Source organism: Artemia franciscana, chromosome 16 (genome assembly GCF_032884065.1).
Source record: "Artemia franciscana chromosome 16, ASM3288406v1, whole genome shotgun sequence".
NCBI classification, from domain to species: Eukaryota; Metazoa; Arthropoda; class Branchiopoda; order Anostraca; family Artemiidae; genus Artemia; species Artemia franciscana.
Genome location: NC_088878.1, coordinates 21,344,340 through 21,446,458, shown reverse-complemented (window position 1 = coordinate 21,446,458; position 102,119 = coordinate 21,344,340). Strand labels below are relative to the sequence as shown.

General features: G+C 35.2%; 2 protein-coding genes across 4 annotated transcripts; both read right to left on the bottom strand.

Moving 5' to 3' along the window:
• Window positions 1-237: 237 nt before the first annotated feature.
• On the bottom strand, window positions 238-44,693 carry LOC136037208 (histidine ammonia-lyase-like). Its single transcript, XM_065719796.1, has 11 exons — window positions 44,504-44,693; window positions 34,734-35,190; window positions 29,057-29,220; window positions 28,177-28,316; window positions 24,082-24,277; window positions 20,849-20,944; window positions 18,943-19,082; window positions 14,161-14,392; window positions 5,763-6,006; window positions 1,795-1,912; window positions 238-516 (listed from the first exon to the last, which is right to left on the bottom strand). Exons 1-11 carry the CDS (start codon window positions 44,556-44,558, stop codon window positions 343-345), a joined length of 2,016 nt encoding a protein of 671 aa, XP_065575868.1. The 5' UTR covers window positions 44,559-44,693; the 3' UTR covers window positions 238-342.
• A 3,579-nt stretch (window positions 44,694-48,272) lies between these two features.
• Window positions 48,273-92,432, bottom strand: LOC136037213 (uncharacterized). Of its 3 annotated transcripts, none has more exons than XM_065719804.1 (7): window positions 92,324-92,424; window positions 86,120-86,244; window positions 73,014-73,143; window positions 69,105-69,247; window positions 67,365-67,518; window positions 63,733-63,847; window positions 48,273-48,549 (listed from the first exon to the last, which is right to left on the bottom strand). In XM_065719804.1, the coding sequence occupies exons 1-7, from the start codon at window positions 92,407-92,409 to the stop codon at window positions 48,358-48,360; spliced, it is 945 nt and encodes a 314-aa protein (XP_065575876.1). In that variant the 5' UTR covers window positions 92,410-92,424; the 3' UTR covers window positions 48,273-48,357. The 3 variants fall into 3 exon arrangements, with proteins under 3 accessions (XP_065575876.1, XP_065575877.1, XP_065575875.1); XM_065719805.1 differs by having other exon boundaries at window positions 90,863-92,364; XM_065719803.1 differs by lacking the exons at window positions 48,273-48,549; window positions 63,733-63,847; window positions 67,365-67,518; window positions 69,105-69,247; window positions 73,014-73,143 and having other exon boundaries at window positions 90,863-92,432.
• Between the last annotated feature and the right edge of the window lie 9,687 nt (window positions 92,433-102,119).

Here is a 102,119-nt window from a genome sequence, read left to right as displayed (position 1 = left end):
ATATATGGGATCGAAGCTTGTTATGATGAACTAATTGACAAATGTTTCTAAAAAAATTGTAATTTCCTAGTTTGCTGTTAATTAAGAATTTTTTTTCCCAATTATGATTTGTTTCTAAGGGAATCTTTAAAAAGCAACAAAAAGAATCTAAACGTTTTGCAGCCTTTAAGGAACCATCCTATTTCAAATCTTGAATGATGTTGTTGTAAACAAAGTTTCTACGTTACAATTTATCAATGACTGGTTCACTGTTTAATATATTCAAATGTTTAAAATATTTCAAAGCATCCCTTATCACGCACCAATACCAACAAATATACAAATATAATAATAACAAAGCAATTAGTTAGATGACGTGTCTTCGCCATGGTTAGAGCAATGTCTCTTTTTAAGGGGACTGTTATCAGAATCATCGGAGTCTTGACGGCTGAAGAGGATTGTGTTCTCAACAACCGTAGTAGGTGACATCGGTTCTTGAAGCGATGCAGCAGTTGGTGAATCAGGCCTCGAAACCATCTGTAAAAGACATTCCTCATTAGAATATACTCTTAATGAACTCATAATAGCGATTACTTGTACAGGCCACTGCATGGAAGTGTCACCACTTCCCCCTTCAGCTATTATGTAAAATTTTTTAGCAACTGTGAAATTTTGCAAGACTCCATTGAGGAACACCACTAAAAGTACGACCTTGTTATTATACCTTACCCCGTTCTACCCCCCAAATCTGCAAGAACAATTTTTGTGGCCACATGTATCCTAGAAGCCTGTATTACGTGGAAGTATTTTTTTGTCCAAGAACGTCGGAAGAAGCTGTTATTCAGTTTGAAAAATAACTGCAAGAAGAACGAAAAATGAAAACACTTACATGGCTCTTGAGTTTATGCATACATAAATTGTTAATATTATATTGCTTAAGACAAAATTAATAAAGATAAGTTTCTATTTTTCAACAAATAAACATCAAAAAATAGAAATTTAAAGTAAAGAGTTATGCTAAATTGAAATAAAAAACTTTTATTAAAATTACAGCAAATTTCGGAAGAACAGGTGGACAACATTCTACAGCAAACTATGAACAAGATTAAATTTATTTGTTGAGCACCAAGCTGAACAAATGAATAAAAAGTCGTTGCCATAATTTATTTAATAAATGATAAATAACTTAATCTGATTAAGTTATTTATAAGTTATTTCTAACTATTTATAATATTTATAATAGTATATAATATTTATGCTAGGTATTTATAAACGTTTGTATGTTATTCAATAAATAGCTATTTAAAATGAATTCATACATTATACAATTATTAAACAGTTTGAATTTAATTACGTTTTATATGGTCAGATCTGCAAAAAACTAATTTTCTTGCCAAAACTTGTTTTTAAAACTAACATTCTCTGCAATTCAGGTACAGCTTACAGCGCTACCCGTTTGACATTCTCTTTCACTAGCTGCGATTCAGATTGTGTAGTGTCAGTTGACTTATCATCACAAGCCAATTTTAATAGGTCTTTGTCTTTTAAGCAGCCTATTAAAACCAAAGAATCGATAGTGAGAGATCTGTGGTGAGCGCACCCGGTATCCTAAGAAAGATCCTTGTCGGATCCAAGAATATGCAAAGACCTCATTATGATAGGAACTAAAATTTGATTTTGGGCATTCTGTGAAATCTCTTAACCTTATCTACAAATGCGGCAAGATCCCATTAACACAGAATCTAAAGTTTGATTCAACTTAAGAAGACAGTAAGAAAGCTATAACAATAGACAGTGTGACTAAGAGGGACTTACTGGGATTTTCTCTGATATTTGAAGTAGATCCTTTACAGTCATCCAAACTTTGTTTTCTTTGAGAAGTTTGGCAACATTTTCAATGTCTGGTGACATAAAGCGGTCTTGATCCAAGGCCCTGAAATTCAATTAATACCAATAACACTATCCAAAAAGCCTTATTACTTAATCATAGTTAATGATTGACTATTATGAAAAAAAAACTGTTCAAATTATATACCATCCATTGACGATCAATTCAAAACAATACTTAGAAATTAAATAAATCTACTTAAACATGGTAAAACATCCTAAGATAATACGCTGCGTAGACTACATAAAAAGAAAGAAATAAATAAAATCATTCCTTCATATTGCAAAAAATAGATCACGTTTTTTTTCCTACTAAGCCAAAACATTGGTGTAATGGAATAAAAAATGTTTTTGGAAAAACCCAAAACAATATTGGTGTCCATCCCTGAAAAGAGCCCTTAAATACAGCCAATGATCTAAACAATTTCTTTTTCTCCATAGTACAAAGTCTCGGTCTCTTCTCTCTCTAGCTACTCTTTGTTATCTAATGCCCCTCAACGTTCCCGCTATTTTGCTCTTAGACGTGTAGACAACAACTATGAACATACTGAAGTGCAGCAACTGTCAGCTAGACTTCCCAATTGAACTAATAACACCATTAATGACACTATTTGAAGACCTTTGTCCTTGCTCTTTAAGGAAATTTCCTCTACTGGCAAGTTCGCAAACTATCAGAAATTCGGTTTCATTAGTACTCCTGTGAAAAAGAAAGGTACAAAGAAAGATTATGAAAGAGTACAACCAGTTATACTTATTCTCGTTTTATCTAAATCACATGATAGTTTTTAATTGAGCGGTTGAAAATAAAGAAGATCCCAAATTTTTGACATTAGGCAACTCGGAAACTTATGTTTCATTTTCACCATCTACTATCTTGCTCTGCTTTTGGGCCTAGCATGTAACAAATTAAAAAAAAATCTATTTCCTGGCTCAATATTATAGCGGTAGAATTCAAGCTGAAGCCTATTTAGATGGAAGCAATTGCGTCTTCCCTGATCAATAGAACACAAGTAGTCAAATGCCTAAATATATATACTAACTCTTCCCAATTTACACTGATATGACCTACGGAGCCCAGTTAGGCCCAAAATTGTATTCTTTGCAATGATAACCAGCCTTGGTGTTTATCTCTAGGATAGATTGAAATTTGTCAGCGAACTGTCTTAGAGAGGCGAAATAAAATTAATGATATGACTATCAATCGTTCAAAGTCAAGAGACTTAACAATCAAATTTAAAACATCCCTTTATGTCACTTGCCCTCTCCCCCTTAAATATCGACTGTATTATGAAAATAATTGGCATTTAAAATGGTTTAATTCAAGGGATTTAAAATGGCATTACCGTACTAATGATATTTAATAACGGCCCAATACCTGTTTTACTTGCTTCAATTCCTTTAAAAAATCAAAAATTATTTTTAGAACATTTAGAGTTGTTTTAGAAATTGTTTTGGAAATTTTTAAATGTTTATGAATTTTCCTTAATCTCGTACGCCCAACCCTTGAGCACGCTTGTCCTATTTGGCTTTCCAGCATCTCCAAGGAATTTTTGGACACGATGTCCGATACGAATTAAACCGGTTGAACGGTTTGAACTGATTTATTAGGAGTTTGAGAAACTCATATCCCAGAGATAGGAAGCATGAAATTAGGTGACATAGAATTTGTTTACTCAAGCAGGGAGGATGGGGTACATAGACAGGGAGTAGGGCTCATAATGAATAAGGAAGCTGGTAAGTCTTGTTTAGGCTGGAAAGGTATTAATAATAGAATACTAATTGCTCATTTTATGACCAAAAAGTTCAGGATATCAGTTATAGTAGTATATGCCCCTGTTGAACCAACTGATGGAGATACTAGTGACTCAGATGAATTTTACTTACAGTTACAGGAGCAAATAGACAGGGTGCCACGTAGAAATATTGTGTTTTTGCAGGCTGGTAGAAATAGGGATAGATGGTATCATAGCCTAGGTAAATTGGGTGTAGGAAAAAAAACAGTAATGGCTATAGACTTTTGCAATTTTGTAGGTATAACAACCTAGTTATAACCAATACGGTGTTTGGTCACAAAATGGCCCATAAGTTGACATGGTATTCATGTGATGGTAAGACAGCAAACCTTACTGATTATGTTATTGTAAACAGAAGTTATTGTAAACAGAAGAGTGCTGTTATTGATGTTAAAAGTAAAGATCACCATCTAGTAGTGTCTAAGGTTAATTTAAAGCTGAAATTTCGGAAGGGTAACTACCTCCCAGAAAGTTGTGATGTTGGTAGACTCCAGGATGAAAATTTGAGAAAAAACTTCCAGGAACAGTTGATTACTAAACTTGAGAGTTTAAAATTTGACAATGTGGAAGATGGATGGAATGATTTCAGAAAAACAATTTGTGAAGTTGCTGATGGTGTCTTAGGGAAGAGTGCTAGGACTGCAACTAGGAATATTAGTGAAAAAGCATTAGGTTTAATAGAGAGTAGAAGGGGTTTGTACAAGAATTATCAGAGTGATAGGTCGTATGAAAACAAGGAATGTAAAGAAAGTGGAGAAAGTATTAAAATATGAACTAAGGAGATGTGAAGTGGAGGCCATGGATAAAATTCCTGAGGATCTGGAAGATACGGCTAGACGGCATAATAGTAAAATATTATACTGGCATTAATAAATTGAAAGGGAGTAGCCAATCCGGACTAGTGCCGGTTAAAGATAGAAATGGGGCCACAATTAGTGATAAGGAAAAAGTTAAAGAAAGATGGGTGGAACATTTTGAGAATGTGCTAAACCGAGATACAGTTGCGGGAAAAGATATAGATGAAAATGAAGAAGTTTGTGATACCTTAGATGTGAAGGAAGATTTGTTTAGTGAAGAAGAATTAGCGACAGTACTAAAAGAATTAAAAAATAATAAGGCTTCAGGTGCTGATAGTGTGATTAATGAATTTCTTAAATATGGTGGCTCTGAGGTTAGCAATAAGCTACTGAAGATTATGAACATGATTTTTGAAAAAGGGGAAGTACCCAATGATTTTAGGAAAACCTTAATTAAACCACTGTATAAGAAAGATGACAAGAGTGAGTGTGAGTAATTATCGAGGCATTAGTCTGGTCTCTGTAGGTAGCAAATTACTGAGTAATATGATACTTTCTGGCCTTTTTTTGGCCAACCGTCTGGGGCTATACGGAAAGCAGGTCGTCCTTGTCTGGGTTGGGAGGATGTCATAAATAAAGTTTAAAGGAAATGGGAGCTTCCTTGGAGGGTGTAAAGAGGGAGGCCTTACATAGATCAGGTTGGAGGAGGAGCGTACGTAGCTGTGTTGGCCTTTGGCGGCTTGGTGCTGCAGTGAGTTATTAGTAATAGTAGTAGTAGTATGTCCGATACGATAGAATATACACGATAGAGTATGTCCCAAAAAGGTGCCTAAGAATAATATCCAATTAGGGTAAAGTCCGTTCTTCTCCAGCGAAAATCCGCAATTTCACACAAATTTAGTTTTGTTCTTCCAGAATAAAATTAATCCTTTTATCTACCCTATTGAGTAAAGTTTATTTTACTAATTTTGAACATACTTTCTATAGTCAATTTTAAACTAAGTTGTTTTGTATTTTTAGTCACAAAAACACAATTGTCTCTGTGTTTTATTAATCAGTTTTATTCATATATGAATTATGCAAGTTTTTGCTTTAATGTTTTGACATGTTGTTTTTTTTTCAGGGCCAATCTTAACATTTTTTTTTCTGTTTGTTTTTAAGTTAACTCTAAAGTGCGAATGCGGCCCACTTTGTGATACTCAGGTTTCGGAAATAAATCCTATATTTTTGGAAATAAAGGCTCGATAGCCGACTCTAAAAGCCCTTTTTTAGTAGAACAAGAAAATTAAAAAAAAAGTTAGCTTACGGTACGGTTTCACGAACAAGGGAATATACAGCTTCCAAAGGTTTTGTGGTCTTAAGTGGCCTTAAAAATTCCATTGCTTGGCATGCAGCCAGCAACTCAACAGCAATCACTCTCTCTACGTTGCTCATAATTTTAAGCACTTTTCTGGCTGCAAAGCCACCCATTGAAACATGATCTTCTGTCCCAGCACTGGTGCTTAGAGAATCAACACTCGATGGATGACATAGTACCTTGTTTTCCGATACTATAAAATGAAAGACAAAAATAGATAGGAATAAACTCGTCGAAAAAGAAAGCTAAATTAAACAAGTATAACGGATTCAAGTTACTTTTTATTATATTTTATTCTGTAAAGATGCTCAATCACCAATTTGGAAATATTTATCAACATTTTCTAAGCTTTCATTAAGAGAATATCATGTTTTTTCATTTAAAACTCATTTGCATTTAAAAGAAACAGCATTAATCAGTTACACATAAATGATACAAATAGAATAAAAACGAAAGAATAAACAAATTATGACTGAAAAACAAAAATTAAAACTGATTCAGCATTTTCATAAAAGAAAACCGCGGAGTAGCAGATATGGACTACGTGAACTGTTCAAACTTCAGTCCACCTAGTAAAAACCAATCTTAACCAGTTAAGTTTATATTTTCAGCTTAATTTTTTTTTTAAATCAGACTCAAAACAGAGCTCGCAACCCCTTTTCTGGTGTAGACTAAAGACTTTGCTTACTTAACAGACATTGTTTTACTTGGTTGTTGGAAATGTGTAATGCCTCAGAAACACATGTTTTATTTTAAATCTTACAGAAAAATTGCAAACTGAATTTTAAAATTACATCCTTCAAATCCTTCAAATCCAAAATCCAATCCTTCAAATCCAAAAATTCTTGACATTTTATTTATCTTCCTTTATTTTTTTTTAAAATTGCCTGTTTTCCAAATCCAATCAAAATTTTGCAACATTTTCATTGTGAACAAGTTCTTTTGTTTACCTCAGACAAATTTTTTTTCAACTGGAAATGTGTATAAGTGTTTTTTCCGTTCAAAAAATCTTGATTTCTCCAGTAATATCATGTACCGTAGCTTCCACATAGTGTGGAAACTGCACACTATGTAGCACTCTATGTATACTTGGATCATAGTTGTGAAATGAAGTTTAAAAAACAAGTTTTCTCAACTGGTAGTAAGGAGCAACATTTAACTCAAAATAAACAGAAATTAGTACGTATATGAGGGGATTCGCCCCCTCGTCAATACCTAGCTCTTTCCGCTAAAATTCGAAATTTGTTTTAGTTCTTTAAAAATGACCCCTGAATCACAAAGGCCGTTTAATTAGAATAAATAGCTCTTTTGAAAGTAAAAACCTTTAGTGTAAAGAGCGTGGTATTAACGAGGGGGCGAACCCCTTATATACAAATAATTTCTGTCATTTTACTGTCGTTTCCTGTCATTAATAATTCAGAAATTTAATTTCTGAGCGTTTTTTAAATATTGCTGAGAAATCCAGTGCCCCCTTCATAGAAAATTCTCTTATCCCATGAAAAATTCCTCCATGGCAAGATCCTCTGACGTGACCCCCTATCTCCCTACCAGAACAAAATTCCCCTGATAACGTCAGGGTATTTCCCGATAAGCAACACTATATGTAAACAATGGGCAAAATTCATAACTTGCAGCCCATCTTCCAGGGACTGTGAGGCCATTTTCAAAGTCATTCTCAAAGACATAGTTATTAGATTTTTCAACTATACTTACCGAACTGGCTATCTCGAATTTTGATCGGGTGACTTTGGGAAAAAATGAGCATGGGAGGGGACCTAATTACCCTCCAAGTATCTTCGTCACTCAAAAGGGGCACTAGAACTTTTAATTTCCGTTCGAATGAGCCCTCTCATGATATACTGGTACCACTGGGTCGATAAGATCACCCCTTGGAAAAAAACAAATAAGCACGTATCCGCGATCTTTTTACCGGCAAAAAATACAAAATTCTACATTTTTGCAGATACGAGCGTGAAACATCCACAGTAGATTTCTCTCATATGCTGAATCTGATGGTGTGATTTTCGTTAAGACCATGACTTTTTGGGGGTGTTTTCCCCCTTTTCCAAAAAGGCAAATTTTCTCAGTTTCGTATCTCTTTATTAGTTAGACTAAACTTGATGAAATTTGTATATTTTAAATTAGCATAAACATCTGATTCTTGTGATGTATCTATTGGTATCAAAATTCTGTTTTTTTAGAGTTTCGGTTGCTATTGAGCCGAGTCGAATTTACAGTTTGTTACCACCATCTGTTTGACTCACCTCTCCACTCGAAGGACTTTCTGGGTAAATTCCCACACCCAAGACCATTATAATAACGATCAAAAAGCTGGACAAGAAATTTTTTTTCGGTATGATGATTACTTTCTAGCTAACGCAGGAAAGTGATTGGGAGAAAGTCGTTCAACTTGAAAGAATGTGTGTTTTGATCAATTTTTGGTAATGCTGAAGAGTCTTCGAAGTCTCTTTCCTGGCACGAATGGTCCATCAGTTGGTTACACCAACACTTCAACAAGATACACTTCATGCAATAGCATCATAGCTGAGCAAAGGGGCTTCCAGTTGAGTTTTAAATCCTGGGCAATCCCCTGAACAATTTCTTCGTATGAAATTGAGTACTCTTCTCATAGTGACAACTTTATCGCAGGTCTACCATCTCAAGCCTGTATATATGAGGTTTTTACACTACTGGTAGCGGAAACAGGCTTGTAGGTCTTGAGTGTTACACTACATAACATTATTATTTAACAGGATGGGTGTGCAAAAGCACAGGACGGCTGGCCCTCATCCCCTCTTTGGACTTCCTCGCTGAAAGGCCTTGAGACGGAGATCAGCACCGCCGGTTTTGACCTTAAGGTTCTAGTGCGCATCCTTTACCTTTTTTTTTATTACCTAATGTTACATAAATATTCGCTAACAACCGGGATGGAGGTGCCCCCATGGGGAGTCCCTTTATTTGTTGATAAAAAGAATTACGGAACTGAAAATACATTGAGTACCTATTATAAATTTTGACTAGGGACATTAAAACCTCGCAATCTATTCCATAGAATATTCCATCTGAAACCTCGCAATCTATGTTGTTGAATCTTCGATTAAGTGATGATTTTATTCCATTCTGTTTTTTAGTAATTGCTCTGATATTGCTACATAAATATTAGTGTGCATAGAAACTATGTCAAAACTACTTACTGCTATTGTATTTTCTGAAATGCTTGCATTTTAAGTTTTTCCACTAAATCTACCGAATCACTTATGTACGATTTTTGGGAATAGAGCAAAGGTTTGAAGACTGTACATAACTACTTTCACATACTGGAAGCAGGGGCTTTCGTACATGCTACAATAGGCCTTAAGGGATACCTTGCGTATGTAATTTTGGTAAACGGTAAAATTTTGGACAAAGCTACCACGGGGGAAAAACTTGTTTTTTCCTGGTTGAACTTCCTTGAAGTAATGATGCTAGGGCTGTTTTGAAAATATTTTAGTTTTACAGATTGTTTTTTAATGTGCGGTCTTTTATATTCGTTTTTTCTTCACTTGTTTTGCTGAGGACACCCTTGGATACAGGGTCGAAATATCCATTTAAAGTTGCGTTCAACTGTCTTATATAAAAAATTTCCCTATTGTTCTACTTTTCTTCCCTGTATTAGTTTTCCCAAAACTTTAAGTGTTAAGTCCTGTATCAAACATGATAGGAAGAGGTAGTGGCAGAACAGGCTCATAAGGGAAGTAGAAAGTTTAGTGTCTTTATTTATGTAGCATCTACCGTTTGCATAATCAATAAGATTGGTTAGTCGTCAGATGCTATGGGTGACTCATTGAATGAACATATCATCCTAGCTCTCTGTTTTGTTTGAATTTTAGTTTCAGTTTATCTCTGGTTTTTGTTGATTAGTAGATTTTAAAAGAAAACCGAGTATTAAAAATTCGTTTCTTACTGACACCGTATATTTTCTTGGTCCTTTTCCAAAAAAAAATCAATCAACAAAAGAATTACGTTACCCTTGAAAAACATACTTTCCAAGATTAAGAGACATCTAAAATATCAGACTCCATAAGAGCTGAAAAGCTTTCCTTTGGAAAAGCAATGCAAACATTCATTTCTCATCAACTTTCGTTTACCAGTAATTCTTTTAAATTGTGTTACGATTTGTGTGGCACCTTCGCACAATCATGTGGCGAAGGAAAACAGTTCTTTTGAAGAAAACTGTAGAATTTGAAGTGGGTTTCCGAATTAGCTATCTAGTGTTTCAATCAGTTCGTGGTAATGAACTGTAAGTTTGACCCGGCTCAATAGTAACTGAAACTCTATAAAACGGAATTTTGATACCAATAGATACATCAAATGAATCAGATTTCTATGCTGATTCTAAATATATTAAAAAAAAAAAACGAGTTTTTTCAAATGAAAGTAAGGTGCGACATTAAAACTTAAAACGAACAGAAATTACTCCGTATATGAAAGGGGCTTTTCCTCTTGAACGCCATGCTCTTTACGCTAAAGTTTGACTCTTTCTCTTAACTCTACTTCTTAAAACAGTAAAAAAACTTTAGCGTAAAGAGCGGGGCGTTCAAGACGAAAAGCCCCTTTCGTTGACGGAGTAATTTCTGTTTGTTTTGAGTTTTAATGTTGCTCCTTACTTTCATTTAAAAAAACTTGTTTTTTATTTAATTTCTGGACGTTTTTTAATTAATGCATGTTTTGATTTTGGCTCTCCGCACATAAATAATTAAAACGAAATTTGTATATTATTTTTTTTTTGCTAAATGGCTTTCTCATAGGTTTAATCGGAAGATTTTAAGAAAAAGGAGCGAGGGAGGAAGCCTAGTTGCCCTCCAATTTCTTGATTACTTAGAAAGGCAACTAGAACTTCTAATTTTTTACGAACATTTTCATTAGTAAAAAATATATGTAATTTACGAATTAACTTACGTAATGAACTTCTATATTCATATGTTTTTATTGCGTATATGAGGGGGTTAACCCCTCGTCGATACCTCACTCTTTACACTAAAGCTTAAATTTTGTCCCAATTCCATAAGAATGACCCTTGAATCACAAAGGCCGTAGAATAAATAGTTGAAATTACTAAAAATACGTTAGCGTTAAGAGCAAGGTATTACGAGGAGGTAGACCCCTCATATGTGTAATAATTTCTGCTCGTTGAAAGTTTTAATGCTGCTCCTCACTTTCAGTAGAAAAAACTTTTCATATATATTTTTTCATTGTTTTTTTAAATAATGCTAGAAAATCCTGTGCCCCCTTCATTGAAAGTCTCTTCCCCATGAGAATTTTTTCCATGGAAAGATCCTCCCACGTAGCCCCCCCCCCTCCCACCTCAAGTCTCCCCCCCCCCAAACCAAAAAATACCCTTGAAAACCTCCGTACACTTCCCAGTAACCAATACTATATTGAAACACAGGTCAAAGTTTGTAACTTGCAACCCCTCCCAGGGGGACTGCGGGGGAGCAAGTCGTCCCCAAAGACATCGTTATTAAGTTTCTCGACTATGGTGAATAAAATGGCTATCTCAGAATTTTGATCCGGTGACTTTGGGGGAAAATGAGCGTGGGAGGGGGACTAGGTGCCCTCCAATTTTTTTGGTCACTTAAAAAGGGCACTAGAACTTTTTATTTCTGTTAGAATGAGCCCTCTTGCGACATTCTATGACCACTGGGTCGATAGGATCACCCCTGGAAAAAAAACCACAAAAATACAAATAAACACGCGTCCGTGATTTGTCTTCTGGCAAAAAATGCAAAATTCCACATTTTTGTATATAGGAGCTTGAAATTTCTACAATAAGGTTCTCTGATACGCTGAATCTGATGGTGTGATTTTCGTTAAGATTGCATCACTTTTAGGGGGTGTTTTTCCCTATTTTCCAAAATGAGGCAAATTTTCTCAGGCTCGTAACTTTTGATAGGTAAGATCAATGAACGACTTGATGAAAGTTATATATTTAAAATTAGCATTAAAATGCGATTTTTTTTATGTAGCTATTGGTATCAATATTCCATTTTTTAGAGTTTCGTTTACTATTGAGCCGGGTCGCTCCTTACTACAGTTCGTTGCCACGAACTGTTTGATAAGTTCATCAAGTTTAGTACCCATTAAAACCTACGAGCCTGAGAAAATTTGCCTTATTTTCAAATATATGGGGAAACACCCCCTAAAAGTCATAGAACCTTAATGAAAATCACAACCTCAGATACAGCGTATCAGAAAACTTTACTGTAGAGGTTTCAAGCTCCTATCTGCAAAAGTGTGGAATTTTGTATTTTTGCCAAAGGAAATATCACGGATGCGTGTTTATTTTTTCTTTTTCCAGGGGTGATCGTATCGATCCAGTGGTCCTATAATTTTACAAGAGGGCTCATTTGAACGGAAATTAAAAGTTCTAGTGGTGAATTTGAGGGCAATTGGGTCCCCTCCCATGCTCAATTTTTTACCTCGCTCTTTAAGCTAAAGTATTTTTTAGTAATTTCCAAAGAGCTATTCATACTAATTAAACGGCCTTTGCGATTCAGGGGTCATTTTTAAAGAGTTGGAACAAAATTCAAACTTTAGCGTGAAGAGCGAGGCATTCACGAGGGGCAAACCCCCTGATATTGCTTATATAAGGAGGTTCACCCCCTCGTCAATGCCTCGCTCTTTACGCTAAAGTTTGAATTTTGTTAAATAATGGCCAGTATAAGCAATAATTTGTTTGAGTTATTTTCCGGCCAATCTTCCATATAAATTTACCTTAAGCAGCTTCATAACTACGATTTTTATTTGATAATAAACAAAAAGCATTGTATGTCTTTGGCTTGTGGTTGTTCTTAAACAAAAAAAAATAGTTTTTTTTCCAACTGGAAGTAACGAGTAACATTAAACTTAAAACCAACAGAAATTATTCCGTATAAAAAAGGGGCTGTCCCCTCCTCAACACCCCGCTCTTTACGCTGAAATTCAAATTTTGTTAAGTAATGGCCGATATAAGCAATAATTTGTTTGTGTTATTTCCGGCCAATCTTAGCACATAATTTCATCTTAAGCAGCTTCATAACTACGATTTTTGTGTGATAATAAACCAAAAATATTGTATGTCTTCGGCTTATGGTTGTTATTAAATAAAAAATAGGTTTTTTCCAACTGAAAGTAAGGTGTAACATTGAAACTTATAACGAACATAAATTATTCCTTATATGGAAGGGTCTGTCCCCTCCTCAACGCCCTGCTCTTTACGCTAAAGTTCGAATTTTGTTAAGTAATGGCCGATTTAAGCAATAATTTGTTTGTGTTATTTTCCGGCCAATCTTGGTATATAATTTTATCTTAAATCGTGAAAACTATCATAACTACGATTTTTATGTGATAATAAACTAAAAATATTGTATGTCTTCGACTTGTGGTTATATTTAAATAAAAGAACAGGTTTTTTCCAACTGAAAGTAAGGAATAACATTAAAACTTAAAACGAACAGAAATTATTCCATATATGAAAGGGGCTGTCTCCTCCTCAACGTCCCGATTTTTATGCTAAAGTTTTTATTGTTTTAAAAAATAGAGTTGTGAGAAAGATTGAAACTTTATCGTAAGGAGTGGCCGTTGAGGCGGGGACAGCCCCTTTCATATACGGAATAATTTCTTTGTGCTGTAAATGTTAATGTCGCTCCTTACTTTCAGTTAAAAAAATGTTTTTTATTTAATTAACAACAAAATCAATATTTTCAATAAAAGATAGGAAAAAGAAATGAGCTTGAGCTTTATTTATTAACTGAAAATCGCATCTGCAGGATCTAGCAGTACTATAGAGAGGTAGAAGAAGTCCTCTTTTAATATTGAGTCAAAAGTAGTACTTTAACAACATAACGAACAATTAATTTTAGTTCCCATGCAGTCAACATTAGTTCAAACGCTTATTCGAAAACAATCATGTTATGATTGTTTCCTATGCTTCTCCTGAGTACTTTCACAATCTTAGTCGTGTTCAGTTTGTGTTCTGATGTTCACAAGATAACATGCATTTTTTTGTCCTTTTATGTCTGAGCCTGAACTCTATCGTAAGCAAAAATATCTTATTAAATAAATTGAATATATTCGGTAAGTTTCATTAACAGGTGAAAAATTGCATGCGCGATTTTGGTAAGTTTACCATGTTTGTCTCACAGGTGTAAGATGGAATTGAGACTTACATAATTTGTTTTTTTAGGGGGAGGGGTAGGGGACTGAGAATTTGGGGGGTTGGGAAAACTCTATTTTCTCTTGTCCTCATAAAACAGCATACGCCATGTTTTTCCCCTTTTTGTGCCTGTTGTCCTAAAGGATCTTTGGTTAGTTCAATAGATTGGCTTACCAAGAGATGCAGCAGTGCAATGTGCAATCATAAATCCAGAGTTAAGACCTCCATCTTTAACCAAGAAAGCGGGGAGTTCACTTAAAGACGGATTTACAAGTCTTTCAATGCGTCGCTCACTCATTGCTGCCAGCTCGTGCACGCCAATAGCTAAATAGTCCAGAGCTTTGGCTGGATATTCCCCATGAAAATGTCCAGCCGAAATTATCTCTCCTCTGCTTGGCAAGACAATCTGGAAAAGAGTAATGACAATATTGCAATCAAAGATAAATGCAACAGATGGTCCAGGAGGAATACAAATTATATGATTTAATTTAAAGGATTTTATTTATGTCTAAACCAGACAAATAACAGGAGACAAGGGCGTAACATCAGCAAACAAAAAAACAGGTGACATTAGCGTAATAATAAGAATGTCTTAGAGCTTGGCTCAGTGGTATGTTATTAAAATATAATAAATTAATAATAAATTTAATAATAAAATAATAATAATTTAATAATAAATTAAGTAAACGAGCTTGATGAGTCTCAATTTTTAAATTTTGTGTAAAACTAAAATTTAGACGGGTAAAGTAGAAGAAAATAAAGATAAAATATTTGTCTGACCAAAGTACTGTGTTGCTTTGTGTGAAACATTTGCCATCCCTCCTTTCTTGTTTCAAATTGCGTTGTTTAGGTAATTTCATTGAAAATGTCTTTTCTGGCTATTTTTATTGAAGAAAATTGAAGAAGACAACATATCCCCCCCCCCCTAAATCTTGAAAATATACCGTGAAAAAATAAATATATTTTTCAGCAAAAAGAAAAGTTTGTTCTTTGAATTTTTGGCGATGGAACTTTCCTTGGGAAATTTTCACAGACGTGGGAGGCCGATTTCCAAAAATAAACTGAAAGTAAGGGGCAATATTAAAAGTTAAAACCACCAGATATTATTCCGTATATGAGGGGGTCTTCCCCCTCCTCAATCATACACTGTTTAGGCTAAACTTTCTCATACCCATAACTTAAATAGTTAACAAAAGGAAAAACCCAATCTACTCCTCCAATCCAAGGAGTTAACAGAAGCCAATCAAATCCTCTGGTTTCATAAGATTATTCTAGTTAAGTGCATGAAACCTAAAAAAAAGCACCAATATATAGATAAATTATATTAAAGTAAAAATAGACAAATTATTGGGACTCGTGCCACCCATGATGTTAATCCACCTCCAGATCTTAAATTTCATTTAACTTGTCTCCAATTTTCTTAATTTCTAATATACTTTGCCTTTTTTTTTTGTGGTCATTCTCTCCATGAATTATAAATTATAAGAAGTCTGAGCATTAATTATAAGCAATCAGGCTAAAGATTATTATTTTTGAAAATATAAAAAATGTAGGCTTGGAACAGCAATTGTTCTATTTGTATGAGAAACATGACAAAATATACAAAGACACCGTATTAGTACAAAGTGCCTTGGAATAAATTAGAGGTGGCAGGGGCTTTTCATACCAATTTTTTCCTCATTTCGTAATGTAAGCAGGGGCGTAGCTCGAATATTTTCATTCGGAGGGTAAAAGGGGGTGCTATTGAAGTAGGTATTGTTTAAGTGGTGGGGATGAAAAGTAACTATTTAGAAAACACGCTTCTTGGTGAACTTAAAAACATTACGCAATACATTATAAACAATAAATACACCTTAAACAATTATAAATATAAGTGCTGGTGCTCGGCTTTTACTAAAACTGTCATCAATGCGCTACTGCAAACGATAATAGTATACCGTAAACAAGGCTCGAGGTGGGTGAAGGTGGATGTCATATACACTTAGGTCTTTTCTGGCAGATTCAGCACTAGCGCTGCAGTACATATCCCCCTCTACCTTTCCCAACCCCCACGCCCAGCACAGGATGTTCAATCTCATAACTGAATCAAGATCCGGCTATTCATTTGCTCGTTATTTTGAATGGATTTTGATTCTGTAAGATTTAATTTGTTGTACTAAACTTTTAGTATACGTAATTTATTGGAATACTACTTATCATTTTTTATTAAATTGAGTTGTTTGTGGGTTCACCAACTTATATTAATAAATGGCATTGATATCGGCGGGCCACATAAAGTCAAACGAAAATCATACGCAGCGCAATAGCGCTGTATAAGTATTACATAAAAAAACTAGTTTTTTTTAACTGAAAGTAAGGAGCGACATTAAAACTTAAAACGAACAGAAATTACTCCGTATATGAAATGGGTTGTCCCCTCCGCAATCCCTCTCTCTTTACGCTAAAGCTTTTAATTGTTTTAAAAAGCAGAATTGTGGCAAAGAGTCAAACTTTGGGGTAAAGAGCGAGGGATTGCGGAGGGGACAACCCATTTCATATACGGAGTAATTTCTGTTCGTTTTAAGTTTTAATGTCGCTCCTTACTTTCAGTTAAAAAAAAACTAGTTTTTCTTATGCAATTTCTGAACGTTTTTGAACTAGTGCATGTTTGATTTTGGCTCTCCACACATAAATTATTAAAATGAAATTTGCATATTAATTCCTTTTTTGGCTAAATGGCTTTCTCTTAGTTTTGATCAGACGATTTTGAGAAATAAGGGATGGGGAAGGAGGCCTAGTTGCCATGCAATTTTTCGGTTACATAAAAAGGCAACTACAAATTTTAATTTTTAACGAATATTTTTATTAGTAAAAAATATACGTAACTTAAGAATTAACTTACGTAACAAACTTTTATATTCTTTAATTTTTATTATGTATATGAGGGGGTTTGTACCCTCGTTAATACCTCGTTCTTTACACTAAATCGTAAGTTTTGTCCCAATTCTTTAAGAATGACCCCTGAATCAGAAAGGCCGTAGAATGAATAGTTGAAATTACTAAAAATACTATAGCATAAAGAGCGAGGTATTTATCTCCTCCTAAATACCTCGCTCTTTATGCTAAAGTATTTTAGAACCCCTCATATGCGTAATAATCTCTGTTCGTTTTAATTTTCAATGCTACTCTTTACTTTCAATTGAAAAAACTTTTCCGTGTTTATTTTTTCATTGTTTTTTTATAGTAATCTTAGAAAATCCTGCGCCCTTTTCTTTGAATTTCTGTTCCCCCATGACATATTTCTCAAAGGAGAGATCCTCCCACACAGCCCCCTCCCCTCAACCCCATCCCCAAAACCAAAAAAAAATCCCCTGAAAACGACTGTACACTTCCCAATAACCATTATTATATGTAAACACTGGTCGAAGTTTGTAACTTGCAGCCCCTCCCCCAGGGACTGTGGGGGAGTAAGTCATTCCCAAAGACATAGTTATTATTGTTTTCGACTATGCGGAACAAAATGGCTATCTCAAAATTTTGATCTGTTGACTTTGGAGAAAAAATGAGCGTGGGAGGGGGCCTAGGTGCCCTCCAATTTTTTTGGTCACTTAAAAAGGGCACTAGAACTTTTCATTTACGTTAGAATCTGCCCTCTTGCGACATTCTAAGACCACTTGGTCGATACGATGACCCCTGGGGAAAAGAAAAAAAAAAACAACAAAAAACAAACAAACAAATAAACACGCACCCGTGATTTGTCTTCTGGCAAAAAATACGAAATTCCACATTTTTGTAGATAGGAGCTTGAAAATTTTGCTATAGGATTCCCTGATACGCCGAAAGCGATGGTGTGATTTTCGTTAAGATTCTGTGACTTTTAGGGGGTGTTTTCCCCTATTTTCTAAAATAAGGCAAATTTTTTCAGGCACGTAACTTTTGATGAAAAAGACTAAATTTGATGAAACTTATATATTTAAAATCAACATGAAAATCTGATTCTTTTGATGTATATTTTAGCATCAAAATTCCGTTTTTTAGAGTTTCGTTTACTATTGAGCCGGGTCACTCCTTACTACAGTTCGTTGCCACGAACTGTTTGAAAGATACAAGATAAGTCAAAGTATTACCACAGATTGTGTAACATTATTTCGTAACATATTAACCACATTTAAATAGTGACCACATTTCAAATTTGAAAGTATTCAAAAAATAAAGCTATAATTATCAACTTATCCGTTGGGTATTGTTTGAAAAAGAATACCCAGAAAATCTGAGCAATTCTTGGCATCATTGCGACAGAAAACCTTAAATTAATTAAAAAGTGAAGTGAGCATAGTATCATACATGGGGACAGTTCTAAATTTATGGGTTAGTAAGTGAATCCCAAACAAAAGAAATCGGACGTTATCAGCTTTTATTAGGCATATCAATTAGAAATAAAAGTATTTGGAGCGATTTTCAATTAAAAACTGGAAATAAAAATTAAAAAAATGAAATAATTCCTGGAGCGGATCCCCCTCTACCAAGTTCCATGACCAAACTACAACTGATTTGACCTATTTAGGTATAGTATGAATATCATTATAAAAAGATGATAAGGTTTTTGTTGATGATAAGGTTTCAAAGGCTGTATATTTGGAAAAATATTAAAATGGAACATATTATGAAATGTAATGGAATATCTTAAAAACGATTATGGGTTAGTTTGAAAAAAAAATAATATGTTCAAAGTAAAGAGCAAATTTTACACTTAAAACGAGCAATAGTTTTCAAGCTACTTAATAAATTATAGTTTTTTTTCAAATTAATGGGGGCAACTGCCCCCCTTCTCCCCCTTAATGACGTCACTGAATGTAAATGTATCACTGCATCAAGAAAAGCACATATAAATTAATTTTGGCTTTTTATCAACAGGTGTGACTACGTAGCTCAACCATTGCAATAACGCATTGTAAAAAATCTTTAAAGATGTCTTACTGGATTGTCAGTCGCACTATTCATTTCCGTCGTGATGATGCGTGAAACAAATTTGATTGTATCGTGTGATATCCCATGGACCTGTGGTGTGCATCGAAGAGTGTATGCGTCTTGAACTCTATCACAAAATCGGTGACTTTCTGCAACAAAAAAGCTGTTATTAATGATGTAACAACACTATTAAATTATTTATCAGCCAAGCATTAAGAAAAGAAGTTAAAAAAAAAACTTGGTAAAAGTGAACGCACAAATTTAGCAGTTAAAGAGTGAAGGTTCAAGAAAAATAATTTTACCAATTCTTTTTTCATGGTGTATTAGCATTACAGAGGATAATTCATATTCAATATAAAGACCTAAGTCCAATATGTTTTTTTAAAGTAAATACGGGTGTAATTTTGCACATTATTCTTTTGTTTCACAGACAATTAGTCCAAACAGTCAGATTTTAAACAGTCAAAAAATTTAAAATATTGTGTTTAAACCAATACCGTTTGTCATTACAAAACTTCGAAGATTCTAGAGCACTTGGGAAAGTCATTCGCAACTAAACAGCCTTTAAAGGTCAACCAAAACATCGAACAGCAAATGCCCACAGATAATTTGATATAATGCATTTAAAGACCGATCTTCCAAAGCTATATGTTTGGATGAAGGGGAATTTCCACACCACTGCATAATTCAGTCGACTTTGGAATTTACCCATGAGTAGATTGTGAATAAGTCAGTCTTGTAAAGGAAAAGAACAGAACTTGGATATTTTCTGTGCTAAAGTATCCTATTTGACTCGCAATCATTATATTCTTGGCTTAATTTTGAACTTTTACTTTTGAACTAAAGTGGTAGCCAGGAAGAATTAGGTTGTACTATGTTTTTAGTTATTTGACCTAGCTCTTATTCATGTGGTGCAATGATCAATATAAATAAATTAAAACAAATTTTCTGCAAAGAAAAATTGATTCCCGAGGCAGAGGACCAAGAAACGGAAATCAGCACCGACGGTAGGGACTGTAAAGTCCAACGCCGCATTCTCTACCTTTTTTTTTATTTTCTTTTTTATTACAACAGCTATATAAATTCAAGCTGAGAATTTCAATGACATATTGAAAAATCGAGATAAATCATGGGTAAGCGTAAATGAGCCAACTCTTGATTCAATCCAAATAGATAATTCAATGATTCAACATTAGATAGCTCAAGTTCAAGCCGCGAAATTTTTTGGCTTCAATATGGAAAACAAGGTAGGACCTGATTCGGTGCTTGACATAAAAAGTCCCGATTTAAGGCAAAAGCTATCTCCTGACTTGGTGCAAAATTAATCTAATTCCAGGCTTTGCAATTTTGGAAAACTGTAGGAAAATCACCCAAGTCTTCGCTCAGTGTAATAACGATCTCCATGTCTAAGCTGAGGAATGCTCGATGGGCATCAGAAATGAGGGTGTGTTGCAACTTGTTTGAACTGGAATAACGCAAAAGATGATTGGAGAGTAAAGGTGACGTAGAAGCCCCTAAACCCCAGCCTTCCGGTCTATCAGAAACTTTTTAGCCTAAACGCATTATTTGAATTAAATAGTACAAGGATTTTCACCCTACGTGATTAAAGGCACTGAGCTGGTGGGCTCTTCACCGACAAACTGCCACCAATCTATTATCAGAAACCTAGTCAGATTGTCACCTATTCCAATAGCCCAATCCAATTTGTAGTATTTACCTACATTTAAAGTATGACTTGGTTTTTAATTATTGATATTTGTAGTATAATTTCTATTCGTAGTAATTTAGGTTAGTTTTAGTTTCGACTTATATTATGACCTTATTCCTCTTTGTGTAGTTTTTATTCTCCCTCTCTAATTTTCTTTGAACACTTTTCAAGAAAAGTTTTTGAAATTAATGTGAAATATAAACAAACCTGCAATCTCCGAAGGATACGTATCCGAATGTAAGAGAGATCTAAGACGCTTGGCTACTTTGTTCTGTCCAGGATGTGGACGCAGTCTGTGCACCTCTAAAAAGAAAAACGATACAATATATAATGAATCCATTAAATTATATTTTAAATATATTATATTAAATTATAATGAATATATTATAATAAATAATAATCAATAACAAATAATAAATACATTATATTTATATTATAAATATAATATAATGAATCCATTCCAAAATACAACAAGGCTACTTTAAGCAGATTCAGCCGAGACCCCATCTGTCTTAATATTTCTTTTGCCCAAAGGGAAAGGGGTCGATGTTTTAGTGCTAAGAGGATGTCACAGTTACCATTGTGTGGTGGCTAAGGTACCTTTTTCAGAAAGCAAAAGGTCAAGTTCAAAGCTTTTTGTGATATTTTGGTCTTTTATAGACATTAAAAGATCATGCTATGTCTTACCAGAATTTATTGTAAGTTATATTTGTTGTATTGTCTATCATCTATATTTTCGAAAATCACATATTGATGGAGGCTCTGGTAAAGAAAATCAAATTTTTTCTGTTGATAATATCAACAGTTGTTATATTATATAAAATAATAAGAAAATTAACAAGAAAAGAAGAAAAAATGAAAAAAAGGAAATATAAAGAGATTAAATATTGACATTAATTGTGCGTTATACGCTCTGTACAATTCTAAAAAGTAAGCATAAAGAACCAAGGTAAGAGAAGCGTACACAATTTTTTCATTCTGTGTTTTATGCAACTTACATGGTTGTTTTTAGTGTGGGCATGGGTGGTGTGGCTGGTAAGTGTAAGCTTCTAGAGCCTACGGCATATTTTTTTTTTTCAATATTATTATTCTCAGTCAAATAAAATCCAGCTCAATTCAAAATATCTTATAACTGTAAAATTAAGATTGTGTCATTGAAGGAGTGGCATTACAATTACAAAAAAACCTTTTCATTCTAATAAGATGAAAGCACGTCCAAGTTATATGCACTATTTTATTAGTTTTTTAATGTTTTACAAAAGAAATTAAACTGAATGATTTTTAATTTTGTTCTGAGAGGAAAAAATTAGTAAAAAACGGTCACAGGAAATGGGTAGCAAAGGAAAGAAAGGGCTGAATTGGTTTATATTGCTGCATTGACTTGAAGGGGAAAGTATTTAGAATACAATTTGCTAATGTATCTCATTGAAGATAAAATTTTCTTACATTTGAACAACAAGCTAAGAACATTGATAGAAAACCCAATGCTAAAAAGTTTAAATAGATGTACAATGGATAAACACAGCTTGAAATATGAGGGGTTGCCACCATTCCACCCTGAGTGTTCGAGGTTTGACCCAAAAAGCTTTTTGAGGTACCACTTCCTAGGAATCCCTTCTTGACGTACCCCTTGAGCTGTTTGTGCCCCTTGCTAATGATAAGGTAAAATCAAAAACGAGTACGGACATCCAATACCTAAAAATATATGCTATGGATACAAACAGCTTAAATTGAACGGTGTAAATCAACATGTTCTCATAGGGTGACCCCTGATGCAAGACAAGGAAAGCCTAATTCAAAAAGACTAAGCAAACTATTGATCATTCATTATAATTTTATTTTGTATTTTGGTGCATTTGCATCCCTTTGAAAGACCTTTTTTTTAACGAGTATGTAACGTAACAAGCCAATCCAATGTTTCACCGTTAAAGTCTCAAAATCTTTGAAATTTCGAAAAGATCCTTAAAGATTTTTTTTACTATTTCACTGCTCCTCAAAATCTTTGCTCTCCTCCTCCCCACCCGCCAAAATACTGATTATTATCCACGGCCTAATATATATTAGAAGATATAGTTAAATGAAAACCAGTAAGTTTTATCACCCGTATACACACTAAATATACATTTATTTCCTGTTTTAACAAACTGCATAAATGGCTAAACAAGAATGCAATAAGAAACTATTCGCCAAGAGAGACCATGTGCTACTAATAGTTTATCATTAAATTCAAACAATATTACTACCAACCAATCCGTCAATAATTCTATAATACCATAACAGAATCATAATTATATAAATACAGTATGAGAAACCATTTCCATAAAACATTAAATGTAATAAAAATTGTCAGTAAACTCTAAATTACTCACAAAATATCAGTAAAAGGAACAAATACAAATTTTTCGACCAGTCAATTGCATCTGATGTCGTTAAATATATCAAAAATTATGAATAGCTACATAAAACATTTTTTACTGTAATTTTACTCATAAAGGCAATAGAAATGTAATTATATCTTCATCTGAAGGTCGAAACTCTTATGTTTAAGAATGCTCATAAGTTCCCCCACGTTCACCAGATTTTATTGCAATTAATTTCAAAAACTTATTGAATAAGTGTTTTATTGTGTTCTACTGAACGCTGTCGAAATATCACAAACCTTTGAAACTAACCAAAAATATTGTTAGCATATACTAATATATGAATGTTCCAAGAATTTTCTAGCTGTAAAAGGATGAATTGCAGCTTTTTAGACCTCTGGAGTACAATAAGCAAAAATTACTAGCAGTAGGCTTCAATAAGTGCTTTTGACCGTAATTCAATTATTCTAATTGGCCATTGAACCCTAAAAAGTACAAAATAAACTGCAATAAAATTATTGAACGTTGGATAAAAAGGAATCTGAAATCTCATTTAGTTCAACATTCTCTTTAATTTAGCGTCTATTTAATAAGATTTGTACGGTTTGTTGCTTTGGGTGAATGTGGACCTCTCGGCTATCTTCTAGTATCAATTTATATTTAGTAATATTATAATCTTTATATTTATTTATGAATCCTGAGCTAGTTACTACTTTCATATTATGGTTGTGTTATTTTTATCTTTGCCGTCGTGTTTGTCTAGGAATTGTAGCGTTATTTGTTATTTTGTCTTTGTCTAGGCCTAATTTTTCGAGTTTGTCTCCCCATGGGCTTATGTCAAATATATACGTGTATATGTGAATAATAAAATGATTGAATTTGAACTCAGGAAGAGTTACAACGAGTGAAAACATACGCACCTCTTCAGGGTGTTAATGGATCGTTCAGATACAAATTTTAGTTAATGAGCTGTAGAGTAGTATTTTTAGCGAGCTTGGGTTCCAGAAACATGTAAATTATGACCTTTAGGCATAGAAGCAATGACAGATATAAATCAAATCCAAAATATCCTCAACCTACCAGGATCAAAAGCACGTGATGTTCCTTTTAGTACTTCAAGGGTCATTGCAGCAACAACATCAGCTTGACGTGCTATTCGCTTCGACCTTTCGACTGCTTCTGCACCAAGACCTGTGATCAGCTGGGTCCCATTTATGAGTGCCAGACCTTCTTTAGCTTTCAGCTTTATAGGTGTTAAATCATGTAATTTGAGTACCTGGGCAGAAGTAAGTACGGTTACTGTACATCAAAAGCTGAACGTATCCTACAACTACCTGAAGACATTGCATTTTGTAAAAAGGAGGGCAATTTTTTCAATCGTTTTCACTTTTATTTATCTATCAGAACAATGAGCCATAATATGATAAAAATATTGTTTGCATTGAATAGCTTGCCAGAATAAGGCATGGCTTTCCAAAACCAAGCTGGGGAAGTTTGCCAAAATCTCTCAGCGAAAAAAAAATGTTGATTTCTCTTTTGTAAGGAAATCACCCTCGTATTTACCTTTTTTCGACTGGAAAGAGTAACTGAAACCTAAAAGGCATTATCATTTGTAGACTAATAGTTGCCTGAAAAGATATGTATTATAGGGTCAATGCTTACACTCTTGCAATTTTAATACGATTTTGAGGATTTTTGATATTTTTTTGATATACTGCTTTAGACTTGAAGTTCTGTTTTTTTTCTTTCTTTTCGAATCTTAAAATTATATATACAACCAAAAAAGGTGATCGCGACAGTGCGTCCATTATTGTCATTGTTTAAAATTGTAGCTGTACAATGAAGAGCACAAGATAGGTTAATGTTTGACTCAGGTATTTCGAACATTTACACGATTTTTTATGTAAGTAGGCAGTCGTTTTCTAAGAAGTTTTAACACCCAATCTTGTTTTATTACGGGGTAATTTTATTTCTCCAAGACCATTATTCTTGTGTCCATCTAGTAGGTAAGTACGCAGGGGGATAGGCTAGTTTTTGAATGCTAAATAATGTTCAGTAGAATGATGACTTCAGTAACATATGAAAAAGGGGTTCCCAAGATTTCGAAACTATTTTTTTTTGCCTGAAAAAATATTACTGCTTAAGCTATTTTTCAAGCAGAAAAGCTTAGCTGAACATTTTTCGGTTGTGTTCTTTAAATCCATCAAGCTCTTCTTCAGTGACCTGAGAAAAAATTGTCTTACTCTGCTCAAAACTAATTCCGAGAAAAATGCAGTTACAAGATTTTGATCACTACCTTTCGAACCCTCCTTAGTCCGGATAAAGATTAGGTTAGCTACTTTTTTATACCGTTCAGCTGTTAATGATAGTGAAAAAAAAAGCGGGATAGAGTAATTGCATTCTCAGAAAAAATGCTGACCATTCAATTAGGATGAAACTGAATTTCCTAGTGCTAAGCACCAGAACTTGATTCGCAAGAGCAGTATAATTTATGCTAAATTTCAAAAGATTCTCTAAAAATTTCGCTTATTACAGAATACGATAATTTTACTCGAAAGTCACGCCTTTCTCAAAGACAGCAAAAGAAAGTCGAGAAAACAAAATATAATTACGGTTGTAATAAATCAGCAAAGAGCATTAGAATACGTCCGTGTCTATGATAAATCCCATTTTCTTTCAAGTACGCCATTCTTAAAATGTGAAGACTATACTGCTTTTACAGACCAAGATTTGTATACGTTTGCTAGAGCTCACCATAAAGAAATTAATATTTACTAATAATGGATGGAAAAGAAACATATCCTTCCGCCATCTAGGAAAAAGTGTTGTGTCCAACTTCGAAAGCTGACAAGAAACGGTATGCTACACTACCTGAGATTTTTCTTCAAACGGATGAAAGTTGAGTATCAATTTGCGCGAAACAGCTCGGCAATATACTGCCTAAGGGCTTGCCTACTATATTTTGTGCTTCGTTTAACAAATTTCTGATTAATAAGGGATAAATGCACCCAATTTTAATCAGTCTATCATTTATTTATAAAAAGTTTTGCTCCTCAAAGAAATAACACTAATTGTGCGGAACTGCCATAATAGGAAATTTTCATTGTAATATGCCTTCATATTTTATTTTACGTTAATTTTGGATGATTAAAAACAAAGAAAACAAATAACAGCCCAAAAGTATTTCAAAGACATTTTATCTTAAAGAGTACTCATAACCCCTATTAGCTTATTTTTCTTAGTTTCCCAGAAGGAATTTAAGTAGCAAGTAGATAATATTTATTTGATAATCCTTGCTTTTCGTAAGCGCAAAAATTTATAACATTTATTCCTTTTTTGGTATAAGAATCTATAATATGAATTTCCTTTCAGATTGGTACCTTTACACCTAATTGCTAGTTCAGCTTGAACTTACCTAATTAGTTGGGTTTATTCGTGTTTAAATTATTCAAAGCAACACAACAGTGCAAGGACTTTCGAAAAAGAATTAATTAATTTGACTCTAACAATAATTAAAAAAAATGCACTCTCGCTACAAACTGGAACTTCACTAGTAATAATTTGAATACGATATGTACATAAAAAGAATCTGTTTTTCATATTGATTCCTGATACATTAATCTTAAATTTACTTGGTAATAGTTTTTCCTTGAGAATAAGATGATATGTCATCCAATTCTTCAATGTCTGAGAAAAGGACAGAATACCCGTAGTTACAAAAATATGAAATCTTGCATTTTTCCCAGGAAGGGTGGCAGTAACTACGTGTTTATTTACTTTATTTTTTCCACAGGAGTAATTATTTATACTTATTGGTTGCAAAATATAGGGCAAGGACTAGTCCGAGCAAAAATTCAAGTACTGTTGCCTTTTTCTAAGCAACAACGGTGACTACGCTACTTTTCAAAAATGAGACTTTGTTTAACATAACGACAAGCTTCTCTTGAATAGTACCGAATGTTTTAAAACTAATATTCTTAGATAGCCAATCTGTTTAAAGCAATTGAAAGATTATATTTTTAGTTATTGATTGAAATATTTATTGGCGAAAAAAGATGCGTTCTTACTAAAAATAGCACCATCCGATTCTCCATATTTGAGAGATGGGATAGACAAAAACCCATAGCTACAAAAATGTAAAATCTCGCATTTTCATCAAAAAGAATTCTGCCACATGCTGTTGCATACATCCATAGACATACATACAGCCAATATAAGATATTGCTTCATCTGATGTTTAGTGCAGTTACAGTATGCACATTATTGTGTCATTTTAAACCACCTGTCAGGGAGAGGTCAGTAGATCTTTCTGCGAGGAAGAGCGGAGGGAAGGGAAGGAAACATGCATCAAAAGCTCCTTTTTTGCACATATTTTACAACTTTCCATAAGAGGCTGTTCATGTTATTATGAAGATGAGGATTTCTTTAATTTGGAGGAATATATTCTGGCTAAGCATGCTATATAATCGATGAGGCTGACAACTTCTCTCTTTTTATAGAAATATCTACAGCGCAAAATAAAAACTTGATGGGCGGAGGTGTACCTTAATGACAAGATTTTTTCGGAGATTTTTCCTCTAGTCACGTACGTAAGTTTGTTTTTTTGGCGGGGAGGCTGAAAGATGTGACACAATAGGGTGAATTCAGTAGATCTTCCTTTAGTGGTTGGGGGCCGATGAATGAAAAGTATATTACCAGCCAAAATTTTAAAGCGTTAGTGAAGGTTCTTTTGGTTAATCACTAGGGGGAATTTATGCTTTTAACCCTCCCCCACCTCCTCATTTGTAGTAATATGTTGGAGGTAAGAATTTAAAATAGTGCTGCGGGGTGAAAATTGCCTCTTGTTAATGTCACAGTAGGTTTGAAATATAAGGTTGCATTCGTATGCTTACAAGCACATACGTGGAAAGTGTTCTAAGACCAATCAGTTGCTGAGCACCCCTCTCCTTTGGAAAACAGGAAAGTTATCAACTAGGAATGCATTTTAAATTTGACACCACTCTCTGCTCGTCCTCTGTGGTGCCCATAAGTCCATTTTGTTCTAAGTTCTAACGTTGCTCTTTACTTTCATTTAAGAGGAAGTAATGACGATTTTGGTTGCATTTTAAAATAAAAGGAAGATTAAATCAGAGCATTAGAAAAAATAGTGTTCAACTAAAAGATAGATCACATTACCTCTGAGGCATCTGCCCAGCCTGTCTGAGGACTCCACATCTTTCCTTCTCCAATAAGGCCAAGTGCGAGGTGAGCAAGCGGAGCAAGATCCCCACTAGCACCGACAGTTCCCTGCTCTGGAACAAATGACAAACACGAAGCTGGAATATAAAAATTCATCATGCGCATGTTTCTGAAATAGATTAGCTAGAAATTAGACTTTGCTAAAGAAGACATGTACAATAGCAACGAATTAATAATAGGAAAATTCACAGGGAAACAATAACTTAAAACAGGTTAAATCGTCGCCGACCCGCAATTTTCAATGATTAGCTTCCTTTTTTTTATACGAAGTACCAACCAAAGGCTAAAATAAAAGGTCAAATACCCTTTATCTCATCATAATTAGTCAATTTAGATTCATTTAAACTATACAGTAAGCAGATTGGTGTTTCTTATCCTCAAGTGTGCTACTAAATCAGACACAAAAATGCCTGTTTAATATTTCTCTGTAATTATGTTTTAATAGTAAAATGAGTATCAAATAAGATAATGGAAAGCTCCCAAAATTTCAGTTGGTCGTTCAAGAGTTGCAAATGCCATTGACGGAATGTGGGAACTGGGGGGGAACGTATATTAGTCATAGTCAAGCGTCTGGTGGTTGGCCTAAGACGTGGACGTATTTTATGGAAGTGTTGATGGAGGTTCAAGCTATCTAAAGTTTAGAAATTCAAGGCAAATCATATATTTGATTACAGCACCCCATTTCTACTGGAGACACACTTTAAACAGTTTCCCTTTTATCAAATCAGAGCTGATCTGTACCTATACATTTGCTTCACTTTGACCTTCGTCACTTCTGACCTGTAATATGAAAGTAAATAGTGAAATAAAATGTTACCATTAAAGGCCTGCACGAGCTGCTTTAGAGTTTCTAGTGATATTCCACTATGACCTTTTGCGAGGACATTGATTCTCAAGGCCAATAGCATTTTTGTACGTTCTGGAGTCAAAGGATCACCCACTCCAGCTGAATGTGAACGAATCAAATTCTCTTGAAGTTCCCTGAAAATAATAATTTACTAGTTCTCTAGAAACATAGACGAATGTCACCTATAACCTAAAATTAAGAATCAATAATTTCTGCTTCAAATATATTTCACTAAATTTAAAACGATAACTTCGCCATCCTTGTTCCATAATACAAAAGTCATGTCGATCCACACTCAAAAGGAAACAAAATAAAAAATAAGTAAAATAAAATTACAAAATAATAAACTTACAAAAAATAAGTGGTTCCAATGTGAATCTGATATTTTCATTAAAATTAAACAGTTCGTGGTAACGAAATGTAAGTAAGAAGCGACCTGGCTTAATAGTACCGGAAACTGTAAAATATGAATTTTTGATACCAATTCATGTATCAAAATAATCAGATTCTTATGCTGACTTAAAAAATATAAGTTTCACTAGGTTTAGTCTTACCCATCAAAGGTTACGAGTTACGATCCTGAGAAGATTTGCTTTATTTTTGAAAAAAGGGTAAACATCCCCCAAAAGCCATAGAATCTTATTGAAAATTACACCATCAGATTCAGCGTATCAGAGAGCCCTACTGTAGATGTTTCAAGCTCCTATCTACAAAAATGTGGAATTTCGTACTTTTAGCCAAAAGAAAGATCACGGATGCGTGTTTTTTTTGCTTTGTTTTTTTTTTTTTTTCCAGGAATGGTCATATCGACCCAGTAGTGCTATAATATTGGTGGAAGGTTCGTTTAAACATAAATTATAAGTTCTAGTGCCCTTTTTAAGTGACCTAAAAAAGTGAAGGGCAACTAGGCCCCCTCCCCGCCCATTTTTTCTCAAAATCGTCCGATCAAAATTTTTTTATAGCCATTTTGTTCACCATAATTGAAAGGCCTAATAACTATGCCTTTGGAGATATCATGACCCCCACATCGCCTGGGGAAAGTTCTTTAAGTTACAAAATTTACCCAGTGTTTACATATAGTATTTGTTATTGGGAAGTATGCATACATTTTTTGGTGGTATTTGCTGTATTTGGTGGTATTTACTGATATTTACAGTATTTCTTTGGTCGTATACATTTTCTGGTGGTGGGTTTTATAACGGGGATAATTTCCCATGGGGAGGGAAGTTTCCAGGGAGTGAATTTTCCGGGGAAATTTTTCACTTGGGTTGTTTGAAAAAATTCCTATACTAAATTCTTTTTAACTGTCTTACACTCTCTTTGCCAACTCGATTTTGCACGTGGAGAGGTTCCGCGGGTCATTTTCCGCGTGTTTTGGTTTCTGAAAAAGTTTTAATGGAAGGAAGTATCTCCGGAGTGATTGAAAACCGATTAGAAATTAAAGTCTTTTTACAGATGAAAGTATACTAAGTAGAAATTTTTAATGCTGAATCGTCTGCAAAACATTTTATGCGGAAGGGGGGATTTTCAGCGAGGATGGAACTGTCTCGAAGGAACTTGACGGAGGGGGTTCACTATACGCTGGATGAAATTTGCAGAGATCAGTTTCCTGCGAAGGGAGGATATATTTCATGGAGGGTGAGCCAGATTTACCGGTATTATTTGAGAAAAGATCAGAAATTAAAGCAAAAAACATACTTTTTTAACTGAAATTAAGGAGCGACATTAAAACTTAAAACGAACAGAAATTATTCCGTATATGAAAGGGTCTATCCCCTCCTCAATGCCTCGCTCTTCGCGCTAAAGTTTGATTCTTTCTCACAACCCTACTTTTTAAAATAGTAAAAGCCTTTAGCGTAAAGAACGAGGCGTTGAGGAGGGGACAGCCCCTTTCATATACGGAATAGTTTCTGTTCTTTCTAAATTTTAATGTCGCTCCTTACTTTCAGTTAAAAAAAAACTTGTTTTTCATATTTTATGTTAATAAGAGCCAGGATACATCAAAGTAAATATGTTAGGCTTTCGATGCCAGCTGATTAATCAATCAATTTAGATTCTCAACAAAGTTGCAATATATCTCTTAGAAGTAGTCTGTCACTATCAGCCAAACATGATTCATCTTAATCTGTTGCAATAGACAGCACCGATTCAAAATGCAGTTTATGGGAAGTTAAAAGGTAAAGGCACAAATCCTAAGCTTAGGAAGAAAGTATATTGAAAAAATAACAGCTAAGACAATCAAAACGACAGTAATATATTCTCAGGAAAGGGTGTACTCAGGATTTTGTTTGTGGGGGCTGTTTTTGGGGGGACGAGGAGGGGTACTAAACACTTTAAAAACAAATAAAAATCTATTTATGGTCACTTTTGTTGCATTTTTACAAGTCGAACAAAAATTTAAGAGGGGGAATGGGTTCAAACTCAATACCCCCAAACCTTCCAGGATCCGGTCTTGTTCTCAGGTTTTCTTTATACGAATGCTAAAATTTTGGACAATTGTTAGCAAATTATTCAAAGTGTTTTTGCAGCCATTATGCTAGTACAGCAGAAACCAAAGACATTCAAAACAACAATAATATACTCTCCGGTGAGGGTGTTTTCAGGGTTTTGTTTGAGAGGACTATTTCTTGGGGGAAGCGGGGGTTCAAGAAACTTTAAAAACAAATCAAAATTTGTTTATAGTCACTTTTGTTACATTTTTAAACGAGTTGAACAACAATTTCAGTGAAGGGGGAGTCAAACCCAATAAACTCCCCTCCCGGGATCCGGTCTTGTTCTCGGGCTGTCTTTATATGAGTGTAAAAAAATCCAACAATTGTTTGCAAAATTTTCATAGTGTTTTGTAGTCATTATACTAGTACAACAGATTTTGTTTTTCTTTTTTTTTTAACTCTAGATTTATAAAATCAACAGAGCTGTTTGCTCAAAATGGCAAACGTTTTGGTAAACCTAACAAATACCAAGAAGAATGTCGCACTTGCACTGCTTCAATAATATTTATGAAGGATGCAACGGCTAAAATACTAAAATAAAGTACAAAAAGTTAGATCACATTCATCTCTTATATACAAACATTCTTCTCTCTTACGTACCCTTATTACCTTCAACCACGAAAGTAGTATCTAATATGAAAACTTGGCAATGGATTAGAATTACTAACTTCATTAAAAAAAAGCTATTGCTTTGGCTTTAATAGCATGCTCACCTATTCACCTACTTTAGTTGGAAGTTTCTCATTTTTCACGTTTCCCTCTTAGTATCTCTTTTTTTTTGCTTTTTTTATACTTTTTGTAATTTCTTATCCTTCCAGGTACGTACGGTACGCATTTCTGTTTTCTCACGGCTGCTATATGCGGATATTAAAATTTCCAATGTTGTTTGCAATTCTTCAAAGTACTTCTTTTCAGTTGCTACTTCCGAAACCGAGGCTCTTGTCTTCGGACTGGAGATCACCTCAAATAATACAATCCTAGTTGGTCCCACTACAATCTCATCTTCCAGTTCACTTAAGTATTTAGGCATTTCATTAGGAACTTCAATTAGATCCACTAGGCAGCTTATAATTGATTTTTTGAAAGAAAAACTAAGGAAATCTTATGGTCTTCTCGCCAGCGTAAGGGGTCAATTTGATAAGACAACCCTTGGCTGGCTATATAATGCGTTTTTTGTACCACATGTGTTGTTTTAGACACCTTTTTGGAAATTTTCCTCTGCATCTGATAAACAGCAAATCCGATCGCTGTTCTTTAGATTATGAAAGTATTTTCTTAGTATCCCCATCTGGACTCGTAATAGTTAAATTTTCCGATGGTACGGTGTTTTTGAGATTTATCAAAAATGGACAAACTGTCACGCAGGTCTGCTGACCGCTGCAACAGATTAGTAAGCATAGCTAGATGTAAAATCCTATAATGTTTGACCCATGTACTAAATCTTTGAGAAGATATTGGAAAAAGGGTTGATTCAGTATCATATATGGAATGTAGAGAAGAGAGCGGGAGTGAGTGGAAAAAGCCGTATAGAAACCGGCCGGTTTATAGGTCTTAAATTGCAGGGGACAGGCAGCTCAAGTGTCTAGTTTCTTTTCATTTTCTTGTACTCCTCTTCAGCGCATTTTTGTTGTGTACAGAAGGTAACAATAAATCATTACTATTATATAAATAGCAAAGAAGACCACACTGCCTTTCCATCACAAACAGCAACAAGTAGAACAATACGGAAATTTATAAGACAGTGGAATGCAACTTGGAATGCTTATCTTGGTCCAATTTCCAATGGCAGCCCTCAGTAAAACAAAGGAAAAAAATGAATATAAACGAACTCATATTAATCTTTAAAACTTAATATTTTCTAATAAAACTTAAAATATAATTCTAATAAAACTTATGATATAATCTTTAAAACTTGAATATTTTCAAAACAGCTCTAGCATCATTACTTGAAAGCAGTTCAACTAGGACTCCTGGTTGAACTTCCTTCAAGTAATGATGTAGTAATGGCTATTTTGTAAGTAATGACTATTTTGAAAGTATTTTTGGAAAAAAGGGCCAGAAAAGTGGTAAAACCGTTTTCCCCACCTGTTCAAAGGGAAAGAAGATATTTTAAAAACTTGGGATGGGGATCATTCGATAGAAAACTGAAAGTTCTTGTATCCTTATAAAGTCTAAAAGCTAATGGAGGAAGTCAGCCTCTGTCTTGGTTCTTTTTTCGCTATCTTGTCTTCCTCTAACCCTATGATATGGAACCAAATTTTGATATAACTTTTCTGTTTAAAAACTTTGAAATGTGTAATAAGTTTGTCTTTGGGGTTGATATCACCCCCACAGCCCCAAAGTTAAACTTTATCTTACCCTGCAATAGTAACTTAAGCCCCAGTAACACTAAAAAGAATTACGATGCAATAAAAAGGTAATAAAAATATTATGAAACGTACTATATCCCATATTTTGCCAATATTTGGAATATTGGTGGAATATTCTGAAATTCCTTCGTTTCTTCATTATTTTTATTTGCAATACTTTCTTTGTTGCTGCTCAGTTTTGGCTATGGGAGTAGGGTTTTCCACTTGTAGGGGAGCTATTGGTGGAAATTTTCTGCAGGAGAGGATTTTCCAGAGGGGAATCAGAGGATACTTTTAGGGGGAATTTTTCATAGGGTGGTATTTTCTTTGAAGGAATGTGTCTAGCACCATTTTTACACACCTATTAGGAGCCCCATATTTAGAAAGGGTCTTATTAGAGGCTGTAAGTCTGTAGTATCCAGAAATTCCAAATTCACAAATCCACATATAATCATGCCTCAGACATACTAAGGGTAATGGGACTTTGCTCCCCTTCCTGGAATTGCAGCCATTTTATGGTTCTTCCCGTATCCTATTCTACTTTTCATATAACTTACCATGTTTTTGCGCTTTTCTGAATTGGTACCCCCACCGATGTGCTGGCTACCCTTCAAAGTAACTACTGCATCAGTTTATGTACCTGTTATAAGAAGAGGGACAGTTTCAACAAAGTATTAGGATTGACACAAATTTGTACCAAGCTTTTGTTGTTTCTCAGCACATTATATTTTCAAGTTTACCTATTCAACTGTCAATCTATCTCAATCATCTGATCTATCAGTCAACTATCAATAGGGAGAAACTTACAGTAGTTTATCCTTTGGTATTACTGTTCTGGCAAACTTCCCAAATCCAGTAGTTATTCCATAAACAACACGGCTTTCTCGTAGGATTGTCTCGACGATATCTCTTGCTGCTTGAACTCTTTCCTCCGCAATTTTCTTAAGACCTATTTTACGATTCCCGTAGCCCAAAGAATAAAGCTGCGACGGAGTTAGCTGTTCGCCATCCAAATAAATATAGTCCTCATCACATTCGTCGTTATGATTATTTTTCTGGCAAGGAGTAGCATGGGTAACAACAACAAAATCATTGTCATCTAAAACGTCAACTATGTGGTCGTGAGGGTCAAGAAGACAGTTACCATTTTTTCGCCGGATTTCTTTCGTGTCTGGAAGATTTTGATTAGCTGGTAAATTGGGATTGGAGTTCCGATAGTATCTTCGTGTTGCTTCTTCGCCAAGCCACTGCACTGGCTTTTTCCCTGCAATAAATAAACAAAAAAATATGAATACAGCCAGTACATTACTTGAGAGAGGAGAGGTCAAGCTTACCTAAATTAAATAAAAAACAAGTTTTTTTTAACTAAAAGTAAGGAGCGACATTAAAACTTAAAACGAACAGAAATAACTCCGTATATGAAAAGGACTTTTCCTCCTCAACGCCCTGCTCTTTACGCTAAGGTTTGACTCTTTCTCTTAACTCTACTTTTTAAAATAGTAAAAAAGTTTAGCGTAAAGAGCGGGGCGTTGAGGAGGAAAAGCCCTAAGTCACCATCTAATAAGATCGGAGGTTGAAAATTTCCTTAAGCCACTATTATTTTTAGTAATTTCTTAGGTTAAAAATTCATAATCATTAATAAATCATTTGAAAATATATAGAAATATTTGCAAAAATCAGGGCAAAAATACTTTGATGCACAATCCATGTACACATTTGACACGGTTTATTCAACTATAGGGGCACATGAGCCATGGTTACATGAAAAGGAAAAAAGAAATGCTAAAAAAAAAAAATACTAACACCTCTAACCCCTTTACACATATACTTATTTTTCTTGAAATCATCTTCCCATATTCTGCCGAGCTCTCAGTGATCCATTCTTTCTCTCAGTGATTCTTTCTCTCAGTGATTCACTGCAACACAGAGATACTTCTCCTCATTCCTAAGGTTTAGTTAACGTTTAATCTTCAAAATTGCTGAAGATGTTACTGAAAACCGTCCCAGTTTCAGGCTGTGTGTTTTTATTTCTCATAGTATCGAAAAAAAGAAACAATAATCACCATTATAACCAAGATTTGAAAATGAAAGAAATGAATTGAAAAAAGAAAATGATCAGATTTGAATTTGAAAAATTTGAAAAAAGAAAATGAATTAACGTCGATTGACAGTTCAATATATACACTGAATTTCATACCTGAAAGTCTTAATAATTTGTTGAAATCAAGAGATGAGAAAACCCTTAAAATGTATTTTGTTATCAGTAAAGTGTTATCAGCAAGTTCTGTTTTGTACTTCAGAATTCAACGGGGGGGGGGGGTCATCCCTAATCCCCATAGTTTTTCTCGTTTTGAGTTTGACTCGGTTATTTATTGTAATTTCTGTCTTCTAACAACTTGCTTGCACAGAGTCTTCTCCTCAATATTCTCTGAAATTTTCACCTTCTTGCCTTTGCCATAGAAGTAGGAGAAGTCATAATAGTTGTAGTAGTAATAGCAGAGGTTGTATTATTATTAGCAGTAGTATTACAAGATGGCTATCTCAAAATTTTTGGAGACAGAGGTACGTGAGAGGGGAATTTGGTTGCCCTCCGCTCACTTTTGATTTTTAAAAGGCCACTAGAACTTTCAATTTCCAATCGAATGACCCCCTTACGAAATTTCTACAACAACTCTTCCATTCGCAGTGTCACGGTGAAAAATAAATTTATTGTGCCGAGTTCACTTTTACTTTGGCAGTGCAATTGCACTGTCAATGATTTGGAATTATATGGATTTCGAAACTGATAATTCTGGGGGGGGGGGGGTAGTTCTTAAAATAGATTAGAAAAAAATAAGTTTCTCTCTTTTAATAATTTTCTATAAGGCATCGAATAATAACCATTATTTATCCTAGTCAAATCATCCTATCCAAGTGATTTTTTTCAAACAGTTCGTGGTAACGAGCTGTACTAAGGAGTGACCCGGCTCAATGGTAAACGAAACTCTAAAAAATGGAATTTTGATACTAATACATACATCAAAAGATTCGGATTTTTATGCTGATTTTAAATATATAAGTTCCATCAAAATTTAGTCTTACCCATCAAAAGAACGAGCCTGAGATAATTAACCTTATTTTAGAAAATAGGAGGAAAAACCCCCTATAAGTCATAGAATCTTAATGAAAATCACACGTTGCATTCAGCGTATCAGAGAACCCTGTTGTAGAAGTTTCTAGCTCCTTTCTACAAAAATGTGGAATTACATATTCTTTGCCAGAAGACCGATTACGAGTTTATTTGTCTTTTTCCAGGGGTGATCGTATCGACTCAGTGGTCCTAGAATGTCGCAAAAGGGTTCATTCTAACGTAAATTATAAGTTCTAGTGCCCTTGTTAAGTAACCCCAAATTTTGTTTCCAAAGTCACCAGACCAAAATTTTGAGATAGCCATTTTGTTTAACATATTCGAAAAACCTAACAACTATGTCTTTAGAGACGGCTTACTCAAGAAGGATCACCAAATGTCTGAAAGCCTACAAATCTGCCAACGTTAATTCTGCTAGAGATTTAGGCCTAAAAATCATTGACTCCATGTCTGGAAAGCTGGTCACTGATTCTATGTTTCGACGAAAACAATAGGCAGTTCAAATTACTAAAAAGGAAAACCCAGGTGGAGATTGCAAAAGATTACACTCTCCTTTTTCAGTGGTTCATCACGCTAGCAAAGAGGATAAATCTCATGAAATCTGTGTACTTTCAACAGCGATTGTGTTCCTACCTGGTATTACTTTTTGACAGCTCTTGCATGTTAAGGTCTCCGAACAAGCCAGAGCCTGCCAAGGCTATGGCACAGGCTTGCAATCTTGAGGTGCGCTTTACTCCCCTTCCCAAAGGCAGTTGACATATAATCGACGGTGGAACTCTTCTGAACAGAATTCCATTGGCTAAAAAAGACCAATACTCCGAAATCCTCGACCATTATGCTACTTACATGACCCAAAACTACCCATCTGTCACTTTTGTTTTCGACGGCTACGATGGCGGAGCTACCAGAAAGAATATGGCCCAGTCGAAGAGAAGTCGTATAATCGACCGTGAGATCTTTTTAACAGCAGATATACAACTGAAGATAAAAAAGTATGAGTTCTTGTCCTGCAAGAAAACAAAGCCAGATTTGTCTGCGCGTTGGCTGTTTATCTCTGATCAACGGGCTTCATCGTAGTCCAGGCACCAGGTGATGCAGATGTTCCAAGCGTTCAAGCTGCTGTTGATTCTTCCCGGTATTACGACACTGCCGTCACTGGAGATGATACTGATATTTTGGTTCTATTGTGTTGTCGTGGTGACCTATCAAGCAAGAAACTATTCTTTGCACGTCAAACAAAGCTCCCTGAATATGGAATATTCACAAATTGAAGGAGAAGCTGGGCTAAGACACATGCCATCTGACTCTTTTTGCTTGCGCCACATTAAGCTGTGACTCTACTTCACGTATTCACCGTGTGAGAAAAATCCTTGCTCTGAAGAAGCTAATGGCAGATGCCGATTTTCGTACATCAGCTGCAGTTTTCATGCTGGAGTCAGCTTTGAAGGAGGCAGTAAGGATTGCTAGAGAAGACACTCTGCTCATGATAAATGGCTCATCAAAAGGAGGAAACCTGAATGAGCTCCGCAGGGAAGTTTTCAAAAATAAGGTGACTACTTCTAGCACGTTCTTCCTCCCAGAACAGTTACCCCCAACTTCTGACGCGGCTACATTCCACGGTTACAGTGTTTTCTATCAAGTTCAGGTATGGAGAGGAGATCCTGATTCTGAACTTAAAGCCGAGGAATGGGGTTGAAAAATAAAGGTTACTTCTTGTATCCATTGACTGCTGACGTCCCATCAGCCTCTCGTCTGCTTCTGAAAATTGTTAAGTGCTCCTGTCAGCTGGAATGTAGCTCAACGAGATGTACCTGATTTAAAAACGGCTTAGCTTGCACTGCAGCGTGTAAAACGTGCAAAGGGACATCGTGTTCTGACTCTCTAAGAATCGAAAGTCATAACAATGAGGAGAACGTCAAAGTTAGATATCTGAATCAAAAGGATTAGTTTTGAATACTAGTAGGAGTTTGACTCTGCCTTTCAAATGTTCAAGAAGTTGATTCGATAATCATATCAGTTGTGAAGACTAGTGAGTGTGTTGATAATAGTTTATTCTAAGAGGGATTTTAAATGTCAGCCGTTGGAAACAATTTCATAGATGATTTTCCTTTTATAATATTTTTCATGTTTTAATAAACATCTTGCAGTCGTTGTTTTTAGGCCGACCCATCATGCGATGGAGCCATCGACGATCAGATTCAGGCTAACTAATTATTAGATCTCAAAACCGACAATTTAACCAGCAAAAGATGGCCTGGCGAAAAAACGGCGGTCACGACGACGAAAAGCGTAAAAATCTCAAATGAAGATTACGAAACTTTTTTTATATTCCGCGTACCAAATTTGAGTCCATTTTTCCACTCATCTCATCTTTTTACATCGGAATAATAATTCAGTTCAACAAAAACAAACACTTACCGGAACTTAATTTTTTTTGTTAGGAAAGTGAGAAAACTGGCATGATACGAAAAAAACTAGTTTTGTGTCGACCTAGAATGTGCAACTTTGGATATGTTTTTCAGCTTTATTTCTCTACAACAAGATGTAAAAATCATTTCTGCTGCATTTTTTTGGGGGGGTCAAACTCTAGTTTGCCTGTACTTTTATTAGAAAACAATCTATATCTGCATATGATTCTAATCACTGAAAAAGAAAATGATTTTTTGAAAACTCAACCAGTTTGAATTTACTTTAAAGGTTAACATGGCCAAAAAACCTTCTGGGAATATAAATCATAATTTGGAGAGTCATCTTATATCTGCCAGATTTCCAAATAAAAAACAATCATTCAAAATTTCAAACAGATTTATATTAAAAGACATTTGACCTATTCTTATCTTAACTAATTTTATTTGTATTGACCTAGGTTATGCGTAAAATGTTTTATTGAAAGATACGTTTACTTTGTTAGAATATTAAATAAATATGCAATTTTTTTAAACTGAAAATATGGAGCCACGTTTTAAAACTTAAAACGAATAGAAATTATTCCGAATATGAAAGGGGCTGTCACCTTCTCAACACCCCGCTCTTTACGCCAAAGTTTTATTACTTTAAAAAGTAGAGTTTTGACAAAGAGTCAAACTCTAGCGTAAAGAGCAAGGCTTTGCAGAGGGGACAGCCCCTGTCATATACGGAATAGTTTCTGTTCGTTTTAAGTTTCAATGTCGCTCCTTACTTTCATTTAAAATAACTTATTTTTTTATTTAATTTCTGAAAGTTTTTCAACTAAAGCTAGTTCAAATTTGGTTCACCATTCGAAAAAATACGAAAATGAAAAACAAAATTTGCATATTATTTTTGGTAGATTTATTTTGAATATGAAGGGTTGCCATCTCCTCAATACCTTGCACTTTACGCTAAAGGTGTTAGCACTTTTAAAAAAGCTTCCTATTCTAAATAAACGGCCCCCATGTTTCAGTAGCTGCTCTTAAGAACTTGGGACAAACAGTCAAACTTTAGCGTAAAGAGCAAGGGATTGAAGAGGGGAAAACCATTCACATATGGAATAATTTCTGTTAGTTTTGAATTTTAACGTTGCCCCTTACTTCCAGTTAAAAAACTTATCTATTTTATTTAATTTCTAATAGTTTTTCAAATCACCCTCCATAAAATATACCCCATCCCCTCACGGAAAATTCCTCCGTAAAAATTTCATCCAATGTACAGTACTTCCCCTCCTGTCATATTCCCTCCAGACAGTTCCATCCTCGCTGAAAATCCCCCTCCCCATAAAATTGCCTGTTGAAGATTCAGCCATAAAAATTCTCCTTAGCACTTTTTCATTTGAAAAAGATCCTAATCTCTAATCAGTTGCTCGATCAGTCAAAAATGCCCACTTTCGTAAAAATTATTTTCGAGAAATCAAAATATGCTGAAAATAGCCCCTGGATAATTCCAGGGAAAATAGCCCCTGGAAAAGTTGGTAATGAGAATGTAATACAATTAAAAAGAATTTCGTACCGTAATTCTGTCAAATCCCCCAGTGTAATATTCCCAATGCAAAATTCATCCCCCCGAAATTTTCCTCCCTAAATAAGATTCTTCCAATAGAAATCCATCCCAAGCACACCCTCCCCCCCCCCCGAAAAATAACTGTATACCTCTCAATAAGTCATTTAAGTCATTTTATGTTTTGAGTTAGGATCAAGTAGTTGTGGGCATCAAGCCATGGCTAATTGTAAAAAAAGCCAAGATAGATAGTCCAATTGAGTGAGAGGCAAATCTAGCATAAGCCCTTATTAGGATTGTATAAAAATGATGTCAGTTCATTTGTTATTAGATAAGTATATCTATCATCCGTCCATGCGTCACTCCTAGGGCAGAATTAAGGTAGATAGTCATAGAACTAAGATAGTTATAGAAACCATTACGGTCATTTTACACCTAAAGACATAGTTACTGGATCTTTAAACTATACTGAACAATTTGGCTATCTCAAAATTTTGATCCGATAGCTTGGGAGAAAATTGGCGTGGGGGGGTCCCAGTTGCCCTCAAACCTTTTTGGTCACTTGAAAAGGGCACTAGAACTTTTAATTTTCGTTTGAATGCACCCTCTCCTGATCTTCTAAGACTATTATTTCTATACAATCACCCCTGGAAAAAAAAAACAAATAAAGACGCATCCGTGACCTGTCTTCTGGCAAAAATAGCAAAATTCCACATTTTTGCATATAGAAGCTTGAAATTTCTACAGTAGGGTTCTCTGGTGCGCTGAATATGACGGCGTGATTTTCATTAAGATTCCTTCCATTTTAGGGGATTCCATCCCTATTTTAAAAATCAGGCCATTTATCTCATGCTTGTAACTTTCTATGGGCAACATTAAACTTGATGAATCTTATATATTCGGAATCAGCATAATAAGTTGATTCTTTTGATATATCTATTGATATTAAGGTTCCGATTTCTAGAGTTTCGGTTACTATTGACCCGAGTCGCTCCCTACTTACACATCGTTACCACGAACTGTTTAATCGTGTTAGAAGACAGTAATTAACATGAACATTTCAGATTTACAAGTTATGTACTGAACCATAATTTTGATCGGATTTGTGTAGTTTTTTTTTCACCATGTTTGAGTTATCTAAGACTTTCACACAACAGCAAATGCAATATTTCGTATATGAATTTTCCATCAGTTCTTTTTTGTCGTATGTTGTGTATGCTGTGTGTGTTTTTATTTTATCTGTTTACGATAATTTTCAGCATATTTTATCTGTTTCGTCTTACATTTCTTTTTTATTAGGTTGATAAGTGTTTCCAGACATTAAGCCGAAATATTTAAGTAGTCTTTACCATATAACTGTATTAGCTAGAAATTTTACCCATTACTTATACATTTTATTTCATTTTATTTACGTATGTTCGTTTTACTTTTAATGTATCGTTTACTTTCATTTGACAAAAAAAAATGTGTTCCTTCAATACACATCTCCTGTTTTCACTTGAAAGTGGTGAAGTTCTTCGAAACTATCTAAATTTATTCATTACCTTTTTCATGGCTCAATCTACTCTTAATTTACTGTTACTTTCACGCAACTTTGGTTTGTTTGACATTTGTTTCACCCAATAGACTAACGCACAAATACTAATTTGTAATTGAGATCGACAGTGATGTTCGAGAAAATGTAGACAACAGATAGTAGAAGAAGAAGAAGAACAAAAGAAGAAGCCTCCTTTTCAGTAAGTGTCCAAATTAAGAATTAGTGGAATAAGCGATAATCCTATCTTTGAGTGGTTTTCCAGCATTCTTTTTGCATCTTCTTCGAAGAAACTGAGAAAAGTATATAAGTTGTAACAAGCAATTTGGTCGTATCCTGGCTTAAACAGAATCACAGAAACAGAAACTACGTTATACTGACAGCGTGCTAGTGCAGACAAGATAAATCCATGGTGTCTGGCCGAGAGAATTGCGCAGAATCAAGGTGCCTTCAGATACCCCTAATCGCAAGATCGGTAGGAGTTTTCTATATTTATTCTATTATTGTACATATAAATCACGTATTTCTGTCTTGTTCTTTTTCTAATTCAGCTCCCTCTCCTCCCTCCTGAAATAAATTCCTGTGGACAAAATACAAAATGCTAATACACTTTTAACCTAAAAATATGCTGGCAACAAAAAAGAATCGAAAACTCCCACGCTCTCTCTCTTCAAACGCTTTAACCAGGAGAATTTTCTAGTTTCTTTGGGTAGCTAAAGAGGAAAGGTTGTCCTTTTCAATAGGAATTGGTTTTTTTTTCGTCACAGCTCCGTTTAGGTTGTATCAATACTTTATCAGCCATTGTTTCTGTACATCCTATGTAAACATTCACTTGGAGAGGATTCCAAGTTAATTAAGTCCTCTCCAGCGGGGTAGGGGGGCGAGGACTGAGCCACGGCTCCGAGGACTGCTTAGCTGTCTGTAAAACAGTAAAATTCTTCTTATTTCAACTATGTCTTTAAAAATATTTTTAAGATTTACGTGTTTAACGTTTTTTTTCTGGAATGGGAAAAAAATCCCATCGAAAAATTTTCAACATAACTAGAAAAGCGGCATATTACTGTGTTATACAGCGGAATTTTTACTGGTTATCTACTCTTTGTGTTTGAAGATAAATGGTAATCTCCCTCCTTCAGTAAAGATCCTAACTCTTAAACTCAATGCAAACATGTTCGGAGAACAAAAATGGTTAAGAAAACCTGCTTCACAAAGTAATGTCTCAAAGTAGAACAGAGGCAGCTTTATTGGGGCAGACGGGGCACCTACTCAGGGCACAGAAATTTTAGGGTGCAAAATTTCAAATAAAGAATCTGATGGTTATAATAATTTTGTAATTTTACAGATTTCATTTTTATAGAACAAAGTAGAGGGCGCAGTTACTAAATGAAAATAATAAATATATTATTAAGTAATTGATAAATAAAAAAATAATTAAAACATAATATTTGAAATAATTACATTAAAGTAATTAATAATAGTTTAATAATTTAAGTAATAAATTTAAAAATTATAAAAAAATGATCAATCAATATATAAATTGAAAAAAATTAATGATTGAAAATTTGGTTAAATTTTGCCCTGAAAGTTTTTGGGGAGACAGATAGAAAATTTTGTCCTGGGCGCAAGAGAGGCCAGAGCCACCACTGAAGTCGAGCTAGCAAAATTTCGGCGCTAATAAAATCTCACTGTGATTGAGCATTTAGTGATATAGAAAAGCAATTTACTGCAGAAAAACTTTAGCAAACGCTAAAAAGAAAAGCTGAATTTGCGCTTCGATTCACAACAGCTAAGAATAAAAAAAAAACTGAACTACTACTTTTATGGGGGAACTTTTGGGCGGATATATTCCCAAACAGTATTTCCAAAAATACAACGGTATAATATTAAATTTTTTTTCAGGCTAATCTAGCTCTCGCCGTCTGAAGCATAGGCTGTTCCCAAACTTTGTTAAGAAAGGCTTCTTACCATCATGACATGGCACTTGCAGCCAATCATCTCCAATTTTCACAGATACTTTCATCTTCCTTTCTAGCGTATCAAACTGACGAAGGATGTTGAAGTTCAGTTGTTAAGGCACAGAAACACACCCTCCAAATCCTATCACTGATTGGTCGAATACTCCTCAACAGATTATGTGCAAGAAGGATAAACCCCCCGCCGTAAACATTTCATTTTGAAATTTAAATTAGCTATTTACAATTTGAAATAAGAATTTGCATAAAAGCAAAGTGATCGTTGCATAATACATAAATGAAGGGTTTGCGTCATTTATTATTATTAGTTCGTCGTTTCTTCGACATACTGAATATCAGCAACATACGAAGAAAATCAAACTTTCATCATACATGACATTAAAGTGTATTGACTAGTTTCTGACGCTAAGAATCAGGGCCGTATCCAGATTTTTTTCCTGGGAGGGGGTTACAATAGATTTTTTCGGGGGGGGGGGGCTACAAAAAAACTAGAAAACGCATAAAAAATTTGTTTATACTCATTTTCATGACGTTTTTACGGGTCGGACAAATATTTCGGGGGGAGGGGTCAAACTCTCTTACCCCTCCTCCTCCCATGGATAAGGCCTTGCAAAGAACCCACAAATAATTGCATCAAATTAATATTCCTATTAACCGGAATTAGCTCAAAAGTGTATCCTAAAATAGAAGGAAAATTATTCTATTTGAACAGAAAAAAAAACATTGAATATCTTTTTTTTATAAAAAAAAAAAAAAATACTGAATACAGCTGACAGAAGGTTGAGCCCTCTTAGGTTTCATCACCGTTTACCTAAAAGTTCCTATTCACTCACGTAGTCACGGTGTCGTTTAAGCCCCGGGTTTAGCTTTTTTCTTATGCTTACCCATTCCCATCGGATTTTGTAATACTTTTTGGTCACGTAGCAGATAATAGATGGATAGATAGATAAGATATAAATAAAATCAAGCCACTAATCCTCACAAGGGCTACGCTGTCTGTGAAGGACAGGGAAGATACATATAGGCTGCTATTTAAGTAATGGCTTATTAGCAACAAGTAAAAGAGGAGACAAGAAGAGGGAGTGGGGGTGGGAAATATTTCAGTTATAAAAAAGATCTTATTCTAATCGCTCAGAAAAAGACTAGGCCGTCTCATATTGTGTCCAGGCAATTTAGATTAGAAACAATATGCATAAATTAGAAACAATACTGACCCTGGAATTAACTTTCTTTCAGCAAAAACATGATGTTTTGTGGCACAGAAAGGTAGGGAACGTCACTTTCTTGTAGTAGGATCCAGAAAGGTATGGGGGAATTCGTTTCGGGGGGGGGGGGGACAAATCTTTCAAATTCATTCTGTGACAAGTATTTGAAAATTACAGAAAAATAAAAATAAAAATCATGAGATTTCGGGAAGCCTGGACCCGGAGGCCCCACCCTGCGTACCTACCAGGTAAGACATCTATTCTTACTTAGAAATGTAATTATCTGCTAATGATTTATCAAAAAATGTAGTAACTAAATGCCATTATCAGCTGACAGTTTACGAATAAACATGAAACTCGCTGCGGCATTCACACCATACTGGAGAGCTTGATCCGCCTACTGCAGATACGTTTTTCATAAGGGATGGAGGTGTTGAAAACCTCCAGTAAATGATTTCATCCCATAACTAATCAAACCTCCAGTGAATGATTTCATCCCATAACTAATCAAATGGGTATCTTATAATTTACAATCCTCGACATTTTGATCCTCTTAGGGCAAAAATGGATCCTTTTTTGAACAAAATGGCTGAGAATTTCACTTAAATAGGGTGTCCTCTCGTTTTTTACCTAAAAACCCGGCACTCGGCACGCAACAGGCTTCTATATATGGATTCTCATTGTCGCTTGTCTTCTAACTGCTAACAATTTTAGACAATTTGCTGTTTTTTCATGTTGAGTCTTTTCAAAGATATTTGATTATTAAAGCAAGACCGATTTCTAACAACGATATCTATTACGCTTCAAATTTTTGTTTGTCTTTTTTAAGATTTTTAACCTGTTGTAATTTCTTGTTAATATATCAACAAATATTTTTTTAATTACAGGCGACCACGTTTTTTAATTACCACAGACAATTTGCTGTCTTTCCATACTGATCTTTCAAAGATATTTGATTATTAAAGCAAGTCCGATTTCTAACAACGATATATACTAAGCTTCAAATTTTTGGTTTTCTTTTTTAAGGTTTTTGAATTGCTATAATCCCTTGTTAAATATATACAAATATTTTTATCAATTACCTGTTTTATGCTCTTTGCGCAATTTAATGTCTATTCATACTAAGTCTGTTCGAAGATATTTGATTTTTGGATTTCTAACAACTATATGTACTAAGCTTCAAACATTTGATTTTCTTTTTTAAGGTTTTTGAATTATTGTAACCCCTTGTGAAAATGGAGAATCATCTTAATCGTTTTGTAGTCTTGAGAATGGCTACACAAGCCATACGGCGTTTCGGCAATTTTTTTTCTTTTTTGTATTGTTTTTTGTGTTTTTTGATATAATATATATATATATATATATAATATATATATATATATATATATATATATATATATATATATATATATATATATATATATATATATATATATATATATATATATGAGTTCTGGTGTCGTTGGTTATTTGGTTTGGAATGGCGGTCAATGGCGTGAGTCTGTAAGGTCAGGCAGAATCGACCCGGCTGTAAATGGGTACCTGGAAAAATTGGAGGGAAAACCACAGAGTGTCGGATGATTCGCACCTAATACGCATTGCACTCCCAGCCGAAGACAATGAATCAGGCAATGAATTTTTCGCATGCTGACCGCTTGGTAAGCATGCAAAAAATAAATTTCGTCTGCTGGCGTATCCGTTTGGTATTGATTTTGCAGGAAGATTTCTGTTGGATGTTGGAATATGGTACGGAATATGGAGATCCTCCGGTACCTCAAATTACCACCCCTGTCCGAATAGCTTAAATCCCGGTCGCAGAGTCATTTACTTCACCTTCCTGTTCAAAGACCTGTCCGACTTATCTTTAACTTTCATTCAACTGCAAAGGACTAGAAACGCCCCAGAGGTAGACTACGCATGACATGGGAAGATATCGTCCGAGGTTGACTCAGTGCGCGGTGCATCGACCCCAACGATCACAATATAGCTTGTACACTCGCCCTAAATAGGCCACTCTGGAGAAGACTAATGGCACTGACATATGGTTCCCTGTACGTTGGTGATGGTGCCGAGCAAGAGCTTTAAGCCAAAGTAAGTCAAAAGTTAGCTCATCTTAGACTGCCGAAGATCGTCCTATTTTTCCATCGATCTCTGTACAAACGAGGTCTTCCAAGGTTTTCCTTGAATGGAGTGAAAAGAGGTTGTAAGGAAAGATTTTTAAAGAAATTGAGACTTCACAGGAAGGGCTAGAGAGGGAAGCTTTGGATATATTAGAATGGAAGAAGAGCGTGCACAGATATGTCATCCTCAGACGGTGTAGTGCTGGAATGAGTTGTTGGCAGTAGTGGTGGTAGAATTTCATTTTACGGTTGGCCTCCACGCAGCTGGTTATTATTGAACTTCCAAGAGTAGATGTACATCATTAAGCAACTGATGACGCTATGAATCTTACAACACAAAAAGTACTAGGCTATCAAGGATATGGCTTGTTAGGCTAAACAATAAATATCAAGCATACATAACTTACAGAAAGATCCATTTATAAAAATACAATGCTAAGGAATAAATATGAGCTTTATTGTACAAGAGAGAACAAAAATCACAATAAGTAGGCTTTGTCCAACACAGCCTTTAAAAAGATCTACCTGATGAAAGTAGATATAAACCACCAAAAAATTATCACCAGGGGAAGTGATTTTAGTCCACAGCAATTAGATTTAGTAACCTCGTCCCGTACTTCTAAAGACTCTTCTCTAGATAAGATATTATCATACTCTGACACTTCTTCTTCTTTGTTGCAGCCTTGTGACAGGTCAAAAGCCAAACAGTAACCCTAGAATTTAAATCAAGAAGTAAAAAGTTATTGTACTAATGAAAAAGAGTGTCACTGCTTGTTTCTTTTCCATCTTGTACATGTCACGAAGACAGACAGCTTTGTTTCTTATTATAAAAAAAGAAAAGAAAAAAGAGCTCACCTCCCTTGAGTCGCTTACTGTAGAAAAGAGAACGTCTTAAATCAAAATGTTACCTGAAGATAAAAGAGCTTTTTTGGACCATTCAAAGTGGAAAATTAATTGAAATAAATATACTTGCTGAGTTGCCAAGACTGCTACTTATTATTATTATTATCATGATTATTTATAGAAAACCCGTCTTCATACAAAAAGAAAATGACGGAGCCCTACAGAAAAAGCAAAAGAGCACTATACAACTATGACAATATGACTATTCTAGAAGAAGTTGGTTCCAAGCATTTATTTAAATCTTTCAGTTCTGTTTCTCTTTAAGTTTAGCAACAGCTATAGTAAGATCTGCTATGTGAAGAGTATTGATGAGCAGTGAACTGGGTGTCCAACTTAGATATTCCAGTATGCATTTTGCAAAACGGAAGAAACTGGAGCAGATTTTCGGTTTACCAGCATTTGTAAGAATCCTCCACAAGGGTGCAATGTAGAGGATGTGGGGGAGAGCAAGAGTGTTGTACAGATTTGCCAGATAAAGGCGATTAAAACCAAGCTTAGAAACAGCTTAGCTACTACTTAAGGTGCATCTTAGGTACATAAGAAATTGAAATTGCGGTTAAAGCGGCAGCTGCAACCTAGTACGGGGCGGAAGCTCGCCCCATTGTAACACAAACTTAAAAAGACACTTACAACAAAGCTACAAGTGTGAATGTCTGTTAAGACTTAGTAGGACATTAAATTGTAATTGTGAAAGTAAGTTGCTGAAAATTCAAAAAATAGCCCCAGGTCCACCAAAGAGGACGTAAAATTGAAGTAAAAACTTCACAATTGAAATCGCCATTGTCCAAACCATAATTTGCATTGACTTGTCTGCCTTTGTAAGCTAGACGATAGATCGCGAATGAGAAAAGTGCTATGTTATGTTACTTCGTACCAAAAAACTCTAATGTTGTCCCAAATAGGACAAAAATGGCAATTTAGGAGATAACCAATCGCAGACTTCTTCGGTAGATATCAATAGGTCTTTAAATAGATGGGCATGGAGGTGAAGCATTTGCAGCTGTGTTGGCCTCAGTTGGCTTGGTGTTGCAGTACGTTGTTAGTAGTAGTAGCTACTACTTCTGAGTAACACCTATCTTCCTCACTTAAGTGTTCGTATTCACTTAAAATTTGGTAGCAAATTTTACAGCCAAATTTTACCTACAGCCAAAGTGGCACTAATCAACGTAATTTAGACTATTATGCCTTACAGCCCAATCACAATTAGACTTTAAAATCACAATACTTAGCGATTTCTCCTCTATCATAAGGAGGGACATACAAGCAGGAATCATAAGGCTTGTTCATCCTTACAGATCCTGGAGCACTTATTTGAACTGATTGGTCTACCTTTTATTAATTTCAGACAAACTTTAGGGTAGCAAAACTTGTCTTCATGCAAAGGTTTTGCAAGTTATCAATGGGAGCCAGCGTTCCCCCTGGGAAATTCCTTCCGGTGGAAAACTGTCCTATGACAGAGCTGGTTGGTCTCCAATCACTTTCAGATTTAAAAAAGGATTAGAACTCGCAACTCTAAATTGAATGAGCATCCTCCAAATTTGCCATGACCACGAAGGAAAGGTTGAGAATTAGGAGGGAGCAGCCCCCTCTAATGCAGAATAAATTCAGCTCATTTTGGGGTTTAAGGTTATTCTTTACTTTCATAATAAGAGCCTAGACCAGAAATATTCCCACAATTCAAGAGGGATTATATCTCATTTTGTACCTCTATCCCCCTCTTCCTTAGAACTAGTTCCGTATTTATCTGAAGGCTTAATGAGAGTTAAGATGTTTTGGCATTCAAATGCACCCTTTGAGGCACCTTCCCCCTCCTTAACTGCAAAACAATCAGAGTTGAGCCCACTGTAGTGGTCTCAAGCATCTCATACACAAATATTTGGAGCTGTGTTTTGAAAAATTAAAACAAGGATTAAAACAAGTCCCAACTCTGTTGTTTTTATGATGGAAAGGCAGTTTGGTCTTCGTTGTGGCTTAAGGATTATGAATGTGTGTTGTTTGTAGTTTTTTTCGTTCTTCCCAGGGATGATCTTATCAAAACAAGGGTCGTAGAAGATCGGGAGAGGGCTCATTCCAACAAAAATTATGATTTTAAGTTCCTTTTTAAGCGAAGAAACAGAAAGGAGGGTAACTAACCACCTCCTCATGCCCCTTTCCCCAAAGACAGCCGTATGAAATTTTAAGGTAGACATTTGGTTCATCATAACTGAAAGGTCTAATAAATATGCTTCTGCAGATGTCTTGACCCCCCACAGCCCCTAGGGAAAGGGCTGTAAGCTTAGCAATTTGTCCATTGTTTACATATAGTGTTTGTTATTGGGAAACATATAGACATTTTTGCGGAGGAGTTTTATGTAGAGGGAGGGGAATTTACTGGGGGAGAACTTTCGGTGGGGAAATTTTCTGGGAACAATTTCCCTGAATTCATCAACAGAATTCTTTTTAGTTTCTTTTTAGAGTTCTTTGAATTCTTTTAGTTTAGATAGAGAAATTTTTTCAACGGGGATCAAATTATATGAAAAACGGATTTTTCGGTGGAAAAATGCAGAGAATATCTACAAGGGGGCCGCAGGGTGACACCTCCCTTCTTATAGCACAGAAATATTTTGGCACACATTGTAATGCTTTGTTTAGCTGAAGGGATTTGATTCACAGTACGAAGGTGTATTATTAAGGACGGCAGTAAGTTAATCTATAGGGAGAGGATAAGAGCAGTTAAAGAAGGTTAAACACTTTATGTATTATTCACAATCCTTGCCCCAGAGCTTTCGGGGAGATTGCATCCCTGGAGGCATAGTTACTAGACCTTTTGCCTATTTTGAACAAAATCACTTTTCAAAATTTTGATCAGTATTGATGGGAGAAATCTAAAAAGAGTAAAGGGAGGGGGATTTTAGCCCAAAAATAATTTTGCAAAATTCGAAATTTTGATCAGTGTTAGGGGGAGGTGGCATTTAAAAAGGAAGAAGGGTTAGGGGGGCTTGTAACTCTCCAAATACTTTTTGACACACCGTGTAAGTTTCAACTTAATGTCCCAGTCGTACCTTAGATGTTGCTGATAGGCCCTTTTGAAGGCTAGCATGCAAATAGTATGTTGTGATTGTATTTGGAATTCCTCTCCAAGGATTTGGAGGGTTATCCTATCCCCATAGGAATAGTTAATTAGCTTTTAGACTATTTTGAACAAGATAGTCATTTGAAAATTTTTATTTGATGTTATTGGAGAGATTGTAGCTAAAGAGGACATGGGAGGAGAACTGACAGCTTTACAGCCACTTCAAAAATCTCCCTCAAGATGTCCTGAAAGTTTAAACTTAAAACCTCAGCCGTTCTTAAAATAGAACAGATCAACTTTTTTTGTAATCTGGATGAACATAGCGCCTTTTGATTTAGTTTAAAATGCCCCTAAACCTTCTTCAAAGGCAGCTTGTCAATCCCAGAGGTATGATTATTTAACCTTGGGACTATTTTGAATAAAATAGATATCTCATAATTTTTATCGGATGCAAGTGGGGGAAAAAGGGCGGGATGGTTGTCTTTTGGTCACTTTTGATTGTTAACAATGGAGATAGAACTTTCAATATCCAATGGAATGAACCTCCTCCAAAGTTTATTCTACCACCCCTTTCATATGAAGTGCCTTTGGGAAAAATTACTAGAGGCAACGCTATAGTTTTGCCTCTGACTTAAACAGGTGAGTAGAATTTTCTATTTTCTTTCCAATGAACATCTGAAATTATTCAGGAGGAATAAAGGGGATGGAATTTTCTGGGGAGAACTATCTACTGGAGGCATTTTCCGTGGTATGAATTTTCTGGGTGAATTTTTGGGGGGTAATTTTTTGAGAGGCGGGGGTTTTTGGGCGGGGGGGTATCAATAATAGTGTAACACAGCGAGGTGATTTTGCAATTATTATTAAAGTGCTTATGTGGCAGTAACTCGGTGATGGTCTTTCAATCAAATAGTTCTTGACTTAAATAAATGTAGGAAACAATTGATAAATGCTAGACACATAAGTAGCCTTAGTGTGAATAAGCTGCAATTCTAGAATAATATAGATTGTATATGTTTCATGGTTTGAGGCAGACTTGGCCATTGGGAAACTTTTTTACTTTATTAAAAATATCCATGAGAAATATTACCAATCTTTCCATGTTGGCCAGAGCCGAAAAAAGCAAGATAGTAGAGATGTCGTGGTCAAAACTGCACACCAGTACACTAGCGGCGAGAGTCCTGCCATTAGATTTCGAAAGGATATTTGAGTTTCGCGTAAGTTAAATTGTTGTTCCAAATAATCAAAAGCTTTTAGTTGTAGTTATTTACCTCAGTCCTTAATTAAGCTAGATGAAGATGAAAATTATTTTGAAAAATTTCTGGCAAGACAGCTTGTTTTAATTCTTTTTTTTACTGATGAAAGACTTTAATGTTGATTTAAGTAAAATTTAACCTGCAACTTAGAGTGGATGAAAATACTTTATAGCATTTAGAATGCCCACTATCTTATTCATTAGCTCGGCAGGCTTTAAACTAGGTAAGTGTACAAGTCAGATTCGCTCACTGATGATATTTTTTAATTCTCAATGGCTTTTTCAGTAAGTCTGTTCTTTCTGTTGACTCACCTGATCATCATTTAACTATGTCTGATTTTCATATTGTTTTTCCGCATAGTGACAAGGGTCAAACAAAATCTAGAGGAGTTTCACATGAAAACTTGGCAAAAATTATGACAAGAGCTCGGCGACGTTGAATTGATTCCTATAACAGATGAAAAAGAGTTAAACCAATCATTAGATAATTTTTCGCCATTAAGATTAATCTATTTTGTTGCTATATTAATTGGAGAAGCAAGAGCTCAAATCATAAAAACCTTGAATAATCAAAATTCCTATTGACCTATTGGCCCTATTAACCTATGGGACCTATTGATTAGAAAAAAATGGTTTTATATAAAATGATAATAAAGCTTCCCACTGAAACAGATAAAGCATCTTTTAAAACTTAAAGAATTTACTAACGAAAATCCCCAAAGAAATGGAAATAATTTATTATGAAAACTTTTACAAAACCTAGATTCTCATAGTAGGACTTGGAGTTTAATCAAACAAAATAGGAAGAAATAACAATTTGTCTCATCCTGGAGCGCTATTTGACATAATGGTATAGAAGTTATCAAATAGTTCGTGGTAACGAACTATAAGTAAGGAGCGACCCAACTCAATAATAGCCAAAACTCTGAAAACAGAATTTTGATACCAATAGATGCATCAAAAGAATTATATTTTTATGCTGATTTTGTTTAATCAAGTTTAATCTTACCCATAAACAATTACGAGCCTGAGAAAATTTTCCTTGTTTTGAAAAAAAGGGGAAAACATCCCCCTTAAAGTCATAGAATCTTAATGAAAATCACACCATCAGATTCAGCGTATTAGAGTTCCCTACTGTAGAGGTTTGAAGCTCCTATCTGGGAAAATGTGGAATTTTGTATTTTTTGCCGCAAGACAGAACATGGATGCGTGTTTATTTGTTTTTTTGTTTGTTTTTTTCCCCAGGGGTGATCGTATCGACCCAGTGCTCCTAGAATGCAATGAGAGGGCTCATTCTGACGGAAATTAAAAGTTCTAGTGCCCTTTTTAAGTGACCAAAAAAAATTAGAGGGCATGCTCTCATGCTCATTTTTTCCAAAAGTCACCGGATCGAAATTCTGAGATAGCCATTTTATTCAGCATAACCGAAAAACCTAATAACTATGTCTTTGGGGACGACTTACTCCCCCACAGTCTCCATGGGAGGGGCTGCAAGTTACAATCTTTGACCAGTGTTTACATATAGTAATGGTTATTAGAAAGTGTACAGACATTTTCAGAGGGATTTTTTTGGTTGGGGGAAAGGGTTGAGAGGAGGGGGTTATGTAGGGGGAAATTACCAAGGAGGAATTTGTAATGGAAGAAGAGAATTTCCATGAAGGGAGCGCAGGATTTTCTAGCATTTACAAAAAATGGAAAAATAAATATGAAAAAGTTTTTTCAATTGAAAGTATGGAGCAGCATTAAAACTTAAAATGAACAGAAATCATTACGTATATGAAAGGGGCTGTCCCCTCTTCAAAGCCCCCCTCTTTGTGCTAAAGTTCGACTCTTTCTCACAACTTTACTGTTTGAAACAATAACAAAATATAGCGTGTTGTCCCCTTAAGAATTACCCCTGAATCACAAAGGTCGTTTAATTAGAATAAAAAGCTCTTTTGAAATTATTAAAAATACTTTAGCGTAAACCGCGAGGCATTGAGGAGTGGCCGAACCCCCTCATATACGTAATAATGTCTGTTCGTTATAAGGTTCAATGTTGCTCCTTACTTTCAATTTAAAAAAAAAAACGTTTTTTTTTATATTTAATTGTCCAAGCTGTTGCTACAGTATTCAGTGATATTTTTGGAAAGTATTGAAAGTATTGAAAGGTATTGAAAAGTATTCAAAGTATTGAAAGGTATTGAAAAGTATTCAAAGTAATGAAAAGTATTGAAAAGTTGAAAAGCATTGAAAAGTATTAAAAAGAAATGAAAAGTATTGAAAAGTGCTGAAAGCATTGAAAAGTAATGAAAAGCAATAAAAAGTATTGAAAAGTAATGAAAAGTAATGAAAAGTATTGAAAAGTAATGAAAAGTATTGAAAAGTATTGAAAGCTATTGAAAAGTAATGAAAAGTAATGAAAAGTATTGAAAAGCATTGAAAAGTATCAGAAAGTATTGAAAAGTATTGAAAAATAATGAAAAGTATTGAAAACTATTGAAAAACTTTGAAAAGCATTTAAAGTATTGAAAAGTAATGAGAAGTATTGAAAGATATTGAAAAGTATTGAAAGTAAAAATTGAAAGGCAAATTCTTATTGTGTTTATAAAAAGAAAAAAATACATAAAAAGTTTTTACTTTTTACATATGAAAGTCCAGATTCCTCCTTGAACGATTTGATATCCGTGCCAAGTTGCCAGGGTTACAGTTTATTTAATTTTGTAGTCCAGTGACAAGCAATATTTTCTATCTTCTTAAAATTAGAAGTTTCAAAATGTCTTCTTATGGGATAAAAAGTTTACTTTCATAATTCTAATCTCCTGGACCAGCAAAAAGCTTTGACGTACGTCTATATTTATTTTTAGCTCTCGTTTTGTTATAAAACCAAACTACTTAACTAGCGTCTTTAACTACGACTTACAGAACGTTTGGCCTCAAACAGGGTATTCACCAAGGAATAACTTTGATTAATTTATCGCTTTAAGCTATAGTGCGCAAAAGATTCTTAGACAAGCCCAAAAGGATTACAATTCTTGCTTGCCAAAGAAGTCATGCCTTATGGAAATTAACTAAAAAAAACAAGTTTTTTCTTAACTGAAAGTAAGAAGCGACATTAAAAATTAAGATGAACATACACTAGAAACTGAGAAAGCCATTTAGCAAAAAAAAAAATTATTAATATGCCGATTTTGATTTAATTATTTATGTGCGGAGAGCCAAGATCAAAACATGCATTAATTCAAAACGTCCAGAAATTAAATTAAAAAAAAGTTTTTTTTTAACTGAAAGTAAGAAGTGACATTAAAAATTAAAACGAACAGAAATTGCTTCGTATATGAAAGGGTCTGCCTCTTCATCAACGCCCCGCTCTTTACGCTAAAGTTTGACTCTTTCTCTTAACTCTACTTTTTAAAACTGTAAAAAATCTTAGCGTAAAGAGCAGGGCGTTGAAGAGGAAAAACCCCTTTCATATACGGAGTAATTTCTGTTCGTTTAAAGTTTTAATGTCACTTCTTACTTTCAGTTAAAAAAAACTTGTTTTTAATTTAATTTCTGGACGTTTTTTAATTAATGCATGTTTTGATCTTGGCTTTCCGCACATAAATAATAAAAAAAATTTGCATATTAATATTTTTTTTGCTAAATGGCTTTCTCATAGTTTTAATCGGGAGATTTTAAGAAAAAAAGGAGCGAGGGAGGAGGCCTAGTTGCCCTCCAACCTTTTGATTCCTCAAAATGGCAACAAGAACTTTCAATTTTTTACAAACGTTTTCATTAGTAGAAAATATACATTTCTTAACTTACGAATGAACTTACGTAAGGAACTTCTATATTCGTATGTTTTTATTGCGTATATGAGGGGGGTTCACCCCTCGTCGATACCTCGCTCTTTACAATAAAGCTTAAATTGTGTCCCAATTCCTTAAGAATGAACCCTGAATCACAAAGGCCGTAGAATAAATAGTTGAAATTACTAAAAATACTTTAGCGTAAAGAAAGAGGTATTACGAGGAGGTAAACCCCTCATATGCGTAATAATTTCTGTTCGTTTGAAGTTTTAATGCTGTAGTTTTTTTCATTGTTTTTTTTTTTAATTCTGGAAAATCCTGCGCCCCCTTCATTGGAAATTCTCTTCTCCCATGACAAATTCCTCTATGTCAAGATCCTTCCACATAATCTCCCTCAACTCTCCCTCCCCCCAAACCAAAAAAATACTGCTGAAAACGTCTATACACTTCCCAATTACCATTACTATATGTATATGCAAACACAGGTCAAAGTTTGTAACTTGCAGCCCCTCCCACGGGGACTGTGGGGGAGTAAGTCATACCCAAAGACATAGTTATTAGGTTTTTCGACTATGATAAAATGGCTATCTCAGAATTTTGATCCGGTGATTTTGGGAAAAATGAGCGTGGGAGGGGGCCTAGGTGCCCTCCAATTTTTATTGTCACTTAAAGAGAACACTAAAACTTTTAATTTCCATTAGAATGAACCCTCTCGCGACATTCTAGGACCACTGAATTGATACAATTACCCCTGGAAAAAAAACAAAAACAAATAAACACGCATCCGTGATATGTCTTCTGACAAAAAATGCAAAATTCCACGTTTTTGTAGATAGGAGCTTGAAACTTCTACAATAAGGTTCTTCGATACGCTGAATCTAATGGTGTGATTTTCGTTAAGATTGTATGACTTTTAAGGGGGTGTTTCCCCCTATTTTCTAAAATGATGCAAATTTTCTCAGGCTCGTAGCTTTTGACGGGTAAGACTAATCTAGATGAAATTTATATATTTAAAATCAGTATTAACATGCGACTCTTTTGATGTAACTATTGGTATCGAAATTCTATTTTTTAGAGTTTTGGTTACTATTGAACCGGGTCGCTCCTTACTACAGTTCGTTACCACGAACTGTTTGACTGTTCCGTGCAAAAGTAAGGCCGCGTAAATACAGTACTTCAAAAATGGTAGTCTATTTTTCTGTTTGTCATGATATTGACGATGCAAAAAAATGTATTCAAATCTTATAGTAAGACAAGGATAAACAAGCACAATTAAATGAAAAACACATTAATGACAAAAACCTACAGTTGATACGGATGGAATACTAAACGTCTGTTTAATTATTTAAAATACAACTTGGAACAGGTCTCCTTATTTGTGGACCTACTATCCTTGACATGCCTTTTGGCAACCACTCACTAAGCCCAGGTGTTGATATGGCCTTGATTTACAAATAGTATCAGGCGCATGAACAGGAACTTTTAGAGGACGGAAAAAAAATCCGTAAACATAAAGAACAGGGCCGTTATAAGAGAAGTATAGGAAACTACGAAAAGTGTGGTTCAGTCCTGCTTTCTAGGGCTAAGATGAGAGAAAGGTTGAGATGGATAGGGCACGTTCTGTGGATGAAGGATAACAAATTACTGAAGATTGTCCTTTTTGGCCAAACATCTAGAGCAAGACGGAAAGCAGGTCGCACGTGGATGGGGTCGGAGAATGTCGTAAAGAAAGATTTAAGGGAAATCAGAGCTTCCTGGGAGGGTGTAAAGGGGGAGGCTTTGAATAGATTGGGTTGGAAGAGGAGCGTGGGTAGGTGTGTTGGCCTCAGACAGCTTGGTGCTGCGGTGAGTTGTTAGTAGTAGTAGTAGCATAAGAATTTGTGAAGCATCATAAAAATACGTCACGGAGCCTTGTGGTATTTTATTTTGCGCCTTAGAGTGTATTTTCTATTCAATGGCAAAACGAATATATTTCTATTTTTTTTTCTTGGCAATGGTAGTTAATTAAAAGGAAAACTTTTTCTTACTTAATTTATTCTGTCCTCAATATGTAACTAATTTCACCAAGGGACATGGAGTAGCAGGCTGACTGTGCTAGAACCTAGGGATATTACTAGGAATATTGGTGAAGGAAGCAAGGTGCTACATATTTGTAAAATGGCTGAGTAGTCTTAAGAAAAAAGTTGTTTAAAGAATTCAAAATTTATAATGGGAAATAGAGGAGCAAAACTGAGAAAAGGTATCTTCTGCTAGTGTGATCTAATGGTTAAAACTCTCCGAAATTACCAAATAAGAAGATTTTTTTTCATTTTTATTTTTATCAGTCAATGTGGTACTCTTATGGCTCAGGCCAAAGGAGGAACAATTTTCCCACCTTTGAAACGATTTTCAGCGCGTAAAATGACGCAGAAAAGATTGACAAGTGTTTAATGAAAAAAATATTTCGTATGTGACAATATGCCAGACAACGAAACCAGAGTAAACAACCCCCTTAGTACAATAACAATAAAAAGACACCTTTTGGTGTTCGATTGTTATAGACTTGAGTGATTGTTTCTGAAAAAAAAAATTAATTTGAAAAAACAAAGTTTTTTCGAGGGAAGTAAAGAGTGAAGTTGAACCTTAAAATAAACCAAAATTATTACTTCCCATTCTATCTAACATATATTAATAAAACTAGTGCAAATAAATCAACTGGTGATATTTCCCTATGTTTGTAGGATTATAGAAAATTATTACAGAAAACTATAATCTATGAAGGGACAGTTATCGTAACATGAAATAATAGTAAACTGTTTTTATTTTACTTAGTATAAATAACGATATAGCAACGTTTTCTGTCTAATTTGGAAATGTTCAAGGTCAGTGAGGCATATTATGACTTTCTGACATAAATCCATCGCGTTATTTTTTAGCCTGACAATTGTTTCGAAAGACAAATTTCCACCCAATTGAACAAACTTGCATTTTACCAATATTGCAGGTATATGTTTTCCTTGAAGATTTATTTTTTATTTGAGTTTTATAGGTAGGAGGGCTGACTGGGGTTCCTTGGGCCAACCAACAAAAGCTTTAAAAATTAACTTGAAAAAAACTGTTTTTTAAGGGATTACTTTAAGTTTTTTTTTTAGCTTTTTGAATGCAAGTTTTGAGTAGGGACTAAGGAATGAATGATAAAACCGATCAGATTATATAAGGTTTAAAAACATAATTTAATTTTTTTCTTGAGGGGGGGGGACTACAGCCCCTTTAACTAGCCTGATAAAAATTGTCTAAATTTAAAAAAGGGGGCAAGGCCCCCTAGAGGTCATATATTTTTAATGAAAATCACACCATCAGATTCAGCATGTGAAAGAACCCTACTGTTGAAGTTTCAAGGTCCTATCTGCAAAAATGTGGAATTTTTAATTTTTGCCAGAAAAAAAATACAGATGCGTATTTATTTTTTTTTTTCCAGGGGTGATTCCATCGACACAGTGGGCCTAGAAGTAGCCAAACAGTTGGAGGGCAACTAGGTCCCCTTCCACGCCACTTTCCCCCCAAAATCGTCCGATCAAAATGTTGAGATAGATATTTTGTTCAACATAGTTGAAAGGCCAATAACTATATCTTTTTGAGATCACATGTCCCCCCACAACCCCGGGGAAAGGTCTTTAAGTTATAAAATTTGCCCATTGTTTATGCATAGTATTTGTTATTGGGAAGTGTGCATACATTTTTCAGGAGGATAGGGGAGGACGATTTTTCTAATGGGGGGATTTTTCAAGGGGACAATTTCGTATGGAGAGGGAAATTTCCAGAGGGTGAACATTTAAGAGGAAATTTTTACACTGGGGAAATTTGCAAGAATTCCTATACATAATTTCTTCATATGTCTTGCTTTCTCTTACCATTTTAGCTCTCCGATTGTAAAATTGAAAATCCTTTTGTAATTCTAGTGCAGACGATGTGCATTCTGCCAGTAGTTCTGCTTTGTGAAAGGAGTTTGACAGTAAAAAGAGTAGACGTATATTGGAGATACCAAAGGCCCAGTGTATGCACTCCACAATACAAATTAAGTATCCTTGCATGCTTCTGATGGGGCGCCAGAGTCCACGGACCCAATTATGGCCTTTATGTTTTTTGGACCGAGTCCTGCGGAGTCATTTGGACCGAGCAGAGTAATTATTTAATTTTTCTTGGTGTGTACCACAAAGAAGAGGTTACCCGCCCTTCGAAATTTTAAGAATGATGGATCTTATAAAAGAAGTTTTGCATAAGTAAAGTGATGTATAAATTCATCTGGCTTTCAAGAAGCATTGATCAGCTTTAAATAGAAAATTGTATCTATCTTAGCACGAAATTGATTTTCTTGCCGTGTGACAACTTTCTTAAAGTAAGTGCCACTAGTTGGGGGCACTTAACAAGAAACGATCTGGGCTCTCTGCATCTCTTTTTCACCCGCCCCCTTCTTATGCAAGAGTAATTACCAAAACTTCTGAGAGGATTGATTCGGTTGAAAATTGAAAACTCTAGTGTTCCCGAGAAGAATCAAGAGTGATTTGACTAAAGTAAGATACAATTTTTCCCAAGAAGCCGTAAGTTCAAGTGGAATCTGTCTTCTTATCTAATTCACTTGCTTCCCATCCGTCAAACTTGACCAGAATACCACTTATTTCACCGTTTGGTAGTGATTCAAATCCATAACCCATTGATCCACTGACGAGCCCTTTATAAACAGAAATACTTTTTCGGAGCGTCACATGTGCACCTACTACAAGTATTGATTCGTCAAGGTATCTGCTGTTCTTTTTCTGGCGTTGCCGAAGTTTGACACACTCTTCACTTCTTCTTCTTCAATTCTTTTGTCTTTGACAACTATAGCCAGTAAATCAGCCGTAACAGGTGAAACATAATCTGAGTTATATTTTTGAAGAAGCAACCCATTAACAAGTCATACAATCTTCATTGCTAGGCATCAGAATGACGAGAGTTTTTCCCTCTACAGCTAGTTTTAAGCAAAGATGTACAATTTCATCAGTTGTAGCTCTGCAAGATTTCGCGATGTTTCTCTTGTGAAGGCTATTCAGGTTTTCACTTCGTAAACCACATGGTTAGCTATACCCATTGGTAAGTCAGCTGATCCTATTTCAATTAGTGTCAAGTGAATACACATCTAAAGAAGCGACGACATCAGTTATTTAGTGGTGGACGGTGTGTATTTTGCTGTTGTTTCCTAATCAACAAATAAACTGAAGCAGCGATGTATTGCTATACCATTTATGCTATAAGTAGCAATAATAGTAGGTACTATTACTGCAGCAGGACAATGTTCTTTCTTCAAGTTGTTACAAAGTAGTGTCCTCACGACACCGAAACCACCAATTTTATGGTACCACCAAATCCTGATACAGCCATTTTTAGGGATGTGGCAGCTTCACTTCTGGTAACACAGTTCACAATTTTGTCAACAATTCTCTTTTGATCAGTGTTCAGCAACTCATAGTCATTTTTTAACCTAACTTCCGTCTCACCATCCAAAATTGTTCTATTTGCGTTTACCAAATCATCCGTAGCATCCACAGCTCTATCAACGACTCCTCCCTATTCTGCATTTGCAATTGTTTTCTTCCATATTTTCTACCTCATGAATTTATTTCACATGTTCTCGAACCTATTTTTCAAATTCTTTTGTCACTCCTGATTTTATTAATTCATGGTAAACATCCCTTTCTGGATGGCTTATACTTTCAACAGCCCGGCAAAACATTTTACCAGATAAGTGACCAATTTTTTCGAACATTACTCACTTGTGACTTTTTACATGTTTCCATCTTATACAAATGGGACCTCCTATCTGTGCATCCATCTTTCACTTTGATTTATTTTGTCCATGCCAATAAACACTATTGATTGTAATACTGAGGGACACCACCAAATGAATGGCTTACAATGGCTGAATGGCTTACACTTTCAACAGCCCAGCAAAAAATTTTACCAGATAAGTGACAAATTTTTTCGAACATTACTCAGTTTTGACTTTTTACAAGTTTACACCTTATGGAAATGGGGCCTCCTGTCTCTGCATCCATCTTACTCTTTGATTTATTTTGTCCATGCCAATAAACACTGTTGATTGTAACACTGAGGAACAGCATACAATGAACAATCTTGGTCCATATTTTAGGGAGATTAAGTCCTTCTACAAAACAGAGGAACTTTTAGGGCCCGATATTTAGATCTTTATGTGTTTTCTAAAGGGTGTTCCTGGTGGAAGTTCAAAAGTATACATTTCAAAGGACGAAAAAAACCCCTCATTTATGGTATTTGAATTATAAAAAAATAGAATTATAAAAATTATAAAGTTAAGAAAAAAAGAAAATAAATTAGTTACTCTCGAGCATCAACAGGAATTGTAGCCAAGAAATGTCATAAATAGTTTTAAAGCCTGAAGTGGTAATTTAAAAAAGGAGGATCAAATAATTGTTAGGGACTGATTCTCTTCCAATAAATATTCCTGCAAATGTTGCTCTATAACTAGTTTTTTTTCTCCTTCTGTCTTCTTTTTCTCCTTCCTTTTCTCCTTCTGTCTTTTTTTTACGTGTTTGTGCTGTTGCATTGGTGATTTCTTTTTTCATTATAAACTTCATGTATCTACCCAAAATATCAATAACACCATTCAAGCAGAGCCTGGAACACTTAGGGTATAGCTTACTAGTCCCAGCAATCGAAAGCCAACCAGTTTTGGTCTAGCTGGCGTTGTTTTTTCAGGCGTGTTTCCTTTCGATAATTAGCAATCCATTCTAACTCAAAGCACTGTCAATATACATGGTCTTTAAAAATAGAAACTAGCCAACCCGCTAAACCATAATAAATGGCATGAATAAGACTTCTAAAAATACCTATGTAGGAAATGAGAAATCTTTGAAAAATAACTTACATGCACTAATGACCCAGCCATTTTGTCAAGGAATGATCCTGTAAAAACGGAGGTCTCATGACCACACCTTGCAAACACGTGCTGCTGAGAACATTCAATATAGGTCCTGAAGGAACTGAAAAAAGGATATATATATAAAAAAATATGTTTTATGCTAGTATTCGGAACAGCAGACAAAAACGAGATTAAAATATAAAGAAAAAACTTAGATAACTCGAACAACAAAAAGAAAAAAATAGTCATGCAACTATTTTTATTTTCAGTTTAGATGAGAAACTGAGGTTAGTATGCATCAATTCGAGACTTCCATCCAAAACTCACTTCAAAAAAAATATCTTAGGGGTTTATGACCCGTTTAAAATTTATCTAGTTGCCAAGTCTCTATATTGCACGTTTATTGATAGTAAAGTAATTACAAATCTCGTTTTTAGTCCTAAATTTCAATTTGTCGGTCAAAAACAAATCTGAGGAATCTATGAACCAACATTGAACTCTCTCGGCAAATTATAACCAATTTGCCTATCTATTGAATAACTGAGCAAACCAGCAAAATCAGGGGATTTTACGATCAGGGGGACCATCCAAATACGACGATGAACGAAAGTACGGTTAAAGAGTCGAACAAGGGGTAAAGTCCTTAATAGGGTAAACAAGGGTAAGTCCTTAATAGGTAATGCTTGTTTTTACCTGTAACACAAATGGCTAGCACCAATTTAACCATTAGGAAACACTGAAAAGGACTACAAAAAAGAAATATGCAAATCAGAAACGTAGAATGTGCAAAACATAACAAAACATTGTACCAAAAATGATAAATATGGTCACATACTATGAAAAAAGGCTCGAAAGAGAAGAAATCAACTTTTTCAAAATTGATTAATATTATACTTAATTTATTTACGCTTAATTCATTTACGCATCCCGGTTCATTCCGTATTATTAGACAAATATGTATTAAAAAAGAATGACACATGTTGCGTCAGTGATTCCAAGAAAGTTTGTGCATGGAGAAATGCCTTCAATAGGGATCTCGGACAACAATATTCGTTAAAAGATAAAACTCACAAAAAGCATGTTTCAAAATCGGGCATTAACCTCCTGACAGACACTTTTACACAGTTAAAAAAAACCGACAAGAAAATAATGATCCCCAGTTCTGTCTTATATAAAATCTTGTACCTCACTGTATTCGACAAAAGATATTAAATAAATTACCCTTTCACTCTCATATTTTGTCAGCAATCACAAGGGTTTGCAGTTTCAGTGCAGCCCTGTATAACTTTCGTTTATGAACGTAATTCATAAGACAAGGAACGTAAATTGCCTATTCTCTACCTCATTAAGGACAGAAGCAATTTCCAGTTTTATTTCGGTGGTATTCGTGACATTTGTTGTGTTTTTTTTAGTGCTGGTGGCAACACTGGGAGATATTTGATATGCTAGATACTGTGCAAAGAGGAGAGAATTTTTTAGACTTAGTTTTGTCTTTTCTGCCATTACACGACTTCACGACCAGAAGTGATTAGTTTTATCACCATTTCTTTTATCAATCAACGACAATCCTTTGCTATCAGAACAGACAAAATCGAATCCCAAAATCCTTTAATAAAAGAACGTAAGCATTGGTCATCTACTAAAGATCGATTTATATGTCTACGCAAAGACATATACGCTGTAAATTCGATTAAATTTCGATTAATTCGATACCATTCGATTAAACTTGACCACTCCTCAACGCCCCGCTCTTTAAGCTAAAGTTTGATTCTTTCTCACATCTTTACTTTTTAAAACAATAAAAAACTTTAGCTTAAAGAGCAAAGCGTTGAGGAGGGGTCAACCCCTTTTATATATGGAATAATTTTTGTTCGCTTTAAGTTTTAATGTCGCACCTTACATGCAGTTCAAAAAACTTGTTTTGTTTTTTTATCTAATTTCTGAACGTTTTTTAATTAATGCATGTTTTGATTTTGGCTCGCAGCATATTAATAATTAAAACGAAATTTGCATTTATTTTTTTTGGGCTAAATGGCTTTCTCATAGTTTTGATCGGACAATTTTGAAAAAAAAGGGTGGGCGAGGAGGCCTAGTTACCCTCCAACTTCTGGCTACTTTAAAATGCAACTAGATTTTTTTTATTTTTTTCGTAATAAGCATACCTACCTTATGAATTAACTTACGCAACGAACTTCAATGTTTGTATATTTTTATTACGTATATGAGGAGGTTCACCCCCTCGTCAATACCTCGTTCTTTACACTAAAGAATGAATTTTGTCCCAAATCTGTAAGAATGACCCCTGAATCACAAAGGCCTTAGAATAAATAGTTGAAATTACTAAAAATACTTTAGCGGAAAGAGCAAGGTATTGTGGAGGAGACGAACCCTCTTATATACGAAATATTTTATGTTCGTCTTAAGTTTTAACGCTGCTCATTACTTCCAGTTGAAAAAAATTATTTATATTCACATTGTTTTTTTTTTAAATGCTAGGAAATCCTGCGCCCCCTTCATAGAAATTCTCTTCTCTCATGAAAAATTCCTCCATGGAAAGATCCTCCCACGTAACTTCCTCCCCGCGACCCTCACCCACCCCAACGCGAAAAAGTCCCCCTGAAAACGTCTGTACACTTCATAATTAACAATAATATGTAAACAATGGTCAAAGCTTGTAACTTGCAGCCCCCACCCAGGGACGGGGGGGGGATTAAGTCATCCCCAAAGACATAATTATTAGGTCTTCGAGTAAGTTGAACAGAATGGCTAACTCAAAATTTTGATCCGGTGACTTTGGGGGGGAAATGTGCGATGGTGGGGGCCTAGTTGCCCTCCAATTTTTTGGTGACTTAAAAAGGGCACTAGAACTTTCAATTTCCGTTAGAATGAGCCCACTCGCGAAATTCTAGGACAACTGGGTCGATACGATCACCCCTAAAAAAAAAAAAATAAACACGCATCCGTGATTTGTCTTCTGGCAAAAAATACAAGATTCCGCATTTTTGTTGATAGGAGCTTGAAACTTCTACAATAGGGTTCTCTGATACGCTGAATCGAGTGGTGTGATTTTCGTTAAGATTTTAAATCTTAATGGAAATCAAAAGAATCACAAAAATCCCAAATAATGGTGTGATTTTCTCTAAGACTTTTAGGGGGTGTTTTCCCCCATTTTCTAAAATAAGACTAATTTTCTCAGGCTCGTAAATTTTGATGGGTAAGAATAAACTTGAAGAAACTTATATTTTTAAAATCAGCATTAGAATGCAATTCTTTTGATGTAACTATTGGTATAAGCTCCGTTTTATAAAGTTTTGATTACTATTGAGCCGGGTCGGTCCTTACTACAGTATCACGAACTGTTTAAAAAAATGGGTAGCCTGATCCGTACATTTTTCAAAGCCGAATTTGACAAAGTCGCACCAAAATAAACTTAACATGGTCCATGCTTGTAATTATAACCATGTGCTAACAGCAATTTGGACTATCGTGTCCCCTGGGATTATGGCACATTAAATTCAAAGCTAACCCAGTTCTTTTCAATTTCCTTCTTTGTTTCAATGACAAAATTGACTAATTATCAGTACGACTAAAAACTGACTAATTATCAAAAGGACTCAAGTATAATCCGAACAACCTACCAGCAAAGCTTCCAAGTAGTTTGAATAGTATCTTCATCATACGCGTCAAACTCATCAAAAGAATTCACAGAATGAACTTGGTCCTGATATATAGAAGCACATTGCTCATATCCTGATTGAACAGAACGCATACACATAGCATGGCTCAAGTATTCTAGAAAACCAAATTAACGGATGAGCAATGAAAAAAGAATCAATTTTGAGCAGTGCTCGAAATCTATGGCACAGAAACAAAATTTTTTACCGCAAACTTTTTTTTATTGTGTTGCTGACACAAAGATAAACTTTTCACGCACAGTGAGTTGTCAATAGGACTGGTTATGGTCTTTTCTTTTTCAATAGTTTTTATCCTTTAGTTTTTGACACTTTTGGGAACTTTACAGGATGTAGTGTTTAGGCTTTAAAGTAAAAATTATTTATGCTTGAAATTACATCAAAAGAAAACCTTGAGATTTTTTCTTTATTGAATTTCCTTCAACTGACAGAATAATCTAGCTCTTTTGATGATAATTCGAACTTCTATTTTCTCCTCCATGTTTGTTTATTCGGCATATGATGACTATTTTCTGATAAGAGCGAGGTAAGTTTTTAATAGTGTTTTTGACACATTTCAGTGAATCAGTCAGGAGGGAAGAGCCTGACTATTTTTGGAATTAGAAGCAGAATGGCTCATATGCCAATTTCCATAAAAAAAATTTTTTAAGTCTTTGTCCTATGAAGCGGTTAAAGGCACGAGTCCGCCACTGTTGATTTATCCCTGAATTCGGTGATCTTTTGAAACATCAGTGAATTTTCCCCAGTTCTGTCTTATATTATATCTTGTATCTCACTGTATTCGACAAAAGATATTAAATAAATTACCCTTTCACTCTCATATTTTGTCAGCAATCACAAGGGTTTGCAGTTTCAGTGCAGCCCTGTATAACTTTCGTTTTATGAACGTAATTCATAAGACGAGGAACGTAAATTGCCTATTCTCTACCTCATTAAGGACAGAAGCAATTTCTAGTTTTATTTCGGTGGTAGGTGACATTTGTTGTGTTTTTTTTAGTGCTGGTGGCAACACTGGGAGATATTTGATATGCTAGATACTGTGCAAAGAGGAGAAAATTTTTCAGACTTAGTTTTGTCTTTTCTGCCATTACACGACTTCACGACCAGAAGTGATTAGTTTTATCACCCTTTCTTTTATCAATCAACGACAATCCTTTGCTATCAGGACAGACAAAATCGAATCTCAAAATTCTTTAATAAAAGAACGTAAGCATTGGCCATCTACTAAAGATTGATTTATATATCTACGGAAAGACATATACGCTGTAAAACTTAGCTCAAGAATGATTCGAGGCAAAAACTTAATTTTGCGATTCTCATCAAACTTAACTGAATTAAAAAGAAACTCATTGGTGGATAAATACAATCAGACAAACTCAATAGACGCTGAAACAAATCATAAACGGGGACAAGTTCTTTCGAAAAGTAAGTTACGAAGACAAATATTTCAAAAAAACCCTATCGGCTTTCACAACTTTCCCAGGTATTGCTTCTGAAATTTTACGAACCTATCTGCATAAAGACCCCGCCAAAAGACTCAACCCCCAACTCAGAAACCAAAAGCCTGCATGGACCTTAGTTATTTCGTCATAAATAATAATATATAAATCACATATAAAACATATACTATATAATAGCACCATACTCAGCAAAAATACCTATTCAATAGTTAGAAGCATATTTCACCTTTTTGATATTCTTCGTCCAGGCAGAGATCTTGAATGACTTTTTCAGTTCCAGCATAAAGCATATGAAAAAATTCACCATGACCAGGGTCCAAACATCGTCTTGAATAGTTTGTAATACACTCTAAACCACCAAGAAGCTTTCTACAAGGGAAAAGATAATACGAATATTTAGAAGACAGATACTGAGTGAAATCAAGTAACTTTCCAAGCTTAGAATTCCTCACTGCTATACGATGTGTCAATGTTACATTCGAACTCGTTGGAGGCAAAGGTTTCTTGAGGAATAACAGTAAAATCCATGCTAAATAATTTGTGCTAACAAGTTGTTAAATCCTTCTATTTAACAAATATATAACAATTTGTTCAAGGATTTCAGGGAAATGTCTTTTCAGAATCCTAGAAAAAACAACAAAAACAAAAATTCTGAAAGACATTGAACGCTTATTCACCTTAAACTAAAAAGAAATAAATAATAAGAAGTAAAAAAGGAGCACAGATTATATATAAAAAATGTCAACAAAATGAAATGACATATGAAACGTCAAATGATTAAATGTATAAAACAAGCACAAAATGCCATAAATAAGTGTGGCATTACAACCCCCCGTCAAATCTCCCAAAAGGCTAAGCACTTGAGAATCATTTGCATTTTACTGAAAATAAAATTGACGATGTGATATAAATTTTATTTGGCCTGTTAGGTTTTCTGTACCTTTAAAAGGAAGCACCTAGTAGCCTCTATCACACTCTATACTAGTAGCAATAGTTGGCAAGCCCTGTGCATTTGAATGAGCCCAAACACAACTAATGCCTTCTTTTGCCCGATTCATCCATAAAATTGGTATATATATATATATATATATATATATATATATATATATATATATATATATATATATATATATATATATATATATATATATATATATATATATATATAGATAGAGAGAGAGAGAGAGAGAAAGAGAGAGAGGCTATATATATACATATATATATATATATATATATATATATATATATATATGATGGATAGATAAGCTTTTATTTTCGCCAAAATTTTCATGGCACTGCCAAATTTCTTTGGCATAGTCACATTAAAAAGCGAGAAAAAAAAATCAATCAATCCTCCTAATTTTCATTATTAATTTTTATAAAATCAGGTATAAAACTCTTCGCTAATTGCTGGTGGGCACAGCGAACCGGCTGAAGTTTCTCAACAGGCACTGCAACCCAGCGCGGCAGTCGTTTTTTTGCGGATTGAGGGGGAAAAGGGTTTTGTGGATTGAGTGGATCAAAGATTTTCTTCCGAAATCCATGCAGGATATATATATATATATATATATATATATATATATATATATATATATATATATATATATATATATATATATATAAGTGTTGGGAAATACTTAAGTAAAAGTACTTAAGTAATTACTTAAGTAAAAAATCTGAGTACTTGTACTCTACTTAAGTAAAAAATTTCTAAAGTACTTAATACTTATACTGAACTAAAAAATTGAAGTACTTAAGGGTACTTAAGTACTCAAGTACTTTCTTGATGAGAAAAATTATACCAGCATAACGCAGGGCGATGCGACGAATTGAACTGCCTATATTAGTGGATGAATGGATTTTAGTCTTTGAGAACAGCGGCTCCTGGTCTGGCACGAACTTTCAAAAAAGGACGCTATCATGGCAGAACTACCATATATATTGAACGGACAGTTTTTTGTGATAAATTTGATAAACAGTAAGAACAAAAGGAAATCAACTAGCAAAGAGGCTAGTGAACTTGTAGGCTCACTTTCGGGGTCGTCTGATTCTGAAGATAATGAAGATAATACTGGCCCTGATTATAGCTTACCTTCTAAGAAAGTTAAGGGAGATTTCTTTGCTGCAAGACCGTTGAAACTGATACAGTCAAAAGTGAATTCTTTGGCACTGGACTACACTGTGGACGAGATGCGACCCCTGTGACACTGTTGAGAAGCAGTCGTTCAAAAATCTGATAACAGGTCTTGGACTTTATGCAAAGGTTCCAGGAAGAAAAGCTTTAGCTGTGCAAACTGAGAATAAGTTTTTGAAGTACAGAAAGATACGGTTCGTGATTTTTAAATCACCGACTACATGTCGCTGACAACAAACATTTGGTGTGGTAGCAACAAAAGCTACTTGGAATGACTGCACACTTGCTCAACGAGGATTGAAATGGAAATTGTATGCCCTTGCTTGTTGCTGGTTCAAGGGCTCATTCACTTATGACAGAATTGCTGAATAACTGAATGGTGTATTTGCCAGGTACATAATTGCAATTGATAAAAATGAACGAGGGGTTTTGACTGATAACGCCTCTAGCTTTAGTAAGGCATTCAGGGAATATCCGATGGTTTCCGATGAATATGTTCAAGACAGTAACGAAGAAAATGAAGATGAAGCAGGTCAGTATGGCTCATTCTATTTTACAAACGTTGGAGAGATGCTCGATTCTCTTGACGACCCCGAGTATTTCCAACTTCCTCCACATCTCAGGTGTGTCAGCCACACACTTAACCTGCTTGGATCTACCGATGCCGATAAAGCCCGCTGTGATATTCCATGTAAGAGGCAGTACCATGCCGCTTTTTTGAAGTGTATTGCTCTCTGGGATGCCGTAAATAAGAGTTCAAAAGCTGCTGATGCTGCGAAAGAGGTATATGACTAACAGATTATAAGACCTGTGGTAACCAGGTGGCACTCGAAGTATGAAAGTGTCAAACGTTTGATGGATTGTCACAAAATGGGAAAGCTTGCTAACGTATGTGATGCTTTGCAAAAACCAAGGCTAACTTCTCGTGATGTTGAAATTCTTGAAGAATCCATAAAAATTATGAAGCCAGTAGCAGTGGCATTGGACATTCTTCAGGGGGAGGAAAATGCTACTTCGGTCCTATCTATCCTAAAATCAAATAATTTGAAAGGAAGCTCAAAAAGCTGAAAGATTTGCCTTTGGTACATGCTCTACTTGTGGGTCTGTCATGCAAGAGACTATGTTATTGCCACGGCAAGTCATCCTTTCTTCAAATTGAAGTGGTGTCCTGATAACCAGAAGGATGTAGTAGTTGAACTCTTGGTAGACGAAGCGAAAAAGGTTGAAGATTTCAGAAGTACTTACGAGGCTGATAAAGGTAGCTTCTTATCTGGAGACGAATACTTTGATCTTAGTGATGAAGAAACTACTAATTGTAATTCTGGCAACCGTGACCGTGAAACCAATTCTGTGAAGGTTTTGTCATATTTGAATGAAAGGCGAAAGGAGCTCTTTGTGCTCAAAGTGTACCCGAGGGTAATGAAAGTTTTCAAGAAGTACAGCTGTATCATTCCTTCGTCTGCACCTGCACAACGACTTTTTTCGGTAGATGATGGAATTTTTACTCCAAAAAGAAACATGCTCGGAATTGGTATGTACGAAAAGCTTCTGCTGTTTAAAGAAGCAAGAAAGAAATTTTTTAGAGAAGTACTTAATACTTGTACTTAAAATAAAAAAAAAGAAGTACTTGGCACAACACTGATATATATATATATATATATATATATATATATATATATATATATATATATATATATATATATATATATATATATATATATATATATCGTTTTAGCTCTTTTTTTAAAATAAATAAATGAATAAAACTTTAAGTTTGGGATGACAATAAACTCGTCTTAGATTCATCCGTACCTATTCAATCTCCAATGGGACGTTTCTCTACACTGCAAGATCACACAACTGAAATGGACCGGGAAAATTGCCCACTTGGAAGGGAATTTGCTTGCAAGTTCTCTGATGAAATACAATATAGGAAAATAGATAAACATATAAAACACCAGTTTTCACTTTCCAATGCAAAACTTTTTATTTAGTACTTACGGGCACAGTGAATCAAGTTCTTCCTTAGTAGTTGCAAAGCCAAGATTTCTGTTACTCGTTACAACTTTCAAGGGATCCGTACAATTGTTCAAAGATTCTTGTCGACATTGAAGGTAGGCCATCACATTATCTAAAAAAAATTAAATTTCAAAAAGATTTGTATCTAAAGAGTAGGACTAGTTGAAAACTGTTAAATTTAAGTAATTAACAGACCATATTAAGACTTTGTATGAATTTTGAACTCTGAACCAGAAGTTGTTTTACAAAATACTACAATTTTAAATCTTTAACAATGAGCCATAGCTTAAAGATGTAAGCTAATTTGTTTTTATTTATTCATCTTATATAGATCAACAGATTTCCATATATTTCATTAAATGTGTGTATAATTATTGTTATAATCTTTTGTCTTTGTAACATGTTTTCCTTGTACTTTTTGACGAGCTTTTTTTGTATTTGATCTTCTTCGACACCTTTTTTTTTTTTTTTTTCGTTATGCTATTATTGATGAAAAGGTTATATGAGAGTAATAATTGCAGCGTTCTAAAGACAGAGGCGCCATTTGGGGGGAGGGGTCAGGGGTGGGAATTTGCCCACCCCATATTTTCCAGGGGGGCCCAAGCTTCCACCACAAAGGCCCTTTTCCGGCCATAATTATCCATTATGTCCAACATAATCCATTCTGTTCAAATGATTTGAACCAACTGCACGCCTATTGGCCAAAGAGCGTAATTACCTGACGACCCTTGGGGTAATTACGCTATTTACTATTAATCATTGTAAACTTTGAAAGTAGGTTAGATTCATAATAAAAGTCTCAAGTTCTGTCAAATGCCCCATGCCCACCATAAGATTTGGCCCAAATGGCGCCTCTGTCTAAAGAAATCTAGATAAGCTATACCAAAGTCTACCTGAAGAAATTCACATAGACTGACATGCAATGTTGTCGCTTCCAAAACGTTTCTTTGTGCTGCTGATGTAACTTCTGATGTTGAATCAGAATTTGAATTCAAAGTTTTCTCATCAGTCAATTTTTTTGTCAATAATTTTTTTTTTGAGTTGGATTTTTCGGCAGAGTTTGGGAGACTCGGAAAAAAATATTAGATTCTTAGGAAAATTCCATGTTAAACTTTTGCACATTAATTCAAAAATGAAAGCAGATTTTTATATCACCCTTGTTTGTCTCATTCAAAGTTTTCCATTCAGTTTTGTACGTTTCAACTCCCAAAAAGGAAATCAAAATCTATTAGGGGAAGATCATGGACGAGAAAACATTCTGACTGAATTTTGCAGTTTAACGTTAAAAATTCTGTAAGAATCACAGACTTTATCTCTTGAGAAAAAAAAAAAAATCCTTTATACAAGTTTATGAACAAATGAAACAAAAAAACGAGCAGAAATTAGAATGGATGATCAAATCAAAAACATCGTACGTAGCAGCACCTGTAATCAGTATTTTTTACTACGGCATTCAGCTTAATTTATGTTGTTTCTGGGTTTCATTTATTCAGTTACTATTTTCTGTTCATTTTTAGTTTAAAGTATTATACGACTTTATGTCTGCTTGTGTTAGATTTAAATATGACTCTTGAAAAACTTCTGTCTTTGAAAATATTTCTTTTCATTAATTTCAGTTTAACTTTTAATTGACGTAGTTTTATCATTGACTAATTGTAGAAATTTTGTACAATTCTTTTTTTAGTTAATTAGTTTAACATTAAAATATTGGATTTAAATTTAAATTTTTGATAAAATTTGAATAGTCAGTCAAATCATTCGATTGGCCGTGTATTTTGTGTAATATCATTCCACGGCATTTTTACTATGGAATTCCGAGTGGATGGGGAGGTGATTTTTATTCATGCATTAAAAATCTGTGTAATTTTTGGCCTTCTAAAAGCCAAATTGTAAACGCCATTGAATATATACGTATCTTAATCCACCACTTCATTAAGAGAATCTTTTGCCATATTGTAAACGCCCTCGAATATATACGTATCTTAATCCACCACTTTATTAAAAGAATCTTTTCACGTAAATTGCTTCGTGTAAATCTAAGAACAAGTTGGCAATTCTATGAAGTTTCTATTAGGTATCCCTTGATCGGGAAGCAACCGACGACTTGGGTCTTGCATTGGTGTAGCGCAACCTCTCTTTGTTACTAAAGAGCGTACATTTAAAAAACAGAAATTACATAATTTTTTCCCCAGGGGTGGTCGTATTGTTTTTAGTATATATGGCGCATGCAAAATTACACAAAATGATAATTGACTCCGAAAAGGTAAAGAAAAATCTCCGAACAAGGAGCAGCAAAAATCATATTGAATTGCAACGAAAATTTTACAAAATAAAATCTGCGCTTGGAAGACAAAACCAAATTACAATGAAATGAAAAAAACTGCTAGTTTAGCGTGGATGAACATCAAGGAGAAATTGAATTCACGCCACAATTACTTAATTCAATCGAAATTGCTGATTCCCCCCATAGAATGAAGAAATGTGTTAACTTCTGCAAAGATAAACGGGAACTAAAAATGAATTATTTTATATATAAATATATATATTTATTCGATATTAAAAAAAAGATTAAAGGATTAAAAAAACGGATTAAAAAAACGGATTAAAAAATAATAAGGCTCCAGGTGCTGATAGTGTGATAAACGAGTTTCTTAAATATGGTGGCTCTGAGGTTAGAAATAAGCTACTGAAGATTATGAATACGATTTCTGAAAAAGAGGAAGTATCTAATGATTTTAGGAAAACCTCAATCAAAGCACTGTATAAGAAAGGTGACAAGAGTGAGTGTCGTAATTATCGAGGCATTAATCTGATCTCTGTAGGTAGCAAATTACTGAGTAATATGATACTTTTTAGACTGAGGAATGCTGTAGACAAAGTTTTAAGAGAAGAACAGTGCGGTTTTAGAAAAAGTAGAGGATGTGCCAACCAAGTTTTCACTCTTAGGTAAATAACTGAGAAATACCTTCGTCGTCAAACACCTTTGGTCCTCAGTTTTATAGATTATGAGCAAGCGTTCAATTCTGTTGATAGAAGAGCTTTAGTAAAGGTCTTATCGTTATATTGCATACCAGACAAATACATTAAAATGATCTGTGTTATGTACGAGAATAACACTGCTGCAGTTAAGATAGGAAATGAAGTTTGGTGCTGGTTTTGTATTTAATCAGGAGTTAAGCTGGGGTGTGTTCTATCCCCCCTTTATGTGGATCATATGGATGGACTATGACCTAAGGAACACGCGAAAGGCAATTGGAGACCATAGAAACAAATGGAGGGGAAAAACTCTCCTGGACTTAGATTATGCTGATGATTTAAGCATACTAGATGAAAGTGTGAGCAAAATGAATAAATTTTTAGAGGTTTTGCGAGTTCAGGGTGCTAGAATAGGTTTGAAAATTAATGTTAAGAAGACTAAGAATAAGTGAAGATGAAAAGGTGACGTTGGGTAATGAAAAGATTGATCAGGTGGGCAGCTTCACTTACCTTTGTAGTATTATTAGTAAATACAGTGGGAGTAGTGAAGATGTTAAAAGTAGAATAGCCAAGCCTCAGGGTGTTTATTCACAGTTAAAAAAAAGTTTGGAAGATAAGGAATATAAGTCTGCAAACCAAGATTAGAATATTGGAAGCTACAGTGATGAGAGTGATCAAATGTAGCTCTGAAGCATGGGCACTCCGAAACGCGGATGAAAATTTACAAGATGTTTTCCAGAGAAATTGGCTATGGATCGTTCTGGGTACCCGGCTGACTGACCGTATTTCAAACAGTAGGTTGTACGAAAAATGTGGTTCAATCCCACATTCTAGGGCTATAATGAATGAAAGATTGAGATGGCTAGGCCACGTTCTGCGGATGAAGGATGACAGATTGACGAAGATTGTCATTTTTGGCCAACCGTCTGGGGCTAAACGGAAAGCAGGTCGTCCTCGTTTGGGTTGGGAGGATGTCATAAATAAAGATTTAAAGGATATGGGAACTTCCTGGGAGGGTGTAAAGACAGAGGCGTCATTTGGGGGGGGATTGTCCAGGGGGGGCCATGCTTCCACCACAAAGGGCCCATTTCCTACCATAATTATTAATTATGTCCAACATAATCCATTCTGTTCAAATGATTTGAACTAACTGAACGCATAGTAGCCAAAGAGCGTAATTACCTGACGACCCTTGGGGTAATTACGCTATTTACTATTAATCATTGTAAACTTTGAAAGTTGGTTAGATTGATAATAAAAGTCTCAAGCTCCGTCAAATGCCCCATATCCACCCAAAGATTTGGCCCAAATGGCGCCTCTGTGTAAAGAGGGAGTCCTTGAATAGACTGGGTCGGAGGAGGATTTTGAGTAGCTGTGTTGGCCTCAGGCGGCTTGGTGCTGCAGTGAATTATTATTATTAGTAGTAGTAGTAGTATCTATACGCATATATATATATATATATATATATATATATATATATATATATATATATATATATATATATATATATATATATATATATATATATATATATATATATATATATAACTTTGGTTTCTTTTTAACTTGTTTTTTTTAGTTATATTTGAGTTACAAGACTATTCTAATTGAATCTGCTTCTTTTTTGTGACTTATATACACTCTCTTTGCTGAGGATGGCTTTTAGCTATAGACCAAAATATTTGAATATTTTGCTTGCCACTGCTTTGTTATATAAATTCCCAAGTCCTTAGAATTATCAAACAGTTCGTGGTAACTAACTGTAGTAAGGAGCGACCCGGCTCAATAGTAACCGAGACTCTAAAAAATAGAATTTTGATGCCAATAGTTACATCAAAAGAATCGCATTTTAACGCTGATTCGAAATATACAAGTTTCATCAAGTTTGGTTTTACCCATCGAAAGCTACGAGCCTGAGAAAATTCGCCTTATTTTAGAAAATAGGGGGAAACACCCCCTAAACGTCAAAGAATCTTAACGAAAATTACACCATCACATTCAGCGTATCAGAGAAACCTACTGAAGAAATGTGGAATTTTGTATTTTTTCCCAGAAGACAGATCACGGATGCGTGTTTTTTTGTTTTTTTGTTGTTTTTTTTCTTTTCCCCAGGGGTGATCGTATAGACCCAGTGGTCCTAAAATGTAGCGAGAGGGCTCATTCTAACGGAAATTAAAAGTTCTAGTGCCCTTTTTAAGTAAAAAAAAAATTGGAGGGTACCTAGGCCCCCTCCCACGCTCATTTTTTTCTCAAGCCCCTGGATCAAAATTTTGGGATAGCCATTTTGTTCAGCATAGTCGAAAAACCTAATAATTATATTTTTCGAGACACCTTAATCCCCCACAGTCCCCGGGGGAGGAGCTGCAAGTTACAAACTTCGATCATTGTTCACACTTAGTAATGGTTATTGGGACGTGTACAGACATTTTCAGGGGGACTTTTTCATGCTAAATGGGGGTCGAAGGAGGGTGTTACGCGGGAGGATCTTTCCATGGAGGAATTTATTATAAGGGATGAAAATTCCCATGAAGAGACCACAGGATTTTCTAGCATCATTAAAAAAAAAAAATGAGAAAATTAATAAAAACAAGTTTTTTCAGGTGGAAAAAAGGAGCAGCATTAGAAACTAAGACGACGAGAAATTTTTACGTATATAAGGGGGTTCGGCTCCTCCAAAATACCTCACTCTTTACGCTAAAGTATTTTTAGTAATTTCGACTATTTATTCTACGGCCTTTGTGATTCAGGGGTCATTCTTAAAGAATTGGGACCAAATTGAAGCTTTAGTGTAAAGAGCGAGGTATTGACGAGGGGGAGAACCCCTCCATATAGGTAATGTATATTTTTTGTATAAGACAACTATAGAATTTTGTTACGTAAATTAATTCTTAAGTTGCGTATATTTATTACTAATAAAAATATTCGCAAAAAAATAAAAAGTTCTAGTTGCCTTTTTAAGTAACAAAAAATTGGAGTGCAACTAGGCCTCCTCCCCCCTTTTTTTTATCAAAATCGTCCTCACTCTTTACGCTATAGTTTTTATTTTTTGAAAAAGTAGAGTTGTGAGAAAGAGTCAAACTTTAGCGTAAAGAGCAAGGCGTCGAGGAGGGGACAACTCCTGTCATATACGGAATAATTTCTGTTCATTTTAAGTTTTAATGTCGCTCCTTACTTGCAGTTAAAAAACTTGTGTTTTTTTTTTTACTTAATTCATGCATGAGAAAGACAGCATAACATTAAAAAAAGTAAAGGATACGGCATTAGACTTTACAGTCCCTACCGGCGGTGCTGATCTTCGTTTCTTGGCCCTTCAGCCAGGAAGTTCAATGGGGGGTTGGGGGCAGCCATCCAGTATAATATTAGTGGTAGTTTAATTCTTTTTCTTAGGCCGTTCCATTCATTATGCACTGTATTTTCAAAACATGTATAAATAGCCATTTTTAAGTTTAGATACTTGGTCATTTGGATAACTAACTTTCTAATTTCAATGTAGGCTACGGGTATGTTTTTTGTTTTTTTTTATCATATGAAGGACGTCTTTTACCAGTTATAAATAGCATCTGTCTAAAAGTAGCTGCATTGATCATCACTGTTATTAATGTAACACGATATCTCATAACTATTTTAATATTGATGAAGACAAACTTTTCCCAGTCTATTAAATAGTTGCTTATAGTTCAAAATTTGGATAATAATATATACAGCTAAAAGTCTTTTTTATGTTGATTCGAACTATGCAAAATGTATTCTATTTAAATTTATCGCTTTAAACCCATTAGCCGTAGAAAGTTTGAATAATTCGATCATAAGGGGGAGCAATCCCCATAAAGAGGGGTAAAATTAATGAAAATTGCACGCTATCCAATTAGGCGTATCAGAGTACTCGGAAGCAGAGGCTTCATGGCCTTACCTATAAAAATGTGAAATTTCGCATTTTCCCGAGAAAGATGATCACAGATACGTAGGCCACTTTTTTGCCGGAGATGGACACGTCGAGTTATTGATTGTAGAATATCGAGATGGCTCTGAATTCAAACGACTGTTAAAAGCTCTAGTACCTTTTTTAAGTAACAACAGAGATCAAGTTAGAGCAAAGTTGCATTTTCTGGTATTCTGGGCACAAGACAACTATTTTGGCCGGAAAAGCACCGAACTGCCGAACAATGAAAATTATGAGATTCCAAATCAATTCAAGATTGCCACAAGTTTACACGTTTAACCTCTCATTCTCAAGGTTCACAATGCCATGCAATTGCGCACTCATTCCTGAATATTTCGACTGAGTTGATTCACTTAAGGCTTCATAAGTTTATATACCGGAGTGCATAGTTGCGTACCAATTACTAGGTGAGGGTTTGGTGGATATTTCTGTAGGTATTGGGGGGAGGGTGTCTGTAGCCCCAGAAACTGCATTTTTAGGCAAAAATTGTCCAGCATTGGATGAAGGAACCTTCCGACAAATGTGGAAGAAAAGGGAAAGAACAATATGCCCCTAGTCTCCCTTCATTCTGATGAATATTAACTAAACTAACCCAACAATATGACTGTTGCGGAATGGCAACTCATCTCCTACTCCAACACCGTTTTAAGTATGTAATAAAACATTTCATTCAAATATTCACCTCTACATAAGGAGGGATCGAAAGCATCTTCTGTAAAGGAGATTTGTTTGAAGAGTTCGTACTGAAAAATGAGAAAATGATGGCCCCAAAATTCATTGTTGGTATTTCAGATCCCCTTCCCCGAGAAATGTTAAAGGAGTAGTTTTTCAGTACTGAAAAATTTTCATTGTTTCCCTAGAAGTTGTTTCCCTAGATAATGATCAGACTGAACCAAGAAATGTGTTGTTTTAGCGTCTGCAAAGATACACAGTAGAAGGAAATAAATTAATTTGGTTTCTGCGAAGGATAAACAGGAAAGGTAGCGTGTAATTTGGATATTTCAGAAATTAAGAAGGAATTAGGCAACCATGGTAATAAGTAATAGAACCAATGGTAATAGATTATCGAAAAGGCCCACTTGAGTGAGTTAAACAATTTTGGGTCAATTTGGAGAAACAAAACCGCACCAAGTGCTCATTTTGTCCATGGAGCACGAATGAGGGGGAAGGACGATTGCCCCATAGGTGTTGGCAATTCCTCTTTTTCTTACTTTTATTGAAAAAAAAACTTTAAAGAACGAATAAACTATATTTAAAAAAACCCTTTGCAAGTGTATCTTCATCAAGAAGAATTAAAAAATCTTTGCCCCCCCCCTACATTCTTTTTTAAATGGTACACCTGATTTTGACCTCTCTTCCTTTGTAACAATACAGGCCTGGATGAATAAAGGATTAAGTAAGCAGCACCAATGTTGAGGGGGCGAAAATTTGATTAAATAAAATATTTTTTCAAATGAAAGTAAAGAACGATATTAAAACTTTTAATTAGCTTATATCCTGAATATAAGGTGGCTGCCGTTTTCTATATCCTCAGCTCTTTACGCAGAAGCATTACTAGTACTTTACTGAAAGCATTTTTGAGTACAACAACTGTAGCCAGTTGCATATTGTAAAGATTACAGTTTCTGATTGCCTTTCCAAATATTTGAAAACAAAATGATAACAGTTCAAAGTAAATGCATATCAAAAGGCCCTTATATTCTTGATGAATTGCATGATAAACCTTTTAATGCACTTCTCATGTATTGGGTGGGTGTTGATTCATGTAGAAGGTGTCATTCATCATATAGTTTTGGAGGGGATGGATCTTTACTTTGAAGAGCGGCTTATTAGAGGTCTGCTCACCATTATAAATCACCATTTCTATTTATTTTGTTTTAATGTCACTCTTTACTTTAATTTAAAAAATGTTATTTATTTAGTTAAACTTCAAACAAACAGAAAATATATCGAAGTACAAATGAAGCATTAAACGAGCAGAAATTAAATGGAGCTAGTTTTATGTGGCATGTGCAGCATGAAGCGTTGTAAAAGGCTTTGCAGTGTTTGCAACGAGTCAGTCTGAAACTTGAATTTACTTCGTTTTTGCACTGAGTAAGGATTCGTTTTCGTAATATGTCGCTAAATATCTGCAGCTTGGACTAAAATAATTTTTGCACCGGGACTCGAACCGCCAGGTGTTGCCTTGTATCAAATAAGAAATTGACTCATTTTTACACCGAATTAAGACTTAGCTCGTTTTTGCATCGAGTACAGGCTTAAATACTTTTTGCAGCTAATCCAGACATGACAAGCTTCTGTATGGCGTCAGGACTTAGCTTACTTTTGAACCAAATCAAGGCTTAGCTCGTATTTGCACCGAATTATGACTTAGCTTATTTTTGCACCAAATCAGAACTTACTCAGTTCTGTTTTTCTACTAAGTCAGGGGACGACTCGTGTTCAAACTGGGGAAAGACTTAGCTCGCCTTTCCTTCGAACTTAGACTTGCCTTCTTTTTCTAACAAATCAGTATGGAGCTTATTTTCGTACGGTGTCACCTAGCTCATTTTTGCAGCAAGTCAGTTCGCAGTTTGGACTTAGATCATTTACCACCATATCAACTATTTTTGCACCGCGTTAGATCATAGCTTAGAATAAACTTTTTTGCACCGTCTCGGGACGTGCTTAGTTTTTGCACTGAGTACGTCCAGAGTTTAAACTTGGTTCATATTTGCTCAAAGACTAGGAATTCTTGTATGGTTCTGGTTTAAATAAAGTGCAATATACCAACCTTTCCTGAAATAAGTTGACGGTGGCGAATGGGGAGGATAGAGAATTTTTGCAGGCCTAATTAGTATCTCCAATCACACAGAATTGAATTCGTTGCCTGATTTCCGCTTAAACAAAGTTTTATAATTTGGGGCCTTGTCCTTTCGGCTTCAAAGGTTGTTTCCCTCCTTGAGGGACTGAATCTTTTGTAAGCAAACAAGGGCCTGGGAGGGGGACTGGTTGTGTTGCCTTGACTATTGGCCCATAAAAGGGCCAGATAAGTTTCAATTTCTGATCGAATTATGTCATTTTCAAGTTTCTAACACAAGCGTCATGTTCTTTATTTTCCTTTTCAGTGTCTGTATGTGTATATTTTTTTTCTTTCTCGCTGCATTCCCAACCACAGACATTTTGGAGGAGGGAGTGTATGATGCTTTGTTTGCTTTTATTGTTTCAATTTATTATGAAATTGTCGAATAAATCTATCTAGACTAACTGCCTCTGCAAAACGCTGCTACACTGATTCCGATAATATTGTAATTGCCATCACTGTCAAATGTAGAATGACCGCTGTAACATATTATTGTGAAAAGAGGAAGAAAAGAAAAGTCTCCTTACAGGTTGAAGGGTGTCAGAACCACTTGAAAGCGTTTCAATACACTAAACACTAAAGCTTAAATTTTGTCCCAATTCCTTAAGAATGACCCCTTAATCACAAAGGCCGTAAAATAAGTAGTTGTAATTACTAAAAATACTTTAGCGTAAAGAGCGAGGTATTGCGAGGAGGTAGACCCCTCATATGCGTTATAATGTCTGTTCGTTTTCAGTTTTAATGCTGCTCCTCACTTTCAGTAGAAAAAAAATTGCACATTTATTTTTTCATTGTTTTTTAAATAATGCTAGAAAATCCTGCGCCCCCTCCATTAAAAGTCTCTTCCCCCATGAGAAGTCCCTCCATGGAAAGACCCTCCCACGTAACCCAGCCCCCTCAAATCCCCCCTCCCAACCAAAAAAATCCCCCTGAAAACTTCTGTACACTTCCCAGTAACCATTACTATATGTAAACACATGTCAAAGTTTGTAACTTGCAGCCCCTCCCACGGGGACTGCGGGGGAGTACGTCGTCCCCAAAGACACAGTTATTAGGTTTTTCGACTATGGTGAATAAAATGGCTATCTCAGAATTTTGATTCGGTGACTTTGGGGAAAAAATGAGCGTGGGAGGGGGCCTAGGTGCCCTCCAATTTTTTTGGTCACTTGAAAAGGGAACTAGAACTTTTAATTTCCGTTAGAATGAGTCCTTTCGCGACATTCTAGGACCACTGAGTCGATACGATCATCACTGGGGGAAAAAAACAACAAAAAAAACAAAACAAAACAAATAAACACGCATCCGTGATTTGTCTTCTGGCAAAAAATGCGAAATTCCACATTTTTGTAGATAGGGGCTTGAAACTTCTACAATAGGGTTCTCTGATACGGTGAATTTGATGGCGTGATTTTCGTTAAGATCGTATGACTATTTATACCCTATTTTCTAAAATGAGGCAAATTTTCTCAGGGTCGTAACTTTTGATGGTTAAGATTAATCTTGATAAAACTTAAGATCAACTATATTTAAGATCAGCATTAAAATGCGATTCTTTTGTTGTAACTATTGGTACCAAAATTCCGTTTTTTAGAGTTTCGGTTACTATTGAGCCGGGTCGCTCCTTACTACAGTTCGTTACCACGAACTGTTTGATAAAACCCTGCGGTTGCACCTGCCCTAATAAAAGTTTGGAAGTATAGCATCAGAGTTTGAACCCTTTAGCAGAGAATTAAAACATGATATTTCCAACCCTTACATTAAGTAGATGTTGTCACTATTTTAGATGATGTTCGTAAATGAGTATTCTCTGCTTTTTTATGTTTCTTCTGCTATCAGAGTCACACCTTTCGACGAAATAAGTAGAGCATAACGAAATACACAATTCCGAAAAATTCACCTCAGCTTTGTCTAGTCCAATTGTAAACAAAATATCAATTCTTGATGAAAGCAAGAAAAAAGAGGAGATTAAAAGTACATTTAGCTAAAACAACGACGATTTCATTAAAATTTATTTTAATCATATTTAAATTTAAAATAATTACTTCAATAGCGTTACCTAAGCAAAGAACGATGTGTCTTAAATATTTATTTTTTTCAACCAGAGCACGTCGTCTAGAATGGCTGGTTAATTTGGGACTGAAAGTTCTAGGTCCCTTTCAAAAAGTCAAAACAGGTGGGGGAAAACATCCCCCCTACTATACCCTTTTTGCTAGCGGCTCAAGTCCCTCAAAGATATTACATCAAAATTTTGTTGAAAATAGTCGAAAGATTGTACCAAACTGTTTGTTTCTAATCATTAGAAAATCTGGATGCACAAATGCACTTTTTGAGGCATCAGCACCCCCCCCCCACCAACAAAATAATATACCACCCCTCCTCCACTATAGTTGATGCGAAATTATATATTATTGCCCATTACCTCTGTTAGACCTAGATTTATCAACCATATTAGTTTAGATTCTGCCTTAGTTTCTATGAATTAATATCCTGTCAATATAAAGGTTCAAACAAATTGTATTACTGATATTAAAAGCGAGTTCAAAATTTGGAATGCTAAGTGTGGGTCCAATAGAGGGGTCCCAGGGAAGGTGCACTCAGTAGACAGGATTCTATGAATGCGACTGGAAAAGTAGGCTTATCTCCAATTGGAAATAAATGGCACATTTAAGGTCAGTTTTGTTCTAGAAAATTTATTCCTGATGGACAAGAGAACAAAGTCTAAGGTTACAATGAAGAGGCAGAACCTAATCGGGAGATCAGAAAAGTTAAAAAAAAACAAAAAAAACAACTGAAAATAAAGCCTTCTGTGCATGGTCTCTGACATATATTTTCCGTGAGGAGGAGAAGAGGTAGGCAAATTTTAATAGTTTTCTTTAGAAGCGTCATATTTATTCTATGTTTATAAGATCTACACTTTTGGGGGATTGTTTTTTTGTCATCAAGAATGCAAGACGAACAGGTTGGTTTACCCCACCCCCTCCCTGCTACGGTCACCCATATATTATTACCAGTATTAAAAGGCTCTTGAGAATACGTAACCCGGGGTTTAATTGCCCGACCGTCCTTTCTTCCCCACTGTCATACGGACTTGTTCATGCATGGTCATAAGTTTTTGCAGGGGAAAATGTGTTTCAAGATGCAGTTTCATCTTAACACCAGATAAAGGGGTAAGTATTTGAAAATCATTCAAGGAGGGGATCGGGATACCTTGTTTAGGGATCCCTGTGGTACGTTTGGAAGCTGACTGTATATATTAGTGTTGTCAAAGTCTAAAGAAAAATAGGAAAATAAAAATAACAACGGTTAAATGTAAAAATCAAAAGGACTTACCAAACTGAGAAATAAGAAATATGAAGTAAACCAGCGTCAAGGAAATGTCCATACTAAAAACACGCGCCTTACATATCGAAACCAAATGAACATTATAAAACAGGAACATTGTAGAACAGATGCGACTGAAAAATTGACTTTTTTGACAGGGAAATTAACCATATAATTAACGCAGTTTTCACTTTTCATTTAAACTGGGCTAAGACTATGACAGATAAATCAAACAGACGTAACCAGAAATGAGAATTAAACAGCAGCGCAGAAAACATTTACATACGCACACACACACACACACACACATATATATATATATATATATATATATATATATATACTAGCTGTTGGGGTGGCGCTTCGCGCCACCCCAACACCTAGTTGGTGGGGGCGCTTCGCGCCCCCCCCAAGCCCCCCCGCGCGCGTAAGTCGTTACGCGCCATAATAGTTACGCGCCATTGTAGTTGTGTCCCTATGTCCCACCTGTGAATATAGATAGATATATATATATATGGTTTTAACTACGTAAAACTTGCGAATATACAACATTCTTTGCTGTCCCATTGTCTTTGCATATAAATAGATTGTCAGGTTTACCGACTCTTGAACATGCAACATATAATGGTCCATGGGAAAACAATCTGTATTCAGATCTATACCTCATGATTCTAATGATTGCCCTTGAGCTTTGTTGATGGTGATTGCTAATCGACCATTCCCTGTCCCGGTGTCCCGGTCGTCATTTACATCCCCCTGTTTCCCCCGGTCGTCATTTACATCCCCCTGTTTCCCCCGGTGTCCCCGTTGTAGTTGTGTCCCTGTGTCCCGGTCGTCATTTATATTCCCTGTGTCCCGGGTCCCGGTCGTCATTTGTATCCCGGTGTCCCGGTCTGTATATACATTCGTTTTTTAGTTTTGTTTTTCTCCTTTATTTTTTTCCTTTTTTTTCTTTTTTAGCTTATTTAGATTTTTAGATTTTTTAGTTTTTTTATTAGTTTTTAGTTTTTTTTTCTTTTTAGTTTTTTTGTCCCGGTCGTCATTTATATCCCCCTGTTTCCCCCGGTGTCCCCGTTGTAGTTGTGTCCCTGTGTCCCGGTCGTCATTTATATTCCCTGTGTCCCGGTCGTCATTTGTATTTTTTTCCTTTTTTTTTCTTTTTTAGCTTATTTAGATTTTTAGATTTTTTAGTTTTTTTATTAGTTTTTAGTTTTTTTTTCTTTTTAGTTTTTTTGTCCCGGTCGTCATTTATATCCCCCTGTTTCCCCCGGGTCGTCATTTATACTCCCTGTGTCCCGGTGCTTTGTTGATTGCTAATCGAACATTCCTTTTGTCCTGGTCGCTTTCTCTTTGAGTGTCGTCATTTATTTTTTTCTTTTTTAGTTCTTTTAGTTTTTACCTTTTTTAGTTTTTTTTTGTTTTTAGTTTTTTTAGTTTTTTACCTTTTTTTAGTTTTTTTAGTTTTTTTTAGTTTTTTAGCTTTTTTATTTTTTTTTATTAGTTTTTAGTTTTTTTGTAGTTTTTGCCTTTTTTTTAGTTTTTTTAGTTTTTTAGCTTTTTTATTAGTTTTTAGTTTTTTTTGTAGTTTTTGCCTTTTTTTAGTTTTTTTAGTTTTTTAGCTTTTTTATTTTTTTTATTAGTTTTTAGTTTTTTTTGTAGTTTTTGCCTTTTTTTTCTCTTTGAGTGTCGTCATTTATTAGTTTTTTCCTTTTTTTTTTAGTTTTTTATTGGTTTTTACCTTTATTTTAGCTTATTTTTCAGTTTTTTCCTTTTTTTTAGTTTTTTTTATTTTTTATTTTTTTTTAGTTTTTTACCTTTTTTTAGTTTTTTTAGTTTTTTAGCTTTTTTACTTTTTTTATTAGTTTTTAGTTTTTTTTGTAGTTTTTGCCTTTTTTAGTTTTTTCAGTTTTTTTTTTAGTTTTTTATTGGTTTTTACCTTTATAGTTTTTTTAGTTTTTTAGCTTTTTTATTTTTTTTATTAGTTTTTAGTTTTTTTTGTAGTTTTTGCCTTTTTTTAGTTTTTTCAGTTTTGACGTCACCTGATCCAGTTTTTTCAGGTGACGTCACCTGACACATCCATCCATCCATCCATCCACAGACAACTTATTTTTATATATATAGATAGATATATATATATATATATATATATATATATATGTATATATATATATGCGGAAGTGATGAAAGACTTGAGAGCCATGGCTAATTAGAGTAACTTTTTTAGAGTCGTATAATGCAACTACTATTACTACTACTGTTACTACTACTACTACCACTAGAGCTACTACTAGTACTACTACTAATAATGTGTTAATACTGCTACTAAGTCTAAGGGTATGAAGGTGAATATTGAAGAGAATTTTGAGGGGAAGTTTGAACTAAATCAAAGCAAACTATGTGCATCCAGGTTGTCAAAAGGGCGTATCAGGAATATTTTAGAAACGGCTTGAAGTAGGAAGTTGAAACTTACACTGCTTGTTGTTGGAGATATTGAACTAGCCAAAAGGCAACACATGCGTGCTACCTCTACCATTTTTAATACTACTACTACTACTGCTACTGCTACCGTCGCCACGGAATGGGATGAGAAACATGTAGCCCTAGGAAATGAAGACCAATCTCCGATGCAGTTGATGAAATTCACGACGGCGAATACAAATAATAACCATTACCAGACTTTAACTAGACCTACGTTGCCTGAGCAACGTGAAGTGTTGTGGCAACCTTTGTCCGGCTTTGCCGAATAAAGTGTTGCGAGAGCAACACTTTGGTTTTGTTTCTTTGCTATCAGTTAAACGCTGAAGTTGTCAGCCTATCGAAGCTTTTAAAACGTTATGTTCAAGAAAGAACGCGATCAGTAATCATATGATCAAAGACTATTCCTTAGCGTTGAAAAAACAACAATAACAAAAGAATATCGAAAGAAGGGATTAAATTGACTTTGCAGCCAGTTGAACTTTATCCTTTTCAATCGTAGACATCGTGACGGATCAAGACTTGGAACAATATCTTACATAATCTAGTGGGTATTATAAAGCTATCCGTAACTTTTCAGGATCAAAATACCATAGATGACACTCTATTAATTGTTACGAAACTGCCTCGTTGTTTACGTTATCGTTTGTACCCGTTGCGTAAACACTTAATTCTAGGTTACAGTGAGTATGGGTAGGCTACACCAACTAGCAAAAGTTACAAACCCCTCTTCACTAAAGATAATTGTAGCATAACAGACGATTATTACTTGCAAGTCCCCTACATGTCTTACCACTGGAACCAACTCGGTCTTACCATCAAATACACTGGAAAAAAAAATAATAGGTACACCAAATAGCAACATTGGCAAACCCCTCACTGCCGAAGATGATTATGAGCTAACAGCCGACCTTTCCTTTACAAGTCCCCTACATGTCTCACAATTGGTATCGGCTTATTTTTGGTTTCAGTGTGCACCCTACTACTGAAGTTGTCAACCCCTTGAAACTTTCAAACTAGTATATCTCATGAAGGAATTTTTGTACCAAAAAGTGGATGATATCAGCTCATCAAGAGCTATCGATTGCCGTAAAAAAAATTCTATCTGTCTTAGTTCAAAAGTTGATTTTTTTGCCGTAGGCCAACTTTCTAACGTCACCACTTAGAAAGGAGCAAAGGATAAGCTCCAATTTCTTTAGCAATGACAAAACTTTTAAAGTTTCATCTGATAAAATTTCTCTACATCAATCCCAAGTCCGAAAAAACAAATGATAAGCCCAGCCGAAATCACGGCAGCACTTTCGGACACGTGGGAAAATGCCGCTTTTTTGCTTCTGAAAATTTTTCTATTTATCACTCAAAGAAGATATATTGGCTGTGGGGCCGGGTAACTGCCGCATATATTTAACACTTATAGATTTTAGTCCATCTTCAATTTAAAAGTGGTGCCTGCCTGCTTGCTTGCTAGAACAGAGCTTTCCACTCGAAACCAGAAACATGGTTTGATGAAACGAAAGCTTGGCAGCACCACTTCAGAAACTCCTCTCTGATATAGGCTACATAACTCCACTTCATTTCACACACCATAGGCTCTGGCTCGTGGACAAGCAAAAACCATCCTTTTTGGCCCCAGGCAAGATCTTCGCGGAGCTTTCCAAAATGTAATGCCATATTCATCAAACCGGCCTGAGGTCCACACTTTCCGTAAAAACCGCATAGGGTAGACCCTTACCAGTTTCCAGGAATAAGCCGACATAGGTGGCATAGGTAAAAAACAAAACAAAAAGGATCTCACAAAATCATCAAAGGCTACCCCCCTCCACTTCTTCATAAAAAAGTGAAGATAGAATGGCATTTTCGGCCCTTTAGCCATAAAAACTATTTTTTATTGCACAACAAGTAAGTTCAGTTATTTGGGTTGTAAACACCACTTTCGAACTAAACTTTGTATTTTTGTTTTATCGTATTTGATACTAAATTACACATTTCTATACTTCCAACATCTCAAATTTCATTAAGAATTTTTACTTTGTCAATAAAATATTTACTTGTATATTAAGCCATCGTCAAGCAATTTGAAGCTAATTTTATTAAACGCAATTTGAAAAGACGTTTAATAGTACACAATGTTTTATTTCCTTTTATACTTTATATTTACCGTTGGAATCCTGAATAAATGTATGTCTATCAATCTAAAAAAATATATATTTATCTAGAATGGGAAGGTCTCATTGAAAGTGAGTGTTTTAGTATACGGAAGTATAAACAACCACTTACCTATATTTTAACACTTCCATACATTTGAAGCTCCAGATTATAATTATTCTGAAACACAAATTCTTTAAGGTCCTCAAAATCAACTTCATTTAAATCCGAAAAGTTGGATAAATCACCAATAAAGGTTAGGCTCGGGCAATGGTTCACTAATGAATGGAAGGATTCTCTTGTCAGTCCCGACTCTGTTGCAACCCGAAAAAACTCAAGATTTCTCAAAAATCCATTTAAAAGTACATTTTCGAGAAACTTTGTATCTATACACCTTGAAGTTTCTTGATACGGTTCCTCTTCAAACGTAAATGTCAAGTGCTTTAAATTTGGCAGTCTTCTTAAAATCTGAAAAGTTATTTCAGAGCTAGAGCTTGTCATTTCCAACTTTTCCAAAAGAAGATGGTTCTGATACACTGGGTCTTGTAGGGTTACTTTACCAATAAAGCTTCGCAAATTGGGACACAATTCAAGGATTTCTCCAAAGCAGATAGGAGGGTTTTGGTTTAATAGTACCATATTTTCCATTTCTTGTCCATAGTCTCGCAAATATGCATACAATGGCCAAATGTTGTTACTAAAATCTAAATTTATGTGCAATTCCCTGAGCTTTACGTTGAATTCTTTGACGTATTTTAAAGGTATATGCACACTTTTAAGAAACGGACATTGCCTTGTCAGTTTACTAACCCATTTTTCTTCCCACATTTCTTTGAACTTGAAAAGTCTGTCAGGAAACCGATGTTCTAGAATAGAAACTAAATCAGAAGGCACAGGTCCACCGAAGCTTTCTAAGCTTTGGCAGAGTTCCAGAATTTCTATAACACATTCTTCATTGCAATCAGTCCCTGCTATTCCAAAGTGTTTAATTTTTGATAGGCAGCATTCACCACAATCATTAGGCATTGAAGCAAAATTTAAAAATGCAAGAATCCCTTCCTCATTCACTAGTTGTGAGTTAGTTACGTCGATGTATACCAAATTTTTCGCACTTTTGCCAATAACACTCAAAGCCATATTATCACATATTTCTCTTAATGTAACAGAAGTCAAATTTTTCATTTGATATAATGAAAAATGTAAGAATAAATTTGCCATTCTCAAATACTGAAGTTCTTTTCTTGGACTTAATCGAGCTGCTAAACTCAAGCCCTTCAGTTGATCTAAGTTGTGTTTCTGCAATAATTTATATAGCCGTATGCATTCTTCAATGGATAAATAAAACGACACATTGTTGCTGAAAAGACACAGATCTTGGCAGTTTGAATCCAGTAAAATATCCAGAATATCTAACAAATTCCCATGTTTACAAAAATAAGAAATTGATTTGTCGATCATAATTTTTATTATGTCACGCGGAAGAGTGGATCGAAGTTTTTCACGAAAAGACTTTAAATTTACATTTTCTCCACATAAAATATCATTAAGATCGTACAGAACTTGTTCCAAGACTATAGAAAAAAGTGTACTAACTTTTTGTCTAGGAGGCATAATAAGAAATTACAAACTGACACAGGGGAACAAGTCTTTGGGATATCCAGAAAGCATATCTTCCCCATTGCGCTTAGACATAAATAGAATGAAATTATTGCCACCTATATAAATTTTTATTTTTTTGAAAAGATGGCAATCTAAAGATAATGGTTGCGCCATTATCTATAAGTTGAATAATAAAATAAAGCTTAAAACAAAGAGAAATATTTTTCTATTGAAGAAAAAATGAAAACCAAAACAAACAGAAAGTATATAAACAATCATCGCAAAAAAACATACAAGAGGTACTAATATAAATAAATAGATAAATCTCAAAACAAGTGAACCTTAAATAGAATATGCAAATCAAGATTGAAATGAACAAAAATCTCTACAAACCTATGTTTGGGTTTGGCCTTCTTCTCTGACTGTAAAAGTCCAAAACCTACTGCTTCTTTGGCGTTTTTCTGAAAACTATATGTGTTTTGAACAGTCTTGGAAATTACAAATAAAACAAAACTAAATGTTTGATATATAATACTATTAATTTTTGAAAAATCGTTAGTTCAAAATTTACAACCAAATGCCAAAATGTTTATTTTCATTGTCGTAATAAGCACAAAAAAAAATATTTGTAATATAATTCGTTTTCAGTAAAGTGCCAATGATACAGAAGGTGTTAGACTTTTACAGTGAGAGAAGAAGGCAAAACCAAAACTCTTGTTTGTAGAGATTATCGTTTGCTCCAAGCTTGGTTTGCATATTCAATTTAAACTTCCCTCTTTTTAAGATCTAATAGTCATTTATATTAGTATCTGTTATATGTTTGTTTGCTATGATTGTTTATCTATTTTATACTTCAGTCGCAAAATATTTTTGTCCGTTTCAAACTTAATTTGCATATTCAACTTAAGATTTACTCGCTTTAAGGTTTATTTATCCACTTATATTAGTGCCTGCTATATGTTTTTTGCTCAGATTGTTTGTTTAATGTCTGTTCGTTTTGGGTTTCATTTACTGGAAAAAAAAATTAAGTTTAATATTTTAGTGTACTTAAAGTTTTGATATTTTCTTTAAAGTAAGAAAAGTGAAAACATTTAGAATGTATTTTGTTTTCAACAAAGCGCAAATTATGTTCTGGGCTTAAGAAGCCATGGGGGTTATCAGCCCACTCATGTTAATTTTTGCTGGTTTTGAGTTTGACTCGGCTATTTATTGTAATTTTGTTCTTTAAGGAGTTTAATTTATTTATTGATGGTGATTTGTTGCTTTTTCATGCTGGGAACATTATTTGTCTAAATTTCTGCTCATTCTTGGCTTAATGGAGCTCTTTACTTTTCTTTGAAAAACTTGTTTCATGGAAAAAGTTTTTAAAATTAATTTATGTTTGTTTTTTATTGACATAGTCTTTTTCAAGGAAAAATAATAGTTTCCCTCTCTTCAGTATTTTCTATAAGAACCCATAGTATGGGTCGCTATTTGTATGTTGCAGAAACTTTTTCAACAATTTTTAATCCTGAAATAAATAGTATTTTTAATTTAATTCTATAGCTTCTGAAGTTGACCTTAAAAACAAAACTTAATATCATTCCAGACGATTCTATATATGCTCTTTGACAGCCTGGATACACTTACACTCGTTTTATTTATTTAGATTGTAAGAGCAGAAGTAGTAATAGTCGTATCCCCAAAAGTTTCAACTTAATATCCCCATCCGTTATCGACTTACTGCTTACTGGCAATCATAAACATAATAACTTTTGATTTATTTTAAAGCAACATTTAGTATTAAACCATAGTGGGGCAATTGCATAATTGTGGAGGGTTGACATGCCTAATATACCTAAAGACATAGTTGCTGGACCGTTCTAATATGCTGAGAAAAACGGCTGTTTCAAAATTTTGACTGGATGAGTTTGGAAAATGAATGAGTCTGATAGAAGGGCTGCTTGCCCTCCAATCTCTCTTTAATCTTAAAATGGGCACCAGAACTTTTGATTTTGAATCAAATTAGCACCTTTAAAAGTTTCAATGACATTTCTGGCTATTACAGAGTGGTGCTGTCTATGGATTGATGCTGACTGTAAATGTAGCAGTAACAGTAGTATTAGCAGTATTGTGCGCATATTGCCTTTTGGTGGTACCTTTAAGTATTCTTAAAAAGTTCCAACTTAATACTCAAACCAATTCTCGAGGAAGGCTATTTTGACAATGTGCATGCACATAGCGTCTTTGGATTTACTTCAAATTTCGCCTTACTACTGTAAATGGAGTAGTGTGGTAGTAGTAGTAGATGTAGTTGTATGGATATCATACAAATATTTCCTGTTTGATCATCTCTCTTATTATTTCTTGAATTTTCCAAATTAATATACTCAGTTATTCCTGTGTAGACAATCCGTATACACACACCGTGATTTGATTTAGTTCAACATTCCCCTTCAACATTCTCTGAAAGTCTCACCTGAATACCCTTCGTCTGCTTGAAAAGTAAAGTGCAAATATACATACATTCTCAAAAACATATACTAGGTGTAAACAGTGAACGAGTGGCCTAACTTGCCCTTGTCCTGAGGACTGTGGGGAGGTTGACATCCCCGAAGACATAATTACGGGACCTTTCAATAAGGCTGAACATAATTGTTCTCTTAAACTATCGATCAGGTATGTTTTGAGGAATGATAGGATAGGCTCGGTGGAGGAGGATGATTGCCCTCCATTAACTTTTGACTCTTAAAAAGGGCACTAAAACTCCCAACTTCCAATCAAATGAGCTCAATCCGATCCAAAGTTTATGCAACTACTCGTTCCAAAAAAATCTTATAGGCCCCGAGCATAACTTACGACCCTTGCCAATGGGCTCTGGAGATTGTGTCCATTCTAAAGACATTATTATATGATTTTTAGACTATTTGTAACAAACTGGCTATCTCACAATTTCAATTGCATGCGTTTTGAAAGGAGGATCTCAGGGAAGGAGGCTAGATGCTCTCCACCCTTTTAGACTCTCAGAAGGGAACTAGAACCATAGATTTCAAATCAAATCAGCTTCTTTTAAAGGGAACGGGACCGTCTGATTTTTAATCCATTGAACCCCCTCCGGAGTTTATACTACCACCCTTTCCATAAAAAAACTTTCTCGGGGCATAACTTACAACCCTTGCGCTGAGGGATGTGGGTAGGGGGAAGGATGTCACCCTCAAAGACATAATTTCCAGACCTTTCAACTAAGCTGAACAGACTGGCTATCTCACAGTTTTGATTTTGATTTTTTTTTTTTTGGATTAGGGGGGCTGGTTGCCATCCAATCAATTTTGACTATTAGAAAAGGTCCTTTCAATTTCCAATCGAATGGGCCTCATTTGAAGTTTCAATGACAACAAAGGGCCATCTCAAAATTTCTATCAAATTCATTTCACGAAAAAAAACAGTTGCGGGGGAATGACCGCCCTCTGATCACTTTGAATCTTAAAAAGGGTGCTAGAACTTTTGATTACCAATCCAATGAGCCCCCTCCAAAGTTTATGCGGCCACCCCTTCTATAAAAAAAACTGTATCTGCCCCTGGGCATAGCTTACGAACCTCGCCCTGTGGACTTTAAGGGGGGGTGGTGGTGTCATTTTCAAATAAATAATTTTCGGATCTTTTAACGATACTGAACAAAATGGCTATCTCTTTTTTTTTACCTAAATTTTGATTGGATGTCTTTAAGGAAATGGTGGGCGTGGGAAGAGGGTTGGTTACCCTCTAATCACTTTTGACTATTAAAAGGGGCACTAGCCTCTTCAATTTCCAATCAAGTGAGCCTTTTTAGAAGCTTCTGCGACGACGAATGGTCATCTCAAAATTTCTATCAGATGCAGTTCGGGAGAATACGAGGTGGAGGGAGGGTATCCACCCTCGGATCACTCTGAATCTTAGAGAGGTCACTAAAATTTCCGTTTACCGAGCCAATGAGCCCCCTCCGAAGTTTATACGATCACACTTTTCTATATAAGCCTTTAATGCCCCAGAGCTTAACTTACAACCCTTGCACTGAGAGCTGTGGGGGATTGTTATCCTCAAAGACATAATTTCAGGACTTTTCAAATACGTTGAATAAAATGACTATCTCAAAGTTTTGAATGGATTTTTTTTGGGAAATGGTGGGCATGGGAGGGCGGTTAGATGCCCTTTCATCACTTTTGACTATTAAAAGGGGCACTAGCTCCTTCAATTTCCAATCGAATGAGTCTTTTTAGAAGTTTCTATGACAACAAATGGTCGTCTAAAATTCTTTAGATGCATTTTGAGAAAATACGAGGTGGGGGGGGGATATCCACCCTCCGATCAATCTGAATCTTAAAAAAGCCAATAGAACTTCTGATTCCCAGTCAATGAGCCCCCTCTGAAGTATATACGATCACCCTTTCTGTATAAACCTTAAATGCCCCCCGAGCATAACTTACCACCCTTGCCCTTACGACTGTGTGGGGGGGGGGGGGTTGTCATCCTCAAAGACATAATTTCCAGACTTAACAACTACGTTGAACACAATGGCTATTTCAAAATTTTGATTGGATGCATTTGGGGAAATGGTGGGCGTGATGGGAGGGATTAGTTGCCCTCCAATCACTACTGACTATTAGAAAGGGTACTAGCCCTTTCAATTTCCAATCGAATGAGTCATTTTCGAAGTTTCTACGACAACTCCTTCAATACGAAGTGCCCTGGTCTAAAAAAAAGAAATAATAATTTGTACCCACGTCGCTCTTTACTTAGGCATCGCTATTGCGCTGCCTATGACTTCTGTCGCAGAGCATAACTTACAACCCTTGCCCTGAGGGCTGGGGGGTTTTCCATCTTCAGACAGAATTTCCAGACTTTTCAACTACGTTGAACAAAATTGCTATCTCAAAGTTTTGATTGGATGTGTTTGGGGAAATGGTGGGCGTGGGAGAGCGATTAGTTGCCCTCTAATCACTTTCGAATATTAAAAGGGGCACTAGCCCCTTTAATTTCCAACTGAATGACCCTTCTTAGAAGTTTCTATGACCACAAACGGTCATCTCAATTTTTTTTAGATCCATTTTGGGAAAATACGATGTGGGAGGGGGGAACCCACCCTCCAATCAATCGGAATCTTAGAAAGGGCAATATAGCTTCTGATTTCCAATCAATGAGCCACCTCCGAAATGCATTTTGAGAAAATACGAGGGGGGGGGTATCCACCCTCCGATCAATCTGAATCTTAAAAAGGGCAATAGAACTTCTGATTTCCAATCAATGAGCCACCTCCGAAGTTTATACGATCACCCTTTCTATATAAACCTTAAATGTCCCTAGAGCATAACTTACAACACTTGCCTTTAGGACTGTGGGGGCGGGAGGGTGTTGTCATCCTCAAAGACATAATTTCCGGGCTTTTTAACTACGTTGAACAAAATGGCTATCTCAAAATTTTCAATGGATGGGTTTGGGGAAATGGTGGGCGTGATGGGAGGGGGCTAGTTGCCCTCCAATCGCTATGGACTATTGGAAAGGGCACTAGCCCTTTCAATTTCCAATTGAATGAGAACTTTTCGAAGTTCCTACGACAACCCCTTCGATACGAATTACCCTGGTCTAACACACAAACAAAAATAATAATAATATATTGTGCCTACATCGCTCTTTACTTAGGCAACGCTATTGCGCTGCCTATGATTTCTGTCCGTTTTGATTGCCAGAGTTTGAAGTTTTTCAAAATTCCCTATTTCAAATAATTTTTTATCCAAAATAAATTAACAGTTTTGACAAGAACTAATAAATTTAAACTGAATATTTGATATATAATCATATTAATTGCTGAAAGCACACCAGCTCAAGATTTTGTTTCACCCAAGACTAAATTTAAAGCTTTGACGCTTCTATGCCCAAGTGTTTTTGCCACTCCGCTTTTGCAAGGTTTTCGGGGAAATCCTCAAAACTTCCGAGAATAGTGAAAGCCACAGGGCCTATTGGTAAATCCTCGTGTGATTTCACTGCAATTTTCATTTTATATTCAATTTTGTGTTAAAAACAAAAGAAAATATTTGTAATATAATTTATTTTAGTAAAGCACCAAATACGCAGTAGGCCTTATGCGTTTACCGTTAGGGAAATGGACAGTAGCCATGCTACTGTTTGTGATGAAGACGTTTTGGAAAGAGCTAACAAAATTAAAATGAATTCCCATGATTTTTGGAATAGAATATCCTTAATAGTTTTCTGGTTGGGGGAGGGGGTTTGGAGCGAGGGCAATGTATCAGCTCCCATGATTTTTGAAAAAATATCGCTGGTAAGTTTTTTTCGAGGGAAGGGGAGGGGTCAGGCCATAGAGGGAGGGCCAGGGGTGAGCTCCCATAGGTCGAGGAATAAAATATTGTTCATAAGTTGTTTTTGGGGGGAAGGGTCGGACCATGGAGGGCCAAGGGATGAATTGCAATAATTATTGGAATAAAATATCCTTAACAAGTTTGTTTTGATGAGGGGAGGGGTTCAGGCCATGCAGAGGAGGCCAGCGGTCAGCTCGCTTAGATTTTCGGAATAAAATATTGTTCCAAAGTTCTTTGCGTGGAGGGTCTAACTATTTTCAAGACCCTCGCATAAGAACCTTATATGCCCAATGGACACAACATAAACGCTTCCTCAGGACTCTAGGGGTTTATGTGGACCCTGGAGTTTTTGTTAACTGATATTTTGACCTATTGAAAGAAAATCGTCAAAGGCAAAAAGAATTCAAAATAGGGGGAGCTCACAAAATCATCAAAGACATAAAAAGTGAAGATCTTCACAAAAAAATGAAGAAGACATGGTATATCTCGGTACCTTGGCCATAAAAACTATTCTTTATTGTACAACAAGTAATTTCAGTAATTTGGGTTGTAAACACCATTTTTGAACTAAAACTTTATATTTTTTTATTGTACTTTATACTAAATTACACATTTCTATACTTCCAACGTCTCAAGATTCATTAAGAATTCTTACTTTGTCAAAATAATATTTACTTTCATGTTCAGCCATCGCCAAGCAATTGAACCTAAATTTTATTAAACGCAATTCGAAAAGACACTCAATAGCATACAATGTTTTATTTCCTTTTATAATGTTTTATCATAAGTCATAGAATCTTAACGAAAATCACATCATCGTATTCAGCGTATTAGAGAACCTTATTGTTAACGTTTCAAGCTCCTATCTACAAAAATGTGGAACTTCGTATTTTTTGCCAGACGACCGATCACGGGTGCGTGTTTATTTTTCATTTTATTTATTTTTTTTCCAGGGGTCATCGTATCGACCTAGTGGTCCTAGAATGTCGCAAGAGGGCTCATTCTAACGGAAATGAAAAGTTCTAGTGCCCTTTTTAAGTGACCAAAAAAATTGGAGGGCACCTAGGCCCCCTCCCACGCTCATTTTTTCCCAAAGCTAACAAATCAAAATTTTGGGATAGCCATTTTGTCCAGCATAGTCGAAAACCATAATAACTATGACTTTGGGATGACTTACTCCCCCACAGTCCCCGGAAGAGGGGCTGCAAGTTACAAACTTTGACTACTGTTTACATACAGTAATGGTTATTGGGAAGTGTAGAGACGTTTTCAGGGGGATTATTTTGGTTTGGGGGGGGGGGGGTTGAGGGGAGAGGGCTATGTGGGAGGATCTTTTCTTGGAAAAATATGTCATGGGGGAAGAGAAATTCAATGAAAGGGGTGCAGGATTTTCTAGCAATATTAAAAAAACAATGAAAAAATAAATATGAAAAAGTTTTTCAACCGAATGTAAGGAGCAGCATTAAAACTTGAAACAAACAGAGATTATTACGCATATGAGGGGTTCATCTCCTCGAAAATACTTCGCTCTTTACGCTAAAGTATTTTTAGTAATTTCAATTATTTATTCTACGGCCTTTCTGATTCAGGGGTCATTCTTAAAGAGTTGGGACAAAATTTAAGCTTTAGTGTAAAGAGTGAGGTATTAACGAGGGGACGAACCCCCTCATATAATTATTAAAAACATAAGAATATAAAAGGTCGTTACGTAAGTTAATTCTTAAGTTACGTATATTTTTTACTAATAAAAAAGTTTGTTAAAAATTTAAAGTTCTAGTTGCCTTTTCAAGTAACCGAAAAATTGGAGGGCAACTAGGCCTCCTCCTCCACCCCTTTTTTTCATCAAAATCGTCTGATCAAAACTAAGAAAAAGCCATTTAGCCAAAAAAAGAATTAATATACAAATTTCATTTTGATAATTTCTGTGCGGAGAGCCAAAATCAAACATGCATTAATTCAAAAACGTTCAGAAATTAAATAAAAAAACTATGTTTTTTAACCGAAAGTAAGAAGTGACATTGAAACTTAAAACGAACAGAAATTACTCCGATTAAGAAAGGGGCTGTTCCTTTCTCAACGCCCCGCTCTTTACGCTAAAGTTTTTTACTGTTTAATAAAGTAGAATTGAGAGAAAGAGCCAAACTTTAGCGTAAAGAGGGGGGCGTTGAAAATGGAAAATCCCCTTTCTTATACGGAGTAATTTCTGTTCGTTTCAAGTTATAATGTCGCTCCTTACTTTCAGTTTAAAAATAAACTAGTTCTTTTTTATTTAATCACCAATAAAGGTTAGGTTTCGCCAACGGCTCACTAAGGAATAGAAGGATTCTCTTGTCAGCCGCAACTCCGTTACATGCTGATTTTTGTCAGTTTCGAACAAAACGGCTACATAAATTATTCGATCAGATTCGTTTGGGTAAGTAGAGCTGGTGGGGAGGGGGGCTAGTTGCCATTGGATTACTTTTGACTCTTTTTTCACTTTGAACTGGAACTTTTAATTCCTAATCGCTTAAGTCCCATCTGAAGTCTATACAACCACCTCTTCCGCAAAACCTTATATACCCCCGGAGCACAAGTTACAGCCCTTAGTTCCCTCGTGCTCTGGACGGGGGTATGTTGACTACGAAGTCTTTACCGTTGATCGTTGGACCATTTAAAAGAAAATGGTTATCTCAAATCCATCGGATGTATTTAAGGAAAAGAGGATGTGGAGGGGGGTAGATGCCCTCCGATCACTTTTGACCCTTAAACAGTGAACTCAATTTTCAATTAAATGAGCTACGTCTAAACTTTATACGACCACCCCTTACATAAAAACCTTATATGCCCCCGGGACATTATTTAAAACACCTGCCACTGGGCTCTGGAGCATTGCATCGACCCTGGAGTTTGTGTTATCTAATGTTCGAACTATTTTCAATAGCATGCCTATCTCAAAATTTTATTGGATGGGTTTAGGAAAGAAGGGCGGGGGAAGGTTGACCTCCAATCACTTTTGACTCTTAAAAAGTGAACTAGAACTTTCAATTTCCAGTCAAATGAACCCTTTTGAAGTTTGTACGAGTAACCGTTCCATAAAACCTTATATACCCCCGGGGCATAACTTACAACGCCTGCCCCTGGAGGGTTGCCTCCGCCCCAAAATTTTTGTTATCTAATCCTTGATCTAAGATTAAAATTTTCATCGGATGCATTTGGAAGAAAAGGGTGGGGGGAATATTTGTCCTGCGATACTTTTGACTCCTAAAAGGGCACTTAAACTTCCAATTTTCAATCGAACGAGGCCCTCCACAGTTCGTACGACCATACCTTCCATATAAAGCTCCTGTAGGGGAAAAAATTGGAACCTTATGGCCTTGAGTTTTGTGGGGGGAGGCTAGTTACCATCGAATCACTTGACTTAAAAAGGAAACTAAAACTTTCAATTTTAAATCATTTGAATCCCCTCCGAAATTTATACAACC

Bases quoted from the DNA above. Each gene is read 5' to 3' on its own strand.
- LOC136037208 (XM_065719796.1), bottom strand. From the start codon at position 44,558: ATGAAAGTATCTGTGAAAATTGGAGATGATTGGCTGCAAGTGCCATGT. The intron at 35,191-44,503 runs GTAAGAAGCCTT...TATTTATTGCAG, and splicing joins GCAAGTGCCATGTCATGATG to GGAAAAAGCCAGTGCAGTGG. The intron at 28,317-29,056 runs GTAACATTTTAT...TTTATATTCCAG, and splicing joins GCTCGTGCAGGCCTTTAATG to CTTCGTGTTTGTCATTTGTT.
- LOC136037213 (XM_065719803.1), bottom strand. From the start codon at position 92,341: ATGCCTCCTAGACAAAAAGTTAGTACACTTTTTTCTATAGTCTTGGAA.